At 49.3% G+C, this 141,215-nt stretch overlaps 4 protein-coding genes and 1 long non-coding RNA gene across 10 annotated transcripts; 1 reads left to right on the plus strand and 4 right to left on the minus strand.

The window, feature by feature from the left end:
* Positions 1-2,215: 2,215 nt before the first annotated feature.
* Positions 2,216-35,979, minus strand: CFAP45 (cilia and flagella associated protein 45). Of its 5 annotated transcripts, none has more exons than XM_005892078.2 (12): positions 35,882-35,978; positions 30,125-30,250; positions 27,150-27,286; positions 24,756-24,900; positions 24,258-24,428; positions 22,895-23,073; positions 20,722-20,851; positions 16,030-16,176; positions 13,488-13,601; positions 12,701-12,894; positions 7,275-7,499; positions 2,218-6,897 (listed from the first exon to the last, which is right to left on the minus strand). In XM_005892078.2, the coding sequence occupies exons 1-12, from the start codon at positions 35,882-35,884 to the stop codon at positions 6,819-6,821; spliced, it is 1,650 nt and encodes a 549-aa protein (XP_005892140.2). In that variant the 5' UTR covers positions 35,885-35,978; the 3' UTR covers positions 2,218-6,818. The 5 variants fall into 5 exon arrangements, with proteins under 5 accessions (XP_070221926.1, XP_005892140.2, XP_070221942.1 ...); XM_070365841.1 differs by having other exon boundaries at positions 30,125-30,200; positions 35,882-35,939; XM_070365825.1 differs by lacking the exons at positions 30,125-30,250; positions 35,882-35,978 and adding an exon at positions 23,597-23,625 and having other exon boundaries at positions 2,216-6,897.
* Positions 35,980-50,376: 14,397 nt separating this feature from the next.
* Positions 50,377-58,294, minus strand: TAGLN2 (transgelin 2). The gene is made up of 5 exons (XM_070365862.1): positions 58,138-58,294; positions 52,472-52,682; positions 51,883-52,057; positions 51,472-51,574; positions 50,377-51,179 (listed from the first exon to the last, which is right to left on the minus strand). The coding sequence occupies exons 2-5, from the start codon at positions 52,649-52,651 to the stop codon at positions 51,038-51,040; spliced, it is 600 nt and encodes a 199-aa protein (XP_070221963.1). The 5' UTR covers positions 52,652-52,682; positions 58,138-58,294; the 3' UTR covers positions 50,377-51,037.
* On the plus strand, positions 56,546-69,241 carry LOC138986373 (uncharacterized). Its single transcript, XR_011463209.1, has 3 exons — positions 56,546-56,643; positions 61,885-61,996; positions 68,157-69,241. It is a non-coding gene; the product is annotated as an uncharacterized lncRNA (long non-coding RNA).
* On the minus strand, positions 59,710-79,235 carry IGSF9 (immunoglobulin superfamily member 9). Its single transcript, XM_005892080.2, has 21 exons — positions 79,111-79,235; positions 77,006-77,255; positions 76,576-76,764; positions 70,459-70,611; positions 69,589-69,743; positions 69,257-69,374; positions 67,701-67,842; positions 67,408-67,553; positions 67,174-67,316; positions 65,124-65,264; positions 64,536-64,652; positions 64,191-64,341; positions 63,871-63,994; positions 63,445-63,620; positions 62,774-63,024; positions 62,475-62,559; positions 62,202-62,378; positions 61,946-61,988; positions 60,774-61,634; positions 60,352-60,479; positions 59,710-60,139 (listed from the first exon to the last, which is right to left on the minus strand). Exons 2-21 carry the CDS (start codon positions 77,061-77,063, stop codon positions 59,958-59,960), a joined length of 3,540 nt encoding a protein of 1,179 aa, XP_005892142.1. The 5' UTR covers positions 77,064-77,255; positions 79,111-79,235; the 3' UTR covers positions 59,710-59,957.
* Positions 79,236-85,575: 6,340 nt separating this feature from the next.
* On the minus strand, positions 85,576-115,277 carry SLAMF9 (SLAM family member 9). Of its 2 annotated transcripts, none has more exons than XM_070362936.1 (4): positions 88,724-88,861; positions 87,676-88,017; positions 86,410-86,685; positions 85,576-86,025 (listed from the first exon to the last, which is right to left on the minus strand). In XM_070362936.1, exons 1-4 carry the CDS (start codon positions 88,767-88,769, stop codon positions 85,820-85,822), a joined length of 870 nt encoding a protein of 289 aa, XP_070219037.1. In that variant the 5' UTR covers positions 88,770-88,861; the 3' UTR covers positions 85,576-85,819. The 2 variants fall into 2 exon arrangements, with proteins under 2 accessions (XP_070219037.1, XP_070219045.1); XM_070362944.1 differs by lacking the exon at positions 88,724-88,861 and adding an exon at positions 114,515-115,277 and having other exon boundaries at positions 85,583-86,025.
* Between the last annotated feature and the right edge of the window lie 25,938 nt (positions 115,278-141,215).

Genomic DNA, 141,215 nt, shown 5'->3' on the forward strand with positions numbered 1-141,215 from the left:
GCTGAAGCTGAAACTCCAGTACTTTGGCCACCTCATGAGAAGAGTTGACTCATTGGAAAAGACTCTGATGCTGGGAGGGATTGGGGGCAGGAGGAGAAGGGGACAACAGAGGCTGAGATGGCTGGATGGCATCACTGACTCGATGGACGTGAGTCTGAGTGAACTCCAGGAGTTGGTGATGGACAGGGAGGCCTGGCGTGCTGCGATTCATGGGGTGGCAAAGAGTCGGACATGACTGAGCGACTGAACTGAACTGAAAGTATAATTTTACTTTATAGAAGTAAAATTTGCCTTGGGTTCTGCCACTGGGATTCCTCAACACATATGCCCAGAGGGAGCTTCCCCTTGCCGCTGCTCCTGAGTGGTTTCCAGTCTTGCCTTGTTTTCCCGGAATTTGCCAGGGAAGCTGTGGGGAGCCTTCAGGTAGCAGAGCAAAGCTGGGTGTGTGTCTGCTGCAAGGCCTTGCCCACTAAGCCCTTCCGACCAGCCTGCACTCTGCCCTCCCTGTTTGCTTCCTGTTGCCTGGACACTGGGAAAGCAGAAGGTGGTGCCAGAGGGGGTGGGGCTCAGAGGCAACAGAGCTTGGCCAGAGCTGCCTGGGGCGGTGGGAGTGTGAACTGTCAGGAGAGCAACATGCCCAGCCCAAGGGATAAGTGGAAGGTTTCCCAGTTTCCCCCCCTCCCTCCCTCCAACACGCTTCTCTCTCCCCCTACCAAATGCTCAGAAGAACACTGTGTTCCCGAACTGCACACGCTTTCCCCAGGGGGTCAGGCTGCACAGTAGCTGGGGTAGGAGATATCTGAAGGGGCATCATGAAGAAAACATGGATTTGTCTCATGTGGTCCCAAGAAGCAGAACTAGGGCCCCCAGAGGATGGTCAGGAAGACATGCAGTGACTCCATGTTAAGAACTTTCTGAGCATTGGGGTTGCTCTAAGACAGTTTGGGTTTTGCTTTATGAGGTAATAAGCAGCCTGTCTCTTAAGGTGTGCAAGCTCAGATGGTCCAACCATTTGATTAGTTTACAAAGAAGTTTCCAGGGTAAAAGAGTCTTGGATGTCATTTCCAGCCTTGACCTTCTGTGATTTGGTGCTCACTCCCACTAGCTCCGGGGACAAAGCAGTCTTTCCCAGGATCTGTACAAAAAACCTCATGAGCTCTGGGCAGTTTCTCCGACTCCCTACTCCCATTCAGCCCCTTGACTCCTCTTTCCAGGGACCCTATTCCTGTCACAGTCTCAAAGTCATCCAAGCGCAGGGAAGTGATGGCTACCCTACTCCCAAGAGGCTGTGGAGAGTGTGGGAAGAAATGCAGGGCTGGGAGGTTGGGAACTTGGAGGGTGAGGACAGCAGGAAGGTCTAAGCTATTTAAAGCCAGTCAAATCAAGAATAACTTAGTCTTTTCTGGGACTCTAGATTTCCGTGATGTTGGAAATGAATTTCTCCCAGGTAACCTTGGTGCGATTTGCCAGGATGTCTCTCAGAGGGTGGGAGAGGGAGGGAAAGGGGGGCAGGCCACCTCGGCAGCAGCCTGGAATGTGAGAGAGACGTCGGTCGGGAGTGAGCCACCCCTCCCCACAGTCCGCTCCCAGGCGCCTAGACCCCCAGAAGCAGCAGTGCGGGGGATGAGTGAGGAACCAGAGCGAGGCGCTCCGTGGACTCTCCACCCAGACTTCTTGTCTGAGACTCCAGCGTCTCCCCTCCACTGTCACCTCAACAGCTGCCACCCTTCCTCACCCCAAAAGCCCTGACTGGCTTTGAAATATCCTGAGCCCCTTTCATCTGAGCTTAATCAAAGTACTTTTACTGAGACCAATTAATGCCCAGAGGTGGCTAGAGTCACCGACGGGGATACTGAAGCTTTCAGGGGGTACTGGAGGACATCCCAGGACCCCACTGAGTCAGGGACAGCCTGGCTCAGCCACCAGAGCTGGCTGCTAAGTCGTGCCCCATTGGTGCTGCTTCTGCGGCAGGGGCAAAGGCTCTGAGACCGCCTCCAAGCACCAGTGCAGCGTGACACAGGCGATAGGCACACGTGCCCAGGAGGCAGCTGCCTGCAGACCTGACTCATTGCTCTGTGGTGGCGTCCAGCCACTGGATTTTCCAGGCTGCACCAGCCCAGTCTGATGTTGCAAGAACCAGAATACCCAAGGTTCAGCAGAAAGGGAGTTGGTACTCATAGTCAATCAGACACTCAAAGTCAATCAGGTACTCATACGACAAAGTTAACAGCTTGGGCACTTTTGTTTTTCTTGCAAGGTTCTAACATCTGCACATCAACAAAGACAATGCACCAATGAGCGTTTCTTACCCCCAGATTTCCTCCACGCCGAACCACAGCTTGGAATTTCACAGCCTCCCAGAGACCCCTAAGCTGATATAGCAGCTTGGAGGGGTACACAGAGTTCATTTCTACCCCTGAGCCCTAGGAGGGAAAGTTGAAGCCACCCCTAGGAGAAAACACTGCCCACCCAAAAGTCCGGCCTCAAGTAACAAGTCTGTGGCTGGTTGTTCCTGAATGGGGCAGGTGGGAAGCCGTGGGGGGAGATCCATTATGCTTTCAAAACACTTTCAATTTTCTCTCTTTATCTCCATGTCCCACCCCCGCCCCCCTGCAAGCTGGGCTTACTACAGTCCCTTGCTGGCCCTTCCACCATATCACGCAGCCTGAACCCTCCAGCCCCCATTTAACACCAGGGAACCTTTCCCTGTAATTATCTCCTTTGCCATTCCTCAGTGAGAAAGGGGGAGGATTTATAAAAGGTGACCAGATGCAGCCAGCTGGCCTCAGATGACAGCTGCCTACCTGGCTGTCAGGAATGCTCCACTTCTAGGGATTAGATTCCTGCTGATGACTCAGGCCAGTCCTGAAGCCGCAGAAGCCTGTGTGGGGCTTCTCAGTTATCCTGAGAGAAGAAATCAAACCTCTCTCACATCACGGGGCAGCTCAGAGAATCCCTAGAGGGGACAACTCTGAGGGGAGAACTCTTAAGATTTCCCCAAACTATCTTCATGTGATCAGAGGTGGCTATATTCTCCCATCTCCAAAGCCAAACCCCAGTCATGTAACTTCTAGCTGCCCACCCAAGGCCATGTCAAGACAGTCTCACTTTTAGGCTTTGGGATCTGTCAGGCTCCAATTTGGGGCTTCCCTGGTGGCTCAGACGGTAAAGTATTTGCCTGCAATGCAGGAGACCTGGATTCGATCCCTGAGTTGGGAAGATCTCATGGAGAAGGGCATGGTAACCCATTCCAGTATTCTTGCCTGGAGAATCCCCATGGACAGAGGAGCCTGGCAGGCTACAGTCCATGGGGTTGCAAAGAGTCGGACACGACTGAGCGACTAAGCACAGCACAATACAGGCTCCATTTCACCTGCAAGGAGTTCTCAAGAAGTGTTGGTCTTGCTTTTAACCCACAAAATTGGACCATTTTTCTCTACCTGGCTCAGAAGTTAACAATGGGCACGGAAGCCCTTTTCTTCTTGACCTTCACTCCAAGGGGGCTTGTTCCTCGCAGCCCTGAGCTGGATGACATAGGTAAGAAGCTGGGCAAACTCCAGGCACCCAAGGCCCTTTCTAACTTTCCTGTGAAGAAGGTCCCCTGGAACAAGTAAGGACCCGCTCCTTACTTGTAAGGTCCCTGCAGGTATTATTAACTGTGCAGTAAAAGTGCTGCACTCAGTATGTCAGCAAATTCGGAAAATTCAACTGTGGCCACAGGACTGGAAAAGGTCAATTCTCATTCCAATCCCAAAGAAGGGTAACGCCAAAGAATGTTCAAACCACCATACAAATTTCACTCATTCCACGTAGTGCCTAATGCATTTGAGCCAAGTGATGCTCAAAACCTTTCAAGCCAGGCTTCAGCAGTACGTGAACTGAGAACTTTCAGATGTATAAGCTGGGTTTCAAAGAAGCAGAGGAACCAAAGACCAAATTGCCAGCATTCACTGGGTCATGGATAAAGCAAGGGAATTCCGGAAAAACATCTGCTTCATTGACTGCTAAAGCCTTTGACTGTGTGGATCACAACCAACTGTGGAAAATTCTTTAAGAATTTTATCTGTCTCCTGAGAAACCTGTATGCAGGTCAGGAAGCAACAGTTAGAACCGGACATGAAACAACTGGTTCAAAATTGGGAAAGGCGTAGGACAAGGCTGTATATTGCCACTCTGCTTACTTAACTTATATGCAGAGTACATCATGCGAAATGCCTGGCTGGAATCAAGATTGCCAGGAGAAATATTAACAACCTTAGATACTCAGATGACACCACTCTAGTGGCAGAAAATTAAGAGGAACTAAAGAGCCTTTTGATGAGGGTGAAAGAGGAGGGTGAGAATGCTGGCTTGAAACTCAGCATTAAGAAAACTAAGATCATGGCATCCAGTCCCATCACTTAATGGCAAATAGAAGGAGAAAAGGTGGAAGCAGTGACAGATTTTTTTTTTCTTGGGCTCCAAAAATCACTGCAGACATTGACTGCAGCCATAAAATTTACAGATGCTTGCTCCTTTGAAGGAAAGCTATGACAAACCTAGACAGCATTTTAAAAAGCAGAAACATCACTTTGCTGACAAAGGTCCAGGTAGTCAAAGCTATGGGTTTTCCAGTAGTCATGTATGGATATTAGAGTTGGACCATAAAGGCTGAGCGCCAAAGAACTGATGCTTTCAAATTGTGGTGCTGGAGAAGACTCTTGAGGGTTCCTTGGATGGCAAGGAAATCTGACTGCAGTCCAAACAGCTGACTCATTAGAAAAGACCCTGATGCTGGGAAAGATTGGAGGAGGAGGGGGCCACAGAGGATGAGATGGTTGAATGGCATCACTGGCTCAGTTGACATGAATTTGAGCAAACTCTGGGAGATAGTGGAGGACAGAGGAGCCTGGAGTGCCGCAGTCCATGGGGTCACAGAGAGCTGGCGACTGAACAGCTAGGAACACTTAGAACCTAAGCACGTTGGCCGGCCCTCTCAGCGGCTGCCGTGTTGTCTCTCCCATCCCAGGCTGGGTACCACATCTTTACAAGACCCCTGGGGAGGACGAGACCAACTTCTTCAGGTACGAGGGATGCACTTAGGGGAAGTGAAAGGGAGCAGGGAAGGTGAGCAAGCCTCTTCCCCACACTGCTGGTGAGGCTGCCCATCTGATTTAGGGAGGAAGGGGACAGCAGTCTTCCCTAGTGGGGATGATGAGGAAGGAGCCTGGGGAAGATGCAGAGGCAGAGGCAGCACAGGAAGCAGCTTGCCCACACTCCCTGGGTCCTAGAAATGAAGGACTCTTGCCCAAGGCCCTAGTAACCTGGTGCTGTAAACACCTGGGATGCGCCCGGCAGCTGTCCTCCGCCTCCTCTCAGCACAGGACCCACCGAAGGAGACAAGACCGGGCTTTGGATTGGAGAAATGAAACTGAGGGGGAGGGAGGTTGCCATAGTGATGGGAGCTGGATGGAGGCCCTTTCCTCACAAAGGCATACAAAAATGGGGAACTGGCTCCATCTCTGGAAGCTAGTACACAGCCCAAAATGGGAGCCTGATCATCAAGTCCTTCTAAATAGGCTGCTGCTGCTGCTGCTGCTGCTGCTGCTGCTAAGTCGCTTCAGTCGTGTCCAACTCTGTGCAACCCCATAGATGGCAGCCCAACAGGCTCCCCCGTCCCTGGGATTCTCCAGGCAAGAACACTGGAGTGGGTTGCCATTTCCTTCTCCAATGCATGAAAGTGAAAAGTGAAAGTGAAGTCACTCAGTTGTGTCTGACTCTTTGCGTCCCCATGGACTGCAGCCTACCAGGCTCCTCCGTCCATGGGATTTTCCAGGCAAGAGTACTGGAGTGGGGTGCCATCACCTTCTCCGCTAAATAGGCTGAGACTCTTCTAAAGATACAAGAAATAAGGTGGAAAGCAAGAGCAGACTGACACGGATGAGATGCTTCTCTGGGATTGGAACCAGGTTCACTGTGTTCACTGGAAATTTACTTCATTAGAAATGTACCTAGCATCTGGCAGGTACTCAGAGATACTTGGGCAAGTGAATGAATGAATGAAGAATATTTTGAGGAAGAGTGAGGCAAGCTAACATTGAGAAAGATGGCTTTGGGAAGCCCCACTTGTTGGAGTGAGGGGGACTAAAGAGAGCTGGCCACTTGAGTGAGGGGATAGCTGTGTTAGGTAAGGGGACCGGGCAGGTAGGGTGGTGCCCTGATGGGAGATGGGGCTGGTGCCTGTGTGGTGACACTACCAAGAGTTGAAAGGGCTCTGGCAGGAAAGGGCTGAGAAAGGAGGGTGAGCCCCAGGTCCAAACATCACCCTCTCAACATTCATGGTCTGAGACATAGGCATGTGCCTGTAAGAGCTGTGGCACCTCCTTCCCCAGCCCTTGCCCCAGCCCCTCCCTGAGACAGCATCTCTAGCTCCTTGCCATGAAATGCCTCTGCGCTGGGCATGGAGTGGGGACAAAGATCAGACTGAGCTGAAAGTGGACATGATGACAGCATGCCAGAGGGTCACCAAAAAAGCCAGGAGACCCCAGGACAAAGGGACCACCTGGCTTAGGAGGGTTGAGCATGAGAGAGAATCCTTCCATTTCTGTCTGCGACCATCATACTGCCCACAGCCCAGGGCCCCCATAACTTATTTTTTTCCCCATTTAGTCCAGAGCAGCCACATTTCCCACAGCAAGAAAGCTGGACTATCCCTTAGAGAAGTAGAATAGATTTAATCTATAACTCAGAACTGTCTAGATTAGCAGCAGTTATGGACGTCAAGAGCTGGGGAGGAACCTGCCCCCCTTGAAGGCATCTTGAGGGGCAGAGGGGTTCCCTCAGTTCATGGAAGTGTTGACTGGGATGTTAGCTTTGCGCTCAGCTTCAATGCAGTACTTCTCAGGAAGGCCGGTGGCTCTGCAGGGAAAACAAAGGGTGGGCATAAGCGGTGGGGATGGTGGGGAGGGGACCAAAGAGACAGCAGAAGCAGGCTTAAAGAACCTAGGGATCTGTATTCCTGAGCCTGGTCCCACCACCCATTCCCCAAACACATCCCTGTCAAGGCTCCAGCATCCTGCTAAGGAGTTCCCCAGAGAACCAACCAAGGAAGTCCCAGTTTTAGAACATCTGCAGGAGCCCCCTTCAGAGGGCAACAGCCCATGTGAGCCTGGAGTCGGGCAGGAGGCCCTCCCCACGCCCCTATCACCGTCCCTTCCTTCCCCTAACCCTGAGCCTTCCGGGCTGCCTCCCTGGGGAAGGGGAGAGCAACGGGGGAGGAAGGGACCCCAGTGCACCTCAGCTCCTCGAGCTTTTTCCTCTTGATGTCTTCAATGCGCTCACGCCGCTTCTGGGCCTCCTCCTTGAGGCGCCGGCCCTCGTCGAAGGTGGCAATCCGGGCCTGCACCTGCTTCTGCTGGTTCTCCCGCACCTGGCGCCGGAGCTCGTTGGCGTGCTGTAAGCGCCCTGTAGCCTTTTTCTCTTCCTCCAGCCGCTCCTTTTCAATCTGCTCTCGCTGGGCCCTGAAGGAGGGACATGGGCTGTCGAATGGGCTAGGCTGAGCTGCCCCAACCCAGGGAAGGGTCTGGGGGAGTTCCTGGGTGGGCTCCTCTAGGAACATGCTTCAGAGACCAAAGCCCTCCCTCCCTTTCTGTGGCTCAGAGATCAAGCCCAAAGGCTGTTCCCAGTCAGGCCCAGGTTCAGGGGCGTGTGACTCTATGCCATGGGCATGTTTAGAAGGGCCCCTTGCTTGGCCTAAGTCTCTGCTATTTTAATTGTTGAACAAAGAGCTCTACATTCTTATTTTTTACTGGGCCCTATAGATTTTGTAGCTGGCCCTACACCCAGGATTTCACCCACCGGAAACTATTTATTTATTTATTTTTGGCTTTGCTGGGTCTTCATTGCTTCTCGGGCTTTTCCTTTCTTTTCTCTAGTTGCAGCAAGCAGGGGCTACTCTTCGGCTGTGGTTCACAGGCTTCTCACTGTAGTGGCTTCTCTTGTTGCCGAGCACAGGCTCTAGGGTGGGCAGGCTCCAAGAGCCGCGGCACGTGGGCTCAGTACTTGCAGCTCCCAGGCTCTAGAGCGGACTCAGTAGCTGTGGCACATGGGCTTACCTGCCCCGCGGCATGTGGGATCTTCCCAGACCAGGAATCGAACCGAATCTCCTGCATTGGCAGGTGACTCTTAACCACTGAGCCTCCAGGGAAGCCCCACTGGAAGCCATTGTCCTACTCTGCTCTCTGGTAACAATGCCTGACTCCTCTCCAGCTTGTTCTGAGATAATCTTTCCCCCTCTCCCTTACTTCCCTGCCATTATCAGTAATAATGACATTATCAAAACCAACAAAGAGGATGCTTAGGAAGTTCAAAGAAGTAAAATCTGTGATCTTGGTTCTCCTTAATTGCTGGAAGAAGAAGGAACTTTGCCTGTTATCTCTTACTTCTCTTCCTGCTCCAATTCTAAACTTCTTTCAGGAGACTCTTCCACAAGAAAACTTAATTGAACCCTGACACCCGAGGGAAAATGGCTAATGTAGACCAGATATGTTCAGGAAAAAAAAAAAAAAGCTCAAATGAAATGCATTCACATCTCAGAGGAAATGCAATCATCATAGGCCATCTTGAGCTAACATCTTCTTTCTTTCTCAGTGTAATCAAAAATAAAATATAAAATCATCTTAGGCCAGGATGTCTCAACTGAGGTCACTCATACCCTAACCAAGAGCACCACTTCCCTGACTCACTTCCTTCAGTCATCTTCCAAGCTCCGCCATGCATGGTGTGTCCTCCAACTCCGAGCAACTCTTTTTTGTTTTTTTAATTTACTTATTTGTCTGCACCGGGTCTTAGTTGTGTATACAAGATCTACACTCCGGCATGCAGGGTCTAGTTCCGACCAGGAATCAAACCAGGGCCCCCTGCTTTGGGAGTGTGGAGTCTTAGCCACCGGCCCACCAGGGAAGTCCCCCAGCAACTCTCTTACACCATGCAGATACCTTCCAAATGTCTATACCTTCTACAGAGGCTTCTCAGTTTATCAAAAGAAAACTGCTGACACATCTGTGAAAGCAGAAGACTCTTCCCCTTGCCTTGCCATCATGTTCCTACATAGAAAACAGTTTTCTATCATTTCACATGATGTGAAACAGGGTGGAAATGGGGGACCTATATGTGTCACCAGAGAGCCCCTGAGGTGGCATGCAATCGGAAACCGGAACAGGAAGGGCCCAGTTATTCCACAGGATTGGGGCTAGGATCCTGGAGCCTGGCTGCATTACCATCATCTGGGGACTTTCAAAACTACTGGTGCCTGGGCCTCACCCTAGACCCATTCAGTGAGAGTTTCTGGCGGTGGTCCCTGGGCACCAGTACCTTTTGAAAGCTGCCAGGCATTTCCAAGAACCACTGAGTAGGGTAGGTCAGCTATTTATGCTTAGTCAAGAGGCTGACAGTTAAAGGCATCCCTCTGTCCAGAAGCAGGAAGTCCATATATAGGCCATAGAGGAGGCCATGCTTTTGTAGTAGGAAAAGCTCAATTGCTGACCATGGCAGAGACGCTCCTAGCATGTGGAGACACTGACCATAGTGATCACATGGCCCTGGAGACACCAGGTCTGGATGCTAACCTAGAACAAATGGTGAGATTGAACTTCTCCAGAGGGCTGGTCTAGCTTTAATAACTGACTAGTCCATGTGCTTCAGGCAAACAAAGCAAAGAAGGGACAAATGGGTCAGTGGCAACAGTAGGGCTTTAATTTCTTTTCATTAACATGTATTAGTGACTGCTAATCCCAGAAGGCAATGGCACCCCACTCCAGTACTCTTGCCTGGAAAATCCCATGGATGGAGGAGCCTGGTAGGCTGAAGTCCATGGGGTCACTAACAGTCGGACACGACTGAGCGACTTCACTTTCACTTTTCACTTTCATGCATTGGAGAAGGAAATGGCAACCCACTCCAGTGTTCTTACCTGGAGAATCCCAGGGACGGGGGAGCCTAGTGGGCTGCCATCTATGGGGTCGCACAGAGTTGGACACGACTGAAGCGACTTAGCAGCAGCAGCAGCAGCAGCAGTGACTGCTAAAGGCAACCCAGATGTCCAAGAGCACAGAGGCTGGGGAGGGCAGATATCTAAAAGGCAACCTGGAGTGCAGGGGCAGAAGCTTTGGGGCCGTTAAGGAAACTGGCATCTTTATCAGATATCTGGAGACCATGGCATGACCCTTGAGGGCAAGGAGAGCTACAAAGCCAAAGGACATCACAGCCAATGGAGGTAGGCTGAGGGTCCACAGTCCCATACAAGTCCAGGAACTTGGCTCCAGCAAGGACGACAATTCCTATAGACTGTTCTGTCTCTGCCCAGGGATCCAGGGGCCTGGTCTGGCATGCAACTAACTGGGGCAGTAGCAAGAAGGACTAAGAGCATGTAGACCAAGAAAGCTGGGCTGCTCCACTCAATCTCTACCTATCTGAGCATAATTTCGGGCTGCTCCACTCAATCTCTACCTATCTGAGCATAATTTCTGCAATTTGTACCACTCTGCCGCAATTCAAATTTCATTTGTTTCCTTTATTTGTATAATTTTTTTTGGTTTAAGCTTGGCTGCACTTCACAGCATGCAGGATCTTAATTCCCCAACAAGGCAGTGAAGTTCTGTTAGCACCGAAGTGCTAACCACTGGACAACCAGGGAATTCCCCAGTTTGTTTCCTTTTTTTATTTTTTTAATCTTATACAGTCTGAACCAGAGTAAGAGGTGAGTCTTTCCCAGTTAGGCCAAAACAATTAGAGCTAGGAGAACACCGCAGGGGCCCGGTCTGGTGGTGGCAGATCTAACTAGTAGAAAGTAGAGCCACTGAGACTGCTGGCTGCCTTGGGGGAGGAGGAGGGAGACAGAGACAGTGCGAGATGCGAACACTTAACTTCCACTTAGAGCTGGAATCATCACTGAGCCAACAGAGAGAACAAAAGTAAAAGGATAACGAGCTGGTGAGGCAGGAAAGGTGGATGCATACAGGTGAGATCCATCCAGATATGAGTCCCTAATATCCTTCCTACATGAACGGGCAAGGATGGTGTTTTATTCATCTCTAACACCAACACCACAACATCCAGCACAGAGCCTTGAATTTATGTGCTTAATATATATTTGTCAAACGAATGGCAAAGACCTCCCTTAAAGCCCTGCTCTGATGACTTGCAACCCAGAGCGTGTGAGTTCTTCTCTCTCTGTCCTCAACCTCTCCTGCTGCAGTTTCAGCCCAAACTTGCTGAGGAACATGGAGACAGAGACGGTAGAAGGGCCCAGAGTTATATCTTTATTCATACTTTTAATGCTCCTGGGTTCAGTTCAGTTCAGTCACTCAGTCGTGTCCGACTCTTTGCGACCCCATGAATCACAACACACCAGGCCTCCCTGTCCATCACCATCTCCTGGAGTTCACTCAAACTCAAGTCCATCAAGTCGGTGATGCCATCAAGCCATCTCATCCTCTGTTGACCCCTTCTCCTCCTGCCCCCAATCCCTCCCAGCATCAGAGTCTTTTCCAATGAGTCAACTCTTTGCATGAGGTTGCTAAAGTACTGGAGTTTCAGCTTTAGCATCATTCCTTCCAAAGAAATCCCAGGGCTGATCTCCTTCAGAATGGACTGGTTGGATCTCCTTGCAGTCCAAGGGACTCTCAAGAGTCTTCTCCAACACCACAGTTCAAAAACATCAATTCTTTGGTGCTCAGCTTTCTTCACAGTCCAACTCTCACATCCATACATGACTACTGGAAAAACCATAGCCTTGACTAGACGGACCTTTGTTGGCAAAGTAATGTCTCTGCTTTTCAATATGCTATCTAGGTTAGTCAATGGCACCCCACTCCAGCACTCTTGCCTGGAAAATCCCATGGATGGAGGAGCCTGGTAGGCTGCAGTCCATGGGGACGCAAAGAGTCGGACACAACTGAGTGACTTCACTTTCACTTTTCACTGTCATGCATTGGAGAAGGAAATGGCAACCCACTCCAGTGTTCTTGCCTGGAGAATCCCAGGGACGGGGGAGCCTGGTGGCCTGCCATCAATAGGGTCGCACAGAGTCGCAAACGACTGGAGTGACTCAGCAGCAGGTTAGTCATAACTTTTCTTCCAAGGAGTAAGCGTCTTTTAATTTCATGGTGCAATTACCATCTGCAGTGATTTTGGAGCCCAAAAAATAAAGTCTGACACTGTTTCCACTGTTTCCCCATCTATTTCCCATGAAGTGATGGGACCAGATGCCACGATCTTCGTTTTCTGAATGTTGAGCTTGAAGCCAACTTTTTCACCCTCCTCTTTCACTTTCATCAAGAGGCTTTTTAATTCCTCTTCACTTTCTGCCATAAGGATGGTGTCATCTGCATATCTGAGGTTATTCCAGCACAAGCTGGAATCAAGATTGCCAGGAGAAATATCAATAACCTCAGATATGCTCCTGGGTAAATAATCCCAATAACCCCCAATTCCTTAAACACTTCCAGGCGCTATTAATATATTTCCATTCTCTAATAAAACTCTTGGCTCAAGTGTCTTTGAAATATTTCCATCACCCATCTAGGTAGAATGCCCCACATGACCGCAGTCAAGGTGGCTGTGCATCTGTCTACGGACATGCCAGAAAGCACCTGTCCACCCTGTACGGACCGTCCCTGCCACAGCACTCGGAAAGGAAGCCGAGGGTCCCAGCCCCTCCTACCGGAGAATCCTCTCGAACTCATCCCGGTCCCGTTGCACCTGGACAGCCAGAGTGTGCTCCTTGAAAGCCACCTGTTCTAGTCGACTTTTCCGCAGCTTGGCCTCTGTTTCCATCTTCTTCTGTGCGTTTTCCTTTTCTTTTCTGCGCCACTCTCTGTCGGCAACCTCCTGATTGCGCTTGGCCCGCAGGGCATCCTGGGAAAGGAGAGGGTGGGGGAGGCCAGTGAGGGCGCAAAAAACACCCTCAGGTCCCTTTAGGAAGACGCCTGCTCCAGCTGACCCAGCCTGCTTCGAGAAGCCTCCGGAATTTCTCTAGCAACAAGGTTATGCTACGAGAGAACAAACGGAAACCTGTCATAGAACTTTCAGGTCTATGACACCCTGAAGGGTCATCTTGTCCTTCCCCCCCCACCCCCAGCTTATCCCAGTTCTTCTCCTACACCTCAAACACCTCCAGGCAGTCCTGCGATTGCTTCTAATTTTAAAAACTGCTAATGATGGAGATGCCACAGTTTCCTCCTCCCGTGACACATTTCAATAGTTAAGGTTGAAAGTTCTTTATGTGGCAGCCAAAAACTTTCTCTTGGATGTTAGGCAGGAAATGCACTCCTCAATGCTTGCTGCCATAGGTGTGGGAGCAGGCCCACCCCTCCATCCTCAAACTGCTGAAGTCGAGGTACCTTGCATCCTCTCTTCTATACCCTCACCCTCGAGGCCATTTTACAGGCTGTCAAAGGAGTAGTTAAGGGGGTGTGAGGGGCTGAGGGAAGCCAAGATCGAACAGGTACCTGCTCTGCCTGGTAATCCTGGGCTTTCTCCTGCATGGCCCTCAGGCGGGCAATCTCCTTCTCTTTCTCCCTCCGGATTCTCTCCTGCTCAGCCTCAAACTCTGCTTCTCGGGCCTGCCAGGAAGAAAAGATCTCATAGAATGGCTCCCCTCTGCCCCAGCCTTGCAGAAAGAAACTGAGCCCCTGTCTGTTCAGTATGTCCCCTACCCCTCCCTGACTCCGTTTTTTAAAATTTATTTATTTTTAATTGAAGGATAACTGCTTTTTAATTGAAGGATAATTGTATGACTCCTTTTAATGTAGGGCAACATGACTAGCAATGCATAGCTATGAAACTAATCAGCATTTGTAAGAAGCTTCACTGCTTACAAAATGTGTTCTCCTGGTAATATCCCAGAGAGTTCTCACAATGTCTCATGAGATAGATATTCAATATGAAGAAACTAATGCTCATAAAATTCAAGGGTCCTGTCCAAGACTGCACAGCTTGTAAACCACCAGATTCACCTACAAGTGAGCCCAGACTTCATGCTCTGTCCTCTACTTCACAATTTCCAAGTTGCAAGGCCTCTGGGCCAAGTTTTTAGAAATAATAACTGTGGCTTCCTGCCTGGCTTATAAAGTACAGCAGGTGGAAGTTATCTCATTAGTCCTTGGGCAAATGGCCAGCCATGTGATGTCCAGTCCCCCCAGCGGTTGGCAGTTACCTAAGGACTGAGCCATCAAAATTAGTTCCCTTTGCCACTTCTCTGAAAGAGCAGACATATCCCTAAAAGCTTTCCATATTCTGGGGTAGTCATAAGACGAATGGCTTCAGTTGGGTGGAAATGTGATCATCCCATAGAGAATCTTCCTTAGCCTTGTTCTACCTGTCTAGACTTCTGTGCACTGCAGTGAGTTATCTGCTGTGAAGTGTGCATGGCTGGATGTGTGTCAAGCTGGTCTCTTTGCTCAGCGTTGCCCTATACGGCAGGGCAGGGAACTCTGGAGGCTTCCACCAGCAATCTCTGCCTTCAGGGCAGCCTTTAGGGGCAGCCTCAGCTGTAAGAGTGGAGACCACTGTGAGGTCAGGGAGGGGCTTGTGATATCCTTGGAGACTTATGGTGGGTTGTGGTCGTGCCCAAGTGCCCAATCCCTTTGCCAGTCTCCACCTCTCTCAGCTCCTTCTGCTAATGACCTTTCCGGGTATGAAGGTCATACATTGTCCTGGTCAGAAATCTAGGGCAGTTCCTCATCATTCCACACTTGCAGCACTGCTCAAGGTCCAAGGCCTCCCCAACAACTGCTCTCAGCTCTCCATCATCTCACCACCTCATTTCCCATCACAACCACCAGAGACTCTCTGCTGCAGCCAATAGACCTGTTCACAACTCCTACACATGACTGGCTTATTATCACCACCATCATCCACTCAGGAACAGTTGCTGACATCCATATGAGGTACATGATATTATTCTAGGTATGTTCAGCCTAGTCTGGTAACTGGACACTCTGAGGCATTTAGGATCTTTTCCATCACTGAGTTACTAGGTTGCAAGAAGTGAGTGATTAGATGAGACAACACACACAGAGCACTTAGCACAGAGCCCGTGCACAGACTAAGCACTTGATAAATGGTTAGCGGCATGATCGTTATTATGCAGAAACCCATGTTCCAAGTCTTGCATTCTCACTGTTCCCTGCATATACCTGGCATTCAATGAAGAAGCCAGAACCAATAAACAAGCTTTGTTGAGCTTCATTTTCTGTGGTTTGCATTTGGAGTATTGAGGTATATCAAACATGCCTTTTCCAATTGTACCCACACCCTCCTCCAGTAAGACTTCCTTAGAGAAGTGTGGTGTCATCACAGAACCTCGAAGCTAGGAGGGGAGACAGGACTACCACATGAGGAATTGAATAACTGTCCTCCCTTCTCTTCTCACAGAAATCCATGTTCACTCCATCTAGACCATGTCTAAAAGCTTTTCTTTGCCCTCCATTCCTCATAGACCCCAATCATGCCATCGCCCCAGAAAGAATCAACACATTCACGAGCTGCATATCTCCCTGGAACTGTTCTCATGCATTGCTCTCTGCTCCACAGTGTGGTTGAAGGCTCTGCTTTCCAAATCTAGCACCAAGTAAAGGATGCCCAAGATAGGAATCTTCACAAGAAATTTACGGGGCAGCTGACTCATAATTACTGGAGATATAATTATCCAGGTCATGAGGAATCCACAAAATCTTCACTGTCACCAATTGTTTTAATTTTCTTCCCTGCCTGAACCTGACCCTCATCCCAACTTCCAATCAAAGGTGTTAACAAGGGTAACACACTAATTAGGGTGTCCTTTGCAGGCTATTCTCTGGTAATGAACAAGGAGACTGGCCAGGTAGAAAGGGAAAAAGAAGCCAGGCCCTTGAACTAAGGACGTAAATTTTCAGGCTGATGACGTGGCTGCCTTCTGTTGAGTTCACTCAGGACTCATGTCTGCCCCTCCCTAAGACAGACATTCCATTCCTGCTCAGAAGTCCCAGGCACCAGAAGGCGGGTCCCTACCATCTTCTTCTTGGTGAACTCCATCACCGTCTGGTCGGCCAGCTTCTCCTGAGCCAGCAGCTCTGCTTTCTGCCTCTGGTTTTCATCGTTGATGCGTTTGATCTCAGCCTGCATCTTCAGCTTTTGCTGGTGCCTCTGTTCCAGGTCCTGCCACCAAAGGGAGAGAGCCTCAGAGAAGAAGAAGAGAGACAGAAAGATACTGGCCTACCAGGATGGAGAGACACGGAGGGAGGCAGGGAGAGAGATGCACGCTCTGCAGTCTAGCTCTCATTACTGGCCTTGATTCAAACTATTCTTTCCAGGATCGTCCATGACCTCTTCTAGCCAAACAGCCCTTGACAGTCTTCATCCACCTTGACTTTGTGGAAGCCTTGACACTGTTGATCTCTATTCAGTCTCAAGGAGTAAAGGCTCTTAAAATTCTACTCCGTGTCTCCCACGTGTCAAGCAAAATCCTATCACTTGTTCATAATGTTTTCCTCTTGCCTTCAATTCCCTTCTCCTATTCTAACCCAAATTTTTGGTCTCTGTTCAATAATGATAATTAAAATAATAAAGTATGACACTAATTGAGTACCCTTTTTTGGCTATGCCACAGTATCTTAGTTTCCCGACCAGGGAGGGAAACCTTGCCCCCTGTAGTGGAAATGCAGAGTCTTAACCACTGAACCACCAGGCAAGTCTCAAGGAAGTCTATTCTTATGAATAGAAAGTACTTTACATAACTTTATATAACCTACCTCTAATACCTAAGTGGACCCCCAAACCCTGAAAATTAGGTCTTGTTACTGGGTGTTCTTTGGAAGGACTGATGCTAAAGCTGAAACTCCAATACTTTGGCCACCTTATGCGAAGAGTTGACTCATTGGAAAAGACCCTGATGCTGGGAGGGATTGGGGGCAGGAGGAGAAGGGGACGACAGAGGATGAGATGGCTGGATGGCATCACCGACTCGATGGACATGAGTCTGAGTGAACTCCAGGAGTTGGTGATGGACAGGGAGGCCCGGCATGCTGCGATTCATGGGGTTGCAAAGAGTCGGACACGACTGAGCAACTGAACTGAACTGAACTGAACTGATCTTTCTCATGCAAATGGAAAAACTGAGGCCCAGAGTTTAAGTGACTTACCCAGGACCATAGAACTAATAAACTCCAGAGCCCAGAATTTTGGAACCCAGTCTATCTTAATTAAAGTTCCAATTGTCTCTGGAACTCTGACTTGATTGCCCCAAGTTTTCATTCTCTCTGCATTTCTGAATTCCCTTTGCACCTAGGATGGTGATATACCTCCTGGGATTTGATTAGATGCTGCTTTGTGGGGCCCACCAACTTCCTGAGTGTTCATTCTGTCCCAGCCAGAGGACAGGGACCACGTGTCACATGTCTTCTCTTTCCTAATACTGAGAGGAAAACAGCAAATACTCAATAATGAGGCAGAGAAGATGGGGAAGAAGGTGAGAGGCAAGTGAGAAAGGGAAAAAAAATCTCAGAAGCACAATGAGTAATGGAGATCAGAGTCCTCATCATCATGAGTGATAAGAGCCCTTCTAAGAAATGAGCTGGAGCCTTTGAAAGCTCCCAGTGGTCAGACCACTTCTGAGCACATCCCCAGGCCCTGATGCAGTGGGGCACTGGGATCGTGTGCTGGGTCCTCCCTATCCTCTCAAACTTGGACTCCTTGCTTCAAACTCTCGTACCCATCAACTCACCCCACCTCCCACACTGCTCCCAGCCACCTCCACTTCTTCGAAGACTAACCCCCACTAGTCTTCCCAGTTTCTGCCCTAACGCATCCCAGGCAACGCTGCTGGCCCTCCCCCAGCTTGGCTCGCTGCCCTGTTCAGGGCCCTTCCTCCAGGGAGCCTCTGAACAGAAAAGCACAGTGCTGTCTGCCTCCTGCCAGGTCCGTGTGGTGCCTGAGTCATGACTGCCAGCATTCCCTCAGTCTCCACGCACGAGCCTCCTGGCTCACTCCACAGTCCCTGTCCTGCTGCTCCAACTCCCACAGCCTTTCTTCCTCATCTCCCTTTCTTCTTTTCCTTCTTACCTTTTTTTCCCCATCAGTTTTAGGCCTGACATTGGTATTCAGAGTGAAAGCAAAAGTGTTTAATCCTTCATCTGACTCTTGCAATTCCATGGACTGCAGCCCGCCAGGCTCCTCTGTCTACGGGACTATCCAGGCAAGGATCCTAGAGCGGGTTTCCATTCCCTTCTCCAGGGCATCTTCCCAACTCAGGGATCGAACCCATGTCTCTTAGGTCTACCTGCACTGAAAGGTGGGTTCTTTACCATCTGAAGGCAGTATTTAAATCCACTGACCCTCAAAGCTAGAAAAGCTGCTGACTTCTGATCTATGACATACATATAATCATATATTCATTAACTTACTTCTTTGCTTATTTACTTTTTTTGGTTTGTTTTTGTGGGTTCATTTCATTTTCAAGAAACCAAAGAACTTTCCCTGTTTCTCATCTTTGAAGCCATTGCAAAGCAACCCCACACTGACTCCTGACACTCTCTGCATCTTGCTAGCAAGCTGGGAAAAACTGTCCCTGCACCACCAGGGGGCTTCACTGGTGGCTCAGCTGGTAAAGAATCCACCTGCAACGTGGGAGACCTGGGTTTGACCCCTGGGTTGGGAAGATCCCCTGGAGAAGGGAAAGACTACCACTCCAGTATTCTGGCTTGGAGAATTCCATGCACTGTTCGCAAAGAGTTAATGCCGTTCTAAACTGGTGAGGCAGAGGTTTCTATCTCTGCTCCATAATACTTCCTGGAGACTCAGGGAGTGCCTAGAAGGACAGGAAAAGGACAATGACATAACACCTGAGTAACTGTTGACTCAGTGACACCTGGAACTCTCTCAATGAGCCCGTGCGTGTGTTCTCAGTCCCTTTAGTTGTGTCCAACTCTGTGCAACCCTATAGACCGTAGCCTGCCAGGTTCCTCTGTCCATGGGATTCTCCAAGGCAAAAATACTGGAGTGGGTTGCTATGCCCTCCTCCAGGGGATTTTCCCAACCCAGGGATCGAACCTGTGGCATCACTTGCATCTTCTGCATCGCAGGTGGATTCTTTACCACTGAGCCACCTGGAAAGCCCCCTCAATGAGCCCACTGGAGAATTTGGATTCTCCAGTATTCTGCATGTCTAGCCCAGACCCGTCCTTTCTGGCCCTTTCCTGAACCAGGAGCGTGGCCAGGTCTTGTCTGTCTTCTTGGCCTTGTTGGTCCCCTTCTCAAGCAGCTTACAAAGTTGCCTGCCCCTCATCTCCCCTAGCCATCCAGTGATCTGCCTCCCACTTCTCACACCGTACCTTAGCCAGCAGGTGCTCTGAGAAGCCTTCATAATTATGACGTCCCCAAGAGACCCATCCAGGCCCCCCGTCACTCCTCACCATCAAGTGCACTGGGAGATGACAACTCAGTCATCATAAACATGGGGGAAGAGGAGAACAATGAAAGAATACATGTTCTGTGGGTTAAATGCACCATTAGGCAATAACCTGGCAAATCAGAATGTGGGGCATTCTTCAAATCAGCTGGCCTGAGTACTTCACAATATCAGTGTTATTAAAATTAATGAATGGATAAGGAAACTCTGCCAGATCAAAAGAGACTTAGGTGAATACAGTGTGTGAATCCTGAAGATTCAATCCCTGACTGAATCCTGGTTTGGAAGAGAGAAAACCACGGAAAATACATTTTTGGAACTGGGTAAATTTGAATGTAGATTAAATATTAAATAATATTGTAGAATCGTCGGACTCAAAATTTTGATGGGGGGATGTGATAATGGTACTGCTGACAAGTAAGCCAATGTCTTTGTGCTTCAGAGATACAAGTTGAAGCATTTAGGCAAAGTGTCAAGATATGGGAAACTTACTTTCAAATAGCTTAATAATAGCAAAATACGTATATACATCTAAAAGAGACAAGCAGCTCCATGGAATTAACAATCATTAAATATAGGTGAAGCACTGATGGGTGTGGTACAGTTATTTCAACGTGTCTATGTGTGCAAAATTTTTCAAAAGTAAAAAATTAAGGGGGAAAAGAATAAATGCTCCAAATGCTGGCCATGTACCTCGTCTCTGAGCCAGGGGCTTTCATATATTGCAAAAGATCCAAAAAGGCCAACAGAAGGGGATTTTTTAAAACCTACTTGGTTCGAGCAGCTATGTTATTTATTTCTTATGCAATGGAGATGCCTACTAATTTTAGTTAGGCTAACAGGTAAAAAGTTTCGGCTTGTCCATACAATTAATGACACTGGGATGCAACATACCTTGGGTGAGGCAACAGCAGGCAGCCTGGAACTAAAAGACAGCTGCTGTTCATGTACAAAGTGTACAATATCCCAAGATAATTGAGGGAAGACCATAAAACATCCCTATGTTTATTTGTGCAAAGCATGCCGCAATATCTTTCCTTGGTGTGTCCATTCACACGGATATGTCAATCCTGGACCCCAAGTCCCAGGAAGGCAGGGACAGTATCCAAATCACTGCTCATCCCCATGAGGCCTCAGCCAAACAAGTGTTTCATACGGCAATAAAAAGTTGGCGGTGACGATGTTGTGAAACGAACATGTGTCTGACGGAACGTCAGCGCACACGCTCCAGCCCCACAGTGCGGAGGGCTTGTTGCTGTTGCTGGCAGAACCTGGCGTGATCTGTGCAGCCCAGTTACCCTCAGATCCTCCTCTTGGAGCTTTTCCATGTATTCCAGCATCTGCTCCTTCTCCTGTTCCCGCTGTTCAGCAAGCAGCGATCGCTCCTCCTGGTTCTTTTCCATCTGTTCCACAATGTGCCGTCTTCCTCTGAGAAGAAACAGTGCCACGGTGTCTTAGAAACCAAGAGCCCAGGTCTCTGTTCTAACCTCCACCCAAATAACACCCACAATGGGAGGTATTGTAGGGACAACGTGGTGAATGCCCCCTAAATACCACTATGTTTCATGAGCGGGGTCAGTCCTTTCTCTTCCGAGCTCCTAATTCTGGGGGCTCACCCTTCCTGAGATTCCCGCCCTGCATTTGTTTGTCCAAGACTGTGCCCATATCATAAGACACCTTCTCCTTTCAGTACCTGAGGTCTTCTGAAATCCTACCACCTCCCAAAACTTCCCAGAGTAATCAGAGGGAGTGACCTTCCCAAGCTGATTTCCCAGAGTTAAGAAGCCCACAGTAACTCCTTTCTCCGGAGCATCTGCTCTCAGCCAGTGTATCTTGTCGTCCCACTCCATCTAACATGCCTAGTTAGCTAACTGTCCTTCTTATATCCAATCTCATATTTTAAGACCATCGGCTGCTGGTGTACAGGGCTGAGTCTGAGGAATTCTCTACACGCAGTAGCACCCTTGCTCAACAATAGAAAGCAGAGAAACCAGATTCTAGAGTCAGTGCAGCCAGTGACTCCCTCTGCATTATTGGGATGTCAACAACCTTGGAAGCATCTAGATCCCATGATCTCTGAGTAAAGGCTGGGAGAGTGGGAGAAGACGCAGAGGAGGACAAGTATCTACGGGAAGGAGTATGACGTTGACATTCAGATAGTTCTGTTGAATGGCTTCGTGACTCCAAATGAAATACACTAGAGCAACAAGCAGAAAGAGTTACATGGAATCAGGTTTAGACCCAGTATAAGGACCAGGTCAAATCATTAGAGCTGCCTAAGAAGGCAGGGATTTCCCCTTCATTGGAATTGTTCATGCAAAAGACGAAGAGCCATTTAGCCATGAAATGAACTTTTCATGGGAGCCTACTGTATGGACCAGTACCTGCTAGCAGTACACAGATGAATGGCCCAAGAGAACAGAATACACATGGGGAGACAGAGCTGCCACTCAGTGTGGTACAAGGACTGTTTATAGGGGTAATTCTTGCATTATATGGTTGGCATTCTAAATCTGGGACACTATGATTCTATAATTTATCTGCTTTGGGACTTGTCCTCTCCTGCAAACTGGAGGGGATTGAATTTATTCATCCTAACTTGTATTAGGCATTTACTACAGTCCAAACATTCTGGTAGGTCAGAAGCCAAAGAAACAAGACAGGGACCCTGCCCTCAGTGAGCATACAGCCTGGTGAGGGTCAGGGAGCCACAGCGCAAAGAGGGGCGTGGCAGACCACTAACACAGTGTAGGGGGCCCAGAGCAGGGAGGCTCAAAGCTCGCCCAGTGGAGTCAGGGAAGTTTCTCAGGGGAGGGGATAGCAAGGCCACATTATGAAGGAAGAGAGAGCATTTTCCGGGGTGGGAGAGGAAAAAAAGAAAGAGAGGGTATTCAAAGCCGAGGGAACAACAAAAAATAATGAGCTTATATGAAGACCTGGCATGCTAGGGGACATGAAGGAAAGCCTCCTAGAATGGATGGCAAGAAATGATGCAAAATGAGGGTGAATAAGGGCCATATTGTGAAACACCTGTTGTGATCTTAGAAACAAGCTTTAAGACGTTCTACAGTTGTTTGGGGTTGGACATGTACACACCGCTGTGTTTAAAATGGATACCCAACAAGGACCTCCCATATAGCACATGGAACTCTGCTGAGTGTTGTGTGGCAGCCTGGATGCAAGGAGAGTTTAGGGGAGAATGGATACATGTATATGTATGACTGAGTCCCTTCGTGGTTCACCTGAAACTATCACAACATTGTTTGTTAATTGGCTATACTTCAATACACAATAAAAATTAAAAAAAAAAAAAAAGTTCTGTGGCTTTCTGAATCATTCCATAAAAGTTTTGTGATAATAACAAAGGATTATAATGACCATTTCTCATGTCCTTCTTCTCTGAAAGGCTATATGGACCTAAAGACACATGGAAAAGACTTAAAGAGGGAAATGTCAAAACCACCTCTTTACCGGATTCTCTCCTCTCTCCTCTTTCTGTCTAGCTCCTCCTGCCTTTGAACAGATTTCTGCCGCTCCACCTCCATCATCTGATCCAACCGCTTCTCCTCTGCATCCAGTTCTTTTTGGATCAGCTGCTTCTCCAGAATTTGGGCATCCCGGATGGCATGGCACTTGGCATTGAGGATGATCTGGAGAGTGGAATTGAACTTGTGGTACTAGGTCTGGGAGTAAGGATGGGGATGGTTGCGGGGAGTGGAGTGATGTACCACAGGGATGTGGAAGCTGGAGTGGGGAGAAATGGGAGCAGAATCCCATTAAGAGTGCTCACAAGCCCAGAAAAGCAATAGCATCTTTCAGGGCATTGGGTCTAGTGTTTGCGGTAGAGGTGGGAGGTCATGGATCACTCTTGGGAATAAGATGAAAGCTATGGGTCTTCTCCATAAAATTCACTTACATCTATACACACAAAGTTTCCATAAAACTTTAGAAGTTCATGGTCCCCTTAGGGACCCCTGAACCTCAAATGAAGACCCACCCCCATTCTACTCTTTAGGAAAATAAACATTATTGCAGAGGCCAAGCCACTAGATTTTTAAGCTAAAAGAGCCCAACCTGACACATAAGGAGATGAAAAAATCACAAGCAATCAATAAGAGCTGTGGAGTAAAAGCTTTGGAAAATAAAAGGAAGCATTAAAGAGAGAAGATTTACCTGAGAAACAGAAACTCTGGATGAAGAGGCTGGGGAGTCAGCATTTTTCATTTGGCCAGGAAGTGAACGACATGCAAATGAGTAACACAATGGAATTCAAATGAGCCTCTGGTCTTTATGCTCTGGCTAAAGGAAGCACTTTGAGCACAACAAAAACAACCCCATTGTCTGCACCATCGTATGTGGCCAGAATTGAACTAGCAGGATAAAGATACAACAGGTATTTTTCAACCCGCAGTTCGCAAAGTATCTCCTGTATATTAGCATATTTCATCCTAATAATGCTGCTTAGTAGTTTCGCCACCCTCATTTCACAAACAAAGAAAGTTTGGCTCAGTGAGCGCAAGTGACTTGCTGAAGGTCACACAGCAGGCACTCCGTAGGTGCAGCTCTCCCCGACCCAATCTACTCCATTCGCCTGCCAAGGCCAGCCCCTCGCCTTTCAACCCTGCACCCCATCTCTAGCCCATGCTTTCAGGCGTGTGAATAACAGAGAAGAGGAGGGAGGGATTCCCTGGTGGGCCCGTGCTCAGGACTCTGTACTTCCACTGCACACGGCATGAATTCAGTCCCCGGTCAGAGAACTAAGATCCTGCACACTGAGAGGCAAGGTCAAAAAAGAGAGAGAGATGAGTGGAGGGAAGGAGAATGGAGAGCCCACCTTTTTCATATCCTTCAGCTCTTCCTCCTGCTCCATCCGCAGCTGGTTGGCTCTCTGCAGAAGGTTCTGGGCCCTCTCCTTGGCTACCTCCTCCAGGTCGCTGAGCTTCCTGTTGTTCCTCCAAACCATTTCCTTTTGTTTCATGATCTTCTTGCGTGTGGTCACCGTGTCCTACGGGAGCCACGCTGGAATCAGCGGGGACTTACTCCAGCGCTCCGTGCCCTGGGCACTAGCTTGGCTGCTGTGGGTGACCTCAGATGAGTTTCACATCACCCCATCACACTGTCATAGCCCAGAGGTTTCCCAGCCTGGTGTCCTCACCCCTCCCCTGGCCCCACAGTTGCTCCCACCAGATCTTTATTCTGTAACACATCTCTAGCACTTTCACACCTTACTTCAGGGTCCCCTAACTAAAGCTCCCAGTCTTGTGGGAGGCCGGCCTCTCCCCAGCCCTTCTCTTCAACCCCCACTCTGCAAAGATGGGGTGGGGGTAGGTACCACAATGGCTTCCTTCTCCTTCTTGAAGGCCTGCTCCCTGGCCTCGAGCTCTTCTTTGGTTAGGACGTGGGATGCCCATTTGATCCGCTCAAACTCCTCAGGGCTCATGATAAGGGACTGCCCAGAAGGGTCCTTGGTGGGAATGCTGACACAAAGAATGAATAAAATTAGGCAGGGGGTGTGCGGTGGGGGCCGGGGTGGGGGAGCTCTTAGCACTACTCTGCAGGCTGCTCTGCTCTCTACCCCACCCCCATCACTGCCCATCCTGCCTCAGAGAATCAGGCAGGAGAGACAGCGGAATGGGTCCACTGGGGAGAAGCGGTCTCAGGCAAGGTTAGAGTAGCATTACCGGCTTAAAAAAGGAACATTTTTAAGGACTTTGTCTAAAAGGTCCAGGTCACACGTTACCTCCTCTGCACCCACCCCCATGTACGCATACACACCCACCTCCTCCCCTCCGCTGTCCCTGCCTGTGTTGTGGGCAACATCTGTTTGCCTTGCTAGATCACAAGCTCCTGCAGGATTCAGGCTCTGTCGTAACCCCATGGGCAGCCCGGTCTCTGGCCCAGCACTCACTGGGCACAGAGTGAGGACTCAAAATAAAGCTGCCGCGTTGAACTTTTAAAACAGATGATTCCTCAAGAATGACATAAAAAGGGCAAGGGCACGCCCAGCGAGGATGAAGTGGAGGCCAGTGAGAAACGAAACCACCCCTGTGCCTCCAGCCCAGAGGGAAGCTTTGAACCCTAAATATTAATTAAAATCAACAATAGCCAGAGACATGTCTACAGACTTTTCTAGCTGCCCAACGCATTCAACAAACCAATAGGTAATTATAATGATTACAAACAGATGACATACATTGGAGATGGAGCAGAGGAGTGGGCATAAAGCTGCTTCTGGGTGAGGCGTCTAACAGGCACATGGCAAACAGACGCAGATGGTCTGAGGCAGGAAGTGAAACCTCATCCCGTAAAACCGGCTGGGGAGAGGTGTCCAGGAGGTGGACACATGAGTAAGTGCCCTTGAGGCTTAGCCAAGACCTTGTGTTCCCCTGGGTGCTATGGCCCCAAACAGCCTGTGATCTGGAGTGACCAGGAATGATGTGAATCTGAGACAGCATCTCGAGCTGTTCTCAGAACCCTGACAAGTTACCCGAGACTTCACCTCCAACGTGTTTTTAGGACTGGACCAGTCCAAGAAGGAGCCCTTGGGACTTCTCTGGTCGTCCAGTGATTAAGAATCTGCTTTGGCTTAGTAACAACCTAGAGGGATGGGATGGGGAGGGAGGTGAGAGGGATGTTTAAGTGGGAGAGGCCATGCGTAAACCTATAGCTGATTCATGTGGATGTTTGGTAGAAACCAATGCAATACTGTAAAGCAATTATCCTTCAATTAACAATAAATTAAAAAAAAAAAAAAGACTCTGCCTTGCAATGCAGGGGACGCTGGTTCATTCCCTGGCTGGGAACTATGATCCCACATTTGGCAGAGCAACTAAGCCAGCACACCACAACTACTGAGCCTGCGCACGCTGGAACCTGACATCCCTCAGGACTCAAGGAAGATCCCGTGCGCCCCTACTAACACCCGACACAGCTAATACACAAATAAATAAAGAGAAGGAGCCCTTTCTTGGGCCACAAGCGTGTCTGCAGGGCTGCTACCGCATCTGGTCCTTCAACACCAGAGCTGACCAGACGATGCTCTTGGATCTGTGGACCAGCCGTGCCTCCCCAGATCGCGACACAGGATGCATCTTCTGGGAATTCAAGTTTTTAGTGAGTGGAGCCATAGTTGGAAGAACAGTTTAGAGAATGGAGCACCAGCAGAAGAGCTAAACCTCTGAGTGACAGGGTTGGCTCCCTTCATGTGACTGAGCTGGGCCTAACCCCACATAAGGGGCCCAAGCAAGGGAGCTGCTCCAGTCAGGAAGCCGTGCTGAGCTAATCCCAAAGGAACCCCAGAGCTTTGGGGAATTTCCTCTTCTGGCCTCAGAGCCTGGGAAGAAGCCCTGGGACTAATTAGGCATCTGGTCAGTTTTTCCTTTGCTTCAGATTCTGGATTTGGCCAGAAGGAAGTGACTCATCTGGACATTTCCCCGACCAAGTGCACTATTCAGGGCTCAGAAGGGACCCCCCTCCCCAAGCATCTACCCTCTACCAGCCCCATAGAACCCACAGTAGCCAGTAGCTGGGAATCAAGGGCAGTGGCAGTAATAGATACAAGGCGGGGACAAGCAGGTCAAAATGGAGAAGAAACGAGAACCAAGAAACCAAAGGCAGGAAATGGATAGGAAAGAGGTGGGGTCCACAGTGACAGGACGAGACCAGGTGGGCTCCCCGTCCCCCCACACAGGTCCTCACAGAAGGGCTCCGTGCCCTGGGTACTCACATTAGCTCCCGGACCATGTCCCGGGTGATGAGCTGGATGGTCTCCGGCTTGTGGTCCAAGCCCAGCGCCGTGAGAGTTTTCCGAATGGCATGCTTATCTCGGAGCAGCACGATGGGGCTGTCACTCCGGGTCAGGGGCTGGGGGGTAAGGAAGGGCAGCTTAGAAGCTGGTCACCCCACTTCTTGCTGGTTAGCGGAGGGTGGCATCTGCACCCCATCCAGCGTCAGGGGAAATCAGCTGGAGCCCAGACTGCAGGAGCACCCAGAGTAGCCAGGGCACTGAGCAAGCAGCGTGGCGGCCAGATGTGCTCTGTACCGACCAGCTCTTCTGAAAGCAAGGCTTCTCTATAACTCGTGCAGATACTCCCAGAGGGATGGAGGCCCAGGGAGAGGTTTGCTAGTGTGTGTCCATTCCTAACCTGAAACCATCAGGAATGAAAATTTGGGGTCTCTTCGTTCTTCTCCCCCCATCATTTACAAAAGAAAAACTAATTCGCTCTCCTGGACCACATCGAGGGTCTTTAGCATACAGTTCCTTAGGGACACATTCAATCTATGATATTTGTTATTTTTAATTCTTTCTAATTCATTTACTTTGATTCCCCCCGAAAAAAAGCCCTATGGGGTAAGTTAGAAATATGGCCCGGTGGATCTGCCCTTAAATCTAATATGGTGAGGCAGTCAGTGAGTTAGAATTCAGCAAAGAAAACACAAATTAGATACATGAGTTTTTTTCAACTTTCTGACCGTGAAGGAGTTAGATAACAAGAAAATGAAATCATTTGTTTCAGGGAATTGTTAACACAGGAGAGGATTTCACTTATCAGGAACACAGTGTCTGCGATCCTGAGTGGAGGCAGGGCACGGCTCAGGTGGAGGTCCGTCCAGTCTGGAGGCCGGCTCTGTGCACACCCGTTCCCGGAATGCTGCTGCCACCTGGTGCCCATCTCTGCCTCCCAGCGGCTCAACTCAGTCAGGTCACAGGCCGCTTCTGCCCTCTGCTGACGGCTGGGAGGCTTCCGAGACTCTGGTCCAACAATAAGCCCAAAAGACTGAACCAGGAATAGGCTGTGTGTCAGCCGCCCTCTCTGGCAAGCCGGCAGGACTAAATCTGGAGAAGTCGGCCATTTCCAAACCTGTCTTCACTTTAGCTAGAAGAGTCCCCATGGACTCAAGACAAATAAACAACATGAGTGTAAGCGAAATTGAATTGCTTTGATTCTTTCCCTTGTCAATAGGAAACAGCTTCTAAAGGCAGAAAGACACCCATCTGGAACAATCTGGAAAGTCCTTTTTAATTCACAATGAGAAGAATGAAGGGTAAGTGTAGACATCAAAAAGACCCTGATGCTGGGAAAGATTGAGGGCAGGAGGAGGAGGCAACAGAGGATGAGATGGTTGGATGGCATCACTGACTCAATGGACATGAGTCTGAGCAAACGCCCGGAGATAGTAAGGGACAAGGAAGCCTGGTGTGCTGCAGTCCGTGGGGTCACAAAGAATTGGACAAACTTAGCAACTGAACTGCAACAAAGGGGAGACATCACCTCTTCTCTCCCTGGTCCACCTGCAGCCAGTGGTGTTCACGCCAGTGCTTAAACCACTACTGGTGTCTTTCTTCTTTTTCCCTCTCCTCTACTTTTTTCTCTCTTTTTTCTCCCTTCCAGTTGTATTGGGACAAAGTTGACCTACTGTTTCAGTTCAGTTCAGTCGCTCAGTCGTGTCCGACTCTTTGAGACCCCATGAATCGCAGCACGCCAGGCCTCCCTATCCATCACCAACTCCTGGAGTTCACTCAAACTCCTGTCCATTGAGTCAGTGATGCCATCCAGCCATCTCATCCTCTGTCGTCCCCTTCTCCTCCTGCCCCCAATCCCTCCCAACATCAGGGTCTTTTCCAATGAGTCAACTCTTCGCATGAGGTAGCCAAAGTATTGGAGTTTCAGCTTTAGCATCAGTCCTTCCAAAGAACATCCAGGACTGATCTCCTTTAGGATGGAGTGGTTGGATCTCCTTGCAGTCCAAGGGACTCTCAAGAGTCTTCTCCAACACCACAGTTCAAAAGCATCAATTCTTCAGCGCTCAGCTTTCTTTACAGTCCATCTCTCACATCCATACATGACCACTGGAAAAACCATAGCCTTGACTAGACGACCCTACTGTTTAGGTTTAAGGTATAGCATAACTATTTGATTTGCCATCATGAAGTGATAATCATAGTAAGTTTAAAGAACAACCATCATCTCATATCAATACAAAATTTTAAAAAAACAGACAAAATTTTTCTGTGCTGAGAACTCTTAGGATTTACTCTCTTAACGACTCCACTGTCCCTTTTCTTTCTCAATCTCTCACCGTTCTTCTCTCTACATCTCATTCTCTTTCTCTCCTCCCTTCCCACCTTCTGAATGTCATGTGTAACCAAGATCACTCCAAGTAACTCTCTGGCTCTCCTTCTCTAGTCATCAGCCTCTTAGACTGGCTGATATTTGCAAATAAATATTTACTTGCTCGTTTTCCAAAGCAAAGTAATTGTTTCAGCTGAGCAACTGGGAAAGAAGGATGATTTGTGTTCTACTCTGCGCTATTCTTGGATGGAGGGGGGATTATGTTGAACAACAATTATGTTGTTCTATATCTGCAAGCCTGGGCCACTGGCACTCAAATGTTTCCATCACAGGGCGTTCTCTGAGCAAAGAGCAGACACTGAGGGTTCAGCAGTTGAGCCTCCCTTCAGCATTATAACAGATCTTCAAATGGTGCACAGATGTAAAGATCTCAAGGGCAGAGGAAGCCAGGTGGCCTGTTTACATGGGCCCCACAGAGTGTCTGAGCTTGTCCACTGGAGCCGCAGAAACCCCCACTGCCCTCAGTCTGAGAGTTCCCTGGGAGAGGGAGTGACCTGTCCAGAGCTAGCTTTGTTCAGGTCACAAAGCTCCTGGTGACAGCTCCCTGGAGGGACTGAGGCACGGTTACCTTGATAGCTCCAAAAAGGCTCTCATCCACCTCGGAGCTCAGGGCTTTGGTCCGATAGCGAGGCCTATTCCTTGACCTGTTGGAAGCAGTAGAGGCAGAGCTCAGCACGCCAGCTGTGCTTAATGGCTGCAGGGAGAGGCAGAAATTTGGGCTCATCAGTACCGACCGCCATCTGCACCCCGGGCAAGGTAGACGCTTCGCCAGCCCATGCTGAGGGAAGGTTGGGTGGGTGTATGGGAAAGCACCTGGGTAAATCCTGAAACACAGGAGACGCCCTACAGGAGCAGTGGCTTCCCTGGACACCAGCCCAGCAAGAAGGAGGACTTCTGAGGTTTCTGAGCTGAAGAAGTCCAAGCCCTTGCACAGCAGGGAAGGAAAGCGGGCAGGAGGATGATTCAGTGTCAGCCCAGTTCTCGTTTCCCGCAAGCAGTCTCTTGTGAGGCCACATGGGCTGTCCTCTCCAGAAAGGCAGTGTCGTCACCTCCAACCTCGTCATGTGAACACCAAGCCCCCTTCACAGCTGATGCTACCATCTGACCTCCTCCATGTCCCCACCATCTCACAAGGTTACGGTAGGGACCCGAGGACAGTAACGCTGAAAAGCCGGCAGGTGCCTGATAAACTTTGGTGGCTGAACGACTACCAGCTACAATCAGGCAAACAGGTCCACCCTGAAGCTGTGTCCACCACGAGGCTCTTTCACTCTCAGGACTGCTTGAATGTGCGTGTGCGTGCGGGCATGCTCAGACACTTCACTCATATTGGATTCTTTGCGACCCCATGGACTGTAGCCCGCCAGGCTACACTCGATTTTCCTGGCAAGAATACTGGAGTGGGTTGCCATGCCCTCCTCCAGGGGAACCTCCTGACCCAGTGATCGAACCCACGTCTCCCGCATTGCAGACAGATTCTTTACCACTGAGCCACTGGGGGAACCCCTTGAACACGCATGAGTCAGTTTTTAGCCATCCAGTACTCTTCTAGGTTGGATCCTTGTCTCTCCCATCTAATGAGCTGAAAGAGACAGGGATCATCTCTGAGCGTAGAAGCTGAAAACATCAGACAGCTGCCTTCCAAGCCTGGGCAAAGGACCTAGGTGAGCCATCAGATCCCCCAAGCCTGACAATGAATAGGGAACTAGTGATGTAAGAGGGGAACATGGAAACCCCTTCTGACAAAGGCAGCAGTGGCAGTCACTCCCTGTGTCTGGGGCAATGCTGATAAGGGCGCCAGGAGCAGCTGCCACGATAAAGTGCCAGCCCCGGGGGTGGCATCAAGGGTCTTTGCCAGGCCAGTGCCGGGTTGTGATCTGAGCCTCAGTTCTGGCTGCAGTTCCTGTGTGTTTTCATTTTCCAAGCCTAGCTGCCCAGCCTTGGCGTGAACTCTGTGCATTCTCCAAAATCCTCTCCATACATTCCCTTCTCCCTAAATTGGAGTTCTGGCTCTGTTGTTTATAACCAAGAACCCTGACTAACACAACCTCCATTCCCCAAGGTCAGTCCCACTTCAGCTCAGCCTAAAGAGAAGTCTGTCTCCAGGGGGCGGTTTCTGTGAGGACTGTGGGACAACTCCAGGGTTACCCTAAATCTCATTCTGGAGGAGCCCCCATCTCCTGCAGTTCTCGGAGATGGAAGACCCTGGTGCAAAGGGCTGGACACGTCAGGTCGACCAACCCTGGGAATGAGCAGCCATCAGGGGGACAGGGTGAACAGGGAAATGACCGTGAATTCCAGGTCACTAAACACTGGGCGATATGTTTTGAATGCTCTCTCTAATCCGCCATGACCACAGAGAACTCCCTGCAGCACCTGTTCCACCTGTGGCAGGTTTTCGCACCAAATCGGGCAATTATTCTCTGGCTGGCTCCATTCCACACAACAAGCATGGCTGTGTGTGCCCTTCCCTCCCAGCCTGGCACAGTCAGCAGAAGGGTCACAGAGGGCGCCTTGCTTTACAGCCTCTGTCAGCCCCAATACAGCAGAGCAGAAAAGCTTTAATTCATGAAAGGTAAATACAGGAGCCCCAAGGATGCCTAATAACAGACTCTGAAGGGTTATTACATGGAGAGTGGGGAGCAACAACTCCCCTTTCCACCAAAAATAGAATAAGAAGGAATGACTAGAATCCACAACAGGTGGGACTGAGGCAAAGCTTAAGGAATAACCTGAAATGATGAGGGCATTGGATCACAAGAGATGGTGTCAGTTCCAAGGGGAAAGGTGCAGAGTCTGGATGTAGCAGGACCTCGATATGCATTTGCTGAAGAACGAATGAATGAAACCAAGCAAGATGACCTCTTGGGGTCTGCAGACCAGACTGAGACAGAAGCCTTTCCAGAATACACCACCACTCCACATTTTCCACATCACGTATGTGGTCTGCGCTGGGGAAAATAACGTACATGAAAAGGCTTTGGAGCACAGATGGAAAGCATTATTGTTGTTTTGCGTTTGTTTTCCTGCTTCTTTCCAAGGGCTCCTGCAGCCTTCCCCTCAGGCTCGGGTGCCCACCAGACTGTAGGATCCTCCAGCGCTGGGACTGTGTCACTTCCCTCCTACGCCCTTGGCACCCAGGTCAAGAGGAAGTCACACAAGAAATACTCGACTGCCTGAGCCTCGAAGTCAGAACAGAGGAAGGAAAACAGATGATGACCACAGAAAAGCAGCCGCTTGGCAGAGCAGAAGGAAGCGTTGAGCTCTGGGGTTGGGTGGCTGAGAAACCTCACTGGGGAAATGCTGACTTTGAAGCCACAAGCCTTACACCAGGGTTAGAATAACCAGTTTTGCCAAAAGCAACAAGAAGGATTAGGGAGGTCACTGTGTAAAAGTACTAGAAAAAATGAAGGAACAAGCAGAAATGGAAAGTTAGATCCCTCTGGGCCAGAGGCAGTAGCCAAGAGGTTCTTCCAGGAGGTGAAGGGCTGGTTTTATTTCTTGCATGACTTAACAAATTATAAATATCCCCAAGAAGCTGAGCTGTGCCTAGAGTGTTCATCTTCCTTGAGGGAAAGCATCTCTGGTAGGAAAGGAAAGACCTTTGAGCGGACAAGGATGATTGGGGAAGAAGAGGATTGGGACAGAAAAAGATGCCAGCCCTAACCTTTATATTTTCCTTTTGGTGACCTAGCTGATGCCTTATCTCTTCAAATAGCATCCCATCCTATGTCTGTAAGAATTCAGCCCCTGCTGGGGGCTCCAGGAGAGATTCTGATGCAGAAAGATTAACTGGTTAACCAGAATACGATTTTCACATCATTATAAACGCAGGGTGATCTCCTTAATGTATCAAGTTTAAAAGAAAGTAGATTATATGAAATATGCAAGTATTGCCGTAAAAACGCTCCTATGAAACCGAAATGTGTCACTGAAAGAAGTTCACAAAATGTTTAACAGTAATTTCAGGTGAGCATTAGCATCTTAAGGTATTTCTCATTTTGAATAATGATCTGCATTGAAAAGGTAACTCTCTTTATGGCTGAGATAGGGGAAGGGGGCACTATTTTTACAAAACAAAGCAGTGGACCTGGTGCCCTGACTCTGAACACAGAGAGTGCAGCCCTTAAAAAGCTACAGTGCCAGATGTCCTGAGATCTGGGATGTTCAGCTCAATTCCAGCAAGACAGAGCTGGATCGGGGCTGGAACAGAGCGGCGTGGAGTTTCCCTGGTGTAACTGTAACACCTGGCAACTGAACAAAGACGAAGACCTGTCCTTTCCCGGGTGTGCTCTCCACTCAGGGACCTAGTTTCTTTCACACATAGGTTCACCACCGGCTTCACGCTCTTGACCTGATTCTACCTCCTTTTCTGTAGACTTTGGTTACGAAGAAGGTGGGGATGCCCATGTACCAGGCATCTTGCCTTTCACTCAGGTCCTCCCTCTCCTCAAATACAACCAGGTTGGCCATCTGTGGGGTACCATTTGAAGATGACATCCTACTCAACACTGAGGCCCTGTCCCTCCTTCTGGGGGATGTTATTTATTATTTTTGTAAGGGTCCTAGTGGTGTGCCTAATTGTGACCCTGTCTCCCCACTCCTCCAAACAGCCTGAAAAGCTAGTAAGTAGCATCACACACACACCCCTAGCCTGCCAAAGGTCAGAGATCACTAACTTGACCCACTACTTCTCAAAGGTGCCCATATGCCCTGTCCTCTCCAAGGGACTTCAGAAGGGCTCAGTCAACAAACCAAAGCCCCACTCTGAGTGGCCCTTGGATGGGGAATCCCTGATCTGGGTGAGCTGAAGCCCACAAGTCTAAACAGGTGCAACTCACTGATTCATTTGACTTGGAGATAAGACATTTTCGAAAGAGGCGAAAAAGGGAACTAACACTTCCTGTGAGCCCTTAGATGCCAAGTGCAATGCTAGGACCTCACAGACATAGCACCGGGCCCACAAACCTACGTGCAAAAGAGACACTAGATCCCCGGGTGGAGATAAATATGGAGATCCAGGGATAAATATGCACCATAAAAAGCATAAGTGAAAGGAGACCCCTGCTGCAACATTGCAGAGAGTCCTCAGAAGTTGGGAACTGCTCTCCTCCAGAGATTTGTTGATTTTATCATTAACAAAGCTCTTCTAGAAACTCCAACTTGGGGACCCTGAATTTGAACCACACTTAGTCCCAGAAAAGCAGAGTGACCTCTGAGCATGAAGTGTGTCCACAAGTACACTGAAGGAGCTACCTTTGCCATAGGGTGTGCACCCAGAAATTCTAAGGTTATTTCCAGTAACCCAAGGCTCCAACACCTACCCTCTGCCCCACCTCACTTATCCCTTAGGGACCACACCATCCTCCCTGGATCCCAGACACTACTTTCTTTCCTTCTCCCAGGCATGCTGTCCTTCCAAACCCTCATGTCATCCTGTCCACCCCAGGGAACTGCAGGCCTGCTAGACCAGTCTCAATCCCTCAACTGGGGTCTCCTGCATTGCAGGTGGATTCTTTACCAACTGAACTATCAGGGAAGCCCCAATCCCTTTCCAGGGACTTTCAAATCTGGTACCCTATTCATTCATTCACTTATTCGTTTGCAAATGTTTGTTGAGTACCTATGAGTGACCCAGACCCCCAATAACAAGAGAAAACTGGGGTTCGGGGACATTAGGTGACTTACATATTGTGGCACTACTAGTCAGACATGGTGCCCTGACTTTGCACACAGAGTGCAGCCCTTTCAAAACTGCAGTGCCACGTGTCCTGAGATCCTGAGTGTTCAGCTCAAATCCATCAAGACAGAGCTGGAACGCAGCTGGAACAGGGTGGGCACAGGGCAGTGTGGAGTTTCCCTGACTTAACTGTGACACCTGTCAACTGAACAAAGACGAAGGCTTGTCCTTTTCCTGGGTGTGCTCTCCACCCGGGCATCTGGTGTCTCTTTTGCACATAGGTCCATATAGGCAGAACATAACCTGTTATCTGGCCTCCTCACCAGTGGTTTTTCCACATCACATCCCACAATCCACAGCCAGATGGGAGGGGGATGAGGATTGGGACAGCACTTTTCCAGCTCCTCGGCTCAGCCCCAGATTACATTTTCAGTCGCGATCGATCCCACTCCTTATTTCTCTCTTGGATCCCCCTCCGGACTTCCCTAACCTCTTCTAGGGCTGTCATCCCTGTTCCTGGACCTTCTGACCCCCATACCCAACTTCTTTTCCCCCCGCAGATCCTCATTTTCCCCGCCCAGAACCCCAACACAATTGAAAACACGTGAGGTCCCCATCCGAGGTTCTCCACACCCGGGACCTCACCATCTCAGCCGCACGCCCCAGCTCGGCGCCTCCACCGCGTCTGCAGCCCACAGCACCACTTCCGCTCAGGGTGTTGACGCGTTACCATAGTAACCAAGAACGCGCGCTCCTGGGTCCAGGCCCCGCCCCCGGCCCGGCCCGGCCCCGCCTCTCCGTTCCAGTTTGGCGGAGGGGCGAGCGCAGTGGCTTCAGGAATCCGCGCCTCTCTCTGCCTGTGTCCATTCCCGCCGGCGCTGAAGCAGGGAACCCTCTCTCTGAAAGAATGACCCTCTCTGGAGCGCCCCGCTCTTCTTCACTTTGCTTTGATTGAACTCTTAGGTCAAGATCCAAATTGTCAAGGGCCTAGCATGGGTCCGGGTCTAACTGCTGCCAGCCCCTCCAGGAGCCAAGCCAAGGTTCACGATTTTCCCCCTACTCCCCATTTAGGTTACCATGGTTACCGTTGCCCCAGTGTGAGGAGCCAAGCCAAACCCTGGTTAGAATTTAGTCTGCAGAGAAGCAAGCAGGATCCCCCGAAACAACTTTCAAAACAGCAGTCTGGTTTGACCAAAGAAAGGACTTCCAGCAGTGAGGATATGTATGTAGTTTAAGGAGCAGTTCCTTAAAATGTTGACTTCACACCTCCAGCTCAGAATTACCTGGGAGAGTTTATTCAAAATAAAATGTAGATTCTACCAGACTATCTGAAATCGAAATCTATGGACCTGGCTCTAGGGAACGCACCTTTTAACGCTTCCCGGTTTGTATGTACTATTCTGGAAAGCTTTTTGGGAGTTTTACGATTTTCGCAGTTTGGTTTGGCACCTCTGCCTCCCAATCTGCCTGCAATGCAGGAGACCCCTGTTCGTTTCCTGGGTCGGGAAGATTACCTGGAGATGGAAACAGCAACCCACTCCAGTATTCTTGCCTAGAGAATCCCATGGACAGAGGAGTCTGACAGGCTACAGTGCATAGGGTCGCAAGAGTCGGACAGGATTTAGAGACTAAACTCTACCCCCTCCCAACCTGCAGGGAGAAAACTGAACTGGTCCCCCCAGCCATACCTGCTCCAAGCCTCAAAAAAACCTTTCCACCCGACCAAGTACTGATAAACTGAACTCCTGGACCAAAAAGAAGCAGTAACTGCAGTCCTATGAGCCACTTCCCCACCCCTAGACATCTCTCCACAGTCCACCTTTCTGGAGTTTGCTCCACCCTGACTTTTGTGTTGCAGAGCCAGTCACTGCCTCCTGTGACACACTCGGGGCTGAAGAATTGGCCGTGGAGTTAGGGCTGCAGAGGGCTGTTTACAAGCTTCAGGGGAGTGGGGGAAGGGAAACCAGGTCACCCCCAGCTGTTTTAAAAGGACTCAACTCTGGCAAGCTTCACATTCCCTCCCCAGATTTCCCAGCCTTAGCTCCTTTGGGATCCTTCGGACAAATTGAGGGAGTGGGGTAGGCTGAAAGTGTTGGAGGTGAGATCAGAGGGAGGGGGAGACAAGAGTAGCTATCCTTCCAGGGACAGTCCTCCCAGCTCGAGGGGTGGGGGGGGAAGGGTTTGGGCTTTCCTACTACAGGCACCCTTCCTTCCCCAGCCTCTTCCCTGGAGCCCAGAGAGGAAGGAAGATGAAGTAAGCAGTCACTTGAGGGCTGGATACTTCCTCTGCATTTTCCACCCAGTTCTCACAGCCCCATCTGTGTGGAGGGAATTATTATCCCCATCACCAAAGAGGAGACTAAGGCCAAGAGAGTTAACTGTCCGAACTCAAAAGTTCTCAACCCAGGCTGCCTCACTGAGGAAAAGGTGTGAGGTTGACTCAGGAAAAAGGGGGACGAAGGAATGCAGGGTAAAGGAATTGCATCCCAGGCTTTTGTCCCTGGTGGCTCAGACGGCAAAGAATCTACCTGAAATGCAGGAGATGCTGGTTGGATCCCTGGGTCGGGAAGATCCCCTGGAGAAATGGCAACCCACTCCAGTATTCTTGCCTGGAGAATCCCATGGACAGAGGAGCCTGGTGGGCTACAGTCCATGGGGTCACAAAGAGTCGGACACGACTGAAGCGACTTAGCATGAACGCAGCTTCAAAAGAAGGTTGAGGGAATTCCCTGGTATTCCAGTGATTAGGACTTGGAGTTTCCACCGAAGGGGCATGGGTTCGATTACTGGCCTGGGAACTAAGATCCTGCATGCCACACAGCCCAGTCAAAAAAAATTGCTTGAAATATGGACAGAGGATCTGAATCAATGTTTTTCCAGAGAAAACATACAACAGCCAACAGGTACATGGAAAGGTGCTCAATATGATATTGCAAGTCAAAACCACAATGAGACATCACCTCACACATGTTAGAATGCCTATTATCAAAGAGACAAGAGCTAGTAAAGCAATTATCCTTCAATAAAAAATAATTAATTAAGAAAAAAGACAAGAGACAATAAGTTTTGCTGGGGATGTAGAGAAAAGGGAATCCTTGTTCACTGTTGGTGGGAATGGAAATTGGTACAGCCTCTTTGGAAAACAGTATAGAGGTTCCTCAAATAATTAAAAATGGAACTACCATATGATCCAACAATTCCACTTATGAGTATTTATCCAAAGGAAATGAAAACACTGCTTAAAAGGATATATGAACCCCATGTTCACCACAGCAATAGCCAAGACACGGAAGCAACCTAAATATCCATCAATGTATAAAGAAAATATTGGGTGTGTATATATACAATGGAATATTATTCAACTGTTTTTTTTAAAAAGACTGAAATCTTGCTATTTGCAACAACATGGGTCATCCTTGAGGGCATCATGCTAAGTGAAATAAGTCAAATAGAGAAAAACAAATACAATATGGTATCACTTATATGTGGAATCTAAAAAATAGAGAACTCATAGGTACAGAGAACAGACTGGTGACTGCCAGAGGCAGAACAGGGGGTAAAAAAATACAAACTTCCAGTTATAAGTCCTGGGACTTCATTGGCTGTTCAGTGGTCAAGACTCCACGTTTCCACTGCGGGGGGCATGGATTCCATCCCTGATTGGGGAACTAAGATCCCATTCACCATGCAGCATGGCCAAAAAACAATAAAAGTCCTGGAGATATAAGGTACAGCATGGTGTATATCGTTAGTAATAGTGTATATTTGAAAGTTGCAGATCTTAAAAGTTCTCATCCTAGGAAAAAAATTATAACTATACATGGTGATGAATTATTGTGGTGATAATCTCACGATAAATGCAAATACGGAATCACTGTAGTGTACTCCTGAAACTAATACAATGTTATATGTTAATTATATCTCAATAAAAGAAATTAATGGATTTATGAGACAAAAGTAATAAAAATGAACCATGAAATCAGTAAAAATTATTTTGAAACCAAGAAGCAAATTGAAACAAAAATTTTCAGATTATCAAAAAAGGTAATCCGATAAATGTTAGTCGCTCAGTTGTCCAACTCTTTGTGACCCCACGGACTGTGTAGCCCACCAGGCTCCTCTGTCCATGGGATTCTCCAGGCAAGAATACTGGAGTGGGTAGCCATTCTCTTCTCCAGGGAATCTTTCCAACCGAGGAATCAAACCTGGGTCTCCTCCATTGCAGGCAGATTCTTCACCTTCTGAGTCACCTGGGAAGCCCCAATTCAATAAGAAGAATAGAAAAAATTTTGAACAGAATAAACAAGTGCCTGGATTGTTTAATAATACAATTAACCAGAGGGGAAAATCACATGAATATATTGGTGAAATGTTAAATTTCTTGTTGGTTTGACATAAAAGATTGACACTGATGGTGACTGCATAAAATTCACATTAGTACACTAAAATGAGGTATGACAGTCTGGTCAGTGAGTGCCATCAACTCAAAGAATATTTAAGATGATGTACTGAACCATCCCCTCAAATCCTACAACTCATATAAGAAATTTCACAGATTTCTCAAATTTGACAGCAATCAAAAAACTGATACAACAAGAAACTGAAATGAATGAAACATTCCAATCTGTCAATAATAAAAGGGCTGATCAAAATCATGCCAGAGGAAAAACTGGTAGTTCTTGGCTGAGCTACCAGGGAAGCCCATTCTCTTTAAAAAGTAATATTAATACTATAAAGCCATTGACATGTGGAGAGACAAAAAATAAGCAGCCAAAAAAAGGTAAAGGCTTTTTTCACTTGTTTCAGGCAGCGAATTTGTTGACTTAAGTGTACCACGTGAGAATTGTGAGTTAAGTTTTACTGGGGGCAAAGTGAGGACTGCAGCCCAGGAGACAGCACCTCAGAGAGCTCCCAGAGACTGCTCCAAAGAGGAAAGGGGGAAGGTCATATGTATGTGATCTTGGTAAAGGAGGCAGACAGGCAATCAAGCCCGTTTATTTTTTTATTTTATTTTTTAACTTTACAATATTGTATTGGTTTTGCCATATATCAACATGAATCCACCACAGGTATACACGTTTATTTTTTAGAGAGGTTCTGAGAGTCTCCTGAAGCTTCTGCTCATCACAAGAAACAGTCGTCACTAAGAAGGATTGTAGTGTTTTTCTAGATAGGAGGAGATGGAAGAATTGGACTCAAGACCAATTTAGTCTACAGAGCTGTCCTGCCAGTTTTCCAGGAGCACAGAGGGCCTCATTTCTGTTCTCCGCCCTGAACTCCTTCAGGGGGGTGTTGAGGGTCAGTAGCTGCAGCGGCACGTGATTCAGTCCTTGCAGAGGTGGATGGTGGGCACCCATGGCAAGAGTCAATTTGTGGTTGAGAAATTCATACAGATCTTATGTTATTATTATGTATCTTATTCTTATGTATTCTTAACCTTATGTATCTTATTCTTCCAGATGTCATGATGCTTACAGTATTTGCCAGATTTTTTTTTAATGGATAATTTGTTGTGACTTACTATTCTAATTACGTGTTTGCTGCTGCTGCTAAGTCACTTCAGTCGTGTCCGACTCTGTGTGACTCCATAGACGGCAGCCCACCGGGCTCCCCCGACCCTGGGATTCTCCAGGCAAGAACACTGGAGTGGGTTGCCATTTCCTTCTCCAATGCATGAAAGTGAAAAGTGAAACTCGTAGCAACCCCATGGACTGCAGCCTACCAGGCTCCTCCGTCCATGAGATTTGCCAGGCAAGATTACTGGAGTGGGCTGCCATCACCTTCTCTGAATTAAGTGTTTACTCCTCTAATTAATTTTGTATCATTTTTCTTAGCAGGGGCTTCCCAGACTCCAGGCCTCACAAAACCCAGCAGTTCCGCCCCTGATAAGTAGGAGGCAACCTTTCCCTTCTCAGCAAAACTTGGCTCAAATGCCCAGCCATGTCCGATGGGACTTGGGCAGGGGCCCTTGCTCTCACCTCCCAGCCTCAGCTGCTCTGCCAGCTCCTCCCTCACTGCCCTCTTCCACCTTCTCCCCTGTGCCCTTCCTTTTCTTCCTCTCTTCTCTACTTGTTGTGCATCTTTGGGATTTCCCTCCTTCTACTCCGACCCCCAAGCTCTCTATTCACTCTCCTCCTCTGCTCTGCCCCCTCCAGCATTCTCACGCCCAGCAAGCTGAGGGGTGAGAACAATGGGGGACAGCTGGCTGCAGTCGCCTAAGGAAGAGGGCAGGTCCGGATTCTCTGCTCAACCCTAGCCCCACCTCTGGCTGCCTGACCCTTCCTACCAAGTCGCCACTCCCAGTGAAGTCTCAGAGTAAACCCTGGATTGTTGGCCAGGAGCCCAGAGCTGAGAGATTTGCTGGGTGCCTCAGGGCTGGGAGCAAAGCCCAAGGCCTGGGCTGACTCCCATAGCTCCTCCCCACCCCACAGGGCCTTGGGGTGCTGAGTTAGGCAGGCCCGATCCGGCTGGTCTCCTGAAATGCTCCCCATGTTGGCTGAAGCAAGAGGGATAAGAATTTTGACTCTCTGATGAATCAGCACATTTAAATGGGAGGAGCCTGGGAGACAGGACCCAGGGGAGCCATTTGGTTAAAATGAAAAGTCTGGCCTCTCAGTGGACCATGTCTCCTGCCTAAGAACATGAGAAAGGAGACTCTGATTCTTTCTCTGTCTCTTTGAAATGCATTTAGGAACCTGTACTTCTGAACACAGGGATCAGAGTTGCAGACCCTAGACATGGGATAGTGGGGAGCAGGGCCACACATGTCCAATGGGCAAAAAAGATGGGGCTTCTGCATTCCTGTAGAAGCTTTTGTGTTCAGTGGATGGAGTTGTGGGTTAGTGGGGGTCTGCTACACTCCTGTTCTCTCTGAAATCCTTCGCTATATGCACACATTCTGGCATTTCTCCAGGACCCCACTTCCCTCCTCTGGGCCTGCCTCCTATGGCAGCTTCTTCTCCATTCTTAGGGGTAACACCTGCCTGTGAAGGGAATTCTAGGAAGCCCACTCAGGTCTTGCTAAAGCAAAACTGTTTCCTAGGCTGTTGAGAGCCCACAGTTCTATCTAGGGCAGCCTGGAGGGAGCTCTCCCCATGACCCGTGCTTCTGAGGCAGCACAGTGAAGAAGGATAGGACTGACTAAGTTTTGGGAGCCAGACCAACAGAGTTTGACCCCAAGCACAGCCGCTTATAACTGAGAGGCCTTAGGTGACCTGCCCAACCACCGGAGTCTTGTTCCCTCATCTTTGAGATGGATAATAGCCCAGAAGAGAGGAGCTGTGAAGGGCAAACCAGGTTGAAACCTCAGTTTGCATACTGCCTGGTGGCTTTCTTCCCTTTCCCTTCCCACAAAGCAGGGGGATACTGGGGGAGGAGGGAATGCCTTTTGTCTTCAGTGTCGTATAAACATGACCAGGAATCAGACTGTAAATCCTCTAAGTTGCAAGGAAGCCTGAGAGATTGTTTCACAACCCCCTTCCTGGAATATTTGAACTCTCAAACTGCCCCAAGTCTTTCTAAAACAAAGTATGGCTTAAAACACAAATAAATACTTAAATGCATGAATTATTTTCCACCAGGAATTTACTGCCTTCCTGCTTTCTTCAAAACTCTTTTTCTCTTTCCCATTCTTAAAAACTGTAGAGCCTTCCTGCTACAGCCTGAGAGACCAGGCAAGGGACAGGGATAGGAGAGAGAGTTTGACAAAAGAAATCTGGGGCCAAGGAGAAAGACTGTGAGCACCAAGGCAAGAGTGGGGTGCAGTGAAACTGGGGTAAGAAGATGGTTAGGGTGAGAATGGAAGTGAGAACTGCCGGGTGATGCCTGTAGCTGGTTGGAGTCCCTGGGTCTAGAAGAGGGGAGGGAAAGATGAGAGCGCACAGGCCAGTAGGGCAGTATCACCCTCTGATATTGGTGCCCTCCCCACTATGGGCGGAACAGTGCCAGAGAGAGCCTCATGCTGGTCATACCTCCCGATTCCCTTAACCTCCCTACCTGGCCTCCTTCCCCCTGGGCAGATAACTCTGAGGCCAAGAAGAAAGTCATCAATAAATCTGCAGCCTTCCCAACTTCAAAAATCTCATCTCCACCTTCCTGCCTGCCCCACGTTCTTGGGTCAGCATTGCCCTGGTGCCCTGGACACGCCTCCACATGCCTGGCACCGGCTTCTCCTCCTACGTGACCGGCACAGGCCTGGACTGGGTGGCGGACGCTGAGATAAGGCCAAGGGGGGAAAACCGCCAAAGCCAGGAAGTTACACAGCCTGGTTCCCCTGGCAACCCAGCCACAGTCGCCAAACAGTACAGGGTTGGGGGGTGGAGACAACTCCAGTTCAAGGCACAGCCAGAGCTGGCTCAGACCTCAATTTTCTTGTTGGAGAAACTTCTCTGTCTGAATCTCCTAGGACAGTGCCGCTGCCTAAGAATTACAGGGGGAGCCAGTTTAAAATGTAAATTCAGAGCACCACCCCCATAATCTTCACCGCAGATTCCTGGCCTAACAGGACTAACTAGAATTTGCATTTCCAACCAGTTAGAGGGTGGCATGCTTGGGGAAGATCCTGGATGGGGCCTGAGGCATTCCAACCATCCTGTGTGTCTGCTGGACTCTCCAGTCAGTCCCATCCCCAGGGATGCTTGACATGGGTATTTTCAACACCTGGTGAATGACCAGGAGTCCAAAGACCTGAATTCTAGTATATGCAGAACCAATTCAAAACCATGAACTTGGGATGAGCTCCCTTTGGGTCGGGTACTACTGTTTTGAGAACCAGGAGCCATCTAAAGACACTTGAGATGTGCTTTCTATTCTCAAAATCCCTGGGACCCTGGACCATCACTTACAGTCTCTAGGTTTCAGTTTCTCTCTTCTCCCCAAAAGGTATAAAAATATTCAAGCTTTCCCAAGTGGTGACAAGGCTTCCTGTCCCTGGAACTCATAGATATGGAAGTGCCTTGAAAGCACAACTCTCAGATATTGTCCTGGTGATTGTGGTAGCTTTTCTTGCTGGAGGGAAATGCTAGGCTGTCAGTGGGCTCCCAAAAAAATCAAGGAGCCTCGGGGACAGAAACCCCAAGTTACAGGATCAGGGGCTGGGCCTTGAGGCCTCTCCATTAGTTCCTTTTTATAGCTGCCAGTTCTGCCAGTTCTTCATTTGCCTTTGAGAGGTGGCTGCTGGAGAGTTGAACTTACTGCGCTCTTCCTAAGCCTGACCTCTCCCTTCCTCACTGTGGCCCCAGCCTCCACCCACAGAAAAACCACAGTTTGTGCTGGCTGCAAGTGGAATCCCTCCCCAGTGTCAGCCACCAAGCCAGGGAGCACGATCATGGGGTGAGCAGTTAACTTGGACTTCTTCTGCCACAAGTGTAAGTCCCAGTTCAGCCACCTGCTGGGTTCTGCAAGTTACTTTTATCCTCAGGTTCCCCATCTGTAAAATGGGAGAGAATAATATTCCATGTGTGTTCGTCGCTCAGTTGTGTCCGACTCTTTATGACCCCATGGACTTTAGCCCTCCAGGCTCTTCTGTTCATGGAATTCTCCAAGCAAGAAAACTGGAGTGGGTAGCCCTTCCCTTTACCAGGCGATCTTCCCAACACAGGGATCGAATCCAGGTCTCCTGCATTGCAGGCAGATTCTTTACCATCTGAGCCACCAGGGAAGTCCATAATATTTCGTGACCCAGACCCAGACACCATTAGCTTAGTGGCTGAAGCCAGAAGCCTGTCTTTCTGGCTCCCTCTCCCCCTTCACTCTGTACAGAATACTAAACGATTTTGAAATCCAGTCTCTTCTTTCCATCTTCACTGGCCTTCCTTCCCCAGCTGCTCTCACTTCCGTCTGGACTGCTGTAGTAACCTCCTGGAGTCAATCTGCCTCACTCACTAGATAATTCCAGATAATCCTCTACCCTTCCTAGGTCATTCTCTACCCTGTAGCCTAAGGAATTTGGCTAAATTAAAATCCAACTCTCATCTCTTCATCCTCCTGCTTAAAATCCTTCAGTGTCTTCCCTTGCCTTTAATGAAAGGTCCAAAATTATTCATTGACATTGAAGCCCCTCTGATATTGTGCATTTCTCAGCACCCACCCCTCCCACCTCTAAACATGCCCATTCTACTGTCTGGCCCTGCACATTCCCATCTCCAGCTCATGCCCATGCTGCAGCCTGGCTGAGAACACCACCCTCCCTATCACTACTGGCCTCTCCCTTATGCTTCTAATTATCCTTAAATCCTCAGTTCACACCTCACCTTCCAGAAATCTTCACTGATGTCCCTCCCCGTGAGGCTGTGCTAAGTCTCCTCCTCTGGCTTCTCACCTAGACTCCCCTTAGCCCACCACAAATCCCATTATATTACAACCAGCTCTCTGCTCTTCTCGCTTCTCCCAGGAGGGCACAGACTACACTTGCCTTGTTGACTGCTGTATCCTCCACCACCCAATAGATGCCTTGCCCTGAATAGGTACTCAATAAATATTGTTTAGAAATAGTGAAAGGACAAATATAATATACAGGTTAAATCCTCAGTGCAGTAAATAGCAGAAAAATGGGGGTGAATTAGAATCATCATCACAACTGTGATGGTTCAGCCCCACACCGAGCTCTCATGGAAACAGAGTTCCAAACTCAGCCCTGCCAACAGTGGGGTGAAATGGTGTGACAGCCCCAGGGCCTGCGGCAACATGTGTATGAGCCCCTCCACCAGCAACGTTGATCTGTGCCAGTGCAATCCCTGGTTCTCACCCTGACTCGGACCTCTTTGCCCACCCCCATTCCAGGCAGGAAAAGAACAGCACCTTCACCCTCCACTGAGACTCGACTTCTCACCACAGAGCTAGTGACTACTCCTTTTTCTGGAGGAGCAACTCCCACCCACAACCCCAACCAGCAACCTCACTCCTCCGGACACATCAGGGAGAGGATCCCTGAGACACACAGCCTCAGCTCACCACGGTATCACCACCAGCCTCCACTCCAGAAATGATCCACGACTGTGGGAGGCTGGCCAGTGATCCTCCCAGAGAGCCCTGCTGGCATTTCTCCAAAGGCACTTATCGCTGGCTTTCTGAATTACCTTGGCTCGTCTCCGTGTTTTATCTCCCCTACAGGATTATGCACTTTGTGAGCAAAGAGATCATGTGTTAATAATCTTCATATCTCCTATGCCTGGCATAGGGTAGAACCCCAATCACTGTTGAAGGAATGAATACATGAATGAAAAAATGGGTTATATATGAGCGTTTCCAGACAGAATTGCCCATTTTCCATGTTAAGAAGATGAGATTTGTGGAGAAGGAAATGGCAACCCACTCCAGTATTCTTGCCTTGAAAAGTCCGTGGACAGAGGAGCCTGGCAGGCTGCAGTCCATGGGGTTACATGACTGAGCATGCGTGCAGAGGGTGAAGGGAGATGGGTTGGTAGCAACAAACTGGTAGAACTAAAAAAAAAAAAGAAGATGAGATTTGTACTATTATTGAAGGCATTCCTCTTGACCCTTAAGAGAATCCAGAGGCTAAAACACCTGAGTCAAGAGGATCATTTTTCCTTGTTTAAACTAAATTTCTCTATGTGGAACTTCAGTGCATTTGCTTTTAATCTACCTCCCCAGCCACTGGGACTAAAACTCATTTCTTTGCAAGGAGCCGATTACTAATTTACCTTTAGCCTTCTCTTCAACAAACTTAATCCCAGGCCCTTTACTGCTCCCTCCCTGGGGCCCTACTGTCCAGCCCTTTCCCTGTTTCACCGATCTTTGGGCCTTTTGCCAGGCTCTCAGAGACCTCCCTGGGCTGCACAGGCAAGAATGGACCTACTGTTGTCCGCGGAGCCATGCACAAGGGCTCAGATGCTTACACTCTGCCTACATACACCTCTCCACACCTCCAGTCCCCAGTCCTTGGTAAACACATGCTCACAGGCAGCCTCCACACATGGTCACCCCGTGAGCCCTTGTGCTGTGAATTCTCACACCTGGATGCACATTCAGTACACAGGAACAGACCGTGCAGAACTAAGTTATTTCCACACAGGTCAGCCTCACTGTGAATCTCTCTTCCTCCTGCTTCTCCATCTCCTGCTCCTCCTTCCCCTGCTCCCTGCCTCCCTGCTCCAGCTCTCCTTCCCATCAGCCGCCACAGGCCAAGCCTACTTTCCCCTTACCTACACAGTGATTTTCCACTTCAAGGCTGAACACAAGGAGTAAATGAACCAAAGTTGACTCTTACCTCTTCCCTCTGCCCTCCTCCCACTTTTCTCCTGCAAGGCCTCAGTGCACCTTCCATTTGCCCAGAGCACACAAACCACTCTCCATCCCCTTCCCAACCACCACTCCTCTGGCTGTAGGAGGACTGACTCCTCAGGTTTTCACCTTTTGGAAATGAACAATGAGGAAGCATCAGAAACTGACAGACAGGCTGGTTCCATTTCAGATCCAATCACAGGCTGGGTTGGTTGCTGGGATGCTGGGCTGGCTGGGCACCATGCCATGGGATTCGGGAGTGTGAGGGCCTTGTGATATTCACTCATCCATTCATTTATTCATTCAACAAATATTTATCCAGCACCTACAACATGCCAGGCACTACACTGTATCAACAAAATCAACACAAACCTGCTCTTAAAGACTATGCATTCTGTGGGTGGAGCCAGAAAATAAATAAGTAAAATTTATTGGATATCAGGTGGTGATAGGAAAAAGCAGGGAAGGATGATGGGGTGCAGGTTGAGGGTGGAGTGTGTATAGTTTTAAATAGGGTGGCCAGGGAAGGCAGTACTTGGAAGGTGACGTTTGAACAAAGACTTGAAGGAGAGAAGGAACTGCGGTAACTCCTGGGAGGGGAGATTATTCGTGGCAGAACAGACCCGCAGGCACAGCGTGTTGGGGAACACCAGTGTGGAGAGCCATGGGAAATGAACTGCTAGGAGATGGCAGCGAAGGGGATGCCATTCAGAGTTCTTCCTTCCAATCCCAGGGCTGGGACCCATTCTGGCCTCCAGGGCCTGATGACGAAGCAGGAAATATGAGGGGCCAGATTAGGGATGAAACTATGACCTCAAATAGAACAAAATGCTGGAATGAGGCCATCAGAAAACCAAACAAAATGCTGAGTTGTCAGTGGAGGTCAGTTCCAGAAGGAAGGAGCTGAACCTGGAGTGAGATGGATTAAGGGGAGACATGGAGGGGCCTCACCCAGCTTGTTGGTGGGCAGTGGTTGCAGCCAGGAGGGAGGCTGGGCACCTCTCAAAATTCAGTCCCAGCTGGAGCAGCAGGGTTCAGTGAGCTCTCAGCCAGGATGATCTGGATTCAAAACTCTACTTGTTGTTCAGTCCCTAAGTTGTGTCTGACTATTTTGCGACCCCATGAACTATAGCCTGCCAGCTCCTCTGTCCGTGGCATTTTCCAGGCATAAATACTGGGGTGGGTTGCATTCCCTTCTCCAGAACCAGGGATCGAAACTGTGTCTCTTGAATCTCCTGCATTGGCAGATGGATTCTTTACTACTGAACCACCAGGGAAGCCCTCAAAACCCTAGTCCCTCCACTAACTCCTTATGTGGTCTTGGGCAAGTTTCCTGTCCTGAGATCCAGTGTGTTCATCTGGGAACAAAATGAAGGAATACAGTAATATCCACTTTATGGACTATCATGGGAATCTGCTGGGAGAACACAGTGGTTCTCAGTCTTGGCTCTGTGGTGTGCTGGTCCCAGAAAGTCCTGAGGCTGGTGGCCAATAATTTGTAGCTGCTGCTGCTGCTGCTGCTAAGTCGCTTCAGTCGTGTCTGACTCTGTGCAACCCCATAGACGGCAGCCCACCAGGCTCCCCCATCCCTAGGATTCTCCAGGCAAGAACGCTGGAGTGGGTGCCATTTCCTTCTCCAAATTTGTAGCTATTAATAGTTAAATCAGAGAAGAGTACAAACGGTTTTTCAGTTTAAACATCAGTGAATTCAATGTTGTCTCTGCAATGACATCACTCTTCCTTACTGGCATTCCACAAAGCCTTCCTGAATGGGAGATAACTGGGAGATAATGGGCTTGAGTGAGAGCTAACTCCCTGGGAATTCGCACAGAGGCGGCAGCCTATCTTATCTGCCACAACCCAAGGGAGTGCAGCAGGCAAGCAAATACTGTCTCACCCATGGCTGGGGCTTGGATAAGGCAGAGAGTCCCTGAGCTAATGGCTAATGCACAGCAGTGGCCTGGGGCCTGGCACACAGTAGGTGCTTCTTGGCAGAGGGAGCCGCAGTGGGGTGGGAGGAAGGAGAATGGAAGGTCTCTGGTTATCTACCCACTGCACATTCTGTCACCCCCAGGCACAATGCTGCGGCTTTCTCCCGCCTCAGGAAACAAAGATAAATGGTAGTAAAAGTGGGGAGAGGGACAATGGAGGCCAGGCTGGCTGGTGGGGGTGGGAGCTGAAGTGGGGAGGGCCGGCCCAGGGCCTCGGGGGAGATGCCAGATCTGATGGGAAGGCCGTGGGGTTGGAAACTACAGGTGGAACATTCTTGCCCAGGTCAGGGGTAGGAGTCAGGACAACCCAACCCCAAAATTTGACAATTGTGGTCCAAGGCCACCCATCCAGAAGATGCTGCTAAGCTCTCGAGAACATGCAGCTCCCATGTGTCTGATCAACAAGGCTTCCTCCCTCCAGTCATCACCAACTCCTTCCAGCTCACTCATGCCCCTGTTCACCAGACCCCCACCACTGCAACCCCAACCCCCAAGCTGGTCTGGCCAGCTCCAACAGAAGCCACCTGGCATCAAGCCTGTGGGAGACGCCTCCAACCCAGACACTTGTCAGGACTCAGGACTCGGGGGACGGCCAGCCCCACCTTCCTGCAGTGACTGACAGCCGTTCTGGTTGTGGGAAGGGCCCAGCTAGGTGAGGGCCCCCCTTCTTCTGGACGCTACCCACATATCCTGTCATCATGACTCTTAACCTGAAGGCAGCAGGGAAGGCCTGTCCCTTCTCAACCCCTCACCTAAACAAGTGAGAAAAAGAATGGGAAGGAAGTCAAAGATGGGGGGACACTTGTGACCTTCCATCTCAAAACCCTCTTCCCTGGAGCCAGTGCCCATACTTCCCCCACATCCCTCCCTTCCCCACAGTGGGTTCCCCCCAGACACAGCCAGAATCCATCCAAAAAAAAAAAAGACAGAGATTCTTTATTTAAATCAGCAAACTCAGATTCTTCAAGCCCCAGCCCATGGTGAGCAGCCTACCCTCCCAGGCCCCCTCACCCCCACCCCTTAGCCACAGAAAGGATGGAAAATGAGAAGCCTGGGGGCCTCTGCCAGGGCAGGCTGCCTCCGAAGTGTGGTGAGTGCAGTCCAGCTGGGGCTGGGGTGGCGGCGGCCACAGGCCCCTCCCTATAAATTAAGTCCCTGCAGCCACAGCTGTGGGCAAGGCATACTTGTGGGGGGAGAAGGCCATCAGGCAGCATCCTTGATGCCCAGCTAAGGAATGGATTAGGGCACAGGGCTCAGAGGGAAGAGGCCAGAGGAAAAAGAAGAGGTATGGTGCGGAGAGGGGGTAAGGTCCCCCCCAGTCTTGGTCCCAGGGGAAAAGAGGCCAGTTGGTCCAGTTTTGTGGGTTTGGAGAAGGGAATGTATTAGTAAGCACAAGGGGGAGGCCACCGTCGGGCACCCCCGGAAGAGACAGGCCAGGCCCCAACCCTGGCAGAAGGGAGTGCGAGAGCTCCCAGGGGCTCTCAGGGAATGTCAATGCTAAAAAAAAAAAAAAAAAAAAACCATATATATTAACCATTCACGGAGGGCAGGGGCAGGGCTGCACAGCAGATCAGAGGATCTGGCGCGGCATCCCGTAGCCGGTCATGCCTGCCTGAGAAGCCCCGCGGTTGGTCCCCATCTGTAAGCCAATCACATTCTTGCCCTCCTGCAGTTGGTTGTCCGAGAAGTACCGAGGGTTCTCCTTGGATTTCCTGGGTGGAAAGTGAATGCTGGTTAGGAGGAGGGTGGAGGCTGCCCCGGTAAATGTCCTCCCAGGGCAGAGTACAGGCTTCTCTGGCCTAAGTGCTGGTGCCGGCTCTGCCCCAGAGAGCACTGAGCTCACCACCCCTCATCTCGCAAAAGGGACTGTCCCTTGCCATCCCAGGAAAGGCGTGAGGATAGAGATAAGGGATGCGGAAGTGCTTTGTAGAAGGCATTTCCCAGGGACAGGAGTAAGCACGATCACCACGCTGGCCCAGAGCCTGGGCTGCCCAACATACTCACTTGGGAAACCAGTTAGGATCCCCAGAGAAGAGCCCATCATCCCGGGCTACCGCCAGCCCGCCCAGATTCATCAGTGTCCGCTGCACACAGGCCATGTTCTTTCCTGGGAAGAAGGAGGGGTTGTAGTAGCCTCCGCGGGGCTAGGGTCCTGAATGGCAGGCTTCCACCTCTATCACTAAGTCAGCAGGCCCAGTCCCCAAATTCCTTTACTCTTGATCTCCCTGTTCTCCATTCCAACCTCCAACATGGTCAACTGCTCTACCAAAACACAAACAAATGAGCACGCACACACATACACACTCCACTCTGTCCTCAGGCTGCCAGAAACCTGCCCCTTCTCCCTGGAGGAGATGGCTCAGGCCAACCTCTGGTCTTCTGGACAACAGTGCCCTGACCCTGGCCTTGGCCCACCTTCCCAGAGGTCCACAGTCTGGAAGATGTCAGTGGTGTTGATGCCATAGCGCTCGGCTGCTTGCAGGAACTGGGAGATCTGCTCCATCTGCTTGAAGGCCATGGTGGAGGCCTGGATCTTCTTCACCGGGGCCTGCCCCTCAGGGTACAGCCCATTAATGAGCTCACACAGCACCTGGGGGAGGACAGCAGAGGTGAGGCCATGCCCACACAGATCACAGGGCACCACCCTCAGCTCCAGAGAACGACACAGGTACCTCTCCTACCTGAGGACAGTTCTGACTCCACCTGGAGAAAGCCTCGGGCTCCTTCCTGCCCAGCCCCTGCCTCTGAGCCCAGAAAGTGAGCCACGCTATTCAAGGATCACTGACTAGAGCACACCTCCCCCAGCTCTTCCCCTGGCGCTCCTCCTCCTTCCTGTTACCTAAGGCTTCCCATTCCCTTGGTGGGAGGGAGGAAAAACAGGAGGGCCTCTGCTCGATGGAGATCCCTGGGCTCAGGAAAGCTAGGGACAGGGTTGCACTCCTCTCTTCGGCTGAGACCATGCTCGCTTCCCCGGTACCTCTGGTCGGAGGCGCCCTGCGCTCACCGTGCCATCCTTGAGCCAGTTCTGGAAGTTCTCGCGCCCAGGCTGGGGCCGGCCCACATCCTTGCGGCACTGGGTGGTGATCCACTGGATCAGGATTTGCTCCAGGTCCGCATCGTACTGTTTCTCAATCTTCTGCTGTACCTCCCGGCTCAGGCCGTAGGCAGGTCCCCTGTTGGCCATTCCAGAGGCTGGCGGCAGTGGCTGTGGGGGACTGGGGAGAGGACACAGCCAGGCCCGCGGTCAGCACTCTACAGCCTGTGGAGTGGGGCACTGCCCACGGGGACACACACCAAATCCCTCGGATGGGCCCCAGAGGGGAGAACAGCTGCCAAATGAGAGCATCTCCCCTTGGCCCCTGCGGGTTCTCCCACCCTTATGACAGGAGCCTGTCTACTATATTGAGGCTTCCCATTAGATTTCATTTGAATGGTTCCACTCCTATAATGAAGTATAAAACCCACTGGAATAGAACATAGGGTAAATGAGGTCAGGATTGGCGGTTCAGCTCCTGATTAGGGGTGGTCAGCTTTAGCAAAGGCAAACTGGTCATCCTAACCCCAGCTGTGCCTTTTCCAGTCTGGGAAGGAGAATGATTTAGAAAGAATATGCAGTGGCTTGGGAACCCATGCCAGGTAGCCACCGGGTTTTTATTGAGCTTCCCAGGTGGCACTAATGGTATAGAATACACCTGCCAATGCAGGAGATGCAAGAGATGTGGGTTTGATCTCTGCGTTGGGAAGATCCCCTGGAGTAGGAAATGGCACCCCACTCCAGTATTCTTGCCTGGAAAATCCCATGGACAGAGGAGCCTGGCAGGCTACAGCCCAGGGGGTCGCAAAAAGTCAGACACGACTGAGCAACTAACACTTTCACTGAGCACCCACTATTTGCGCTGGGGCTTGCAGAAGAGACAGAAATCCTTGATTCTAAAGTTGCACATAATGCCATCAGAGAGACAAAGACAGCACATGCGAAAGTACAAGAGTTGTACAGGATGAATATTAAACTACACAGATCATGTTGTTGTTATTTAGTTGCTAAGCCAACTCAACTCTTTTCAAACAACATGGACTGTAGCCCGCCAGGTTCCTCTGTCCATGGGATTCCCCAGGGAAGAATATCAGAGTGAGTTGCCATGTCCTCCTCCAGCGGATCTTCCCGACCTAAGGATCGAACCCACACCTCCTGCCTTGCAGGCGGATTCTTTACTGCTGAGCCAGCAGGGAAGCCCATTTGCCGCAGGAATTAAGGGAGGAATATGCACAGAAGCCGCCTGGAGGGCTTCCTGGAGAGGTAGGTCTAGGTAGGCCCTTAACAGATTTCACTAGGCAATGGGACTTTCCATGAGAAATCACGTATTACTTAATTCTACTTTCCTTTCTAAAAGGAATGGGAGGCAGAATGGCTCCTGCAAAGGTGCCTATGTCCTACTTCCCAGAACCTGCAAATGTTACCTTATATTGCATAAGGGATTTTTCGTGTGTGACTGAATTAAGGATCTTGAGATAGGGAAAGTACCCTGGGTCATCCAGCGGGGCCCAATGTACTCACAACAAGGGTCATTATAAGTGAAAGAGGAAGGCAGTTGAGTCAAAGTGGGAGAATGAGAGGGAAGTCAATGATTGAGTTTCACAGGGCCGTGGACCAAGCAATGCAAGTGGCCTCAAGAAGCTAGGATGGAGAAGGCAATGGCAACCCACTCCAGTACTCTTGCCTGGAAAATCCCATGGGCAGAGGAGCATGGTAGGCTGCAGTCCACGGGGTCGCACAGAGTCTGACACAACTGAAGCAACTTAGCAGCAGCAGTAGCAAGAAGCTAGGAAATGCAAGGCGTGGAATCTCCCCTAGGCACCCCCAGAAAGAATGCAGCCCTGCCGACACCTTGATTTTAGCCAGAGAGACCTAGCACCTCAAGATATTAAATGTATGTTGCTTTAAGTCACAAAATTTGTGATAATTTGTTATAGCAGGAATAAGGCCTAATTCAGGAGCCTTGGGTGATATTAGTTTGAGGACCTCAGTCAGGAAGAACGGGGAGGGGGATGGCTTCCTGACCGCTGGCCTGAGTTGACAGGACCACACCTCGCAGTGGGAAGTCTGTCCCCACCCGCCGTCTCGCTGCCTAAGTCCTGGAACGCCACACATCAAGGGGGAGCCAGGACCAGAGATGGGATGGGACTCCATTTCCTGCCTCCGTCTCCTCCCCATGGGCTCTTCTTTCTGCTCTGAAATAGAGCTGCCTGATTGCACATAAAAGAGGATGCCCCAGACCAGGCACCTAAGTTGGAGGGGAGGGAAGGGAGACACTCCCCCTCCCCAATCTGGCCCCAGGCCAGGTCAGGCTTGAGGGACGACGTCTGGCACACAGCAGGATGAGTCTTCCTACCGCCTCCTCCCTGACCCTCGGGGCAGGTCACAGGGACAGCAGCTGCCTCAACCCCCCTCATACCTCAGTCCCTGCCGGCGCTGGGTTCAGGCAGCCCCTCCCCACACTCCAAAAGGGCTGCTCTTTCTGACTCCAGCTTATGGGGCTGCACATTTCCTGCAGAGATCCTCCCCATAAATCAGCTATTTTTAAACCTCATTAAGAGCAACCCACCCCCACTTCACCCAGCCTGAAAGCCGGGCCAGACAAATGTCAGTCTGGACCTTGACCCACACACCAGCCCCACACACACTTAGCCGGGGGCGGGCAGGCCGGTTGGGCAGGCCAGTTGAGTGGCTGAGGTCTGCAGAGAGAGCAGACAAGATTCCCTGCCCCCAGCCCAGCCCCAACGGCTCAGCCACCACTCAGTCTCTGTGAGCCTGTGACCCTGCCGCATAGGCTTGGGAGGCTTGGGAGGAAGGAGAGGGGGCCAGAGGCTGCTGCCACCAAGAAGTCACCTTGTCCCAGCCCCTTGTCTAGACCTCACTTCTGGGAGCAGCTTCACTGCAGTCACCTGGGCCTCAGGGCTGTGTCTCCATGGAGCCAACTGGCCTGAGGCCCAGGGATCACTACAGCCAGAAAAGGACAGGAGAATGATTAACCCGGACACCAGGGTTACGAAGGGAGAGCAGGGCCGAAGCCTGACCCCTCCAGTGTTGCCTATGGAGGGCCCCCCAGGCCCACCTCTGGGATGGATGTTGAGAGCCCTCCTAAACTCTGGAGCCTGGACACAGCTGGCAAGGTCACAGGCTCCAGCTGCAATGTCTCAGCTCCACTCGGGGCCACTGCCCTAGACCCTGCGGTGCCAGAGCCATGAGGCAGAGCTCTGGCAGGAGGGAGAGCCATGAGGCAGCCTGCCCACAGCTGTTCTCCCCACCCCCACGAGCAGACAACCTCTGTGAAGCCGTGGCTGCTGGGGCTGCAGTGGCGAACCCGGGGCTCGCCCCTAAAGGAGGGAAGGTAGCCACTTGCCTACTGGAGTGGGGAGAAGCTGTGTGGGAAATGCTCAGAGCTGGGGGTCCAAATGGAAGACAGCTGCACAGCTTGGGGATGGGCTGGCAGTGAGTAAGGTGAACTCCAGAGGTACTCCAGACAGCAGTGGGAACAGCCCTCACCCCCACCCACGAGGTTACAACAGCTGGGAGAGGGGAGGGCTGCAAAAGGCACTCCAGCCCTCAGCCGCACCCAGACCCTGGCTGGACCAGGGACGCTTACCTCACCCCACCGAGCCGAGGAGCTGATGCCAAAGAAAAGGCGGACATGGGGGTGGGGTGGGAGGATTCCAGGGCTCCGGGCAGGGGTGTTGAATTGTGAAGACAAAGGGACTCTCCATTCATTGTGCAGAGAGGACACAGGGGAACTTCCCAACCCAGAGGTGCCATTTAGACTATCCTGAAAAAGCGAAGTGGGAACCCTTGCCTCCAAAGTGAAGTGCCACAGGGAGCAGGGGCGGTGGGAGACCTACGCCTGAGGGGCCACCGTGGGGCAGCCCCCTTGCTATCGAGTCAGGGAGCAGCAGAGAAAGCTGAAGCTGCACAAACAGGAAGCCACAAAGCTTGCATGGGAGGAGGGGTATGGGGGGGGCCGTTGCCATGGCTTCTGTGTACCAAACACAGGAATGGGGCAGGGTGGGGGCACCAGGCAGAAACAGCCACTCTGTGCAGAAGTGGTCAGGAGACGCCAAGCGGGATCAGAGGCACGGCAGGGGGAGCAGAAGTGGGATCCTTGGAAAGGGGTAGCTTCACAGGTACAGACAGGTGCAAGAGATTCCTCAAGGAAGCAGCTGTGGAGGGAATAGAAGCATGTGGAGAAGGAAGTTACAAGTGTTGGGGTAGATTCCATGTAGATTCAAGGAAATAGTTCAGAAGAAATATCCTGGCAACAGAAGGTCCATTCGGAGCTAGAGAGCCCCATAGCTGAAAATTCTGGGGAGAAGGGATGGGGTAGGGTGGAGGGGGGAGGATTAGAGGCCAATCCCCAGAGGGGCTGGGGTGGGGCGTGGGGGAAGAATTGCACTTGGACTTATTTGTTGATTCTGGAAGGGTAGGGGCCCACTGGCCTCACCCTACCTTGGCCTCCTCTGCAGTTTGAAGTCTTCCCTGTGGACTAGGAAGGAGAAATTGGAAGTGGGGTTACAGACCCGGAGCTGTCCCTCTGGTGCTCTGGAGTCAGAAAACTAGGAGAACCACGGGTCTCCTCCTACCCCGGATCCCCATACTAGTCCTCTACCCCATTTCACCTCTACCCTGCTTCTTTCTGCTCGCGGATACCAAGCTTCCCCAGAACATCACCTGAAGGGGCTCCAGCAGAGCGCGCGGGGCAGGGGGGTGGGGGAGGTCTGCGGCAGTCGATTTCCGGTCCTGCTGGTCCGCCCCCCAACAGTCGCCCCCAGTCACCACGCCCTAGGCCGTTACTGGGATGAATCACCCCCCGCCCGCGGCTGGGGTGACGCAGCGGTCTGGGCAGCCCGCCTGCCCGCCCGCGGCCACCACCGACTTTCCCAGCAGCAGGGGGCAAGGGGTGGGGGCGTCGGCTCCCGTAGAGGCTGGAAGCCTGGAAAGCAGCCATCCTCCCCCAATACCGCCTCCTACAGGCAGGGCACCCCGAGGCGCTGTCTGGGCTGCAACCTCCCAGATGCTTGAGGTCGAGGGACCCTCCTGGAGAGGACTGGAACTTCAAGTCCCCGCCCAAACCCGAGAAGGCGAGGCCACTGCAGGACCCGAGCACGGCGGCCCCTCGCCCCAACTCGCGACAGCCAGTCCTCAGAAAAACGAGCTTCAGAAACGAAGAGGGCAGGCAGCACCCACACGTGCTCCTGGAACCAGGAAGTGAAGGGTCGCCTGGGAAGACCCGGCGGCGCGGAGCTGGCCAAGGGTGGGCGCCGGAACCCTGTACCCTGCATCACTCTGGGCCAGCCGTATAATCCGTGACCCCCTCCTTTTCTCGCCCCAGCGAGACCCGGGACTGGAGCCGGCGGGCGGAGCGCAGTCCCAGAGTCTCCGATCCCGACGAACGCCCCGTCTATGCACTAGCAACACCGCCTGACCTCATCGCTCAACAATGCGGGGGTCAGAGCCTGGGGACGAACCTGACAGCCCAGGGCGGGGCAGGGCAGTCAACGGACCCTTGCCTGCCAGCCCTCGATCCGCAAGCCTACTGGAGCGAGCCGCAGGCTCGGGATTCTTGCTTTCTAGAGACCGCGCACATCCCACGCCCTCAAGGACCCTTCCCTCCAGCTTACGGTTCACGTGGGTCGAGAGTTGCGCACTCGAGGCGGGGGCCGCAGCGCGAGTGGATCGCCCGGGCGGGGCCGGGGGTTTTCAGCCTGCTCCCGCCTCGGACGGGGCGGACCAGGGGCGGGGCAAAGGCCGAGAGGGTTTAAAGGCGCCGCAGTGCAGCTGCGGAGGGCAGTGCTTAAGAAAGAGCGGGGCGGTGACCAGACCCTGAGTTAAAAGACATGGAGGCAATGGCCTCAACCCTTGAGAACCTCCACCTCTACCCCAGAGCCCTTAAACATGTGCCCCAGTGGGAAACTATCTGCCTAGGTTAGCGCAAGACTCTGGGGGTTTTTATGTGGAAAGAATGCTTTTGGCTCAAATAGGGTGGTTAGGTAAACAGAGGCACAAGAAAACATTCCCCTAGACACAAGTGACTAGGGTGTGGCAAGACTGGAACTAGCAGGCCAGGACAGCTCCCGCATGTGGTCTTGCTCCCCACCTTCTTCAAGCCTGGGCAGAAACTAACAGTGAGGTCATTCCTCGCCCAGGGCCCAAGGGGCGTGATCAGCTTTGGGACCCAGGGTTCAGACTTGACTTCTTTCTCCTTCATTCCCTCCCCTATGACCTGGCACCTCTGCTTTATCCTGGAGGGATCAGAAGAACCTTCAGTGGAGGAGACTAGCAGTTCTTCTGTCTCTGAGGATGGAGGAGAGCATCCATTGGGGATTAAAAGAATGCCCCCACCTGTTTTCAGACTTCAGTTGAGCAGTCCCTCTGGGGTGGAGTCACTGCTTATACCCATCAGCGGAGTTCTTCATATATGACAGAAGCCCCCAGTGAAACTTGTTTTCAAGCACATCAACAACCTGTGCCTTCTCACGTTTCCATTCTCTCTTGCCCGGCCCTCCCTACCTCTATATTCCAGTGATTCCCTGGGATGCCAAGTGTTTTTACTCCTCCCTACCTTCACACAGGCTGTTCCCCCGCCTGGGATGCTCTCCCTCCCATGACTGACTTCTCACTGCCCTACCCATCACCAACTTGGTGGCTTTGGGGCAGATTACTAACTCACTGAACATCTCAGTCACCTAGTCTATAAAATAGAGCTAATAGTACTACCTACCGCAGAGTGGTAGAGAATTCAACGGTACATGTACAAAATTTAGAGCAGTGCCTGGCTATTGTTCTCACTTCCTGTGACATGCCTGTCCCAGCACAAGCTGTAAGCATTCACTGTTTGCAGACTCCTTCCTTCATGCTACCGTAATAACCAACAGACAGCTTTATCACAGAACTTATCACAGCACACTGTAACTATTTCTTTACTTTCCTGCTTCACTGACTAGAAAGAATTCCCCCAAGAGCAAAGATGTCTTGTGAACTTTGTACTTTTTCAGCACCTAGCTCAATGGCTGGTCTTCAGCAGCTGACCTCAGTAGGCACTTAATAAATGCTTTTGGAATGGATCTTGAATGTATCTCCATTCTTTCACAGAGTCCCCTCACTGTTTAGGGTTTAGGGATTTTTTTCCTACTTCCCTCTCAGATTCAAAGCAGATGACACACAGAAAGATTTTTCACTTTATTTACCTGTAAAAAAAAGCCTCATCCACACCACAAACACACACACACACACACACACACACACACAGGCAGACCTAAGATCACCGTTGTAGTCCTCAGACTCGAGGGCCTCAGTCCGTACACCCCTCAGCAAGCCAACTGTCAGGGTCTCTGACTGAGCACCAAAGGGGCAGGGGCAGCATCCCCGGCTGGAGAAAGATCTTGCTGGGGGCTTCCCCTGCATGGTCTGTGCGCCTTCACCCTGTCTCACGTTAGGGCATTCACAGCAGAGTGGCCTGCTCAGGGTGGAAGACGGGCTGTCGATAGGCTGGTAGCCGGGACCTAGCGGCATCTCGGCGCCGGCGGAAGGCCAGGAATTCCTCCCGAAGGGCAGCGCAGCGGGCCTCAGGGCCAGGAGCATGGGCAGCACTCAGGAGGCAGCCCTCCTCTGGAGTCTTCACACCTGCAAAAGGAAAGACAAAAGGAAGATGTCTTAAGGTCCCCTGGGTGAACTCTTGGGATTCAGCAGTACCACGAAGCTCTCTAGGGCCTGCCAGTGCAGAGGAGCCAAGGCAGTCAGAGGAGCGGGCCTGGCTGGCAACAGGCTGAGTCCTAAGGCTGGGGGTGTAGGACAGTGAGGCCAGGGGTGCCTGGCTTTCTGGAAGGCTCTCACACCTAGCTCTGGCTCAGCTTCAAGTCGGGATCGAGGGCCAGCCAAGCCCAAGTGCAGAGTCTCCAGCAACTCCATGTCCCCTGGGAATTCTGAGTCCCACTCATAGTTCTCATCCACAGATGTGTTCCTCCTGTGAAATGAGACAGATGTGTGGTGTGGGTGGAGGAATAGAGGGTAGCCAGAAAAGCCTGAACTGGTGACCCCAAGCTGAGGGTGGGCCATGGCTTTCCTCTGAAGATCCCTGGACCTCAGCAAAAGCTTCCAAAAGGAGACAAGCTCTCCTGGTCCCAAGGTGGGGATGGAGCAGGGAAGGCAGAGGATACAGGAGAGGGGTGGGGAGAATCTGTACAAGGCAGGGCAGGGCTGGGCTGGGCTGGGCTGGGCAGGTCAGGGCAGGGCAGGGCTGGGCAGGGACTGCCCTCACCTCTTGCTGACTGTCACCACATGCTCCCTCCGGGGCCACCTCTCAGGGCCACTGGCCCAGCTGCTGGTGTCTCCTGGAGCAGGGCTGAGGTAGCTGCCTCCTGCAGAGGGGGCTGTGGAGGGGGGCCTGAGGAAGGAGGCGCTGCCCCGCCCACTGCTCTGGCTTGTGAGGCTGCCGCGAGGGGCAGCAGGGAGAAGGCTTGGCAGCAGCCGTTCCCTCATTGTCCAGTCAACCAGTGCTGTGTACGGGGGCTCTGGTGCGGCCCCAACCCCGACCATGACCCCAGGAAGTGCTGCCCTGGGGGACTCAGAGCTGCAGTCCAGGGGCTGGAGGTTAGATGAGGTGGGGCAGGGCCGGGTATCCATGTAATCTGGGGGTGGAGCAGGCCCGGGTTCCTCCACAGGGAGCCAGTCCCCATCTACATTCATCTCCCTGAAGAAGGGCAGGCTCAGGTACTGGAGCAGGGGTCCTGGACCTGGCAGAGGACTGGGTGGGGCCGGTCGAGGGGGCCCCACAGGGCTGATGTCTGCAATGCAGAGGGGCTGGGGCATCCCACTGGGGCTGCTGCTGCTGCAATCATAGGACCTGGCCTGACGCCGAGCTGGGGTCCGAGGCTCGGACTGCTCAGGGCCTGACTTTTCTCGGGAGGTCCCCACCTGGGGTCCCATCACAAAGCGCCCATCTGGTCCCCGGCAAATGGGCTCCAGGGGTAAGGGCCCCCGGCTAGGTGGAGGATCCGGAGGGGGGCTGGGGGGTCCAGCGGGGTCCCCCCAGAGCAGACTCTGGCGCAGGCTGGGGACTGGGGAACCCTGGAGCTTCAGCTTCGCCACGCTGTCAGGACTGCCCGAGCCCGGAGCAGAGCTGGGGAAGGACAGGAGATCAGGGTCTGTGGTAGGGGGCCAGTCCCCCTCCCAGGAGCCAGCGTCAGGCCTTGAGAGGTTTGATGCAGAACAGAGCAGAGCTAGGGAGAGCAAGGGAGAGAAGGACCCACATGGTGGAGGGGTGGAGGGAAGGCACAGGCGACACGGGGCCGGCCCCCAGGCTGGGGCCTCTGCACTTCCATCCTCACCTCCCTCTCACTTCTGTTCCACCCCTCCTAACCCTCCCCAAGGTGCAGAAAAGGAAGGTGCTCACAGACTGCAGAAGGAAGCCAAGGAAGCGGGGGCACTTACTGGGGAGCCGACTTTCCGGCGGGAGAGAAGATAAGAGGTGGATCTGTAAGGGTAAGAGGACAAGAGGTGCCATAGGAAAAACCAAGCCCCACCAGGGCCCAGGGCGCAGACCTCACTCCGCGCCAGACGCCAGCCCCATCTGCCTGGGGAAAGTGGAACAAGAGGGAAGCAGGGGGAACACACCTGGCCCTTGCAGGGGGTTGGAGTTTCTCCAAGTAGGAGGTGCTTAGAGAGGGCGGGGCCCCAAGTGACCTACCTTGACGGAGGCGTTTGCGGCGGCGACGGGCAGCTCGGCGCCGGTTCATGAGGCAGGCGGCCAAGATGCTCACGAGCACAGCCACGCCCAGGAAGCAGACCCCGCCCACCACGCCGGCCAGCACTGGCTGGGGCAGGAGGCCTGGCAGCTGTGTGCGCGAGGGGTAAACCTCCAGGCCTGGGCAACGGGACACGAGGGAGGGTCGGTGTCTATCACACAGGCGGCTCCGAGCCCCCCAATCCCCAGGGCTCTGCCCTCCTGCCGGGTTCTTACCAGAAGTGGAGACGTTGGCTGTGTTGCTGGGATCACTGACATAGCTACCAGAGAAGGCCACGAGGCGGAATTCGTAGAGAACGTCCTGGGGATGGGGGTCCAAGAAGGGGGTCAAAGCTCAGCACTGCCCACCCCAAGCCAAAGGAAAGACTTTGCAGTTGGAAGGTACGGGTGAAGTAGAAAGCCAAGAGGAGGTGAGGATGGTCAAATCAGGGTGAGCCCAGGTTTGGGGAGTGCAGCAGGGGGCTGGGGGGCCATTGGCAGGACCCGCCCCCTCCGTGCCCACCCACCACACCTACCTTGATAAGTCCTGGCACCAACAGCTGCATTTCTGTGCCTGCCACGGCCCGATCCAACACCTCCCAGCCCTGGGAGCCCTGCCGGCCCTCCAGGATGTAGCCATCCAGCCTCTTAGGGACCAGTTCCGGGGGATCCCAGTGCAGGAGTACCCCCCGGGGCGTCCTCACTGCCACCAGACCTCGTGGAGGGGACAGGGGAGGCGACATCTCTGTCGGGGGAGGACTGGGGGCAGCTGGTGTGGTAGGAAGCCCTGAAGGGGACACAGAGGCATGTAAAGATTGCATTCCCAGTGCCCCTCGGCTGCTCCTCCACATCCCCTGGAAATGGAAGTGTTCCCCATGGACTGCCGCTCACCAGGCTCCTCTGTCCATGGAATTCTCTAGGCAAGAATACTGGAGTGGGTTGCCATTGCCTTCTCCAGGGTATCCTCCCAACCCAGGGATCGAACCCCAGTCTTTCACACTGCAGGCGGATTCTTGACCATCTGAGCCACCAGGGAAGTCCTTCCACAAGCCCTGGGGCCCAACTATTCTCCCAGAGCCCCTAAAGTCAAGCCTCGATCATCTTCCACAAACCCTTCTGGCCACTCCCATCCAGACCGCCCATATCTGGACTTTCCCTGCAGCCCTTCCCCATCCTTGTCTGCTGCTCTGGGTAAGAGATCACTCACCTTCAGGGGCAGACAAGACAATCTCACTGAAGGGCCCGCTCCCCAGCTTGTTCTGAGCGAGGACACTGAACTGGTACTGGGTGTGGGGCTGCAGGCCTGGCACTAGGAGGAAAGCAGTGCCCACGGGCACTGCCAGGGACACCCAGTCATGGTGGGCTCGATCAGGACGCTTTGCCCTGGAGGACAGCAGGAAATGGGGGGCATTTCATGAACTAGGAAGAGGAGGAACATTGAAGTCCAGAGAGCTCACCTCTCCTGTCCCCTCAACCACCCCAGGTCTCCGGACTTGGGCCTTGAACCCCTGAGATTCTCTGAAAATCGGACAGCAGAGTCAGGGCAGGGCTGGCAGAGAGGTAGGAGAGAGGGCAGAGAGCCAGAGGGACTCAGGGAGAGGGGGAAGAGGGATGGCAGGGGCAGGTCACTCACAAGGGGGTATACCAGACACTGAATCTCTGCAGATAGCCACCATCAAAGCCCGGCTCCCAGGAGACATTGGCACCCTTGGGCAAAGGTACCACGGACACATTGGTGACAACGTGGGGGCTGGTGCCTGGGTGGGGGCAATGGAGGGATGATGGTCAGGGTCCTGAGGGAGGGCGAAGAGTTCAGGGGATCCAAGCCTTCCGCTCACCACCCATCATCCCAGGGGCTTCCCACCTAAGATCCCCATCTGGGGCCCCCCAAACAATTCTTTCCCCTGTGTCCTCCCCACATGGCTGCCTCAAGCCTGCTCTGCAGCCACTAACCCAGCACGTAGACATTCGTGGAGGCGGCCACTCGGGCCACAGCATTGCTGGCCGTGCACTCCCAGCGTCCATGGGCCTCCTTGGTCAATGGTCGCAGGATGAGGCTACTGTTGCTGTCCACCTGGGCCTGGCCCTGCGGCCCCCGGCCCACCTACAGAACCACTGGTCAGCCCTGAGGACACACGCAGCCACCCCTCACCAAGGGCGCCACTCAGCTCTCGGGGCAGCTCCAGTTTCCTCCCCGTCTCCCCTCTCCCCCCAAACATCCAGGGGCACAGAGAGGCAGGGGTGCGGCGAGTGTGAAAACAGGTGTGAATGCAGGTGGAGTGGGGGCAGGAGCCTTACCTTGGCCCAAGAGATAGTAGGTGAAGGGTCTCCCCGGGCAGAGCAGGGGATAAGGAGTTCTCGCCCTACTTCTTGGAAATATTCTTCTTTGGGACGTTCTAGAAAAGCTGGGGGAGCCTGCAACCCAGATCTGGCATTGGGTGGGGCTCTCTCACACTGCCGTCTAAGGGCCATTCCTCCCCTTCTCTGGGGCCCCCGTCTGTCTCCATCTCTCAGGGTCTCTCTAGCTCATCTGTCCCCAGCCAGGGGGCTGGAGGGACATTGTGGGAGAGACCAGGGCTGATGGGCAGAGGCCTCTCTGAAGATGTACAAACCTCTAGAGAATACCCTTCACCCTCCCTTTTGCTTCCTACTCTCTTCACTCCAGAGAGGGAGGCAGCCTGTTAAAGGGATGGGGCGGGCAGGGGACCTTCCTCCGCTGTGGCATCTGATGGCTGCTGCCACTATGGCAAACAGACGTGGAAGCCCCGTTCCCCATGTGTCTGTCCCACCCGCCTCTGCCAGCCTGGTGTCAGTACCAGCCTTGCATCTTCAGCCCCCTGACCTGCTGCCACTACCCCTGCCCCCAAACCCCACCCCAAGCCGCACCTTGAGCAGAACACGGGTGACTGGGGAGGGCCCTGCAGTGCCCAGACTGTTGTAGGGGGTGCAGGAGTATTCTCCCAGCGCATCCTCGTTCCCCAGGGCAATGATCAGGGAGCCTTCTGGGCCCTGGGACCAGCCAGGGAACTGGAAGCAAGAGGAGATGACAGCCAGAAAGAGACACTCAGCAGAGGCCAGACCAGAGATGGAGAGAAGCAGTGCACGGGAGAGACCCACGTCTACACAGAGGCCGCCAAAACCTACCCCTAGCCTGGCCTCTCTCTGAATTCCGCCCTTCCACTCTCTTTCCTACAGAGGGGCCACTACCAGTGAGTGTGAAGGCAGCCTGTGTGATAGCACTGGGGCTGTGAGCAGTGGAGTTTGTCAGAGGAATGGCGTCTGACAAACTCCAGGGGAGCCACTCCCAGGGAGTCTGGTGACTGGCACCACGTGGGGTTGAGCCGTGTGAGGTTCTCTGCCTGCTGTCTTCCTAGCCCTCCACGATTACATTCCCTATCTTACACCCCACATCAGCTCTTCTTCCTGGCTTCCCTAATTCTGTACTAACTAAAGGCTAACATCTGACTCCTTACTCTTGTCTCACACCCCACATCTGTCCTCCTGGGAAGGCCTTTTGTTCCATCCATCTTCACGTCTTCCTCTCTAACTCAGGCCTCGTAACCTCTCACCCACACTCTCATTTCAGCAGCCTCTGCACCACAAATGTCCACTCTCTTCCCCTTCATTTCTCTGACAAACTCAACTGCTCACAGCCCTGACGCTATCATATAAGCTTCCCTGGTGGCTCAGCGGTAAAAAATCTGCCTCAGTGCAGGAGATGCGGGTTTGATCCCTGGGTGGGGAAGATCCCCTGGAGGAGAGCATGGCAACCCACTCCAGAATTCTTGCCTGGAGAATTCCATGGACAGAGGAGCCTGGCGGGCTTCAGTCTATAGAGTTGGACATGATTGAAGCAACTGAGCACGCGCACATGGACACACTGATGCTATCACACCATTGCTCACTCAATTTCACTGGTTCCAAATGCCTTTTGACTTTTTTTTTAACCTTTGAAAAAACGTATTGAGTACTACTACAGTTGCAGAAGCCCTGAGGTGACTAGGATTAAAAGATGCAATAGTAACCCACAAGGAATTTATTGTCTTTGCAGACAAACAAAAAAATCTCAATCACCTTGGAATGAGGTGATATTAACTGGGCATCCATATTCTTCCCTTTGGCCCCAACCTGTCTTCCCAGATTCTCTGCATCAGTCATGTCCCCACAGGAATTGTAGCTCCCACCCAGCTGGATGACTCATTATGCCATAAACGCACGATACTGTTTCCTGCCTTTGGGCCCTGGTTTCTGCATGGAATGTCTCTCTGCCCTTCAAGGCCGTCATTAGTATCCCAGAAGTCATTGCTGATCTGTCCTCAACCAGCCCTAAGAGGAAGGTGCTCGCTGTCTCCTGCCTCGCTAGCCTTCCAGCAGAGTGTCTGAGGCTGTGCTACCTCCTCGAGGCACAGATGTCTCTTTGCTCCTGTTCCCTACCAGACACCCTGCACAGCACCCGATACAACTGATGTCATTACTGCCTTCCCATTTGTCCCACCCTCCCCTTCTTCCCCTATGTCTCAAGTCCATGACTACATCTCTATTCTTGCCCTGCAAACAGGTTCATCTGTCCCATTTCTCTAGATTCCATATATATGTATGAATATACAATATTTGTTTTTCTCTCAAACAGATGGCTAGAAGGAACCTGTGATAAAGCACGGGGAACTCAGCTCGCTGCTCTATAATGACCTAGAAGGGTAGGATGGTGGGGGGAGAATGGGGTGCAAGGGAAGCTCCACTGTGAGGGGATATATGTATACATAGAGCTGATTCAATTTGTTGTATGGCAGAAACTAACACATTACAATGTGATTATACTCCAATTTTAAAAAAAGGTGTATGTTCTCCAGTCACTGAATTGATCAAAGGCCACCCCAGCCGTCCTGACTAGAATAACACCAAGCTAAGCACTCTCTCCCCTGCCCCAGGGCTGTACCTTGTCCAGCTGCAGGGCCTGCCCGTCCTTGGTCCAGCTGACAAAGAGCAGTGGGGGGTTGGCACGAACAGGGCATCGGATCACCCCCCGCATGCCCACAGGCAAGGGCGTCTCAGGAGGCATGGCAGTCACCTGCGCTGGGTCTGGGGGAAGCAGTGGCAAGTTGTAGGGGAGGAGCTGAGCCTGGCCCAAGGAAGTGAAGCCGTCTGTCGAGGGAGCTGGGGTGGGGCTTACAGAGCACAGTGAGGTAGGCAGAGGCCGAGGGCGGGCGCGGGAGGCCGTTGCTGGGCACACAGGTGTAGCGGCCGGCATCATCAGGCTGGGCGGCCTGCAGCCGCAAGCTGCCATCCACCAGGATCCGCACTCGGGGCTGCAGGCGGCTGCGGTACGGCACCAGGGCAGAGGGGTCCAGGCCTTGCTCACCCAAGGGGCTCCTCAGACTGCCTACCAGTTCCCCACCCCCACCCCACGCCACCTCACCACACCCCACCTCACCGCACCCCACCTAACCGCACCCGGAGCCCCACCTAATGTGGAAGACATTGGTGCTGTCCTGGAACCAGCTGTAGGTGAGGTTAGCAGGGTATGCCTCAGCCCGGCAGGCCAGAGAAACATCCTGGGAGGCGTTGACCGTGCTGTTCTTGGGGGGTACCACGATGACTGGGGGTCCTGGGAAGGGGGAAGCACAGGGGAAGGCGGGGCCTCAGCCCAGTTTCCCAGGAACTCTGAGGTCACTGCTGCCTTTCTCCCCAGTCTGCCCTCTAGAATACAGGGCTGGTTGCTACAGGGCCTCAGGAACGGAAACAGGCCCTAACCCTTTTATTGAACACAAGTTCCTCCTCTGCTCCAGCTAGCTCGCTTTCCTACCAGGGACAGCCACATTCACCCAGTTTAATCCTCTGCTCACCCTACACCATCACCTTTTCTATCCCTCATCTATCTACACCATCTATATCACCTCTGTGTCTCCTCTCCTAATCCAGGTACCAATACCTTAACCCAGAAGGCTGCAACAATCCCTGACTCCATTCATGCAAAAATGTCTCCACCCATCCACTTTGGCCACAGAACACTTCTGCTCAAGAATCCACAGCAGCTCCTGGCTCCCAGCACATTAAGCTCAAACTTCTTGACCCAAACTTCTTGTGACCCCACCTGGCCAACCATCTTTTCATACATCAAGCCTTCCATACTCTTTCAGGTCAGTATGGGAGCTCACTGGGCCCTTGCCAGGCAGCCTTGAATGCTCTTCCCCAAGAGCCTGACTAGGCCGCAGAGACCCTGCCAAACCATCTCTTAACCCCAGTGCTGTCTCCCTTCTCCAGGCTCCAGCTGCATGAGTGGTCAGTAATAAGAGGTGGCGATACAAGCTGGAGTGCGGAACACCTCCAGGCGCACCAGGTGTGACTGACCTGACCTGCACCATCTCACTTAATCCTCTTAAGAGAGCCTTTTGTACTAGAAATTATTGTCTCCACTTCATAGATGAAGACATGAAGGCTCAGAGGCAGACAGATTGCAAGGCGACTTGCCCCAGATCAGTGGGAAGGCAAATTCACATCAAGGCTTCCCGACGACAGACTTCACCCTGCACCACTGCTCAGCGCTGCCTCCCCTACAGCACCCAGGAGAGCAGGGCTTCACCTCTGCATCTTATTCTCCAGGTCAACAGGGGGCTCTATGAAGGCAGAGTCTACTTTTCAGCTTTCCTTCTGAAGGGAAGGGCTTGACCACAAATTACTGTGCTCGGCTGAACCTAAGTCTTTTAACAATCATGAGAGGCAGACAGGAACTTCTTTGTATAGATGAGGAAGCTAGGGGTCAAGGGGGTTCCATGGCTCATAGTCTGACACCACCACCCCATGCCCTTCCCACTGTACCACACTGCTAGGCACTAAATATCTCCATTCACTGATCCTTTTACAGGCAAGATGCTGGTTTTAGAGGCATTGGGAGCTCCCTCCCTCTCCAGGGGCCCCTGCCTCAGGCCCAAGTCTGGCCCCCAAGCTGTGTGCACCCCCAGCCACAGGTCAGTCCTCTCATGCGTTATGTCCAGCTTCCCGGCCCTCCCCCGAGACAGCACCTAGCACCAGCAGCTGGGTGGCGTGGGTGGCACTGCCCTCAGTGCTGGAGGCTTGGCAGGTGTAGACCCCGGCGCTGCTTCGCTCCACCCTCCGGATCCGCAGCGTTCCGTTCAGCACCTACAGTAGGAGTCAGCAAGCGGGGACCCAGGCATCTCCTCGCCCACAGCGGGCCTCAGACCCCCCTGCACTTCCGAGGCCAGCCAGCAGAGGGAGGTAGCAGGCCAGGCTCGGAGAAGCTGGGGCCAAGCCCTTGCTCTGGCGGGTCTCCCAGCCTGGCCTCACCCTCTCTGTCCTGCAGCCTGTTCCCACACTGTCCAGCCGCAGGACTCACCTGCACTTGACTCTGGCCCTGGCCGAGGTCCTGTCCTCGGAGCTTCCAAGTCACCCGAGGTTGGGGGTTGCCTTGGGCCACACACCGCAGGGTGACCGGCTCCCGTTCCCACACTTCGAGCACTTGGGGAGGCGTCTCCAGGAACTGGGGGGGCGCTGTGAGGAGAGAGGCATCAGGGGGTGCCAGAGGGGCCACCAGCCCAAAGAGTTGCATCCCAGGACCAGAGAGGCAGATCAGGGCTGCAGCCCTCAGCTCATCAGCCTGACCACCTTCAAGGGAATCCCCAGCCCTGGGCCACCCTGTCTGCGGCACCCAGGGCCCAGTGACGATGCACCGGCCCATCCCCGCATCAGCCTGCAGAGCTGGCAAGGGAGCGGAGCACAGGATGGGCGTTCAGAGCTGGGAAGAGACCTAGGTGCCCTCTAGAGTCAGGAGGCTTGGGTTCTAGGCGTTGCCACTAATCAGTGGCACAACCCAGTTTCCTCATCTATGACATGGGAATACTTGTGACCTCCTTCCTTCTTAGGGTTGAGATAGAATTCATGAAGTACTGTTAAAAGGGGTTTTGATAAAAACAAAGTATTGTATATATGTGAGCAATGTTTCACTCGGGGTTCAATAACCCCTTATCCGCTATCCATTATGCTATCCTGGTCAGGGAAGCAGGAGCAGGGAAGAGAGAGGAAGTTCCCAACACAGAGCCAAGAAGGCTGATTGGTTTTAGGTGTGAAGAATGGAAAGGACAGGAGTGGAGGTGGACGGGGTGAGATGTAAACAAGGGGCGTCAGCAGAGTGGGGCTTCGGGACTGTCCTTCCGCCCTCCCCACTTCCACACGCCCCCCTTCTTCACCACGGCCCCCAGCTTCCTACAGTTGACGGTGAGATGCACCCAGGAGCCGTTAGCAGAGTCTTCCTCAGGGGTGTGCTGGTCTAGGAAGAGCACGCGGCACTCGTACCAGCCCTGGTCTTCAACCCGGAGCCCTTCGATCTGGAGAGATGCCCCCTTCTGAAGCCGGACACGCCCTGGGGAAACAGCCCTGGATCAAGGGTGCTGAAGGGACCGCATGGGAGCCCCAAGCCCCTGACCACACTGGTCATTCTCAGATGTGAAGAACAGGCTCAGTCTTTCCCAGTGACCCTGCTAGAGTGGGGTCCAGAGAGGCACAGATGGGGTTGGGGTCACTGAGGGCAGATCTCTCCCTTCAGCCCCTCGGGTCATTCCTGCCTTTCAGCAGCTGGGACCCAGCTTAACAAAGAGAAACCAGAGTGGCAGCAGGAGGACTAGGCACGGCGCTGAATGACAGCCAGCTTCCAGGACTGTAGGGAAAGGGGCTTAGAGAACCAGCTCTGTGTCTCCTCTGGATTCGTACAGAACCTACCCATCCTTGAACTCTTTTTGTAAGGGAGTTTTGGGGAGTACTCCTGCCAGAGGACTCTGTCCCCAGAAACCACAGCAGTGTTTGGGGCCCGAGCAGGGATCCAGACCTCGCCTACCAAAGCCCCTAATCCACCAGGGTTATTATCAGTGGCCTAAGCGCCTTAGGGTGGCCAGAGTCCAGCCCAGCCAGGCAGCAAGGTCAGCAGCCTCCTCACCCCATCCCCTCACGCTCCAGGGCATCCAGGCTGTGGCTGACAGACTTCATAGAGCTCCACAATGCACCCACCCCCGGGGCAAGTAGACAGCACCTCCCACCCTCAACATCCTCTCCTGGCAGAATCCTGCACCACAGACAGCTTCATGGGTCCCTGGCTGTGCGACCCACTGAGCAAGGCACACACTGCAGCCAGAGAGACCTAGCGTCCAGCTCTGCTATATACCCTCTTGGCTACACCACTTAAACCTCTCTCTCAACATCTGCTTCTTCATCTATAAAATGAGAGAGAGAGAAAAAATCCAAGTGGGGTAGATGGAAGGCAGGCAACACAAGGCTTAAATAAAATGGTTGAACAAATGAATGAGCTTAAGATTTGAAATAGGCAGACTGCACTCAACCTCGGCTCCATCCTTCACCTGATGACACGCAGTCTACCCCTTCTCCCCTGTGTCAGTCAATAGCGCCATCACGCGTATCCAGAAACCTGGTGTCATCTCCTTTACTCTCACATCAGCTGTTCAGTAAACCTTTGGTGATCTCTCTTTTACTCTCACATTAGTTTGTTCAGTAAACCTTTCAGATTCTAAATCCTGTTTCCCTCTCTATCACCTTCACTTTAGTTTAGTCGCATATGCAGAGTACATCATGAGAAACGCTGGGCTGGATGAAGCACAAGCTGGAATCAAGATTGCCGGGAGAAATATCAATAACCTCAGATATGCAGATGACACCACCCTTATGGCGGAAAGTGAAGAGGAACTAAAGAGCCTCCTGATGAAAGTGAAAGAGGAGAGTGAAAAAGTTGGCTTAAAGCTCAACATTCAGAAAACTAAGATCATGGCATCCAATCCCATCACTTCATGGCAAATAGATGGGAAAACAGTGGAAACAGTGGCTGACTTTATTTTGGGGGGCTCCAAAATCACTGCAGATGGTGATTGCAGCCATGAAATTAAGACACTTACTCCTTGGAAGGAAAGTTACGACCAACCTAGACAGCATATTAAAAAGCAGAGACATCACTTTGCCAACAAAGATCCGTCTAGTCAAAGCTATGATTTTTCCAGTAGTCATGTATGGATGTGAGAGTTGGACTATAAAGAAAGCTGAGCACAGAAGAATTGATGCTTTTGAACTGTGATGTTGGAGAAGACTCTTGAGAGTCCCTTGGACTGCAAGGAGATCCAACCAGTCCATCCTAAAGGAGATCAGTCCTGGGTGTTCATTGGAGGGACTGATGCTGAAGCTGAAACTCCAATATTTTGGCCACCTGATGCCAAAAGCTGACTCATTTGAAAAGACCCTGATGTTGGAAAGACTGAAGGCAGGAGGAGAATGGGACGCAGAGAATGAGATGGTTGGATGGCATCACCGACTCAATGGACATGAGTTTGGGTAAACTCCGGGAGTTGGTGATGGACAGGGAGACCTGGCGTGCTGCAGTCCATGGGGTCACAAAGAGTCGGACACGACTGAGCGAATGAACTGAACTGAACTGATTGCATCTCTCACCTGGGTTATGCCAACAACCCACAAAGAGGTCCCACTGCCTCCATGCTCATCAGCTGCCCACCCCACCTTGACTTTTGATAGGGACAAATGACATTTTCTAAATATTCTGGGTTATGCAAAACAGATGAAACCAGACTATGCCTTTACTTAGCCCTTCCTAGTACCAGACAATCTGAAGCCGTTGGCGCACTCACCCCCGCCAGTCTGCTTCCTGTCTACCTCTAGGGTCATCTTTCTAAAATAGAGTCAACCTGTGGGGCCCTGATGCCACCAGGGAACAAGTGAAGTATCAGGCTAAGGCTGGCTCTGGGATCTTAGGCAAGGATCCTTTTTCTTCTAAGAACAAGGTGCGGGGGGTGGGGGGGGGGGTGGGGGGGGGGATTTTCCAGAAAGGGTGGAGCTGCTTAAAGGGCTGGGTGCTTAAATCCCCACCTAGGTAAGCCTGGATCTCTCAGGTAAACATTGAACATGACCCCACCCTTTCTCCCACCAGTGGGATTCCTCGGTAACCCTAAACTGCCAGGCCATGGAACCCCACAGACCCCACTGCGCCCTCTTCTAAGTCCCATGTGATGGTAACTTTTCGTTACAGTGATCTTCAAGTGCTACAAAGAAGGAAGAAGGGAAATCGAGTTTGGGATATGGGCCACGTAATATCAGGCAATGTCACCATACTTAATCCTCTCAAGAATTCCATCAAAGGAACTGATGTTAAGCTTCTTTCCAAAATCACGTGTCTATTCAGCAATACAGGCAGGCCTGCTTTCTCATGATGCAGTTCACTGTCCACTGCTCACTGGTGTGAGGACCCAGTGATGCTCAGGGCACTCATCCCTGAGTTTAGCCAGTATATTCTCACTCGGGGTGTGTTGGTAGCCAGGGGGTAACAGCTCCAAATGTCTGTTGATCAGAATATCCAATAAAGCACACCGTATGTCCTAACTTCTCTGTGAGGTATGGATGGCTAGCCTGGAAGTGTTACAGAAGAACAGGAAGTTGGCCAGGAACTTCCTGTGCCCTCCCGAGTCCTGGGTCCCCCTTCTGGAGGTCCACTCTCTACGTACAGAGCCAAAGCGAGTGTCTTCAGACCTCTCGACATGCAGGGGTGTGTAGAGGAAGGAAGAGACACAGTCCCCACTCTTGCAAAGCTCTCCAAAAGCACGGAAACCACACTCATGTACAAGTGCAAGTTCATGTACACACAGAAGTCCAAGAAATAGGCCTAACTGTGCCCAGATACTCCAAGAAACTAAGAAGCGAGAGGCGTACAGGAGGTTTCCAGCAAGAGGTGACGCTGCGGAGAGTGAGAGTTAGTGTTAATCATTCAGTCCTGTCCGACTCTTCGCGACCCTATGGACCGCAGCCCGCCAGGCTCCTCTGTCCATGGGATTCTCCAGGTCAGAATACTGGAATGGGTAGCCATGCCCTTCTCCAGGGGATCTTCCGGACCCGGGGATCAAACCCAAGTCTCCTGCATTGCAGGCGGATTCTTTACCGTCTGAGCCACCAGGGAAGCCCAGGGGATGCAAGAATAAAAGGTGGTGAGGGGAGATGACTCAAGGAAGCGGGGCTCTTCTAAATGGAGGACGAGAAAACTGATTTCTTTTTTGGCTGCTCATCATGTGAGATCTTAGTTCCCTGACCAGAGATCTAACCTGTGCTCCCTGCATTGGAAGCATGGAGTCTCAACCACTGGGCCACTAGGGAAGTCCTTGAGATAACTGATTTTTATCAGACAACTCAGGACAGAGAGAAAACTCATGTCCCTTCTGCCACAGGGGGTATCTTGAAACTCTCAAGAAATATAGCATGAAAGTCAAAGACCAAAAGCTGGTCCCATGAATTGGAAGAGCTAATCTAAGATCCACCCCAGGGAAGCTGGTATAGAGCAAGTGGACTCTCTTTTCTCTTCACACCTAGGATTTCACACCATGCAGGCGCTGTTCGGGGTTCTTTACACACAGCAGCTGCTTTCATTCTAGGATTTAGTCCTGGTTTGTTTTACACTGCTTTTACTACTTTTGCACTAGTCCACAAATCCAGTCTCCTCTGCTAGATGGATTCTAAAGTCATCAAAGATAGGTAGCCTTCCCTCCCTGTGTAATCCCTGAAGGCTCCAAACAGTCTCTCCCGTGGTTCCTCCCACATTCTAGGCCATGGGCCTCACACACAGTCCCAGGCCATCTCCCCTTCGTTTGCCCAGAGGGTTTATGACAGGACAGCATTGTCCTTAGCAACCTCCACCTCCCGTTGCCTAGCAACCGCAGTTCAGAGTCCCCTGCACAAAGGCTGAGAGGCCCATTCCACACTGGGAGGCAGTAAAAGGGTTAATGGGTACAGGGTCCTCTCCCCAGGGCCCTAACTCCCCAAACTAGCTCTGCCTGACCAGAAGCTTCAGACCCAGGGGAGGGGTGGGCATGAAGGGCAGGGGTAGGAAGAAAGCCCCCGAGGTTACTGCTCACAGCCCGTGCAGCTCAAAGGAACACCACAGAGACAAAAAGAAAACCCACAGGTAGCAAAGTTGCTACCTTCCAGACAAGGGGGTGGAGGGAGGGCAGGAAGGAGAGTTGCACATCACCAGCCCCAACTCCCCGACTCCCACCCCCGCCCAGAGGCAGCCCAGGAAAAGCATCCCTCTACCCTGCCCTCAGTGGGGCAACGTTCTACATCCACGAGCCTCAGCCCAGCTGCTCCCCAGCCGGCGGGCAGAGGCTGGGAGCGGGGGCTGGGCCCCGCCATTGTCTCTCCATTTGTCCTAAGTGGGGCCCCCGCTTTCATCAGTTCTCCCAAGCGGTTCTCCCCAGGCTTGTGCAGACACATACAATCCCACTAGGCTGTTTGCCAACAACTGCCCCCAGTTTGAAAATAAACCCTTCCCTCTGCACCACCTGCCTGAGCCTCCTCCCCTCTCTCTGCTCAGCCTGCCCCGCAGTGACAGCTCAGCCAATCCTGTGGCTTCTCCCAGGATTCAAACTAAAGAGGGAAAAGGGAGGGGGTCCCCCTGCCCCCATCGACAGCCTCCCAGGTGGCCTTTCCTGGGCTTCCCCTATGAGGAGGCAGCCAGACTCTCAACAGCCACCCCAGCCCCAGCCCTGGGTTCTCCCACCCTCTGCCCTCAGAGACCTGCACTAAACCACTCAGATTAAGGCTCCCCAGAGATTAGGAGGAAGCTGAGCCTTTTCAGGGAGCAGCTGGGGCACAGGAGAAGGCCCCCAGGGAGGCCTATACACTATTTTAAGTCCATGTTGGAGCTAGCTGAAGCAGGAACCCAGCCCAGCCCCATCTGTTTGCTGATCTTTCGGGGAGCCTGGTTCCCTCCAGCCCTGCCGTGCATGAGCTCTGCTGTACTCAGAATCAGATAAATCAGAAACCCCCCGACCCTGCTGCCCCATCAGTCTACTCCCTAGAAGCCTAGAACCCCCCAAATCAGCATTTAAGAAAATAGGAGGGGAGGAGGGCAAGGGAGTGAGAAGATAGCAGAGCCAGGGGACAGGAGAGGGCCAAGTAGGGGAGACCAGGGAGGATCAGGAGGAGTCTGGGAGGTTCGTGATGAGCTCTAGAAAGAGGGATTAGGGAATAAGGATGGACACTTGGAAGAGGGCTGCAGGATCTCCTTTGGAACAGGCCAAGTGGAGTTCCAAACAGACCGTGCATGTGTGTGTGTGTGTGTGTGTGTGTGTGTGTGTAAATGAATGAATCCTTCAGTGAATGAACACTGCTTGGGAGCAGAGCCATGCTTGTTATGCAGAGTTCAGGCAGTGGAGCTGGAGATGAGGCTGGGGCAGGGACAGAGCTGTTAAGAAGAGGCCTTGTTCCCACTCTACCCAGCCCACCTTTGTTGGAGACATCTCCCAACCTCTCAGCTGAGGACAAGTCTTACCCACGTAATCAGGGTCGATGCGGGGAGAGTAGAGGCCAAACTGGATGAAGATGGGAAGCAGGAATCCAAAGCGCAGCCACTCGATGACATGCAGAGGGGGCCGGCCAGCCGGGGGCAGCAGGTCGCAGCCCAGCACCGCACTCTCCCCGGCCCGGCCCACCACCGACACCACCTCAGGCTTCCCTCGACCTGCAGGGCGGGCAGGCCGGTGGCATGAGGACCCAGCAGGGACCCAGAGCCAGGACTGGGAGGGGAGATACCCTATCTCGGTGGGTTCCCCAGGCCTTGGTGATGGGGTTAAAGGAATCTTTGATGTTGGCAGAACCAGAGCTGCTCCTCCCGTCCTCGGACCTGCTCACAGAGAACCCCAGGGGTCCACCCCTACCCCAAAGCCAACAGGGAGTTCTGGAGCCCAGGGAGTCCAGCTCACCGTCAGCCCCCTGGCTGATGATCAGGCTGAGGATGGCCAGACTGAGGCACCAAACCATAGCCCAGCTGCCTGCTTGCCCGGCCCCTCCTCTCCACAGGGGCCCAGATGGAGGGGCCCGGGGACGTGCAGAGCCCAGCAAGCCCCTCAATCCTTCTGATCAGGTCACAGGGATCAGCGCTCACTCTTCTGGACAGTTAGGGCTTGGCTCACGTCACACCTGAGAAAGCCGTTCTCTGGAGCACCACCAGATCTAGATGCAAAATGCAAGGCAACATGCAAAGTGGGCCAATGTTGGTGAGCAAAGGTAGAGAAAGGGAAGAGGAGCGCAGATGAGTGGCGGAAGGGTGAGGGAGTGCTGGGGTGGGGAGACCAGACAGGTAAGGACATGTGGGAAGCAGAGGGCTGGAAAGATCTTAGGAAAAGCTGAGGAATTCTGGGGATATCCTCTTTACTCAAGCTCTTAGAAATTTGCACCATGAGGGAACTGGGGTTCCTCTATACTTGGAAAAGGACTAGTCAGTTAAGTATGGGAGATACAGAGCCCCCATGGTCCAGCCTGCTCTCTGTCCTGTCCTTAGTCCTGATGCTAATAACAAGGTAGCAGAGAGCAAGGTAGAACCGGTATTATCACCTCCACCCCTCAGTGACATACAAGGACAGTGAGGATCTCAGAGAAACTTGCTCAGGTGTACACAGTCAGTCAAAGGCAAAGTTGGGATGAAAACCCCCAGAAAGTGCCCACACAGATCCTTGCCTCATTTCTGCAGCCTCTGTGAACCCCTTTCTCCACCCAACCTCCCAATACTGCTTTAGCCATGAATGCGTCAGACACTTGGGAGAGGAGCTCCCTTTCCATCTGCTGGTATGGAGGGGCCCAGGCAGCATTCTCCAGGTCTGGGCAGGTCCCAGGGCTTGTGGGCTGGCAGCTGGTGCCACTTTCTCCTCCTGATGCTGCCAAGACAGCCCTCTGTCTTGCCAGACACCATGATCCAAGTTCCTCCCATTTTTCTCTCCCTCCAGCATCCTCAGGGCCCAAGGTTTGCCACCGCTTCCCCAGCCCCAGAGGCATGGCCCATATGAAGCTTAAAAAGCCCAAGAGTCCCTAGGGTGTACAAAGTGAGCCCTGGGACCTGGAGGGGAGGAGGTCCTGATAGCCCAAGGGCCTAAGCATCTAGGGAAGTCACAGTGGAGTGGTGCTGCCTTGGACCTGGCAGACCCAAGTGGACTCTGCTCTATGGGCCTCCACCCCGCGCCTGGCCTCACAGGTCAAGACCGGCTATAAAACCTCCCCATGTCCCCCAGCCTGATCCCTGCCTCCACTGAGTGGCCCTGCACATCTAACTCCGGATAACTCACCAGCAAGCACCCCCCTGGCTTTCCACTGCCCCCAGTTCTCCCATATGTCACAGACATATCTTTTTCTAAATGCATAAGAACTCCCAGTTCCCTCCTGGCTCATTGTTCTGAAAACCCTAGTAAACCCAGGTTTGCCCAGAATTCCTCTGTTTTTCCTAAGAGCTTTCCAACTCTTCTGCCGCCACTATGTCTTCACCTGATCTCCCCACCCAGCGCTCTCTCATTCTCCCATCCCAGTTATCCCCACTTCTCACAACCTTCCCCACCCCCCACAATTCCCATTCTTCGCACCTGATCTCCAATTGCACCAGATCCTCGGTGCTTCAAGGAACTCCCGGGCTCCCCCAGAATCGCCACCCACTCACTTCTCCCATCCTCTCCTCCCTGGAATGCTCCTGCCTCAGCCCACAATACACTTCTGATACCCCGCCCTCAATTCTCTTCTCCCTTGCCGTCTCCGGACCCCTGGAACTCCTCCTTGTGTCTGGAACCCACCAAGAACGAACCCCCACCCCACCCCACCTACACACACACACACACTCACACACACTACTTCCGAACTCCCCCAGTTCTCCGGAGTCCCCATCCACCCACCAAGAATTCTACTTCACTCCCCAGAACTCCCCTAGTTCTGCTCCCCCAAAGAATTCCACAATTCCCCCGCTTTCTCCTGTCCCCCATAACTCCCGCACTGTTCATCCCCTCGCTGGCACCCCATTCCATTGCCCCCAGAACACCCCCGCCCTCACCTGCTCCGCACCGCTCGGCCTCACTCTTCCAGCTACACAATAGGGGGCGGACCCGCCTCCCCGCCTCGGATGCCCCGAGCGCCTCCCGTCGCCCTGGAGACCGCCAATCCCCCTCCCGCGGCGGCCAATTGGAGCTAGCAGAAGGCGAGGCGAGGCGGGCGCGACCCCCGAGCGGCCTGGGAGTTGTAGTTTCGGGAAAGCAGGGCTCCGTGGCACGTGGGCCCGGGTCGCCCCCTGGTGGAGCTCGATACAACGAAGCGTGGAAAGACGGATCGGTCGGCCGCTTCCCGCTGCAAGCTTGCGAGGCTAAGCGGGTCAAGGCCCGGGCTCCCGGGGTCGCAGGAGCTGACCCGTAGCTGGTTCCTTGCACTCCCTCCTTCCTGGGTAAGCCACCTTAGACGTCCTCCCTTCGCCTAACGGGCTTAACCGCAGATGCGGCAGCTAGGGTTGAAACCCGAGCCTGGAGGGCACAAGCACCAGGCAGGGAGCAGGACTCCCCGCCCTCCTCCCAGGGGATCCACCCCGCCCCTCTGATCTCCTCCCCCATCCCCATCGCCACCTCCACCTCCACATATTCTTCTCTGGCCGGACTGGAAATACCTGTCTGCACTGGCGAGCTCCCAAATCTTGCCCAGGCGCCTCCCACTGTGTGCGGAGGGGAAGGCAGCGCTCCCAGCCTGAGGTTGCCAAGTCAGCTCCCAGCACCAACCACCCAAAGAAACGAGTCCAGAGGGAAGAAACTAGAGAGAGACATCCTGGCACGGGAGATTGGGAGAGGAGGAATGAAAGGAATGATCACTTATTGAGCCCCTGCAGGGAGCCAGATCCTGGACTACCTGCTTCAGGACTCCTATGTGACCTGTACGGAAACTCTGTGAAGTAGGTAAAGCTCCGTGTGACAAATAAGAAAACTGAGGTTCTACAGGGTGAAGTAACCTGCCCAAGAGCACAGGGCAGAGCTGGAGTGAAACCCAGCCTAGACTCCATCAAACCCACCCACCTTGGGGACTTCAGACTCAGGCAGAAACACATCTTGCATGTCAGCCCTGCAGCCTTCTCTGCTTCCTCAACTTGGTGCTGTCTTAGGGATGCAGGGTCATGACTCCTTCCCTACCAGAAATCTGAAATTTGAAGATGCTTGCTCCTTGGAAGAAAAGCTATGACCAACCTAGATAGCGTAAAAGCTGGGACATCACTTTGCCGACAAAGGTATGGATAGTCAAAGTTATGGTTTTTCCAGTAGTCATCTATGGATGTGAGAGTTGGACCATAAAGAAGATTGAGTGCCAAAGAATTGATGCTTTCTAACTGCTGTATTGGAGAAGACTCTTGAGAGTCCCTTGGACTGCAAAGAGATCAAACCTGTCAATCGTAAAGGAAATCAGTCCTGAATATTCACTGGAAGGACTGATGCTGAAGCTGAAGCTCCAGTCTTTTGGCCACCTGGTATAAAGAGCTGATTCACTGGAAAAGACCCTGATGCTGGGAAAAATTGAAGGCAAGAGGAGAAGGGGGTAACAGAGGATGAGATGGTTGGATGGAGTCACTGTCTCAATGGACATGAGTTTGAGCAATCTCTGGGAGATGGTGAAGGACAGGGAAGCCTGGTGTGCTGCAGTCCATGGGGTTGCAAAGAGTCGGACAGGACTGAGCAACTAAACAACAAAAAAAACCTGTCCTGGTGCTCCCCTGGAAGCCTTCCCTAAAAGCAGCATGCTAATCTCACCCCAGTCTGAACTCCTGCCACTCACCAGGCATTTGATTCCCAGTCATACCCTTGGCACCCAGAAGACCCAACAGGATGGGTCTGACCACAGCTCACACCAGTATCCCGTCCACATCCTCCCTTCCGGGTGGTCATCCAGCCCTTTCTGACTAAATTCTGGGCCAAGAAGCTTACCACCCCTTGTAGTAATTCATTCCATCTTCAGGGACTTGACTGCTGGAAAGTTCTAAAGGTGTAAAGATCTGGGTGTTTTTCACCACCTGAGATGAAAGTGTGGGGAGTGAAGGAGGGGAGCAGGCAAGAGCAATGGAATGATGTCTCTCACTATCCCTCCAGCAAAGTCTCTCAAAGTGGCCCTTCAAATGTTACAATGTGACAAACTGACCTAACAGTGCTAAGACTCCAATGAAAACGTGTTAGTGAACACAAGAGGAAAGCAAGGCCAAGCAGAATGCCTGGGGAAGGTGGCGGAAGAGTGTGACGGTTGTTATATCTTGGGCCCTCACCAACCAATACAAAAGATCTCCTTCCCCTGTGTGAGAATGGGCTCCATCTCTGGTTCAAAGGTTTCAATTCCACTGTCTCCAGTATTTTCTTGAGGATAAGTTAATTTCGTTTGGACATTAAAATAACTTTTTGTAAAATTGGGATTTGAAATGGTTTTCAATTTTTTTAAGTTTAAGATACAGTCTTTTCTCTTTTGAGGGGGGGAGATGCTAATTTTGTATTTTATTATTATCATCATTTTGCTCTGATTCAGGTGCATCTTGTCAGCTTTCTGGTAAGAAAAGGAACCTGACCCTAACTTGCTCCCTCACCATGCTGGAAGTGAAAATTGGTAAAAAAAAAAAAAAAAATCCTATCCATAAATATTATTTTCTGGAAAAATTTGTTCAATCTGCTAGGATTCTACCTAGCATCATCCTGCCAAAGCTTAAACCAGCCCACATATTTTCAATTTGTTGACAGGAAGACTAGACAATGTTGTCAATTCCAGAGACTTTGCTGATTGCTACGAGCACTGGTCCTGTCACCCGATCAGAAAAGAGTTACCATTCATCATTGATTGTTTCGTGGCTGTTGGCATGCCTGTTTTCTAAGCCAGTGAGACCAAAGCTCCATGAGGGTGTAGAGCTGGTCTTGTTTCATCCTTAAATCCCCGCCACCCCCACCTCAGCCCTTAGCCTATCAGAGAAGACCTGCCTGCCTCTCCAGACTACCCATTCATCACAGGGCGCAGCGCATGGCCTCATAGTCCCTTGAATTCATGGTGCTTGTTCACTTATCAATGGCTTTCTTCTTATCTTCTGTCTGGCTACAAAGTCCTTTTTCTCCCTTCCCTGGGAACTCACTGGTAGTCAGAGGTCAAAGTTCTGTTACCTCTTCCCTCCAGGACATCATCACTGAACTCTCACCACATCCTCACCTTCACCCGAAGCCCTTGTCACACCTCACTGTAATTACATCTAACACACCCCACAAAGAGTTCCAAGGGCAGAGAGTATCTTTTCCGCCTCTCCAGTGCAAGCCCAGTGCCTGACACTTCGGCGCTTAAGTGTTATCCTCCTCCCCTCAGTTTGCTTTTCACCTATTTCAACAGAGCTGCTGCTGCTGCTGCTAAGTTGCTTCAGTCATGTCCGACTCTGTGCGACCCCATAGACGGCAGCCCATCAGGCTCCCCCGTCCCTGGGATTCTCCAGGCAAGAACACTGGAGTGGGTTGCCATTTCCTTCTCCAATGCATGAAAGTGAAAAGTGAAAGTGAAGTCGCTCAGTCGTGTCTGACTCTTCGACACCCCATGGACTGCAGCCCAGGCTCCTCCGTCCATGGGATTTTCCAGGCAAGAGTACTGGAGTGGGGTGCCATTGCCTTCTCCATTCAACAAAGCAAACTTTGCAAAAAGCAAAGTGTTACCAGCTGATTATTATCCCGGTTTTCTGTAGAGGAAGAGGCCCGAGTCTTTCTGAGCTTGTATTCCACCTTCTTCAAAGTCTGAATGTTCCGCATCCAGGTGCTCTGGGCTGGTTGGGGACCTCAGCCTTTCTCCGTTCAGACTGGGTGTGAGAGGTGCTCCCTTGTATTTTAGGGAGGGCCATCAGCTGACTGTACAGAGACCATTCCTTCCCTTATTGATCTCCTGTGCCAGACTCTGAAATTCACAAGAAAAGACCTGCCCCCATGTATGCAAGATGGCCAGTGGCCTTTTCCACTCAGTTTCCAGAAAGCTATTAAAGAAATTAGAGGAGTTGGGAGCTGCAGGTTTGGTCCTAGATCTTCATGCCTTTTTGGAGGTGGAACTACTCAGCCCAAAGGGAGGCACAGAGAACCAGCCTCGGGCCAGGGACTGCCTTCCAGCGGGACAATGAGTCAGACCCTCAGGGAATAGAGTGGATCCTTTGCTAGTCTTAGGAACTCTTTGGGGAGTGGACTTAGAAACTAAACTTCCCTTTTTTCTTTTTCTTTTCCCAACCTCACCACCTCCTCCCCAAGCCCTACAGGGCTCCATCTCCCGCCCAATAATCGAGACAGGAAGCCCCCGCTTGCCTCCTGGCTCTGCTTCCTTCCGTCCCTGGAAGCCCTGGCTCTTGGTTTCCTCCATGCCCCTTGCTGGAGGCTTCCTCTTGGGGCGTCCCAGTGCCTGGTCCATGTGCACTGTTGAGGCATGTAGGATCTACTTCCCCGACCAGGGATGGAGCCCAGGCCCCCTGCCTTGGGAGCATGGAGCCTTAGCCATCAAACCACCAGGGAAGTCCCCTGTGTCTTGTTTCCCCAAAGACATCCTTGGTCCCTACAGTCCCAAGTGAGTCCATCTGCCCCTCCACAGTCTCAGTGTTCTTTTTCTTGGGACACACTTTGGAGGTCAGTATCCTTCTCCTCACTAAGAGGGGAAAGAGAAATGCAGAGAGGTGTCTGGCGTGGCTTCTGCCACACAGCCCTGTCTTTACCCCTCAGTCCCTCCTCTAAAATTCGCTGGGGTTACCAGCCCATCCCGCCCCTGTCGGAGCCAAGGCGTTCCCTTAGCCTTGGAGCACCAGTCAGCTGTACCTGTGCCTGCTGTCTTCAAAGGGTGTGTTTCTAGTCGAAAGGGACGGCGCCTCTGTGGACATCTGCTGGACCACGTGTCCCAAGCCAGAGGCCAGTGGCAGAGCACAGCCCAGATCTCCTGGGATCCCACCCAGGGCTCTCCATACAGTGTCAGGGGACGCTCAACTTTAAGGGATCCAATATGTTGTTTTCTTCCTTTGTGTGCCGTTTCTCAAGGACTCTCTATTCCTTATCAGTTCCTGGGAAACAGGAACGAGCAGAGCTGCACGAAGTTCTCAGGACTGAGATCATGGGAAAGAGCACCTGCTTGGATCCCCTTCAGTGACTCCCTTCAGTGACTCCCTTCAGTGACTCCCTTCAGTGACTCTTCAGTGACCTTTTAGGACTATTCATTTTTTGTAATTGGTGGAATTGCATTCTTTTTAATGGCTGAGTAATCATTTTACTGAAGATATATAAGCATGCATTTCTGCAAAGGACCCTTGTTTCACTCGAGACTTGGGATCCTGCATCCTTCTTCTCGTTGACTCCAGTCCCCAGGTCCCGGTCTACGAAGACCGTGACACTACAGTATCCCACACCACCCTCCTCCAGGTCACTCACTCCCTCAGCACGTCCTGTGGCATGAGTGGCTTTCAGTCCCCTCCCCATTTCACCCCCAACTCTGCACCCTGCCACGGCAGCTACATTAAGTAGCATTCACAAGATCTGATTTGGGGAGGATGACCAAGACTTAAGCAGAGGGTGAGGAATTCATATTGATCACTGGGCTTGGGAAAGAGCAAGAACATAAAATTAAAGGTCTTTGCCAGGAGAACAGGAGGAGGGGAGGGTAATATATGTGTAGGGGGCAGCAGCCCAGGACAACAGTCCAGAGAGAAGGTGTGAGACATGGAAATCTATGGGTAAGGGATAGACAGGACTCTAATCCCAAATACAAACAGGGGTCAAGAGTCTCAACCTCTGCTGTTTTTTAAAAATATTTATTTTTACTTTATTGAATTATTTGGTTGCACCAGGTCTTAGCTGCCGCACACGAGATCTTTGATCTTCATTGAAGGATGCCAACTCTCTAGTTGCAGCTTGCAAACTCTTAGTTGCAGCACATGGGATCTAAGTTCCCTGACCAGGGATCCAACCTGGGTGCCTGCACTGGGAACATGGAGTCTTAGCCACTGGATCACCAGGGAAGTATCCAGACCTACGCTATTAATCCAACTGAGTTGCCATCTCTATGGGGCAGGCACCAGAGGCCCAGAGCAACTGGCATCAGGGAGATGATGGAAAGGTCACCAGGCTCAACTGAGACCCAGAGTAGGATTGCACTGGGGTGCTTCATAGCTCCCTGTGCAGGACAGTCGGTAGATTAACATCGGGTGGGTGAGTCGCTTAGTGAACTCATTGGCCAGGGTGTAAGGAGGGTATGAAAGCAGAAGAATTGGTAGGAATAATAGGAATAATACCACATTCATGCAGAGTTCTTGGTGCCTGAAATTTCCCATTCAGGAGTCACAGCTTCATTTAGATTAAAAGGAATCTCTCACTCTTCTTATTGAAGTGTAAATGTTATGTGTGTTGGTGGGGAATGGGTTAGGCGTGAATAATAACGTACCAACACCGCATTGTGAGGAGGTCTTTTAGACTCACTTTCTTCTCCAAAGGCAGTTGTGGAAAGCAGGCGGCATGGAGGGGGTCACCTAGAAGGGAAGGAAAGGCAAGAAAGCAGGTTTTGCCAGAGTTACCCAGTGAAAGACTACACAGCTCCTCCAGAGTGGAGTCACCCGGTTTGACTTTATTGCCAGACAATCTTCCCTCTGGGAGCATGGCCCTTGAGATGCCCGCCCTTTGATCCCCTGGGAATAGATGAGCCTGGGGAGGAGGAAGTTTCCGCTGGGGCTGAGAAGAAGCAATGCTCAGGACAGGGGCCCCCAGGGGCCATCAGCTCAGGCTGGGGCCAGGCCGCCCCTTCCTTCTCAGTCTCATTCTGTCTCTCTTGAGTTTCTTCATTCTCAGCACTTTGCCTCTTGTCTGGACTCGGATGAACCAGAAGCCCACGGCCAGAGTTCCAAAAAGCAAGAGGATGAGCAGTCCCTTGGCCAAAAGACAGAAGGAAGTGGAGGCCTTCTCCAAAGGGTAGCCAGGATCTGGGGCAGAGAAGGCAAGGAGAGAGGGGCTTACCAGAGGGAAGGTCTGGATTTAGGGGAAGACACCCACCCCAAATTCCACCGAGGAGGTCTCAGGTTCACTGTCAGCTGATTCCTTGGCAAGTATCTCAGGGATGTATATTCTTTTCACAGAATCTCGGAGGTTGTGATCTGGGGAGTAATCTCAACCTAGAAGGGACTAGAAGGGACCTTCCCAGCTTCCAAGCTGTGAGCACAAGGAAAAGGGAAGCCCCTCCCCAATCCAGGGGTCAAGTCTGTACGGGAGGGGTTAGGTTCTAGACTCCACGTTCTCTCCTGAGGAGAAGGGTGTGGTCACCCTGAGACCCTGCAGTGACTCGGGGACTGTCTCTGGGACCCTGGTACCTGCACAGAAGGACCCAGCTTGGATGGGACGGGAAGTAATGTTGCTGACAGGGTTGCTGGCCCTGCAGGTGTAAGAGACAGCCTTGTCCCCAGGCCTCCAGAATGCTCTGAGGATGGCGCCTTCATGGGCTGTGTCAGCGCCATCTTCCCAGGATATCCAGGTGTAGGTCACGTCCAGGCCCGCATTCTCTACAGAGCATATCAGGGATATATTACAGGCACCTTCTTCCCCAGGGATCTCAAACTTCACTGTCATGTGAGGCTGTGACAGGCGTTCTAGATGAAGGAGAAACACAAAGGCCCTCTAAGTAATCAGGGACTGGCTCTGTTTTCCTAAATTCTTCGACACTGGGGTACTGATGCTGCCCACTGAGACCTGCTTCACCTAAACGAGGAAGGAGCCAAACTAACAGCACCCAGCCACCATCCAACCTGTGGTTCCCAGGGCAGCTGCCAAGATGACGGAGCTGCTGTTGGCATCTTCTACCTCTGCTTTACGCCTTGCCTTCTCTCTCTTACCTTTGCACCCCACTTTCCTTCAAACTCTCCTGCCTCTTTGATCCTAGAAAATATTATCACCCTCCTGAGGGCACTTATAATTTAATTAGTGTATGCACGATTCAAGGTAGAATATCAGTCAATGTCACAAGCATTAAGAGGGAATTTGGGTTCAGGTAGACAGGAGACCCTGATTAGTAGCCCTCAAATCAAAGACGAGGATAAAAGGCTTAGGAATGGAGGTGGCAGGACTTCCCTGGTGGTCCAGCGGTTAAGAATCCACCTTCCAGTGCCGGGGACTTGAGTTTGATCCCTGATTGGGGAAGTAAGATCCCACATGACACGTGGCAACTAAGCCAGGGCACCACAGCTCCTGAGCCCGTATTTTAGAGCCCCTGTTCTGCAACAGGAGAAGCCCCTGCTCACCGCCGTGAAGACCCAGTACAGCCAATAAAAATATATATATATATATGGAGGTGGCATTCATGCCCAGGACGCAAAATCTCGTAGGAACAGAAAGGCTCCCTAAGAGGTCTGTACGCAAAGCCCCTGACTCCTTTCACAACAATCCACAGACACTGCTCAGAGCCCAGGGTCTTGCTACTCCAGGTCACTTTGCCTGCAGGTGAGGTCAGACACACTGGAGACAGAATGCTTTCCAGTCCCAGGCCCTCAAGCCAAAACCCCGAGTCCTAAGACCCTTGGGCCTTTGTGTAGGAATCTCAGGAGAGTCAGAAAAGGCAGCGCTATGGTTCCCAATAAACTCACGATAGACGCGCAGATTGTACTGCTGCATGGTGGAGACCTGGGACGTTCTCAGGTTGACTTGAGCTTGGTAAGATCCTGAGTCCTCCCAGCTCAGATTTTGGATGTGGAGGGAGTAGGTGGGCTCCAGGAAGCTTACTCGGCCGTCATAGCGAGGGTCGGTCACCATGATGGTAGCCGGATGTCCCTCTTTCTCTGGCACCACAGTGGCAAGCCTTTTGTGGGAGGACCAGATGATGTTCTCAACCTCCTCATCAAATGGCATTTCCAGGGGCAGGCTGATGGACTCGTGAAGGATCCCAACCACTTCCTCAGGATCCACACCATCTCCAGAGTACCCTTCAGCTGCAGATAAAGAAAGAAAAGATTAGGACCTCCTTGGTGGTCCAGCGGTTAAGGATCTGCCTTGCAATGCGGGGGATGCAGGTTCAATCCCTGGTCAGGGAACTGAGATCCCACATGCTGGGGAACAACTAAGCCTGAGCACCACAACTACGGAGCCCATACGCCACAACGAGAGATAATTCGTGCACCTCGACAAAAGATCTGCATGACTCGCAATGAAGATCCCATGTGCTGCAACTAAGACCCCATACAGCCAAGTAAGTAAATAAATAAATAAAACTTCAGAAAGATGGAAACAACGCAAGTGGTGTCTCTGGGCTGCTGAGACTGGCGGTGGGGCGTGGTCTCAGTCTCACCTGAGTAGTTTCTGTGACTCACAATCAATCTCATCCTCCAACTGCCTCTTCTGGCTCTAGCTCTTCGCTGCACCTGACTCGAGCACCTACCACGGTTTGGTTTCCATCTGTACCTCACCCTCCAAGTTCTCTCTTCTCCATTTGCTGTCCTTGGGGTCGCTCCCCTTCTGTATCCACAGGTATCCTTATCTCTTTTTACTGCACTAAAGTCACACCCTAGTCCTCTGTACTCCAGAGGAGCTGAAGGACTCAGTCCCAAAGGCAGCGACTTGCTAACCCAATGCCCAGCAGAACAGGAGCACAGAGAGGAAATGAGACACTCCTGTTCTGAAGCTGGCAGTCTGTCTCACCTTCCTGGGACAGCACGAGGAGGAGCAGCCACAGAAGTGCTCCCATGCCAGTAGCCTGTGTCCTGGGAGTGTGGCCTGGTCAGCCCTGGAGGCTCTAAGGAAGACAGGCTGACAAGATGCTGCTGGAGGCAGACTCACAGTCCTGGGGAGAGGGAAGTGGTTCCCCCAGCTAGCTGTCCTCTAACTTCCCCATCTCACCAAGCCCCTCCCTGTCCATCTTGGGAAGACATCTCTCCAGCCTGACTGGCAAGGTGGTTTACCCACTGCCTCATGGTTCCTGTCCATAGTACTCAACTGAAATCTCACTTCCTAAATGAACCCTTCCTAGATCCCTGCCCCCTGTATTCCCAGGCTTCCCAGACTACCACCTCCCCCAAGCTCTTCAAACACTTTCTATCCACCCTGTGATTTGGCTCTCAGGATACTCTGCCTCAGATCTCCCTTGGCAGTTCCTATGTTGCTGTGATCTTTTGATCTTATAAACATCTTTATCTCCCCAGGCAGACTCCATATTTTGGGACATCTCTCTATGTCCTACTGATGCTGGTTCCCATGCTAGACACATTTAGCACCCAACTGATATTTTTGGCATGTATGAATGAAGGAAGTTTTTCTATTTCAAGTTAGCTAGGTTCCCATTTGAGAGACTATTCATAGGAAGAGAAATTTTGACTTCTTCCCCCAACCCCAAGTTCCATGGGGTTGCAAAGGGTCAAACACGACTGAGTGACTAACACTCAGTTTAGACCAGAAAGCCTATCTATGTTGTCAATATTATCAAAAAATATTAAATCATTCTGTGAGAATATGAAATGAACTAAGCTCTAGGAAATCTGACAATCAGAGCTGTCCAGGACACAATGGGTAGCCTTTGAAAGTACTTTCTGTCCTTCGTATTCAAACTAAGATTGGACAATCTTGGATTGTTGAATGTTCTACAGCATGTCTGATACCCATGGGTGCTCAGATGGGATAATCTTTAAGTTTCTTCTAGTACTCAATTCTATGAGTCTTGCTGTAATCAGGAGCAAGAGTGATGCCCTTAAGATGAAGGGCACAATTAGAGGCAGATATGTGCCAATATCCCATACCTTAGATGATCAGATTTGACACTCAGTTAGGTATTTATTGAGTAGCTTCCTTGGCCCAGGCACTGTCCTAAGTGCTGGGTGATTAGCAGTGACCAAGAATTTTAGATCATGGCTTTATGGATAGCAGAGGCCAACAACTGACCACAGCCAAGTAACCGCAAGTTTGATGAGTCTTACCAAAGGGAAACTGGGGGACCTGTGACAGAGGGATTTACCAAAGCTGAAGTCAGGAGGGTTGGGGAAAAGCTTTCGAGGAGAAATGATATTTAAGCTAAGACCTCAAGGATGAGTAAGATATGCTAAGGGAAGACAAGAATGAAGTAGACAGTTCTTAAAGTTCAATTTATATAATTATCAAATCTTGGGGGTTGGGGTTTTTTGAAAATGTAGATCAGGTCTCAGTCTGAGTATGAAAACTTTTTTAACATAATCTCATTTAAAAATAGGTTCGATGCAGGATACAGGAAGCTTGGGGCTGGTGCACTGGGATGACCCAGAGGGATGGTATGGGGAAGGAGGGGGGAGGGGGTTCAGGATGGGGAACACGTGTACACCCGTGGCAGATGCATGTTGATGTATGGCAAAACCAATACAATATTGTAAAGTAAAATAATAATAATAATAATAAATAAATAAAAAGGGGAAAAAATAAAATAAAAATAGTATTAAAGCAAAGAAGAAAAAAAATTCAGTTGAAAAGATGAGCATGAGTTAGGTTCTCTGAGAAGCAGATGATGGAGTTAGGAGTAAAAGAGGTTTAATCTGTGTGGGCGAGGGAGGGTGAGGGGAACATAAAAGATAAAAGTGGAAGGGAGCAGAAATGAGCAAGGAGAGCCTGGGACCGTGATGCTGAGCAGACAGTCTCACTAACTCAGCAGCGAGCCCTGGCGTGGAGCTCCCGCATCCTCACCATGCACAGCCATTGGCTGGGGCTGCCCAGGAAGTGCATGGGTCTCTCGTGGGTCCTGCACGTGCTGCAGCTGGCGGCTGCCAGCTGACTGCACCCCTTGAAGCTGAAGACAAGTTCTCTCTTCAAAAGAGATTCAGGGGCACCTTCAGGGCCACTGCAGTGAATATGCTGATCAGACAAAAGGTGATTATGGGCAGATTGATTAAACACCTGTCTCCATAAATGGTACATTATACTTATTGAGCAGAGAGAAATAATTTCCATCACTTCCTCCCGCCCCCAGCCCACCCTCACTAAGCCCTCCAAGTTCAGTGTGGAGAAAGCCCTTCTCCAAGTATGATTTTCAAGTGCCCCGGAAGTCTGATTTTTCATTCTGGCTCATGGATTGCGACCCAAATGCAGCTCCATTTCCATCTCTCACTGCCTCTTCAATCTTACTCAGTGGGGTGATCTTCCCCTGTGACAGATGAGAACCTCGGCTTTGGTTTTCTGCTCTCAGTTCAGAAATGAGAACTTCTTTCCCATGTAATATACAAAATTCTAAACTTACATAGAATTGAGCAGTCTCCCCCTTGCCCTGGCTTATGTCTGTTTCAGGCTAAAAGCTTACACAGGAGAGTGGGAGAAGCCCTGCTCTCTGCTCAGCTTCACTCTCCCTCTGCTTTCTTCAACTTGCCCCCACCCCAATTCATGTTCCCCATCTCCAGGAGGGTGGGCAGGGAGGGGAGAGGGTGGAATCGTTCTCACCCAGCTGAGTGTCTTTGCGCTCTGTGAGTCTGGCAGATGGTTAAGAAGGACTCCATTGAGGATCAGTTTTGTGGGTTTTTACATGTTTCTGCTGGTTCCTTCTCTCTATTCTTGACCCAGGAAGGATGCGTCTCTATTCTGAATCATCCTTTGAAAGTCTTTCCTCAGCCCCTGGACATCTGGTTGTACATCTCATCTCCACCCGTCGCCCCTTCAACTGTCCCTATTGTATGGCACTCAGGCCAACCAAGCAGCAGGTTGTGTCTCACAGGTGGTCCTCAGTTGCCCACCAAAACATTCCTAGCTTTGACAGATTCTGAGATCTATAGCATAGCACCACCTTCCTGGCTGCCTCATGGGAGTCCCATCTTACTCCACAGTTGGTTTTAATTCTCCAAAGCCTGACTGACACTCCGGTCCCCTTGGACTCTCACCTGCAGGCAAGCATGTCAAAGCTCACAGTGTCCTTTCCCTGAAGACCCCTCCTTTGGCTGCTGGTCAGACATAACATCGTTTATCCTTTGGGGGATAAGGTGGGATGTGTGTGTGCTCAGCCACTCAGTTGTGTCTGATTCTTTGCAACCCATGGACAGTAAGCCACCAGGTTCCTCTGTCCATGGGATTATCCCAGCAAGAACACTGGAGTGAGTTGCCATTTCCTCCACCAGAGAATATTTCCCACCCAGGGATCAAACCCGTGTCTCCTGCAGCTCCTAAACTGGCAGGTGGATTCTTTACTGCTGAGAAGCCCATGAGACGGGGAATGACAATGAAAAGTTCTTTCAAAGAAATCTCTTTCTGGCACTCCCCGGCAGTCCAGTAATTAGGACTCTGCACTTCCAATGCAGAGGGCAGAGGTTCCATCCCTGGTTGGGGATCTAAGATCCCACCAGCCATGTGGTGCAGCCAATAATAATAATAAAATAGAAAAAAAGGAAACCTCTTTCTGAGCTCCCTCTCTCCATAGATGAGGGAGATTCCGAGAGTGATGACTCAGGTTCTCCTTCATTCTGGTTGTAAATTTCACAGAGGGAGGTCCCCCACGTTGCCTTTCATCTCTCCATTCCTGTCCCAGGGACACCTCAGTGAACCATCGCAGGGAGAGTTCCAGCTAACACAGAGGATCCCCTTACCGCAGTCTTTGACCCAGCTGGTTTCTGCAGCACAGCGGTGGACAGTTCCAGGACTGTGACCTCCACCCTGAAGTTAGTACCTTTGCTTTTCTGTTTCAGGGTTTTCTCTGCAGCAGTGGAATTGCATCAGCCCAGGTGCAATGCAGCCAAGAAGTGCAGGGGAGTGCACAGACCCCAGAGGTAACCCCTGGAGTCAGTGGAACACTGAGTTGATGGATAAATGCCCCAGCCTCTCTGCCCTTCCTCCCTGCCCTTTCTTTATTCCCTGCCCAGGGATAATCCTGAGGCTTCTTCTTCAGGGTTTTTCAGCCCACAGCAATAACCAACCATGAACACAACTTTTATGGGCTTTTCTCCCTTCTCCATCTCATGCTCCTCATTCTTTCATATTGGCTTCCTGGATGGTCTCCCAGAAAGACTACCTCCACCCAAGTTCTTGCCAAAGGTCCCGTTTTGGTTGAACCTAGGTTGTTGTACTATTATATATGATAAAGTAGTTGAGCCATTCAAACTTAGATCCACTGTCTCCTCTGCCTGGGTCTTTAGAGGAAATAAGTTAATGAGATATAAGCCTCCCATTCCAATTCTCTTGATGTAACAGCCTTGGGAAACCATGGGCTGGTGAAAAGCTGGTCCTGCTCTGATGAAAGGATGGGGAGATAATAAAGGGTCAAACCTTTGATCAGGCTTTGTCTTAGCTTCTCATCAGATCTGGAAAGACTAGGACCCACACAGCAGAGCCATTAGCTGTGTGGGTAATGGCTGTGTGGGTAATTAGCTGTATGGGTAAATTTCCTCTCACAGCAAAGCACATTGAGACCTACATGTGTCTTCCATTCCATCAAGGGAGCTGCCTGTATGCTTGATACAATATTTACCTTTTAAAATTTGTTGTTGTTGCTGTTCAGTCACTAAGTCATGTCTGACTCTTTGCGACCCCATGAACTGCAGCACTCCAGGCTTCCCTGTCCTTCACTGTCTCCCAGAGTTTGCTCAGACTCACGTCCATTGAGTCAGTGATGGTTTTAAATGTCAGGGTTAAAAGAGTGATTATTCAATTGAAGGTGGCTGGAGAGAACTACAACAGTCCGAAAATTGTTGAAGGGCAGCCAGAGGAGCCATTGTGACGCAGAGGAGAAAGGCGTGTCCCTTGTGAGGGACCAGCCTGGGCAGGATCCCTGGGGTGGGAGAGAGCAGAGTACACTGAGCGTCCTGACCAGGTGGGGCCAAGGGGGAGGTGGCGAAGAGCAGAGAGGGGGTCCGGAGGCACCCTGGAGACAGCTCACCTTAGAGCTTCAGAGACCTGCTCAAGAGCTTAGAAATCATAGTCTCTTAAAAAGCTTACTTTGACAGGCAGGAGAAATAAAGGCTAGAGGTGAAGAGAAAAGGGGGTAGAGGGAAACTTTATTGCTGTCGTTGACTTGCAGTGTTGTGTTATTTTCTGCTGTACAGCAAAGTGATTCAGTTATACCTATACATGCATTCTTTTTCATATTCTTTTCCATTATGGTTCACCAAGGATATTGAGTGTTTCCTGTGCTGTACAGTAGGACCTTGGTGTTTATGCTATTGACTTTTCTTTTTTTTAATGGGGGAGATATGAACATATTTAAATGCTGAGAAGAGAAGAAAGTGGGGAGTAGAGCTGCAGAAAAGAAAGGAGATGGTCAGTGGAGCTAGGCTGCCCCCATCGTCCCCAGAATATCAGAATATCAGAATCCCAGGGAACTGGGATTCAGGACCCAGAAAAAAGAACCAGCCTTAGACTGCAAAATGGTCCTTCTTTACACAGAAAAGATGATCAGAGATGCAGGCAGATTTGTCTGTGGCAAGGAGTGAAGGGGAGTCCTGTCTGGCAGTTTCAATTTTCTCTGTAAAGTGAAGGTGTCAACTAAAAAAGATGCATCACGTGAAAGTTGAGAGTTAAGTTTTACTTGGGGCAAAATGAGTGCTGAGGGCTTCCCAGGTGGCACCAGTCGTAAAGAGCCTGCCTGCCAATGCAGGAGACATGAGAAGCAGGTTCAATCCCTGGGTCGGAGAGATCCCCTGGAGGAGGGCACAGCAACCCAGTATTCTTGCCTGGAGAATCCCATGGACAGAGGAGCCTGGCAGTTTACAGTCCATAGGGTTGAAAAGAGTCGCACAACTGAAGCAACTTAGCACGCACCCATGAGGGCTGTAGCCCGGGAAACAGCACCTCAGATTGCTCTGAGAAACCCTCCAAAGAGGTACTGGGGGAAGGTCAATATACAGGATTTTGGTGAAGGGGGAGTTCAGTGCAATCAAGCACTCATTTTACAAAAGGTTTTCTGCTAGTCACGAGGAGCTGATGTCATCATGAAGGGATTTAGTGCTTTCCTACCTATAAGGAGATGCATGAAATCAGTTCCTGAAAACATCTGTCTAAAGGCCTGGTCCACCAGTTTCCCTGGAGCACAGAGTGCCTCGTTCCCCACTGTGAACTCCCTTCGGGGAGTGTCGAAGTTCAGCAGCTGTAGCAGCATAAGGGTCAGTCTCCGCAGAGGTAAATGCCCTTGACCAGCACCAGTTCCTGGTTGACAGAGGCCAAGTTCTCTGCTGAAACTGAAGGCTGAAGTGTCTGTGTCAAGGGCAGGACAAAGTTTGAAACAGATGCAGTGACTCTGTGTCCAGGCTTCTTGGGACAGCCCGAGTTTAAGTCTGCTGTCCTGGGCTAATTATTAATCATGTCCCTTTTCACTCTTAGAAAGTATCCTGGTTTGTAGGGTAAATTATGTGATTACTCTAAAACAGGAGCAAAACTTTAAAAAAGAATCATAGTCAAATAGCTAACCTTTAAGAGCTCAAGGCCACCCTTAGCTTTTCTGGTCACCACGTGTCCCTCAAGTTCTAGGGGAAGGTAGTGGGGTGGGCAGGGCGAAATGAGAACACATCTGGAACCAAGCTGCTTGTGCTGAAAACTTCATCTGCAGAATGGGATCCACACAACATCTCTTTGTGGGGCAGTTGTGAAAATGAGGTGAGATGATGCCTGGAAAGCCCTTAGCACAGATGGGCACACAGCAAGAGCTCAAAGAATGTGCGTTGCAGTTATGACTAAAGGTTAAGTGTTGAGAAGGTGGACTTGGGAATTGTGAAGAACTGCAGCCTCTTCGTACTGGGCCAGGGTCTGTGTCTATTGAAGAGAATACTACAGAGGAAGTTTCTAGCATAAGACACGTGAATAGACTTTTCCCCAGCAGCGTAAATCAGCCCCTGGTCTGAGGACACAGAGGGCGTTGCTGCCGGCAGGTTCAGCCCAGCTTGGTGTTTTCCATACCCCTTCCTGCGCATCATGTACAGAGAGACGCAGCATGCTGGGCTGAGTCCCTTGAACTCCAAATCCCTGAGTGGTTCCTATGTACACACACCCTTCCCTCAACTTGCCTTTTCAGCACCATGCATCTGCCTTTCTTAAAATCGACTCCCTGCCATATGTTCTGCTTCCCCTCATGCTTATCATTCTCAACGTGTAGGTTTTGCATCTTCTGCATCAGAATCATGCAGAGGGCTGTTTACAATGCGGATGCCTAGGGCCCCCACTCCAGATCCAGGGACTCAGGGTGGGGTCGGGAGGGAGTGATGGCTGCAAACCCACCTGCCCTTTCAGGTCCTCAGGGGATTCCGCTGTGTGCTACAGTCTGAGAATGCCCCACGCTGCCTGCTCTTCTGTTTCACTGAAACAGAGAGGAAGTTCCCCAGCCAGAGCTGCCTTTGTCTCCAATTACAAAAGGTTTCTTTCCCCCTGAGTAGAGCCATTAAATGCTGCTCTCTGGGGCTGGGCTGCCTAGAACATAAGACAACTCTGGGGGCTTGGGACCTGTCCTCCCAGAAGTCTCCCTGGGAATTGGGAAGCCCTGTGTCCAGGACGGAAAAGGAAAGCAGGCCCAGGCCAGAGCTTCAACCCAAGACGTCCACCTATATTTAGTCCTTGACATGTGGGCGTGCTGATGCAGAACTTGCTTGAAAACAGGAAAGAAAAAAGTTCACAATCTACTAATCTTGTCCAACCTCTTATTTAAAAAACAAACAGAATGAGTGGTGGAGGAACTTCTGCAAGGCCACATGATTGAGGCTGAAACTCAGGTCTCCTAGAGCCTTGGGGGCAGGACTTTACCTGACGAAACTAATTTTGGATGTAACAGAACTCTGTCTGTGATGTCCCAACACAGAAAACCCTCAGTGAATGTTAGTATTGCTGGTGTCATTATTAATTTGTATTTGTATTCATTTGTTGTTGTTAACTTGTATTTGAGACTGGAGGCGCTCAAAGAGAGCCCGAGGGGAACAGAGGGGGATGCCCTGAGCGATGCCAGCTGGACGCCCAGGCAGCTCTGCACAGAATGAGTGATACTCTTCTCAGCAAATTCAGCACTGATCAGGGGCCGGCTCTGCAGACTGCCAGTTCATCGATGTGCCAGGGATGATCAGAATCTTCGAGGCTGCCTCATCTTATCAGGACAGTCATCAACTGATATATAAAATCAGCCACTCATCCTACAAATATTTAGGAATTTCCAACAAAGTACCAGGCACTAGATGTGCACCACAGCAGTGAGCAGGAAACATGGAGTTCACATCCCAGTTCCGGGTGGGCTGCAGGGAGATAGGCAGTGCACAGCACACGAATACACAACAACGTCAAGGGATAAAGTACCGCAAGGGAAAGCAAAACAGGATGAAGCGACACAGAAGGAGCCCCCAGGGGTGGGGGAAGGCAAGAAATATACCTCATTGAAGGGGTTCTGATCAAATAGATCAGTTTCAGTTGCACTGCCCTGACATTTCTTCCCTGTACAAGGTCAGTCTGAGGAGCTGTGAGCAGGAGGCAGCCCCGGGGAGCAAGGTGTTAGAAGACAAGAGATGGTGGTCCCTGGTGGTCCAGTGGTTAAGACCCCCTGCTCCTAATGCAGGGGGCCCAGGTTTGATCCTTGAGTCAGGGAACTAGATCTCATATGCCACAATGAAAGATCCTGTGTGCCACATCTAAGATCCAGAAGAGCCAAATTAATTAATCAATTGATTTTTTTTTTTAAAGAACACAGCAAAAAGAAAAGAATATAGGAGATGAGCCATGATGCAAGAATTTGGTGACAAATGTCCATCACTCACGTGAAGGACTAAGGTTAGTTAGGGGAAGCTGGATGAAGGCTATACAAGCACTCTGTAAATCTGTAAGTCTAAAAGGATACCTCAAAATAAAAAGTTTTTTTAAAGCCTAAAAATAAAATGTTTGGTGACAGCCTGTTGCATCCATTTCTGTAGTGAGCTCCTCCTCCACTGCTGTCTAGCTGACATTTTCTAAGCAAAACTCAGGTGGTCCTGTCAGGGCTTACTTTCAAGACTCTCCTTGCAGTGAGTCACAAGGAGAGTCCTCCATACCACATTTTTCTTAGAAAAATGCATCTCATTTTTCTAAGAAGGTAAATACTTTCATTTGATCATTTGTTTCTTTGGATTTGCACATCTCATCTCTGATCCACTAAGCAGTGACTTAGTGACAACACTTTTGAAACTCAGAAAGCAGTCTCGTTTTCTCCTTTTCCGTGGCTACCAACACCACCTCCCACCACATACACATTAGATACTTTTTCTTTTTACATTTTTATTTATTTATTTTTGGCTGTGCAGGGTCTTTCTCTGCTGTGGCTCGGGCTTTCTCTCATTGTGGCGAGCGGGAGTGCAAGGGCTGCTCACTGTGGTGGCTCCTCTTGTTGCACAGCACGGGCTCTCGGGCACTTGAGCTTCTGTAGTTGTGGCACATAGGCTTCGTTGCCCATTGGCATGTGGAATCTTCCCTGACCTGGGATCAAACCCGTGTCCCCTGCATTGACAGGCAGATTCTTAACCACTAGAACACCAGGAAAGCCAAGATGTTTTTCTTGATGAAGGCTGCAGGTCTTCCTTTATCAGATATAAAATACTTTCAATAGGAAAACCTCCGTTTCCCTATCAAATTCCCTCAAAGAGTTTCTCTCTTATAACTGTTTCTTGACACCCCACAGTCAAATCCCCTGTCAGGGTTGAATCTTTCTTCCCAGGGGAGAGAGGGGCTGTCTGAAGTCTTGACCTCACAGCAGTGAAGGTGGCTTGAATTTCAGCCACGGGATTGCGGCCACAGGATCTCTGTGATCTGAGAGCTTTCCTTCCTCTGAGGGGAGAACAGCCTGGTGACGGAACACCAAGAATGGAGACATTTTCTCCCAACCTGTGGAAATGGCTAAGGAGTTGGGGAAGGCCTCGGGGATCCCCTCAATGCGCGAGAAGAGGAAATAGTGACAGAGAAAGGGAACTAGAGAATTAGGAGTAGGCACTGCTAGCAGCTGCTCTGCGGGTGGGGGAAGAAGCAGTGGAGAGGAGAATTGTCCTGGACTGATGGTTCCGACACTGGGATAGCCAGACTGGTGGCTCCCAGCGCAGTGACAAGGAGTACTGCCCCTAACTCTTTGCTTTTCTAAAGCTCATCTGATGAGGTGTTCCCTAACAGCTATGCAATCCAGCCCTTCCTTTAGAACAGTGGTTTGTGAACTTTAGAAATATCCACACAACCCCTTCCTCAGAGGAAATATTCCGAGAAACCCAATACAGGAAACGGGTAAAGGTGCACTGCTCTGGTGGAAGTTGGAGGATGGAGCCTCTCTCACTTTAAACCCCAAGGCCACTCCTTGGAGCCCTGAGGGTTCTGTGGAGTTCCTCTGCTCAGGGGTGGCAGACGGGCAAATAAATGGGACAGAGTGAGCAGGTGGAATAGCCATTCCCTTCTCCAGGGTGTCTTCCTGACTCAGGGATTGAATCCCAGTCTCCTGCATTACAGGCAGATTCTTTACCATCTGAGCCACCAGGGAAGCCCTCAGAACTTCTAACACAGTTCAAACAGAATGGTTGGAATTTCACCTACTTACTTACCTATTGGACGAAAGACTTTCCTTTTTAAAAAAAGTGTCTGCTACTCAAAATCCTTTAAAATAGTGTTTATCACCCAACTTGGAGCCTTGAAAACACAAAAGGATACCTTATGCTCCTATAAATAGGCATGATTTGCTTTGACAAAGGTCCTCAAAGTTGGGCTAAATGGATTTTGTCCCCACTGAGAATTACTAACCCCAGTTAAATGGGATGATCAGAAAACTGAACCCCAAGCCACATTATATATGAACCCACTGCAGGCCAGTAGCCTGTGTGGACATTTGTTATAAAGTAGGAATATTCAATGGGGCTATGGCAAATGGGGCTTGTTGATTAGTTGCTCAGTTGTATCTGACTCTTTTGCAACCCTATGGACTGTAGCCATCCAGGCTCCTTTGTCCACGAGATTTCCCAGGCCAAGAATACTGGAGTAGATTGCCCTTTCCTTCTCCAGGGGATCTTCCCCACCCAGGGATCAAACCCAAGTCTGCACTGCAGGCAGATTCTTTACTGCTGAGCTACTGGGGAAGCCCTGGAATACGGGGCTATCTGTTGCTAAAGACACTGCTCACTATTAGCACACGGTGTCATCTTGAGAAAAATGTCTCCCAGTGTCGGGAATGGCAGGGCCCAGGGCCGTTTCCCTGAATGGTCTTGTAACCGTAGAGCTGACCTCACTATCCGCTTGGAGTTGCTGCTATGAGAGTAGAGAGACACTTGGGTGGCCTCTCATGGCCAGGATAGAATATAAAGCATGCAATTTGGATACCGTCTTTGTTCCTGGCACCAGCTTATCTTCCTACCCTGCTTTCTTCTAATCTCATTCTCCTAATTGATTAATGTCTCATCTTGCCACGTTGAATGCATTTTGTAAAACATGTGTGAGAGTTTAGTCAAGCATACAGTTAGAGAGAACACAAGACCAAGACCATCCTCCCTTCTCACACCAATTGCAAATTTCAGAGGTTCCCCCAAACCACTCTCAGTTTCACACACTGAGAGCTTTTATGCTGCTGCTAAGTCACTTCAGTCATGTCCGACTCTGTGTGACCCCATAGATGGCAGCCCACCAGGTTCCCCCGTCCCTGGGATTCTCCAGGCAAGGACACCGGAGTGGGTTGCCATTTCCTTCCCCAATGCATGAAAGTGAAAAGTGAAAGTGAAGTCGCTCAGTCGTGTCTGACTCTTCGTGACCCCATGGACTGCGGCCTACCAGGCTCCTCCATCCATGGGATTTGCCAGGCAAGAGTACTAGAGTGGGGTGCCACTCATAGGTTAAAATCAGCCTAGCAAGGACATGCAGAGGCCCAGGAAAAGTACCAAACATGTCCTCTCCCTGTGGAATCCTAGGACAGTGTTATGCTCTTGGCATCAGTATGTGACATTACTCACAGAGAAGCTCACCCAAACCTTGGTGCCATTTTTCTGGTGTCTTGATGACATACAGCCCTCATGGCTGACCTTTAGTTTCTAGTCCTTACAAAAGTTAGGGGAGAGAAATGATACTGCATGGCCCAAAGCCCTCATCATAGATCACACTGTTAGACAGTCTGGTGGCCAAGGTCCCCATGCAAACAAAGACATGCTTATCAGACCTCATATTCTAAAGGTCCAAAGATTGTTTCCCAGTAGCCAATAGCAAAGGCCGGACATCTCTTTGGGAAAGTTAATTCTTCATGACACAGTGTGTTAAATTCATTTTTTCCAGCAAGGAAAGAAGGAATGAATCAACCAATCAAATTGAATCGGTCCAAACATGACCAGACTCCTGAGTACAGTCCCCGACTGACAATAATGCCACAGGAACAAATCAAGGTGAGGGTCTCCAGCAGGGACTGGAGCCCACAGCCTGAGCCCTTCCCAGGGCTGGTCATGCTCCTCGTGGTACCCAGGGCTGATCATGCTCCTCGTGGTACCCAGGACTGGAAGAGGGAGCCAGGGTTGCTGCTCTACCCTGAGTGAGGGGAGGAGAGACAATGCCCTCTGAGGCCAGAGAAGGCAAGGGAATGCTGATGAGATGGAGGTGGGTTTAGACAGGTGCCATCTTCTCCAGACGGAGCAGACTAAGATAAGCACATATGCAGTAAAATGTAGGGGTTCTGGCAGCTTTGCAGAACTGTTTGGGAAGGATACCGAATCAAGGTCACAGTTGGCATTGAGAGTCCAGGGTCTCAAAGCCACTCTCACAAGCCTTCAGGCAGCACCTGGGCAAAGCAGCTGCCATTTCTCCCCTGCTACTCTGGGGAGTCCCAGGAAGAGGAGACCTGTGTTTCCTGAAGTACATCCAGGCCATATGGCCACAAGGCCCCCTTTGCAGGGAGACATTCAGACAGTGTGACAGTCCACCCCAGCAGCAAAGGGGAGAAGGCAGCGCAGCCAGTCCTGGGGAGAGGGCATCAGCAGGCCCGAGGAGAATGGGGCCAAGCTGCGGTTGGGGGGCCTCCTGTGGATCTCTAGAGCCCATCTGCACCTGGGACTCCAGCTCCTGCCTCTCTTGTCACATCCCTGTGTGCGCTTCAGTTGAACTCTCCACCCTCTGCTCTCCCTCTAACACATGCTGTCTTAGTCAGCTCAGGCTCCCATAACAAAATGCCACAGACTGGGAGGCTTAAAGATCAGAAATGTAATTTCTTAAAGTTCTGCTGGCAAGAAGTCCAAGATCAGGATGCCAGCAAGGTAGCTTCATGCTGAGGCCTCTTCTCTTGACTTGTGGGTGGCTGCCATCTCGGTGTCCAGTACTCTTGCCTGGAAAATCCCATGGACGGAGGAGCCTGGTAGGCTGCAGTCCATGGGATCACGAAGAGTCAGACATGACTGAGAGACTTCCCTTTCACTTTTCACTTTCATGCACTGGAGAAGAAAATGGCAACCCACTCCGTGTTCTTGCCTGGAGAATCCCAGGGACGGGGGAAGCCTGGTGGGCTGTCGTCTATGGGGTTGCACAGAGTCGGACACGACTGAAGCGACTTAGCAGCAGCAGCAGCAGCAGCCATCTCAGTGTATCTTCACATGACATTTTCTTTCTGCAAGTCTGGGGAGAAAGAGGGAGGAGGGGAGGGAAAGGGTGAGAAAGGGGAAGAGGAGGGGATGGGAGAGAGGGAGAGGGAGGAGGCTTTCTGGTGTCTCTTCTTACAAAGGCACCAATCACATCATGAGGGCCCCACCCCTATGATCTCATCCAACCCTAATTACCTTCCAAAAGCCACATCTCCAAATATCACCATATTGGAGGTTAAGCCTTCAACCTATGAATTTGAAAGTTACACAAACATTCAGTTTATAACACACACTCTATGGCCTATCCACAGGAGACAAGTTGTCTGTGTCTCACACCAAAATCCACATGCCTCAGATTTACTGAGATCTCAGGAAAATGGTTCTCTAGAGGGTCCATAGCATCTGCAACTGTAAAAAGAGGGCCCATCTTACTGCTCATTTTCACGTGACCTGAGGTTCTTCTCCTTCTACACATCTCTCTCGTCCAAGCTCCCCATACTCTGGGCCCAGCATGGGGCTTGGTGAGAGGAACACAGAGGAGTGAAGTCTGACCCTAGTCAGCTTGCTGAGGCTCAGAGCCCAGCTGAGGGACAAGACCTACCATCCACGCGAGTGTCTCAGGCTCACTCGTCTCTCTGGAGACACTGTTCCCAGCCTCACAGGAGTAGTTCCCAGCATCCTGCTATGACATCACCAGGAAGAGGAAGGAGGTAGCTCCACCATGGGGAGCCGCATGGTTCCACAGGATGTCCCCACTGAGGTGAAATGAGTACCGGATCGGAGGGGAGCCCCTCTGGACCTCACAAAGGAGCTCCGCCTCATCCCCCACAACTAGGCTGGTGGTTCTCAGGGTGAGCAGGGAACGGACGGGACACCAGAGCTGGGGAGCCCACAGTTGGGAAGGACAGTGACTACCCAGGCTCCTCCCTTAGGGACTCCCCCACCCCAGCACTCCCAGGGGCCCCACTGCCCACTGCCCTCTGCCCAGGCTTCTGAGTAGTGTCTCTCCCTCCCCCAGTTATGCCACTCCCTGATCTCCAGCTGAAGGCTCTGTTTCTGGACCCTGCCACCCTCAAGGGCCACCTCATACCAGCAAAGCCTGGAGTCTCCCTCCTTGGCTGCTAGGAGGCAGAGTTATGTTAAGGAGGTGGAATCTAGAAAGCTAAATATGTATACACACACACATATGTGTGTGTATATAACACAGCAAAAGAGTGAAAAACAACTAAATGGTTTATTAATGGAGACCCCAGTTAAACAATTATGGCCCAGCCGTATAGTGAAATACAATGTAGCCATGAGGAAGAGGTAGGTCCATAAATACCAAATGGAATGAGCCCCAGGATAAAGTCTTAGTGAAAGAAAATTAAAAACAACGTGTGGATCCTTGTGCACAATATACCTCTACTTGTATAGATTTAGATATAAAAAGACATGCATGTACGTATTCACACATCTATAAGTTTGTGTAGGCATATTAGATCTTTAGAATACAGGGGGGTAGACTGGGTAACTCATGGACTAGGCTTGGGAAAAAACAGTTTTCACAATGTGCTTCTTTGTTCTTTATAAACATTTTCTAATGCTTTTATCACGTTCACATTTTTTAAAGACTTATTTTATTTATTTATAGCTGCGAGGCATACGGGATGTTAGTTCCCAAACCAGGGATTGAACCAGAACCCCCTGCAGTGGAAGTGCAGAGTCTTAACCATTGGACTGCCTACGGAAGTCCCAACTTGTTTTAACAAAAGGCTAAGTAAAACAAAAGATTCTAACCTTTATTTCCGATTTTCCATCCTCCCATAAATCCCTGCCACCTGAATTGCCTGAGCAGAGATCTACTTCCTGCAGCTGAAGATCCTGGGAGCTGAGTCACTAGATGAATAGGGAGGATGCTGGGAAAGAGGCAAGGAACAGACTGTGAAATTAAGAATCTGGGCAACCCCAGCTTAGGCAGAGCAGGATGAGTAGATGAGCAGACTGACAGCTGATGATAGGCTTGCGTTCTTGCTGGTGGCAGAAGACAGGAGAGACACAAAGCAGAGGTGGGCCTGTGTCCCTGGAGTTACAGGCCGAGGTCCCACGTGAAGCTGGGGGACACGCAAGGTCAGCAGACGCAGTCTTCCCTCAGAGACACAAACAAGGGTTTATTGCCAGAATTTGGTTCTGGCATCTTTCTCTCTTCAGTTATGGGAAACATTCATTGTGTCCTGTCCGCTGAGCTCCCAGCAGAACCACTCACAGCTCCAGCTGGCAGGACTGGGACTTCAGTTGGAGAGGCCTGGAGTGAATGGGATAGAATGGCTGAGAGGGAAAAGCTGAATGTGCCTAGGCACAGATGTTTGTCACTGGGCTCTCAGAGGAGGCGGGGGTTCAAGGCCATTCGCAGAAGGGAAGAGACCCTGAGACCTCCCTGCCTTGACATACAGCACACAAGCACCAGCTCAGCACTGTAGAGCCAGCCTTACCGACTGATCAGAGTCGGTGGCCGTAGAGGCCTCAGTCAGACGGCTTTCCCTCAGACATTTCCACCCAGGGTTATCAGAAGGGGATGCGAACACCGCCATAAAAACAAAAACAACAGGGATGTGAAGCTAAGGATGCACCAAACTTTCCATCACAGGGCTCTGCAGTGGAGAAAAGTGATGGGCGTTAGACTTGACAATAAGGATTTCCTGACAAAAGAGACTGAACATGGGTGAGTCCTGAAGGATGAGTGAGCCCCCTTACTCCCTCTTCCTACACAGATTTGGAAAGTGCCAGCTCCCACTACTGCACCATCCCTAACTGGTTATGGCTTCCCAGGTGGCGGACTACAGTCCATAGGGTCACAAAGAGTCAGACACAACTAAGCATCTGAGCATGCATGCAACTGTATCCTGAGATGCTTCGTAGGAACATTTCCATACAGCACCTGGTTGTCCTGTCTTTAGGGTCTCCAAGGAGCAAGGGTCTTTCCTGCTCCCCGTCTTTCCTGCTTCAGAAGGAATGAGGCAAGGAAGTCAGACGAGACTTGACAACCAGTCCTCTCAGAAGTGGCGAGCAGGATAAGACTTGAGGTAGCGGTGGAGACTTTAGAAAGGAGAAGTGATTTAGGGTCTGTTATGAGAGTAAATGTGGATATTCATACAGGACATCAGACCTGATGAGGTGGATCTCAGCAGGCAGAAAGGACTTCTCATCTCTTAGGAGCCTGGTTTCAACTCGAAGGAGATCAATGGATGTTTGTAGTCACCTAGGTGACACATTGGAGAAGGAAATGGCAACCCACTCCAGTGTACTTGCCTGGAGAATCCCAGGGACAGCGGAGCCTGGTGGGCTGCTGTCTCTGGGGTTGCACAGAGTCAGACACGACTGAAGCTACTTAGCAGGTGACAGATGCTAGGATGGCATCCACACAGGCCAGGAACTAAGAAGGGAGGCAGCTAAAAATGCCTAAATTATATCTTACAAGACAGATTCGTGGTACTTTTTAAGTTTCCCTTTTACTTACCCTGAAAAGAAAGTGGAAGTGCTAGTTGCCTGTTGTGTCTGACTCTTTGCCACTCCATGGACTGTAGCCCACCAGGTTCCTCTGTCCATGGGATTTTGCAGGCAAGAATACTGGAATGGGTAGCCATCACCTTTTCCAGGGGATCTTCCCAATCCAGGGATCGAACCCAGGTCTCCTGCAGTGCAGGTGGATTCTTTACTGTCTAAGCTATCAGGGAAGCCCTTTACTTACCCTGCTGCTGCTGCTGCTGCTAAGTCGCTTCAGTCGTGTCCAGCTCTGTGAGACCCCACAGACGGTAGCCCACTAGACTCCCCCGTCCCTGAGATTCTCCAGGCAAGAACACTGGAGTGGGTTGCCATTTACTTACCCTAGTTTCTAGTAAATTCTTGTCTAAAGGTTTCAGCCCAGCTCAGCCATGTGTTGAAGAGGAAGCAGAGCTCTCTAAAACTCAGTGTGGTGGACACCGGGAGTGGTAGTCAAAGAGAGGCCCCAAGAGAAGGTGAACCTCAAAAGCAGAGGCTGTGGCCCAGTTGCTCCCCCGCCTGCCCCCCGGCCCAACCTCTGCACCGTAAGATTCTTGTTGCAGACCCAACTTCAGCGATTGTGAAGGTGTAGATCAAGCAGTGACTGGCTCTCTCCTCTTGTAGGAAAGGGAGTTTCTCTTACTCCAATCCATCTTTTTTCCAAGCTGACCCCAGAGAAGACTTCATTTGACTATGTGAAAATACAGATAACTTTCGGTTTTAAGGAATAGAGGATTCACTTATGCTTATTTATCACGAGGCTACTACCTGAGCCTTGAATGTCATTAAATACATCTCATCAATGCTGGCAGTATTGTTTCCTTTTATTAACTTCTGTTTGGTCTTGTTTGGTTTTCCAAGTTTTTGGCTGTTACTTGGTGTGACTGTTAGGTAGAAATCCTTGAAAAATCAATGTGGTAGGAGGAAGCTGTCATATTGGTTACAAATCAGGAGAAGTAGAAGGCTACCTAGGTGGTAAAGTTTGAGTTGTTTTAGAGAACCCTGTCTCTCAGACCCCACCCCCAACATGAAAGTCCACTGATTCCTTTTTTGATTGCCACTACTTTCCTCCAAGTTCTTCTTTAATATGCAAATACTGCTAGGAAGATAAGAGGAAATCTCAACATAGCTCTGTTTAAAAACTGTTCTAATATGTTTGTAAATGTTCAGGGGGAAAAAAATGTAAATCTCCTTGGGTAAGCAGGCTTAGATGAAGCTATGAGCTCATTTTGGTAAATGTGCAAGCTTAGGCATTTAAAGCAAAGAGATTTACATCAATCTAAACTTCCAAGGCCAGGAGTTAAGCATCAAAGTATGGTAGCCAAAAAATATTTTATTAACTAGAAGAGACTCTCATGGGACTCTTTATCATGAATGACCTAGAGAAAATAACATAAGGCAATATATTTTCTACCTCAGTTTAACTCAGCAAAGATCTACTTCATTCTACTATATGTAGCACACTATGGTGGGTGTGACTTGGGACACAGGATTGCAGATAACAGTCCTCTTTCCCAGGCAGTCTACCACGCAAGACAAAATACAAACGGAGACACAAAGCAAAGCGTCAGAGTACTGGGAGAGCTCAGTGAGGGGAGAGAGCCTGCCCAGTTGCAGGATTCAGCTGGTATCAAGAAGGGATTTAGAGGCAGTTATCAGGAAGATAGATTGTATGTGAAAGAGTTGTCATTAAGGAAGACACAGAGATAGGAAATCACAGGAATATTTTAGGCCATATCAGATGGTCAGGTCTGGATGGAACATAGAATAACAGTGGGAAGTTAGCGGAAAATGAAGATGGGAGAGAAGATTAGAAACCTCTGAGCAAGACCGAGGCAAAGGAAGTTTAGGGCCAATTTACAGTAAGTCTTCTGTTCTTTCCCATGTCTACTTTCAAGAGCTCGGCCCTAACCACCCACTGGAACAATAAATCCTAGCACACTTCCAGGACAGGCTTCTGGGGCATCTCTCCACAATGAGCTGAGTCTTTGGTTCTACCCTTAGAAAGACTCACCTCACATAGCTCAGTGTTTGTCCTTTGGCCACTCTTCCCAGCCTCTTCCTGTTTACCATATCCCAAACCTTTCCACAAGCCTAGATACCTCTCAGCCTCTTGTCCTTTCAGCTGTGACTACCTTTGTCCTCTCTTTATAGTGACTAGTGATAGACATTGCCCATGTGCCAGGCTCTCCTTTGACAGCCAACAGAGTCTCCTGAGGATTAAGTGCTAATTGGAGATCCAGCCCTATTTAATATGTATACTTCTCACTCTCCAACTCTTACGTCTTTCTCTATCACTGTCTGTGTCCACGTCTCCTGGACCCATCTGATTCTCCTTTTTCTTGTCAGATGGCAGAAGTAGGAATCACAGGAAGGAGCAGCAACACATACACCAAAGGACTAGGGCCTCTTAATGTGTGAGAGAGTTGCAAGGATGAGATACCCTCTGTTATGTGCAGAATTGTGCCCACCCTCCCCACTACTCCATTCATAATTGAATTCTTAACCCCTAATATCTCTGGAGAAGGCAATGGCATCCCACTCCAGTACTCTTGCCTGGAAAATCCCATGGATGGAGGAGCCTGGTAGGCTGCAGTCCTTGGGGTCGCTAGGAGTCGGACCCAACTGAGCGACTTCATTCTCACTTTTCACTTTCATACACTGGGGAGGGAAATGGCAACCCACTCCAGTGTTCTTGCCTGGAGAATCCCAGAGAGGGGGGAGCCTGGTGGGCTGCCATCTCTGGGGTCGCACAGAGTGGGACACGACTGAAGTGACTTAGCAATATCTCCGAATGTGACTGTATTTGGAGGTAGCATTTTTGAAGAGGTAATTAAGGCAAAATGAGGCTCTTAGGGTGGGCTCTAATCCAATATGACTGGTGTCCTTATAAGACAAAAAGGTTAGGACCCCAAGGCTGCTTGTGCATGAAGGGATGACCCTATAAAGAAGCAACAAAAGTTTGGCCATCTGCAAGCCAAGGACAGAAGGTCAGAGGAAACTGTGCCAGAACCTTGATTTTAGACTTCCAGCCTCCAGAATTGTGAGAAAATAAATTTCTGTTGTTTAAGCCACCTAGTCTGTGGCATTTTGTTATGGAAGCCCTACCAAACCAATAGACCCTCCCAAGACCATGTTGGAGTGGATGACTGGAAAGATTTTTTACATTATCAGTGCCTACAAAAATCCATAGCATTCTTCAGATGAAATCAGCTCTGAGGACTTCCCTGCTGGTCCAGTGCTTAAGAATTTGCTTTCCAGTGCAGGGGACACAGGTCTGATCCCTGGTCAGGGAACTAAGATCCCACATGCTGCAGAGCAACTAAGTCCATGTGTCACAGCCCCTGAGCCCTAAAGCTCTAAAGCCCTTTCACCATAAAAAGAGAAAGCCTTGCCCTGCAGTGGAGACCCACCACAGCCAAAAACAAAGAAAGAAGTTAGTTCTCTCCTGGAACACCAGCAAAATTTGCCACGCCCTGAGACTTGCTGTCCTGATACCCTGGGCACAACTGACTGGACCAAGGATCAAGGTCTCTTTAGACCCATGTGTTTATGGGAGAGCTTCTATCATAGAGTTACTAGGTTTCCCAGTTAGATACTCTAGGAGGGTTTTTTTTTTTTTTTTCTTTTAATTAAAGATAATTACAATATTGTGTTGGTTTCTGCCATACATCAACATGGATCAGCCATAGATATACATATATCCCCTCCCTCTTAAACCTCCCTCCAAACTCCCCGCCCACCCCACCCCTCTAGGTTGTAAACAGGAAACAGTAAAAGAGCAGGGAAGGCAGAGGTGATAGAAATAGGAATGGGAGGAGAAAAGACAGAAGAGAGAGAGAGACTGAGTAAGGAGAACCCCTATGTCTAGAGCAGAAGCTGGCTTCTGAGAGAGCTGCTGCTGAGTAATTCCCACTATCCTGTGAGGCCTGACCATGAGACTGTTGAGACAGTTTCCTTACTTGTCCTTGCATCCTTTAAGTGGATCCCTGCCATTCAGCTTATTTAACTTATATGCAGAGTACATCATGCAAAATGCCAGGTTGGATGAAGCACAAGCTGGAATCAAGATTGCCGGGAAAAATATCAATAACCTCAGATATGCAGATGACACCACGCTCATGGCAGAAAGCAAAGAAGAACTAAAGAGCCTCTTGATGGAAGTGAAAGAGGAGAGTGAAATAGGTGGCTTAAAACTCAACATTCAGAAAACTAAGATTATGGCATCTCTGGTCCCATCACTTCATGCAAACAGATGGGGAAACAGTGACAGACTTTATTTTTGGGCTCCAAAATCACTGCAGAGGGTGATTGCAGCCATGAAATTAAAGGACGCTTGCTCCTTGGAAGAAAAGCTATGACCAACATAGATAGCATGTTAAAAAGCAGAGATATTACTTTGCCAACAAAGGTCCATCTAGTCAAAGCTATGGTTTTCCCAGTAGTCATGTACAGATGTGAGAGTTGGACTGTAAAGAAAGTTGAGTGCCAAAGAATTGATGCTTTTGAACTATGGTGTTGGAGAAGACTCTTGAGAATTTCTTGGACTGCAAGGAAATCCAACCAGTCAATCCCAAAGGAAATCAGTCCTGAATATTCATTGGAAGGATTGACACTGAAGCTAAAACTCCAACACTTTGGCCACCTGATGTGAAGAACTGACTCATTGGAAAAGACCCCAATGCTGGAAAAGATTGAAGGCAGGAGAAGAAGGGGACGACAGAGGATGAGATGGTTGGATGGCATCACCTACTCGATGGACATGAGTTTGAGCAGGCTCCGGGAGTTGGTGTTGGACAGGGAAGCCTGGCATGCTGTGGTCCATGGGATCACAAAGAGTCGGACATGATTGAGTGACTGAACTGACTGCCATTCAAGCTCTTTAAGCCTGAGCCTCTCTTTTTCTTGCAACCTAAAAGAACCTGCCCATTATGATAGTGTTTTGGTTTGCTAGCACCACTGTGACAAGTGCCACAAACTGAGTGGTTTATATAACCAAAATGTTCCATCTTACACCTTTAGAGGCTGGAAGTCCAAGATCAAGGTGTCGGCAGAGTTGGTTCCTTCTAAGGGCCCTGAGGGAAGGATACATGCCTCTCTCGGCTTGTAAATGGCAGTCTTCTCCCCATGTCTTCCCTTTGTACATGTCTGTCCAAATTTCCCTTTCTTATAAAGGTATCAGTCATGTTGGATTAGGACCCACCCTAATGACCTAATTTTAATGTAATTGCCTCTTAAAAGATTTTATACCTTAATATGGTCACATTCTGAGGTGCAGGGAGTTAAGACTTCAACATATATACGAGAGTTGGGAGGGTGTGGACAGTTCAGCCAATAACAAACAGGTTTTTAATTTTTTAAATTTTTTTCTGCTTTATTGAGATATAATTGACAGATAAAATTGTACTATATTTAAGTGTACAGTGTGATGATTGAGTATATGTAGGTAATGTTTCACATGATGAAATGATTCCCACAATCAAATTAATACATCAATCACTTCACAATGTTACCATTTCTTCCGTAAGAATGTTTAAGATATACTTGTAGCAAATTTGGTGACTCAGATAGTAAAGAATCTGCCCCCAGTGTTGGAGACCCGAGTTAGATCCCTGGGTTGGGAAGATCCCCTGGAGGAGAAAATGGCAACCCACTCCAGTATTCTTGCCAGGAGAATTCCATGGACGGGCTGTAGTCCATGGGGTGGCAAAGAGTCAAACACGATTGAGCTACTACCACTTTCATTTTAGCAAATCTCAAGTATACAATACCGTTATTAGCTAATTTTTTAAAAAGGAAACATATCTTTCAGTTATAAGTTTAGAGGATCAAGTGCACAGCATGGTGGCTATAGTTAATAGCAAGTAGGTCTTTATCTAAAACCAAGGCACTTCCAGCAGACTTCCTCCCAGCCAGTCAGCTTTCCTCCCTTGACTTTCCCCCAAACAAGCAGCCATTCTGGGGTGATGGCCCTGCTCACTGACCAAGCTGCCCCTGAGGCCCAATGTTTAATGCTTTTCCAGAGAGGAATACTGATGTACCTACCTACCTCCAACCCATAAGCACAAACAAAATAAAGCAAATAGTCTGTGTACACTGATATAAAAGGATCTGAAAGACAATTTTAAGTGAGCAAACAAGTTGGAAAACAATCTGGTCAGCATAAGCACATTTATGCTTAAAAACAAACCTGTGTGTTTTGTATGCTGTATGTGCCGTGCTTAGCTGCTCAGTCATGTCTGACTCTGCAACCCTATGGCCCACCAGGCTCCTCTGTCCATGGGGATTCTCCAGGCAAGAATACTGGAATGGGTTGCCATGCTCTCCTTCAGAGGATCTTCCCAACCCAGGGGGTGAACCCAGGTCTCCAGTATTGCAGGTGGATTCTTTACCAATCTGAGCTACCAGGGAAGGCCTTTGTATGTGCATGTAAAATAATGTAAGTGCACAGAGAATAAACCAGGTGATAAGGAAATACAGAAGAGGGCATGAACATCTCAATCAGGCTGTAAAGGAAGGAGAATGTTGAGGGGAGGTAACAAGCTTGAAAGAAACTCTTTAAATGATGGAGTCTCCCTGAGCACATTGGTGAATGGGGATGGGGCAGGGTGAGCGATGCTCAGTAATTGATAGGACAGAACCCTTAATTAAAGGGAAAAGAATGAAATTAAATGTGAAACTGATCAAGCAGCACAAGAAAGAAAAAGAAAAACAGAAACTGGGCATGTAAAAAAGTCCTGAGGAATAGGAAAGAAAACTGGAAAACCTCCTGACAAATGACCTCAGTCTCAGCAAAATAAAAGTGATATATTCCACTGTTGGGGGCTGAATTATGTCCCCTGCAGATTCATATGTAGACATCCTAACCCTCAGCACTCCAGAATGTAACTATATTTGGAGATACGGTCTTGAAAGGAGGTGATTAAGTTAAAATGAGGTCACTAGGGTGGACCCTAGTCCAATGAGACTGGCGTTTTTATAAGAGGAGGTTAGAGCACAGACACATCTGGAAGAAAGACCATGTGAGGACGCAGTGAGAAGGCAGCCAGCCGCAAGCCAAGGAGGAAGGCCTCTGAAGAAACCCCTCTGCTGACACCTCGATCTTGGACTCATACCCTTCAGAACTTGAGAAAACACGTTTCTGTTCTTTGGGCCCCCAGTCTATGATATTTATTATGGCAGCTCAAGTTGACTCATACACCTCCCAAGGCTGTGGTGTGCTCAAGAAGAGGAAGACTTCACGCACCCGCTGGACAGAGGGAGGGCGCCGCAAGCACACACCCAGGAGAGAACAGCCTACGCCCTTCCAGGAGGCCGGCAGAAAACAGCCCACCCAGACCAGAGGTGCTAATGAGGTCAGCTCCTCTTTCACGTCTTTCTTCTGTTTCCCTGCGACTGCCGTGATTCAAATAGGGCTGTTACAGTCACCTCTGTGCTGGGAGAGGTACCCTCAGGTGTGCCGCGAGGAGCCTGGGTGACAGGTCTTCATACCGAGGCCACACCCACCACGCGGCTCCCAGCCAGTGAGGAGCTCAGCAAAGTGCCAGAGACAGGCTGGTTGTGCCTGATGTGGAGCGTTGCTGTTGGGCGCCCCATCAGCCTTGCCCCTCACCTCCTTTCACAGGTGTCACAACTACATTACAAAGGCTCTCCTCTACTCCTGCTCCCTCCTCTTTATCCATCACAGACGTGGCATTTCCCCCCAGTGACTCTCCTGTACGGGGACTTTTGTCGTGGTCTCTGCTTCTGTTAACCAATCTCCTTGCCCCTGGTTTCCCTTCCCTCCATCCATCCTCCACACTTCTAGACTCCTTCGCTTCAAATTCAAATCTTGCCCTGTTCTCTGCTTTCATCCTTTCCTGGATGCTTGATCACTTACAAGACGAAATGAAAAGATTTAAGCCTCTCTAGATTCAGCCTGCACACTTGACTATCCATTCTCAGACTCCCTACTTCAAGTCCCGCTCCTGACAGCCATAGTAACTCTCTGCACTTTTCTGAACTCCAGTTCATTTAACATCAAGACTTTGGGTCATAAAATTCCTTCCTCCTGGAACCTTCTCCTCCATTCCCAGCATACCAGCACCACCACCTTCGGCATACAAACACACCCTACATAGTGATTTTTGAATTCCTATCAAGACCCTCTTCAAATGTCCTGGACACACCCAAGCAGAGGAAATCATGCCTCTCTTTGAACTGCTTTTATACCCAATACCAGCATCTCTTATGGCATTTATCAAACTGTCCTGCAATTCCTTGTCCCTTAGGAAAAAGTTTAAGGTAGAATAAAGTCATTCTGTATCCTCAGTACCAGCACAATACCTAACACATAGTAGGTGCCCTAACTTTATGTGATGCTAAGTAAATCTATATGTGTACATAAGCACAATATTAAATATAACACACAAAAGCAAACGTCTTCGTCAGTCATCTGCACCTTGGCAAGGCTCCTCTCTTATTGACTTACCCTCCCACCAAGGGTCTTCATCGCAGTGCCATCACAGGTCTGTGATTCTTCATCTCTGGTGGAGTGAGGTGCATGTGGGTGTTGGAGGAGCCATGGGCTGAATATCGCAATCACTGCATATGTGCTGGGAGTCAGAGGTGGACAGGGGAAAGTTCCCTTTCCTGGAGAAGGAACCCTCAGGGTGCCAAGAAAAACAAGATCATCTCAAGAAAAGATTTTTCTGGCCACTTTTTCTTTATTCCCTTTAGTTCATTCAAGTCAGTTTCTATGACTTGCAAACAAAGGAATTTCATGAATTCACTTGAAAAGCATTGTTGGGAAGGAAATGTCTGGCTTGAGAGGTTGAGTTTGGGTGGAAAGTCAGTGTTGGCTAGTGGAGCAGGGTGGTGGGAGGGCGGAGGTGGGGTAGCAAAGCTTGAAGAGCTTTCAGAGCCCTTGGAAAAGGACAGAGGTGCCTCCTCTGGTCAGTGATTTTGGTCGGTCTCCTCCCTCCACTCCCCCAAACGAGAAGCTTTGCAGTAAGAAGGGCTCACAGATCACCAACTCCCTCAGAGGAAGAGACGCATGGAAGTCCCAGCAGGGTCATTCACAGCAGCAAGCTGCCCGGGAGCCGGAGAAGGACGCCTACCCTTGTCCCAGCAGCAGCCAGTGCTTCAGGCTTGATGGAGTGAAGGAGGTGGTCTCCTCCAGGAGCAGAGTGGGCCGACTACACAGATGATGCGAAGAGGGAGTAGAAGGTGTGTGGTCTTGGTGCAGTGTTTTCCCTACGTGACTAGGAAAACAAACTTCCCTCTGTGTGGGCTGAAGGGTGTTCCCCAAGATGCCCAAACCCGAATCCTGGAACCTGTGTTACCTTATATGGCAAAAGAGACTTTACAGACATGATTAAATTAAGAATGCAAAGAGTTGACTCATTGGAAAAGACTCTAATGCTGGGAGGGATTGGGGGCAGGAGGAGAAGGGGACGACAGAGAATGAGATGGCTGGATGGCATCACTGACTCAATGGATGTGAGTCTGAGTGAACTCTGGGAGTTAGTGGTAGACAGGGAGGCCTGGTGTGCTGCGATTCATGGGGTTGCAAAGAGTCGGACACGACTGAGCGACTGAACTGAACTGAACTGAACTGAAGTGAACTGAGATGGGGAGTTATCCTAGATGACCGGATAGACCTGAAATAATCACTAGGGTCCTTGAAGGGCCTCGGGAGAAGTCAGCATCAGAAGAAGTCCATCTGATGGTGTGATGAGAGAAGCTAATCGGAGACAGAAGATGTAAAAATGAAAGTTGCTCAGTCATGTCCAACTCTTTGTGACCCCATGGACTGTAACCCGCCAGGCTCCTCTGTCCATGGAATTCTCCAGGCAAGAATACTGGAATGGGTAGTTGGAATACTGGAACCCCTTCTCCAGGGGTTCTTACTGATCAGGGGATGGAACCCGTGTCTCCTGCATGGCAAGCAGTTTCTTTACCATCTGAGCCTCCAGGGAAGCCAAAAACCACATGTGACAATTAAGAACTTGGAGTGTGGCTGGTCTGAATTGAGTTATGACACAAGTGTAAAACATACCCAAATTTCAAACACATAGTACCAAAAAAAAAAAAGAGAATGTAAAATAATTAAATAATTTTGATATTGATTACAGATTTAAAATGATAATATTATGGATATAGTGGATAAATATAGTGTTTTATTAAAATTAAATTCACCCATTTCCCTTTCCCTTTATATTCCCTTTATCAAAGTGGCTCTTTGAAACTAAATTTCTGTGTGTGGCTTGCATTATGTTTCTACCAAACAGAGCTCTCTGATTCTCTGAACCTTGCTGAATGGAACACACAAAAGCAAGCCCGGAGCACTCAGGGAAGCCAGTCAAACATGCTGACTTCTTTATGAATGCCCCTGGCATTCATCTGTTCCTTCTCTTTTGTATCTTTAGGATGCTCCCCAAGAGACATTCCTGGGATCATCTTTAATTCTTGACTGTCAGGTCCAGCTAAGCCAACAGAGTAAGTTCACTTGACCTCAGATGGCTCAGGTCCCTGCCCCAGGGCAGAAAAATATAGCCATCACTTTCTCTTTGAGGCATCCAATGGGCTCAGAGCACCATCTTCCCAAGTGGCTTAGCAGGAGTCTGCTCCCCGCATACTATACTCTATTTTTTAATCCCTGCCATCTGTTCCACAAAGTTTCAAGGGGTCATCATTTAGGTGCCTCTTTTGGATAGAAAGTTCAACTCTGTCTAGAAATGGTGCGTGGGTCTTACAGCTATTACACCTCAGCAACCATCAGGAATTCAGCTTGCTTTCCTCTCCTCACCCTCTCCCCAAGAGTGGCCCTAGACCAGAAAAAGACCTTCTAGCTCCCTTCTTCAACTGTCCCCCAAAACACGCACACAGCTGGCTCCCACCTTAAAGGCTCGACATCACATCATTACAGTGATGCTGATGACCTTATAGTTGCAATTAAGCAACTGAGCTTAGTTGCTCAGTCGTATCCAACTCTTTGCAACTCTTTCGACTTGTAGCCTGCCCAGCTTCTCTGTCCATGGGATTTTTCAGGCAAGAATACTGGAGTGGGTTGCCATTTTCCTCCTCCAGGTGATCTTCCTGACCCAGGGATCAAACCTGCAGCTTTTGTGCCTCCTGCATTGCAGGCAGATTCTTTGCCCACTGAGCCATTGGGGAAAGGATGGCAAAAATAGCAAAACTTAGCAAGCTGCAAGGGCTCCAGAATTTTACTCAGGTCCCACAGCCAGGCCCTGGATGATGGGGACTCAGGTAGACTCCAGGCCCTGCCGTTATTCCTGAGCACGGAGCTCACTACCACTCCACACCTAAGGAGTACACAGGCTCCTTTCCTCAAGAAGCCCCGAGCCCACTTTGTGGGCCTGCAGAGGCTGCAAGGGCAGATACACAGGGCTAAGAGGACAATTTGCCCCTAAGAGGTCTCCAGACTGGGTGATGCACGCCTCACGTGTTCTCTGCCCACACCTCGGGATGCTCCTCACAATCCTTCTCAAACAGAATGACCATATATCTAGCAATTCTCCTTTTGGGTATACATCTCAAAGAATTGAAAGCAGGGACTCAAATGGATCTTTGTTCACCCACGTTCAGAGAAATTGTGGCATTGTTCACAATAGCCAAAAGGTAAAAGAAACTTAAATGTCCACCAATGATGAATAGCTAAGCAAAATGTGGTCTGTACACATAATGGAATATTATTACTCAGTCTTTAAAAAGGAAGCATATTCTGATACTTTCCGCAACATGAATGAAACTTGAGGACATCATGCTAAATGAAAAAAGCTGATTATAAGATGACAGAGACTGTGATTCCACTTATATGGCTAAAGTAGTCAGCTTCCAAGACAGAAAGTAGATTACAGGTTTTCAGGGTACAGTTAAGTTCAGTTCAGTTCAGTCGCTCAGTCGTGTCTGACTCTTCGCAACCCCATGAATTGCAGCACACCAGGCCTCCTTGTCCACCACCAACTCCCGGAGTTCACTCAAACTTATGTCTATCGAGTCAGTGATGCCATCCAGCCATCTCATCCTCTGTTGTCCCCTTCTCCTCCTGCCCCCAATCCCTCCCAGCATCAGAGTCTTTTCCAATGAGTCAGCTCTTCACATGAGGTGGCCAAAATACTGGAGCTTCAGCTTTAGCATCAGTCCTTCCAATGAACACCCAGGACTGATCTCCTTTAGGATGGATTGATTGGATCTCTTTGCAGTCCAAGGGACTCTCAAGAGTCTTCTCCAATACCACAGTTCAAAAGCATCAATTCTTCTGGGCTCAGCTTTCTTCACAGTTCAACTCTCACATCCATACATGACCACTGGAAAAACCATAGCCTTGACTAGACTGACCTTTGTTGGCAAAGTAATGTCTCTGCTTTTGACTATGCCCTCTAGGTTGGTCATAACTTTCCTACCAAGGAGTAAGCGCCCTTTAATTTCATGGCTGCAGTCACCATCTTCAGTGATTTTGGAGCCCAAAAAAATAAAGTCTGACACTGTTTCCACCGTTTCCGCATCTATTTCCCATGAAGTGATGGGACCAGATGCCATGATCTTCGTTTTCTGAATGTTGAGCTTTAAGCCAACTTTTTCACTCTCCTCTTTCACTTTCATCAAGAGGCTCTTTAGGTCCTCTTCACTTTCTGCCATAAGGGTGGTGTCATCTGCATATCTGAGGTTATTGATATTTCTCCCAGCAATCTTGATTCCAGCTTGTGCTTCTTCCAGCCCAGCATTTCTCATGATGTACTCTGCATAGAAGTTAAATAAGCAGGGTGACAATATACAGCCTTGACGTACTCCTTTTCCTATTTGGAACCAGTCTGTTGTTCCATGTCCAGTTCTAACTGTTGCTTCCTGACCTGCATACAGGTTTCTCAAGAAGCAGGTCAGGTGGTCTGGTATTCCCATCTCTTGAAGAATTTTCCACAGTTTATTGTGATCCACACAGTCAAAGGCTTTGGCATAGTCAATAAAGCAGAAATAGATGTTTTTCTGGAACTCTCTTGCTTTTTCCATGATCCAGCGGATGTTAGCAATTTGATCTCTGGTTCCTCTGCCTTTTCTAAAACCAGCTTGAACATCTGGAAGTTCACAGTTCATGTATTGCTGAAACCTGGCTTGGAGAATTTTGAAGTATTACTTTACTAGTGTGTGAGATGAGCGCAATTGTGCAGTAGTTTGAGCATTCTTTGGCATTGCCTTTCTTTGGGATTGGGGCAGGGGAAGGGGTAACTGGAACCTCTTGTTTAATGGGTGCAGAGGTTTAATGTGGGAAGGTGAAAAAGTTCTGGATGATGGAGATGGATATGCCTGTACAACAATGTGAATGTACTTAATGTCACTGAACTCTACACTTTAAAAATTATTAAATTCATAAATTTTAAGTTATAGATATCTTGCTACAATCTAAAAATAATACCTCCAACTAAGAGAAAAAATAGACTGTGTTTCTACATCTCTAACCAGAGCCGGGTTGTGATCAAACATGCCCCAAATTTCCTCACCCTCTCTGGTGAAGAAACCTCCACCAGGGGGCCCCCAGGCCCCTCTCAGCACTCCCAGGCACGGAGCCCAAGGGTGGGCTTCACTCAGATGTTTTCTCTGTCTCTCACTGGAACTTGTGGGCTGCTTGAGAACACAGATTTTCATGAATCCACAGGGGAAGCCTGAAGCTTGAGGCAGGAAGTCTGGGTCCGGGGATGTTTGCAAACACATTTGACTGCATAGTTGACAACAGAGACTTTATTAGTAATAAAGCTGGTATTTTGGGGTCTTCCTCGGTGGTCCAGTGGTTAAGACTTTGTGTCCCCAATTCCAGGAGCATGGGTTCAATCCCTAGTGAGGGAACTAAGATCCCACATGCCACAGGGCGCAGCCGAAGTATGCATAGTTGCTGTTGTCTAGTTACTAAGTTGTGTCCCCATGGACTGTAGCCTGCCAGGCTCCTCTGTCCATGTGATTTCCCAGGCAAGCATACTGGAGTGACTTGCCATTTCCTTCTCTGGGGATCTTCCTGACCCAGGGATCACACCCACCTCTCCTGCATTGTAGGCAGATTCTTTACCACGGAGCCACCAGGGAAGCCTGCGTAGATCTAGATCTAGATTAGATATGGAGATGGAGATAGAGATATCTATAGATATAGAGATAGATAGATCCAAAGCTGATTTTTTAATCTTCATCTTCTAGCCGCTGACACTCTGACTTGTTGGTTCAGAACTCAAACAAGAAAGAGAGTAATGTTACTCACTGACCACCTAAAATCCCAGCACTGCCGGGATTAGACAGGAGGCCAAGGGCAGGGTTTTCTACTGGACCTAGATTTCAGCAGTCTTAGCTAAGGAAGGTGTATGCTGGTTATCAAGGTATTGTCTCTAGGCTCCAAATCTACCCTTTCATACTGTGTTGTGATGGTGGATACAGGACTTTGGAAATTACGTTCCCCTTTGCTGGCTTGCAGCTGTTAGGTTCTGCCAGGAAGGATGCTAGAGAGAGACTGGAAGGCAGCGGTGAGGAAAATGCTCTTCTGATCTGCTCATTCCTCCTGGCAGGTGGGCCCAGCAACAACCCCTCATCCTGGTAGCAGGTCAACCTGGTACAGCTTCTTTCTGCACCTCAGAGGTACCAGTCCCAGCCAGACGATGCCCCTCCTCAGAGGTCTGAACTAGCTCTGCTGCCTCCTTGAAAAACAGGAGTAGTCACAGGAGGGGCTTTACTCCAAGGTTAAGGCTCAGCTGTGTGGGCTTCTCCTCCAGGCTCACAGGTCCTGATGACCCTGACCTCATCGTGTATCCCCCAGCAACAGAGGTAGCTGCTTCTTGCACGCGTTTTCTTTCTTACCTCACTATTTCTTTCTTTTTTTCAATTTTATGTATTTATTTTTGGCTGTGCCGGGTCTCCATGGCTGCACACAGACTTTCTCTAGTTGTAACGATCAGCGACTACTCTCTAGTTGCAGTGCTTGGGCTTCTCATTGTGGTGGCTTCTCTCGTTGTGGAGCGGGAGCTCTAGGGTGCACAGGCTTCAGTGTCTGCAACTCCTGAGCTCTAGAGCACAGGCTCAATAGTTGTGGTTCACGGGCTTAGGTGCTTCGCGGGCTTAGGTGCTTCACAGCATGTGAGATCTTCCCCGATCAGAGATCGAACCCGTGTCTCCTGCATTGGCAGAAGAATTCTTTACCACTGAGCCACCAGGGAATCCCTCACTATTTTTTTTAAAAAACGTTTTTAGTTGTCTAATCGGAGAAGGCAATGGCACCCCACTCCAGCACTCCTGCCTGGAAAATCCCATAGACAGAGGAGCCTGGTAGGCTGCAGTCCATGGGGTCGCTATGAGTCGGATACGACTGAATGACTTCCCTTTCACTTTTCACTTTCATACATTGGAGAAGGAAATGGCAACCCACTCCAGTGTTCTTGCCTGGAGAATCCCAGGGGGAGCCTGGTGGGCTGCCGTCTATGGGGTCACACAGAGTCGGACACGACTGAAGCGACTTAGCAGCAGCAGCAGCAGTTGTCTAATAACTATTTGATCAATTTCCTATATTAAATATTTTCTGTTAGAATATCTAGTGTGGTTACTGTTTTCCTGACTGGCTCCTGATTGTTTTGGGGGTTAGGGTCTGTGAAGATAGACCTTTAGGGTGACCCTCATGACCCCTGCCCCCTGGTGTCCAGGTCCTGTATAATCTCATCCTTTTGAATGTAGGTGAGACCTATGGCTTGCTTCCAATCCGTAGAATATGGCAAACTGAAGGAATTTTTCAGAGGTGATTAAGGTCCTCAAACAGTCGACTTGAGTAAATAAAAAGAGTGATCATCTGAGATGGGCCTAACCTAATCAGGTGAAAGGACCTAAGAGAGGACTAAGCTTTCTCTGAGGTCAGAGAGACTCTCCTGGTTGACTTGATGAAAGTGAAAGTCTCTTAGTCGTGTCCAACTCTTTGCGACCCCATGGACTATATAGTCCATGGAATTCTCCAAGCCAGAATATTGGAGTGGGTAGCTGTTCCTTTCTCCAGGGGATCTTCCCAACCCAGGGATTGAACCCAGGTCTCCTGCATTACAGCAGATTCTCTACCAGCTGAGCCAACTGGGAAGCCCAAGAATACTGGAGTGGTAGCCTATCCCTTCTCCAGAAGATCTTCCTGACCCGGGAATTGAACCAGGGTCTCCTGCACTGCAGGTGGATTCTTTACCAGCTGAGCTACTAGGGAAGCCCTGACTTGATGAAGTCAGAGCTATCTTGAGGAGGCCCACGTGGCAAAGGACCATTCAGAATGGGGCCCTCAGTCTTACAACCACAAGGCAATGAAATCTGCCAACAAGCAGAATGAGGTCAGAAAGTAGCTATCTGTGGTTGAAACTTCAGATGAAAATGCAGCCCAACTGAAACCTTGATTGCAATCTCGGGAAACCCTGAGCAGAGAACTCTGCTAAGCCACACCTGGACTCCTGACCCACAGAAACTGTGAGCTAATAAATGTATATGTTTTCTTAAACTGTTCAGAGTATGGAAATCCTTTATGAACCCATAGAAAACTAATACCATGTCTACAGACTTTGTATGAGACAAATTAAGCATAGTGTTAAAATTACCCTTGAAAATCTTTTAAGAGAGCTGACACTGATAGCTAGATATTTTCTTCTACGTTGGAACTTATGGTACCAGTTGAAGTAGGTGGCTTTCATTTAGGGACCATGTGCTTCCAAAATACATATGCTTTTAAGCATGAGAATCACACTCAGCATACTAAGATACTCACATAAGGAAACTGAGACTTATGAAAATAAAGCCAGTTTGTGTCTCCCTCTCACCCTCATTCAGTGCTACATATTCATTAAGTAAAAGAGCAGGTGGAAATTGCCTTACCATGTAAAGTGTTTTCTGGCTCAGTTTATTGTTGAACTTAAGTTCAACAAGTATATAATGTAATTTTCCTTTACTTGAGCTTCTGTGTTTGCATTTTTAACTTAATAAGACATTTGTGTCAAATTTTGGAGAAGCTTCCTTTATAATTTAAGATCCCTCATTTAGCCAAGAGTCTACTGAGTCTGCCAATAACCCATTATTAAGAGAAGTAAAAACCTCTCAAGATGCAGCTGCAGTAGAACAGGAGATATTTCTTTGAGTCCTCTGTGTAAGGTGGCCACAAAAGGACTGAGAATGTCCTGTACCTCTACTGAGTCCAGAAATAATGCCAGTAAAAAGTGAAAAACAGCACCTCTGTTACAAAAACAATCTGTATCTGGGAACTAGGCAAAAGAGATTTTTCGTGTGCTCTTTTAGTGCAGTGCTGAGCGTGCTTTCTATTGATGAGGTTATTTTACAGTACTTATGAAGTTAACTTGTAGCTTTTGGCCCACTAAAAATAATGTGAATAATTGACTGTATAATGGAACAGATGACCCCAAGATTACAGTTTAAAACGTTTTGTATCTAGAACTAACCCAGCAATCTTATCCTAATATTTTTTTATTTAATTGCATATCTTGGAGATCCAAACAGTCCATCCTAAAGGAAATCAGTCCTGAATATTCATTGGAAAGACTGATGCTAAAGCTGAAACTCCAATACTTTGATGCAAAGAACTGACTCGTTTGAAAAGACCCTGATGCTGGGAAAGATTGTAGGCAGAGGAGAAGGGGATGACAGAGGATGAGATGGTTGGATGGCATCACTGACTCAATGGACATGGGTTAGGGTTAACTCTGGGAGTTGGTGATGGACAGGGAGGCCAGACGTGCTGCAGTCCATGGGGTCACAAAGAGTTGGACACAACTGAGCGATTGAACTGAACTGAACTGATCTTGGGGTTTTCCTGGTGGTCCAGTGGATAAGACTCCACGTTCCCAATGCAAAGAGATCAGGTTTGACCCCTGGCCAGGGAACTAGATCCCACACGTGACAATTAAGCCCATGTGCCACAGCTAGAGAAGCCCACATGCCTCAACAAAAACCCAGCACAGCCATAATAAATGCTGAAATTTTTAAAAAATTAAAACATTTTATAAAAAATAAATAAATTGCATAGCTATATCTCTGTATCATGAGCTCATCTTCTCCTGTGAGAACTCCAAAATTACAACTCACTGCTGAACAACTGTCGACAGGAGAATGTTGGATATCACCAAAAAAAGATAACCCCACTTCCAAGGGTAAAGGAGAAGCCCCAGCAAGATAGTAGAATCAAACCACATACCCGCCAGAGACGCTCAGAGGGCTCAAAAAAACCTCGTGCACACCAGGACCCAGAGATCCCACAGACACTGAGACAGAACTGTGTTTGGGTGTCTCCTAAGGAGGTATGGGTCAGCAGTGGACTGCAGGGGCTCTGGGTGCAGTAGACATGGGTATGGCATAAGCCCTCTTGGAGGAGGTCACCATTAACCCACCATAGAGCCGCCAGAACTTACACAGGACTGGGGAAACAGACTCTTGGAGGGCACAAACAGAACCTTGTGTGCACCAGGACCCAGGAGAAAAGAGCAGTGACCCCAAAAGAGACTGACCTAGACATGCCTGTGAGGGTCCAGGAGTCTCAGGCAGAGGCATGGGTTGGCGGTGGCCTGCCGCAGGGGTGGGGGCACTGAGTGAGGCAGTGTTTACACGGAACCTTTTGAAGGAGGTGGCCATTATCTTCATTACCTCCATAATAGTTTGGCCTTAGGTCAAACAACAGCGAGGAACATAGCCCCGTCCTTCAGCAGCATGCCAGTTTTGCCTGTCCATCACCAACTCCCGGAGCCTGCTCAAACTCATCTCCGTCGAGTCAGTGATGCCATCCAAACATCTCATCCTCTGTCGTCCCCTTCTCCTCCTGCCTTCAATCTTTCCCAACATCAGGGTCTTTTCCAATGGGTCAGTTCATATGAGGTGGCCAGAGTATTGGAGTTTCAGCTTCAGCATCAGTCCTTCCAATGAATATTCAGGACTGATTTCCTTTAGGACTGACTGGTTTGATCTCCTTGCAGTCCAAGGGACTCTCAAAAGTCTTCTCCAACACCACAGTTCAAAAGCATCAATTCCTTGGTGCTCAGCTTTCTTTATAGTCCAACTCTTACATCCATACATGACTACTGGAAAAACCATAGCTTTGGCTAGACGGAACTTTGTTGGTAAAGTAATGTCTCTGCTTTTTAATATGCTGTCTAGGTTGGTCATAGCTTTTCTTCCAAGGAGCAAGCATCGTTTAATTTCATGCCTGCAATCACCATCTGCAGTGATTTTGGAGCCCCAAGAAAATAAAGTCTCACTATTTCCATTGTTTCCCCATCTATCTGCCATGAAGTGATGGGACTGGATGCCATGATCTTAGTTTTCTGAACGTTGAGTTTTAGGCCAACTATTTCACTCTCCTCTTTCACTTTCATCAAGAGGCTCTTTAGTTCTTCTTCACTTTCTGCCGTGAGGGTGGTGTCATCTGCATATCTGAGGTTATTGATATTTCTCCTGGCAATCTTGATTCCAGCTTGTGCTTCTTCCAGCCTGACATTTCGCATGATGTACTATGCATAAAAGTTAAATAAGCAGGGAGACAATATACAGCCTTGACATACTCCTTTCCCAATTTGGAACCAGTCTGTTGTTCCATGTCCAGCTCTAACTGTTGCTTCTTGACCAGCATACAGATTTCTCAGGAGGCAGTTAAGGTGGTCTGGTATTTCCATCTCTTGAAGAATTTTCCACAGTTTCTTCTGATCCACACAGTCAAAGGCTTTGGCATAGTCAATAAAGCAGAAGTACATGTTTTTTCTGGAATTCTCTTGCTTTTTCGATGATCCAACAGATTTGGCAATTTGATCTCTTGTACCTCTGCCTTTTCTAAATCCAGCTTGAACACCTGGAAGTTCACGGTTCACATACTGTTTAAGCCTGGCTTGCAGAATTTTGAGCATTACTTTGCTAGTGTGTGAGATGAGTGCAACTGTGCAGAAATTTGAACATTCTTTGGCATTGCCTTTCTTTGGGATTGGAATGAAAACTGACCTTTTCCAGTCCTCTGGCCACTGCTGAGTTTTCCAAGTTTGCTGGCATACTGAGTGCAGCACTTTCACAGCATCATCTTTTAGGATTTGCAATAGCTCAACTGGAATTCCATCACTTCCACTAGCTTTGCTTGTAGTGATGCTTCCCAAGGCTCACTTGACTTCACATTCCAGGATGTCTGGCTCTAGGTGAGTGGTTTGCCATTCCCTTCTCCAGTGGACCACATTTTGTCAGAACTTTTCACCATGACCCGTCTGTCTTAGGTGGCCCTACATGGCATGGCTCATAGTTTCATTGAGTTAAACAAGGCTGTGGTCCATGTGATCAGTTTGATTAGTTTTCTGTGATTGTGGTCTTCATTCTGTCTGCCCTCTGATGGATAAGGATAAGAGGTTTATGGAAGCTTCCTGATGGGACAGACTGACTGAGGGGGAAACAGTCTTGTTCTGATGGGCGAGGCCATGCTCAATAAATCTTTAATCCAATTTTCTGTTGATGGGTGGGCTGTGTTCCCTCCTTGTTGTTTGACCTGAGGCCAAACTATGGTGGAGGTGATGAACATAATGGCAACTTCTTTCGAAACGTCCCCAGAAGCACGGTGGCTGCAATGGACCATGGGGCCTAGAGGAGCTACCACACACCCAAGGTCAGGGGTAGCGACTGAGAGTGCCAGGTTGTGACAGCGCAGGAGCAGCGGAGAGGAGCTATCCCACATCCAAGGTCAGGGGTGGCAGCTGAGAGGAGCTACCCCACATCTAAGAAGCACCAGCTACACGGGTGCAGGAGGGCGGAGAGGAGCTGCTCCACGTTAAGGGTCAGGAGGGGTGACCTCGTCCAAGGTAAGGAACAGTGGCTGCACTTTACTGGAGCAGCCATGATGAGATACTCCACATCCAAGGTAAGAGAAACCCAAGTAAGATGGTAGGTGTTGCAAGAGGGCATCAGAGGGCAGACACACTGAAACCATATTCACAGAAAACTAGCCAATCTGATCACATGGACCACAGCCTTGTCTAACTCAATGAAACTAAGCCATGTCTGTGAGGCCACCCAAGACGGGTGGGTCACAGTGGAGAGGACTGACAGAATGTGGTCCACTGGAGAAGGGAATGGCAAACCACTTCAGTATTCTTGCCTTGAGAACCCCATGAACAGTATGAAAAGGCAAACTGATAGGATACTAAAAGAGGAACTCCCCAGGTCGGTAGGTGCCCAATATGCTACTGGAGATCAGTGGAGAAATAACTCCAGAAAGAATGAAGGGATGGACCCAAAGCAAAAACAATACCCAGCTGTGGATGTGACTGGTGATAGAAGCAAGGTCCAATGCTGTAAAGAGCAATATTGCATAGGAACATGGAATGTCGAGTCCATGAATCAAGGCAAATTGGAAGTGGTCAAACAGGAGATAGCAAGAGTGAACGTCTAGGAATCAGCAGACTAAAATGAACTGGAATGGGTGAATTTAACTCAGATGACCATTATATCTACTACTGCAGGCAGGAATCCCTTAGAAGAAATGGAGTAGCCATCATGGTCAACAAAAGAGTCTGAAATGCAGTACTTGGATGCAATCTCAAAAACTACAGAATGATCTCTGTTCATTTCCAAGGCAAACCATTCAATATCACAGTAATCCAAGTCTATGCCCCAACCAGTAACGCTGAAGAAGCTGAAGTTGAATGGTTCTATGAAGACTAAAGAGCCTCTTGATGAAATTGAAAGAGGAGAGTGAAAAAGTTGCCTTAAAGCTCAACATTCAGAAAATGAAGATCATGGCATCTGGTCCCATCACTTCATGGGAAATAGATGGGGAAACAGTGGAAAGAGTGTCAGACTTTATTTTAGGGGGTTCCAAAATCACTGCAGATGGTGACTGCAGCCATGAAATTAAAAGACGCTTACTCTTTGGAAGGAAAGTTATGACCAACCTAGATAGCATGTTAAAAAGCAGAGACATAACTTTGCCAACAAAGGTCCGTCTAGTCAAGGCTAGTATGTAGCCAGTGGTCATGTATGGATGTGAGAGTTGGACTGTGAAGAAAGCTGAGCGCAGAAGAATTGATGCTTTTGAACTGTGCTGTTGGAGAAGACTCTTGAGAGTCTTGGACTGCAAGAAGATCCAACCGGTCCGTTCTAAAGGAGATCAGTCCTGGGTGTTCATTGGAAGGACTGATGCTGAAACTGAAACTCTAATACTTTGGCCACCTCATGCGAAGAGTTGACTCATTGGAAAAGACTCTGATGCTGGGAGGGATTGGGGGCAGGAGGAGAAGGGGACGACAGAGGATGAGATGGCTGGATGGCATCACTGACTCGATGGACGTGAGTCTGCATGAACTACGGGAGTTGGTGATGGACAGGGAGGCCTGGCATGCTGCGATTCATGGGGTTGCAAAGAGTCAGACACAATTGAGCAACTGAACTGAACTGAACTTCAAAATGTCCCATGCATGCATGCCTCACTCACTGCCCCCGACCCTGCAGCAGGCCACCACTGACCCACGCCTCCTCTCATACCTCTCCTTTCATGAAGGGAAAAAAACTACACCAAATTGAAAATGGGATTTTATAGCCACAGATTAAAACTAAAAATCCACAATTAACACATAGAGATTAATTTTTTAATTTATGTAAAACCTCATGTCAACTTATTTGCAAATCTAAACAAAATGGTAAATTTATTGGAAAATAAAAAGTATCAAAACTGACTTAAGAGAATGTAGAAGGTCTGAAAAGACTAACAAACAGGGAATAAATTGGGAATCATTGCCAAAGAATCCGTCCTCCAAATATAGTAGGTCTAGTTGTAATCCCCAGCATGACAAAAACCATATATTTCAAACCAACAGCCGGTTGTTAATGCTAACCAAAAAAATCTACAATATTAACAGTAGATGAAATAGATTTCAAGTCAAAAATCTGACTAAAATAGCACCCAAAAGAGAAAATTACAGACTAGCTTGACTTATGAATATAGATGCAAAAATTCTGAATAAAATATTAGCCAATTAAACGCAGCAGTGTGTTAAAAGAATAATGCACTGTGATCAAGTAGGTTTATTTTTATAAGACTACAAGGACTAAAATTAGAAAATCTATTAATATGTTATTACCCTTAGGGAGAAAAATAAAAAGATCAACTCAATAGACACTAAAAACATCATTTTCTGATATTAGTAGAGAAAAACCTAAATAAACGGGAGATGAAAATAGACTTATTTAATAGAAAAAGGAATATCCGTTTCAAACCATTAGCCAATATTGTATTTAAAGGCAAAACTTTAGACTTTCCCAATAAAGTAAGGAGTAAGATAATGATAGTTGTTATTGCCATTGTTACAAGACATTGTTGTGGTAGTTTCAACTCTATGCAACAAGACAGAAAAAAGTGCATCAATGTATAAGTATTGAAAAAAGAGAAGTCTTCATTGCAGTTCACATAGTTGTCTGCCTATAAAACCTAAGAATATTGTGGAAATGAACAAAGGCTACCCAAGTGAAAACAATTAGGAGGCTATTTACTCGGAACTTGCTGTAGGAGGGGAATCAATCACAGTCACTCGATTTGGTGAAACTCAAATGCAAGCAGGAAAGGTTTATAGTCAAAAAGCTTTGGAAAGGTTTCAGATATGCCTTGATAGAAGATTGTTGGCACAGGGATGTTGGCTAACTAGCTACCTCCTATGTGATTATTTGGGGGAGCATATTTGTTGGTTGGTCTATCTCTGGTTGGTCTTGAGCTGGAATTGTAGCAGAAATTTGGCCTCTGTACACTGGTACCAAATTAAATTTCAGAGACAGAGTTTTGTATGAAGTAGAAAAGAATAGCTTTATTGTTTTTCCAGGCAAAGGGGGACACAGTGGACTATGCCCTCAAAACTGTATGTACGTCCTGGCCTAGAGGAGGTAGTAATGGTTCCAAGAGGAGAGCATGCTCAACTCATGAACATTCTTCTGATTGGTTGGTGATGAGGTAAGTGTGAGTCAGCATCTTCAACCTTCTTGTTCCAACCAGTCTAGGGTCTGTGTGCTTGTGGGTCACATACATTTAAGTTCAATATCTGCAAAACAGCTCAAAGATACTGCTGTGAGTATCTGTTGAGGGGGAACCAGGACCCTGGCTCATGGTTGCAATATTGTTTCTTTCCTTTCCTTTTTTGGGGGGGCTGTGCAGGGTCTTCATTGCAGGTGCGTGGGAACTTTTCTAGTTGCTGAGTGTGGACTTAGTTGCCCCACAGAATGTGGGTGTTAGTTCCCCGTGATGGCAGGTGGTAGTTTAGTCACTAAGTCGAGTTCGACTCTTTGCAATCCCATGGATTGTAGCTTGCCAGGCTCCTCTGTCCATGGGATTTCCCAGGCAGGAATGCTGGAGTGGGTTGCCATTTTCTCCTCCAGGGAATCTTTCCGACCCAGGGCTTAGAACCTGGATCTCCTACTTGGCAGGCAGATTCTTTACCACTGAGCCACCTGGGAAGCCCAAGGATCAAACCGTCATCCCCAGCACTGGAAGGTGGATTCTTAACCACTGAACCACCAGGGAAATCCCATACTATTGTTTCTTGGCTGCTTCTCCCATGTCTCTGCATCCCCTCCTTCCCTGAGTAGCAACTGTATGAACGTGCCCTTTGGAACTCACGGAAGGTCATGGAGGCTGAATGAAGCCTATTTCCCACAAACAAGAAACAGGAACACAGAAAGGCTTTTGCATCCAGGAGCCCCACAGGGTCCTGCTCCGTTCAGAATCAGGAGCAAAAATTGGAGGAACTGATCACCACTAATCAAATCCTGACTGTTCTGATTGTTGCAGAGAGTCTGGTTTGACTTCCCAGGTTGCTTGCTACAAAGATTTTGGGTCATAGTGCTGTGATCATATATGGTCTGACCATTTCCATTTGTATATTTAGTCTCTTAATGTGTTCAGTTGCTCAGGCATGTCCAACTCTTTGCAACTCTATGGTAGCCCACCAGGCTCCTCTGTCCGTGGGATTTTCCAGGCAAGAATACTGGAGTGGGTGGTCATTTCTTCCTCCAGGGGGTCTTCCCAACTCAAGGGTCAAACTCACATCTCCTGCATCTTCTGCATTATCAGGTGGATGCTTTACCACCTGGGAAGCCCTGTTTCTTAATATCGACCAAAAAAATAAATGAAAACTGACCACAAAATCAGGTAACGAAGTATAGATGTAATCTAGATTTCTGCAACTAGAGTCTCTTGAAGTCATCAGGCTTCTTGGTTATGTTTTCTACAATTCAAACAAAACAGTTTGATTCTCCATCCCATGTGGAAAATCCAGCATCCTTCCAATTAAACAATATTGTATTTCTCCTGGTTATGTCTTGCTATAATTCCTAGACTAAACCAGGTTCTTAGTCTTTGCTCTTAACTTGTCTCTCATAACAATATCATTTTCCCATCATCTCTTAGTCCCACACTGGACTTTGCCCCTATTCCTTCATTCATCAAAACACTGTAATCCAAGCCTGTTATATACAACAGATTTTTCATCAAAGCAACTGAGAAAATAGATTTTTTATTGCAGAACAGTTTAAGTGAAAATATTGAAGGCAAGTCTCCATTGTCCTAAAAATGCATTTCCATTCCTCAGCGTGGAGATGTTCCCGCTAGCCCTGTTCTTCTTAGGCACCAAGTATGCTCGAATCCCTACTGCTTTCTCTCCAGTTCTACTCCCATCTGTCTCTAGGCATTCTTCACAGTCCTCTTACCTTTCTGTTCTTTGCCCCTCAACCCTTCTTCCAGCCTCCCTGCAGACACTTGAAATTTTTCCCACTTTATAAGAATGCATTCAGGCCTCTTCGAGTCTAGCCAACCCAAATGATTGGATGGCATCACTGACTCAATAGACATAAGTTTGAGCAAACTCCAGGAGATAGTGAAGGAGAGGGAAGCCTGACGTGCTGCAGCCCATGGGGTCACAAAGAGTCAGACACGACTCAGTGACTGAACAACAAAACCCAAATTTTTTTGTTTGCTACAATTGACTTTCTCAACCAGAAATGCCCATGGAGACATTTTCTTAAGACAGACAACCATGAACCCCGAAGATGAGTTATGATATTCCCCTAGGAAGCAGAAGTAGCTGAGTTGAATTTTTTTAGTCTGTTTTTTTCCTACTCTCTACACAATATAAATTTGCAAAAATCAACTACATTTTAGAATAATAATTCATGGGGTAAGTTCCATTTGCAATATAAACAGTAAAAATAAAAATCAGTAATAAATATAAGAAGTACATGGCAACTCAGCTCATGAGCCACAACCACTGAGCCCAAGCTCTAGAGCCTGTAACCCACAAGAGAAGCCACTGCATTGAGAGGCCCCTCGCTGCAACTAGAGAAAGCCTGTGCACACCAACAAAGACCCATCAGAGCCAAAAACAAATTAATTAATTTTAAAAAGTGTATGAACTGATACAAGGAAAAATTATTTGAGGAATATAATAAAAACTTTCAGAGAGATGTACTGTATTCCTGTGTGGTAAAATCATAAAAATAACAGCAATTTTATACTAACTTATAAATTTAATGCAATTTTAATCAAAATTCCAAAGGAAATTTTTGTTTTCAAACTGATTTCCTTATCATAAAATGTACCAAGAAGAATAACAGACAAGAATAATTAGCAAAATATTTTAAGAGAAGTATCTGCATTGTCACATATTAAACTATGTCACAATGTTAAAATCTAATTTCATAGCCTTGTTACATGAATACGCAGATACCAGTGGAGCCTCATGGAAAGACTCATCAGTTAGAATTAGGTTCACCTGCAATGACCAATTAAAAACAATATAACAATGATGTATACACAATATAAATTTATTTTTCTCTCCTTTATTAGGGTGTTCTTGCCTGGAGAATCCCAGGGACAGGGAAGCCTGGTGGGCTGCTGTCTATGGGGTCACACAGAGTCAGACACGACTGAAGTGACTTAGCAGCAGCAGCAGCAAAGGTAAGCAATCCACAGCTGTTAGAAAGTCATCAAGATCTCCTCAGACACCAAGACTTTTTCTGTTTTGCAATAATGCTCAACATGTAGCGTCTATTTATGGTCCAAAATGGCTGCCAGAGTGCTTGTCATCACATTTACATTCCAGTTGTCAGAAATGAGGAAAAGACCTAAGAAGAGTGTGGCCCTTCTCATTCAGGATATATCTTGAAATTTACAAATAACATTCTCCTTGTATATCAGTGAGCAGAATAAGCCACACGACCACACCCATCAGCAAAGGAGGCTGGGAAACACAGTTTTGATTTAGGGGAATCAGGTATCCAGCTAAATTAGAAAGTTTTATTACAAAAGATGAAGGGGAGAAGGGATATTGGGATGTCTCTTGTAGTGAAACCCAGATTGACGTACACATGAACATTTAACATAATCCCTGGAGGAGGGTATGGCAACCCACTCCAGTATTCTTGCCTGAAGAATTCCCATGGACAGAGGAGCCTGGCGGGCTATAGTCCAGGGGGTCACAAAGAGTCAGACACGACTGAGGACTAAGCCTGGCACCACACAGCATAATGTAGAGATGGCATTTACATCAGTAGAAAAAGATGGATTATTTGATAAAGGGTGCTGACATATTTGGATAGCCTTTAGGAGAAAGGTTAAGCTAAAGTTTCACCTCATTCCTTAAATTCCAAAAGGAATAAAGAATTGAACATTTAAAAAAATGAAATCATAAAAAGACTAGACAAAAACCTATAATCATGGGTTTTGAAAAAGTTTAAAAGAACTATAATATCAAATGTAGAATCTGTAAAGGAGTAGACAGATTTGACTGCATGAAAATTTAAAATATCTCTTGGTGCCAAAACACTAAAAGTGTTTTAGCCAAAAGTAAAAGCAAGTGACAAATTATGACAAAATGCCTGAAATATATTAACCAACAAAGAGTTAATATTCTTATTTTATGAGATCACAAAAATCAATAAGAAAAAGATGAACCCTCTAATAGGCAAAGGATAGAAACAGACAATTCATAAAGGAAAAAAGCAGATGGGCAGAAAAGTGTACAACCTCACTAGTAGTGATCAAAAGTGAAAATAAAAATGGTTGTGTGCTCTTTTTTTAAACTATAAACTGTGAAAAAATATGAAATAATGTTGATACTCAGATTGAGGAAAGATAGTTGGTTTTCTAAAGTAACATCGCTATCGGACGTCCACTCATCTCCTCCTGCGAGAGCACCAAAACTGCAACTAGCTGTTGAACAACCATCGACAGGAGGACACTGGACCCACCAGAAAAAGGTACCCCACATCCAAAGACAAAGAAGAGGTTGCAGCAAGATAGTAGGAGGGACACAATCACGATAAAATCAAATCCAATACCCACTGGGTGGGTGACCCACAAACTGGAAAATAATAATCCCAAAGAAGTTCTCCCACTGTTGTGAAGGTTTTGAACCCCGTGTCAGGCTTCCTCAGCCTGGGGATCTGACAAAGGGACTGGGAATCCCCAGGGAACCTGCCCTGAAAGGTCAGAGGACTGGGAGAAACAGAGACTCCAAACTTGGAGGTCACAAACAAAATCTTGCATGTACCAAGACCCAGAGGAAAGGCGCAGTGACCCCACAGGAGACTGAACCCGAACTACCTGCTCGTGTTGGACAGGAAGAGGCTCACCGCAGGGATGGGAGCACTGGCGGCAGCAGGCTGGCACAGTCCCCTTGGTATAAACCCTCTTGGAGTTTGACTTTAACCCTGCCATAGAGCCCACGGACCCCAGAGCCGGGTCACTTCAGACCAGACAACTACCAGGGAAGGAGTGCCACCCCACCAATCAGCAGATAATCGGGTTAGAGCTTTACTTAGCAAGGCCTGCCCACCAGAGCGAGACCCAGTTTGTCCCGTCACCAGTGCCTCCCACCAGGAAGCGTACACAAGCCTCTTAGCCTCATCCATCAGAGGGCAGACTGAAGAAGCAAGAAGCAGCACAACCTCACCATGGCTAAAATAAAAACCGTATTACAGAAAGGTAATCATGATGAAAAAGCAGAAAGCTGTGTCCCAGATGAAGGGACCAGATAAAACCCCAGAAAAATAACTAAATGAAGTGGAGATAGGCAACCTTCCAGAAAAAGAATTCAGAAAAATGATAGTAAAGATGATCCAGGGTCTCAGGAAAACAATGGAGAAGATGCAAGAAATGTTTACCAAAGACCTCCAGGAACTGAAGAACAAACAACAGAGATGAACAACACACTGGAAGGAATCAGTAACAGAATAACTGAGGCAGAAGAACAGATAAATGAGCTGGAGAACAGAATGGTGGAAATCACTGCTGCAGAACAGAATATGGAAAAAAGAATGAAAAAAAATGAAGACCGCCTAAGAGACCTCTGGGACAACATTAAACACACCAACAGTCACATTATAGGGGCCTCAGTAGGAGAAGAGAGAGAGAAAGGACCTGAGAAAATATTTGAAGAGACAATAGCTGAAAACTTCCCAGCATGGGAAAGGAAATAGTCAAAGAAGTCCAGGAAGCACAGAGTCCCAGACAAGATAAACCCAAGGAGGAACACACTGAGACAGAGGGCAATCAAACTGACAAAAAATAAAGGTAAAGATAAAATATTAAAAGCAACAGGGGAAAAACAACAAATAACATACAAGGGAACTCCCATCAGGCCATCAGCTGATGTCTCAACAGAAACTCTACAAACCAGAAGGGAATGGCATGATATATGTAAAGTGAAGAAAGGGAGGAACCTACAATCAAAAATACTCTACCCAGCAAGACTCTCATTTGGATTTGATGGAGAAATCAAAAGCTTTCAAGACAAACAAAAGTTAAGAGAATTCAGCACCACAAATGCTAAAGGAACTTCTCTAGGCAGAAAACACTAGAGAAGCAAAAGACCTACAGAAAATAGACCCAGAACAATTAAGAAAACTGTAATAGGATCATACATATCAATCATTACCTTAAATGTAAATGGATTAAATGCAAGAATCAAAAGGCATAGACAGGTTGGGAGGATGAAAATGTGTGCGTGTGTGCACTGACCACATCACTCTGCTTGACCCCCCAAACTATATGTAATTATTTTATATTGTTAAGTTAATCATTTTCCTATTATGGCTTGCAATTATAATTATCTTTTATTTTGTGTCTGACTATTGATTGTGAAAACTGATAAACATCTTTTACTATTGTGATTATGTAACTATTACTCAGAACAATTGCATCATGATTGGTCAGCAGAAAAATAATAGAAATCTGTATCACCAAAACTGTCATTTAACAGAAAAACCTGCAATCACTTTAAAATCCAGATGGATATCAAAATTATCTTGAAATTTTTTGAAAAATACAAATGACCAGGTATTGCTTTTTTCTTTTCTCCAGAGCTCCAGATATATTTCTAATGAGAAGTCCTGTTTAAAAACAACTGGATTATATAAGGATCTTTTACTTTTATCTAGTTTGTCTCACTTTTTCTACTTCATATTCAGTGCTCCCATTTCATTTAGTTTATATTTTCCAATTTCTCCACCTCTTCTTTTTTTATGCTATTTCTCAAGCCTTTATCAAGTGTAGTATAAAGCCTCTGTATACACACATATATAAATGTATAATATATATTTCAGAAAATAAGAATTTTTGCTTAACTAAAAAATTTATGACATTTTGATTCCAATTGTTTGACTTAGCATGAATAGAAAGCTAGATTTTCTAATTAAAAATAGATATGCAACAAGCATCAAAGATTTACTGTATAGTAAATCTTTGGGAACTATAGTCAATATTTTATAATAATCTATAATTAAAAATAATATCAAAAATAATATATGTGTATATGTACAACTGAATCACCTTGCTGTGCACCTGAAACATTGTAAGTCAACTATACATCAAGAAAAAATATATATTAAGAAAAAGAATAAAGTAACATCACTACCTCTTTTGGGGAAGATAGTAATCCCAGTCAAATGTTCTGAAATACTTCTCTGGCCCTTGTAAAATCCACTTCTGGGATACAAAGGGAAATAATTAGAGATGTGGGTAATGCAGTGGGTACAAGGATGTTTATTATAGGTTATGTATATAGCTTAGGAGCAGGGTGTCTACCTAGACCCTGGGGGAATAAACTGTAAGTGCTGTTTCACTGCATTCCCGATTGTACCGTAATTATTGTGGATTTATTAAATGTTGTCTTGAGTCTTGTCCTTCTTTCAACCGTGCAGCTAATTCTAAAGGGTGCTATAAATATGAGGTTGAATACCTGGTGATGTGAAAGAGTAATGATATGCGGGCATGCTGTTGAAGTTTTTTGCTCAACGAAAAAAGCTGACTGCAAAATTCTTCAAGCTCAGTATATCCTGGTTCTCCCTAATGTCTGCTCCCAGCCTCCACTCCCAGCTCCTTTGCTCCCTCGCCGCCCCACTTTCCTCCATGCTTCATTTCAACCAAAGCAACCAAACCCCAGGGTGTTGTTAATAGCATACTGTTACTGGAGGGTTGAGTCATGGAGTACAATTACAGCACAAGGCAAGCAGGAAATCGCTTCACATTTAATATCAGACACTATCTGCCACAGGGAATTCCTCTCTAGTGTTCCTTCACAGAACCTACCCTTTCTATGCCTCCACTGTTCCTCCCCAGTTGCCCTCCTCACATTCTGCACGCTCACCCCCAGTCTCTTGAGCTGCTAGCTTAAGCTTTCCTCCTGTTGGGAGTAATTTATTTGTCTTGCCCTGGAAGGGAGTAGGGTTTTAGAGGTGTCCACCATTCACACTTTATACAGACCATTAGGAATGCTTCTAAGTTAAAATAAATCTTCCTTGAATGAAATAATACCATTTGCAGCATCATGGATGGACCTAGAACGTGTCGTACTGAATGAAGTAAGTCAAGCAGAGAAGGAGAAATATTGTATGATATCCCTTATACGTGGAATCTAAAAAGAAATGATGCAAATGAACTTACTTGCAAAATAGAAAGAGACTCACAGACTTAGAAAAAGAATTTATGGTTGCCACAGGAAAGGGATAGTTAGGGAGTCTGGAAGGGTCACGTACGCATGACTATATTCAAAATAGATAACCAACAAGGACCTATTGTATAGCACAGGGAACTCTACTCAATATTATGTGCCAGCCGGGATGGGAGGAGGGTTTGGGGAAGAATGGATACATGTATATGTATGGCTGAGTCCCTACACTGCTCACCTGAAGCTACCACATCCTTGTTAATCGGCTATACCCTAATACAAAATTAAAACTTTTAAGTTTGGGGAAAAAAAAATCTTACTTGAGATGAATTCTTTCATCCTTCTAAAGGCAGAAGCAGCTGCAGTCCTGTGAATGTATATATATAAATGCATGTCTCCTTTTCTAGACACATCCTATTTACATGTGCATATGGTTAGAAAGTGGAGAAGGCCATGGCACCCCACTCCAGTACTCTTGCCTGGAAAATCCCATGGATGGAGGAGCCTGGCAGGCTACAGTCCATGAGGTCACTAAGAGTCGGATACGACTGAGTGACTTCACTTTCACTTTTCACTTTCATGCATTGGGAGAAGGAAATGGCAACCCACTCCAGTGTTCTTGCCTGGAGAATCCCAGGGATGGCGGAGCCTGGTGGGCTGCCGTCTATGGGGTCGCACAGAGTCGGACACAACTGAAGTGACTTAGCAGCAGCAGCAGCATGGTTAGAAAGAAAGACTGAAAAAGTATACTCTAAAACGTTAACAATAGTTCATTCTGATTGTTGGAACTACAAGAGCATCTGCTTTTTGTTTTTAAGTTTTGGCTGCGTTGTCGTCATTGCTGTTCATGGGCTTTCCCTAGCTGTGGCGAGCGTGGGTGCTGCTCTCCAGCTGCAGTGAGCAAGCTTCTCGTGGTGGCTTCTTTTGCTGCTGAGCATGAGCTCTAGGTACATGGGCTTCAGTAGTTTCATGTTGAAGTATTTTTCTAAGTCTTCTGCAATGTGTGTATAAATTCATTTTATATTTATGAACCTTGTGTTTTTAAGTAATCATCTGTAGCAACAAAAATATTCTTTTGTTACAAAATTTTACTTTTCAAAGGTAAATACCTTCCACATTATCTTAGCTCCCTTTAACCTCAATGCTCACCAGTACATTTAAGGGGAAAATGGGTTTATAGATGGACTTCCCTGGTGGCTCAGACGGTAAAGTGTCTGTCTACAATGCGGGAGACCTGGGTTCCATCCCTGGGTCGGGAAGATCCGCTGGAGAAGGAAATGGCAATCCACTCCAGTACTATTGCCTGGAAAATCCCATGGACAGAGGAGCCTGGTAGGCTACAGTCCATGAGGTCGCTAAGAGTCGGACACGACTGAGCAACTTCAGTTTCCATTGTTACAGTATAAAATATGTATCCCAAAGACGTGAACAGGAAAAGATGAAATAAAAAGCAACCATGAACTGATTTGTAACCTTGATCCTTAGGTTCAAAATGTGGATGAAGACTGGGCTGGATTTACACCAAGTATTTCCTGGATTTATACCACGGGTTGCCTCACAGCAGTGTTCAATCAGACTTGCAGGCATTTAGCCAGATGGCCCATGAGTTTTAATCAGAGATAAAATTTGGTAAAACCTATCAGTCTTGATCTTTAGGTTTATAAATATATTTGTGTCAGCCATTTGTCTATGTAAAGTACATAAGGAACAATCAACTGTTAGGCTGAATCAAATATGTAATAATATCATATCTGGGGGAGGGCACAGTAAGGTGAGTGCGGATGTACTAAATCGCTTCGGCTGTGTCTGACTTTTTGCAATCGGATGGACCGGAGCCCTCCAGGCTCCTGTGTCCATAGGATTCTTCAGGCAAGAATACTGGAGTGGGTTGCCATGCCCTCCTCCTGGGGATCTTCCCAACACAGGGATGGAACCCACATCTCTTAAGTCTCCTGCATTTGCAGGTGAGTTCTTTACCACTAACTCCACCTGGCAAGCTCGGTAAGTTGAATAGTATCCTCCAAATTCATATCAACCTGGAACCTCAAAGTGTGTCCTAAAAATGCACAGATATAGTTAACTTCTCATTGGTTGTGAATTTAAAAGAGAGTGAGTTTAAGACAAAAAGTGTAGTTAATTAGTAGGAGAGATTACACCAAGGTCCATAGATGCAGGAGGTTCTCATTGGGGTGCTCTCACCCTTAAAGAGGAGAGGGGATGTGAATATCATTGAGTTGGAGGAATGAGCACTTGGGCTTTGGTCTGGGTGCCATTTAGTCCCAAACAATATGATATTCCCTTAAAGAAGAGAGCAAGAGGGTACAACTGCACAGCCTTGGCTCCCCTGGCTGGCTGGATGAGAAGGGCTGGGGCCCCAGGGATCAGGATGGATGGGCAGCTGAAGATTACCAACTCCCATCAGAGAAGAGAAAGTTCAACAAGTCTGAAAGGTGTGTCGGTGATGAGAGACCTATGTGGACACTGGAACAGTCTAAGCAGAAGTTCCCGGCTTTAGGGTCCAGCTAGAATGTGATTAGAATGGTACACGCCTATTTGAAATACTAACCCAAGGCTGCAAGAATCTGACGCACCAATATCACCATCTGCCTTGCCCGTCTCTGCAGAAAAGACTGTGAATAACTCAGGGTCAGATGCTGTTTTTATATTTAATACATTCTGCATGGAAAGTATTCAATTCATAGATGATGATAATGCAAAACCTTCTCATCTTCATTGCAGGCAGAGCCAGTAGCCACAGGACCAGGTGGACTGGGTGCCCAACGTTGGTAGCACCCGGCCTGGGAGAGATTTACCCCAGGTTCCTAGATTCAGAGAAGTTACCTGATTAAGATGTTTCCAACCAAATCTCAGTTAATTGCAATTGAAAATGTGGATTATTCCCTTTATGGATCATGAATAGTTTTGGGTTTTTTTCTTTTCATTCTAAGCAGATTTGTCCCTATCATCCCAGCAGAAATTTGTGAAATGATACCTGTGTTCAAGAAACCCAAAATGATTTAATTAATAACTAAAGAAAAATATAATGCAAGAGGTTAGAAAAAAAGATCTCCTGGGAAAAAAGGATCTATCTGCTAAAAAGAAAAAATGGAGTGCAGCAGTTTAAAATGATAGTCCTATTACTCTGTTTATTCCAGCTTTTGGTGGAGTAACTCTACTTCAGGTGTGCTCCTATTACAGTCTGGGTCTCTGAGTCTGTGAGACAGA

Source organism: Bos mutus, chromosome 3 (assembly GCF_027580195.1).
Source record: "Bos mutus isolate GX-2022 chromosome 3, NWIPB_WYAK_1.1, whole genome shotgun sequence".
Taxonomy (NCBI): Eukaryota; Metazoa; Chordata; class Mammalia; order Artiodactyla; family Bovidae; genus Bos; species Bos mutus.

Bases quoted from the DNA above. Each gene is read 5' to 3' on its own strand.
- CFAP45 (XM_005892078.2), bottom strand. The intron at 24,901-27,149 runs GTGAGTACCCAG...TCTTTGTGTCAG, and splicing joins GACATGGTCCGGGAGCTAAT to CATTCCCACCAAGGACCCTT. The intron at 23,074-24,257 runs GTGGGCTCTCCA...TCCACTCTCCAG, and splicing joins AGCTGAAGGATATGAAAAAG to ATCATCCTCAATGCCAAGTG.
- TAGLN2 (XM_070365862.1), bottom strand. From the start codon at position 52,651: ATGGCCAACAGGGGACCTGCCTACGGCCTGAGCCGGGAGGTACAGCAG. The intron at 51,575-51,882 runs GTGGGCCAAGGC...CCTTCTTCCCAG, and splicing joins GACTGTGGACCTCTGGGAAG to GAAAGAACATGGCCTGTGTG. The intron at 51,180-51,471 runs GTGAGTATGTTG...CTTTCCACCCAG, and splicing joins GATCCTAACTGGTTTCCCAA to GAAATCCAAGGAGAACCCTC.
- IGSF9 (XM_005892080.2), bottom strand. From the start codon at position 77,063: ATGGTTTGGTGCCTCAGTCTGGCCATCCTCAGCCTGATCATCAGCCAG. The intron at 65,265-67,173 runs GTACAGCCCTGG...TCTTGCTTCCAG, and splicing joins AGGCCCTGCAGCTGGACAAG to TTCCCTGGCTGGTCCCAGGG. The intron at 61,635-61,945 runs GTAAGTGCCCCC...GTCCTTCCCCAG, and splicing joins GCCGGAAAGTCGGCTCCCCA to CTCTGCTCCGGGCTCGGGCA.
- SLAMF9 (XM_070362936.1), bottom strand. From the start codon at position 88,769: ATGGGAGCACTTCTGTGGCTGCTCCTCCTCGTGCTGTCCCAGGAAG. The intron at 88,018-88,723 runs GTGAGACAGACT...CTTTATCTGCAG, and splicing joins CCTCGTGCTGTCCCAGGAAG to CTGAAGGGTACTCTGGAGAT. The intron at 86,026-86,409 runs GTACCAGGGTCC...TCTCTGCCCCAG, and splicing joins AGCTGGGTCCTTCTGTGCAG to ATCCTGGCTACCCTTTGGAG.